The 107,747-nt window shown below is 38.4% G+C and overlaps 11 protein-coding genes, 1 long non-coding RNA gene and 6 other non-coding genes across 26 annotated transcripts in view; 4 read left to right on the top strand and 14 right to left on the bottom strand.

Annotated features, from left to right (window-relative positions):
• The first annotated feature begins 2,545 nt into the window (after window positions 1-2,545).
• On the top strand, window positions 2,546-7,073 carry badb (BCL2 associated agonist of cell death b). The gene is made up of 4 exons (XM_052137626.1): window positions 2,546-2,606; window positions 3,484-3,636; window positions 4,696-4,898; window positions 5,084-7,073. The coding sequence occupies exons 2-4, from the start codon at window positions 3,498-3,500 to the stop codon at window positions 5,195-5,197; spliced, it is 456 nt and encodes a 151-aa protein (XP_051993586.1). The 5' UTR covers window positions 2,546-2,606; window positions 3,484-3,497; the 3' UTR covers window positions 5,198-7,073.
• A 187-nt stretch (window positions 7,074-7,260) lies between these two features.
• On the bottom strand, window positions 7,261-9,280 carry zgc:101765 (uncharacterized protein LOC450036 homolog). Its single transcript, XM_052137619.1, has 2 exons — window positions 9,045-9,280; window positions 7,261-8,922 (listed from the first exon to the last, which is right to left on the bottom strand). The coding sequence occupies exon 2, from the start codon at window positions 8,896-8,898 to the stop codon at window positions 8,032-8,034; it is 867 nt and encodes a 288-aa protein (XP_051993579.1). The 5' UTR covers window positions 8,899-8,922; window positions 9,045-9,280; the 3' UTR covers window positions 7,261-8,031.
• A 1,825-nt stretch (window positions 9,281-11,105) lies between these two features.
• On the top strand, window positions 11,106-14,840 carry LOC127649312 (uncharacterized). The gene is made up of 7 exons (XM_052134400.1): window positions 11,106-11,212; window positions 11,627-11,655; window positions 12,401-12,567; window positions 13,643-13,694; window positions 14,027-14,078; window positions 14,317-14,386; window positions 14,762-14,840. The coding sequence occupies exons 1-7, from the start codon at window positions 11,176-11,178 to the stop codon at window positions 14,808-14,810; spliced, it is 456 nt and encodes a 151-aa protein (XP_051990360.1). The 5' UTR covers window positions 11,106-11,175; the 3' UTR covers window positions 14,811-14,840.
• Window positions 14,841-16,380: 1,540 nt separating this feature from the next.
• gpha2 (glycoprotein hormone subunit alpha 2) lies at window positions 16,381-18,680 on the top strand. Its single transcript, XM_052137773.1, has 4 exons — window positions 16,381-16,452; window positions 17,599-17,737; window positions 17,833-18,017; window positions 18,304-18,680. Exons 2-4 carry the CDS (start codon window positions 17,620-17,622, stop codon window positions 18,406-18,408), a joined length of 408 nt encoding a protein of 135 aa, XP_051993733.1. The 5' UTR covers window positions 16,381-16,452; window positions 17,599-17,619; the 3' UTR covers window positions 18,409-18,680.
• A 302-nt stretch (window positions 18,681-18,982) lies between these two features.
• LOC127651295 (glycoprotein hormone beta-5-like) lies at window positions 18,983-22,510 on the bottom strand. 2 transcript variants are annotated; one of them, XM_052137076.1, is made up of 3 exons: window positions 22,468-22,510; window positions 20,767-20,968; window positions 18,983-19,256 (listed from the first exon to the last, which is right to left on the bottom strand). In XM_052137076.1, exons 1-3 carry the CDS (start codon window positions 22,479-22,481, stop codon window positions 19,068-19,070), a joined length of 405 nt encoding a protein of 134 aa, XP_051993036.1. In that variant the 5' UTR covers window positions 22,482-22,510; the 3' UTR covers window positions 18,983-19,067. The 2 variants fall into 2 exon arrangements, with proteins under 2 accessions (XP_051993036.1, XP_051993045.1); XM_052137085.1 differs by having other exon boundaries at window positions 19,119-19,256; window positions 20,742-20,968.
• A 368-nt stretch (window positions 22,511-22,878) lies between these two features.
• ppp2r5b (protein phosphatase 2, regulatory subunit B', beta) lies at window positions 22,879-60,070 on the bottom strand. Its single transcript, XM_052136265.1, has 13 exons — window positions 58,625-60,070; window positions 48,822-49,018; window positions 39,743-39,844; window positions 39,471-39,563; window positions 37,962-38,092; window positions 37,816-37,875; window positions 34,893-35,001; window positions 27,841-27,894; window positions 27,655-27,705; window positions 27,266-27,385; window positions 26,931-27,058; window positions 26,286-26,387; window positions 22,879-25,133 (listed from the first exon to the last, which is right to left on the bottom strand). The coding sequence occupies exons 1-13, from the start codon at window positions 58,818-58,820 to the stop codon at window positions 24,965-24,967; spliced, it is 1,512 nt and encodes a 503-aa protein (XP_051992225.1). The 5' UTR covers window positions 58,821-60,070; the 3' UTR covers window positions 22,879-24,964.
• A 3,658-nt stretch (window positions 60,071-63,728) lies between these two features.
• On the bottom strand, window positions 63,729-66,458 carry batf2 (basic leucine zipper ATF-like transcription factor 2). The gene is made up of 3 exons (XM_052136276.1): window positions 66,320-66,458; window positions 66,080-66,184; window positions 63,729-64,143 (listed from the first exon to the last, which is right to left on the bottom strand). The coding sequence occupies exons 1-3, from the start codon at window positions 66,395-66,397 to the stop codon at window positions 63,829-63,831; spliced, it is 498 nt and encodes a 165-aa protein (XP_051992236.1). The 5' UTR covers window positions 66,398-66,458; the 3' UTR covers window positions 63,729-63,828.
• Window positions 66,459-71,649: 5,191 nt separating this feature from the next.
• Window positions 71,650-75,544, top strand: arl2 (ADP-ribosylation factor-like 2). The gene is made up of 5 exons (XM_052133803.1): window positions 71,650-71,828; window positions 72,041-72,151; window positions 74,477-74,639; window positions 74,897-74,977; window positions 75,100-75,544. The coding sequence occupies exons 1-5, from the start codon at window positions 71,764-71,766 to the stop codon at window positions 75,232-75,234; spliced, it is 555 nt and encodes a 184-aa protein (XP_051989763.1). The 5' UTR covers window positions 71,650-71,763; the 3' UTR covers window positions 75,235-75,544.
• Window positions 75,545-77,377: 1,833 nt separating this feature from the next.
• On the bottom strand, window positions 77,378-77,447 carry LOC127651936 (small nucleolar RNA SNORD31). The gene has a single exon (XR_007971628.1). It is a non-coding gene; the product is annotated as a small nucleolar RNA SNORD31 (small nucleolar RNA).
• Window positions 77,448-77,744: 297 nt separating this feature from the next.
• On the bottom strand, window positions 77,745-77,813 carry LOC127651953 (small nucleolar RNA SNORD31). Its single transcript, XR_007971633.1, has one exon. It is a non-coding gene; the product is annotated as a small nucleolar RNA SNORD31 (small nucleolar RNA).
• A 31-nt stretch (window positions 77,814-77,844) lies between these two features.
• Window positions 77,845-80,901, bottom strand: LOC127647812 (uncharacterized). 6 transcript variants are annotated; one of them, XR_007971104.1, is made up of 10 exons: window positions 80,839-80,889; window positions 80,324-80,365; window positions 79,537-79,582; window positions 79,310-79,362; window positions 79,055-79,097; window positions 78,812-78,869; window positions 78,578-78,628; window positions 78,357-78,390; window positions 78,067-78,117; window positions 77,856-77,897 (listed from the first exon to the last, which is right to left on the bottom strand). It is a non-coding gene; the product is annotated as an uncharacterized LOC127647812 (long non-coding RNA). The 6 variants fall into 6 exon arrangements; XR_007971107.1 differs by having other exon boundaries at window positions 80,309-80,365; window positions 80,839-80,875; XR_007971105.1 differs by lacking the exon at window positions 80,839-80,889 and adding an exon at window positions 80,729-80,746.
• LOC127651946 (small nucleolar RNA SNORD31) lies at window positions 77,960-78,028 on the bottom strand. The gene has a single exon (XR_007971632.1). It is a non-coding gene; the product is annotated as a small nucleolar RNA SNORD31 (small nucleolar RNA).
• On the bottom strand, window positions 78,190-78,316 carry LOC127651957 (small nucleolar RNA SNORD22). The gene has a single exon (XR_007971634.1). It is a non-coding gene; the product is annotated as a small nucleolar RNA SNORD22 (small nucleolar RNA).
• Window positions 78,459-78,527, bottom strand: LOC127651929 (small nucleolar RNA SNORD30). Its single transcript, XR_007971624.1, has one exon. It is a non-coding gene; the product is annotated as a small nucleolar RNA SNORD30 (small nucleolar RNA).
• On the bottom strand, window positions 78,702-78,766 carry LOC127652102 (small nucleolar RNA SNORD29). Its single transcript, XR_007971662.1, has one exon. It is a non-coding gene; the product is annotated as a small nucleolar RNA SNORD29 (small nucleolar RNA).
• A 1,466-nt stretch (window positions 80,902-82,367) lies between the features above and the next one.
• On the bottom strand, window positions 82,368-88,321 carry LOC127649298 (uncharacterized). Of its 3 annotated transcripts, none has more exons than XM_052134365.1 (3): window positions 88,264-88,321; window positions 85,666-86,352; window positions 82,368-84,151 (listed from the first exon to the last, which is right to left on the bottom strand). In XM_052134365.1, exons 2-3 carry the CDS (start codon window positions 86,308-86,310, stop codon window positions 83,999-84,001), a joined length of 798 nt encoding a protein of 265 aa, XP_051990325.1. In that variant the 5' UTR covers window positions 86,311-86,352; window positions 88,264-88,321; the 3' UTR covers window positions 82,368-83,998. The 3 variants fall into 3 exon arrangements, with proteins under 3 accessions (XP_051990325.1, XP_051990310.1, XP_051990317.1); XM_052134350.1 differs by lacking the exon at window positions 88,264-88,321 and adding an exon at window positions 86,519-86,702; XM_052134357.1 differs by lacking the exon at window positions 88,264-88,321 and adding an exon at window positions 86,519-86,701 and having other exon boundaries at window positions 85,666-86,421.
• A 2,603-nt stretch (window positions 88,322-90,924) lies between these two features.
• On the bottom strand, window positions 90,925-102,921 carry b3gat3 (beta-1,3-glucuronyltransferase 3 (glucuronosyltransferase I)). Its single transcript, XM_052135429.1, has 5 exons — window positions 102,377-102,921; window positions 102,104-102,272; window positions 97,974-98,328; window positions 93,898-94,188; window positions 90,925-92,080 (listed from the first exon to the last, which is right to left on the bottom strand). Exons 1-5 carry the CDS (start codon window positions 102,462-102,464, stop codon window positions 91,982-91,984), a joined length of 1,002 nt encoding a protein of 333 aa, XP_051991389.1. The 5' UTR covers window positions 102,465-102,921; the 3' UTR covers window positions 90,925-91,981.
• A 4,510-nt stretch (window positions 102,922-107,431) lies between these two features.
• Window positions 107,432-107,747, bottom strand: part of naa40 (N-alpha-acetyltransferase 40, NatD catalytic subunit) — a 13,288-nt gene continuing 12,972 nt past the window's right edge. Inside the window, exon 8 of the mRNA XM_052135545.1 lies at window positions 107,432-107,747. This exon is cut by the window's right edge and continues 753 nt beyond it. The gene's annotated coding sequence lies outside the window, so the exon portion shown is untranslated.

Here is a 107,747-nt window from a genome sequence, read left to right as displayed (position 1 = left end):
AGATGTGTGATATGATCTGCTACTATCAACTCCCATCCAAGGTGTTTATCAGTTCTGTGTGTGTGCAATTAATTGTTATGTATTCTCCACTATTTAATAACTATTTCACATTATTATATCCTTTTTCCAGAAATTCCATAACTACCCTACAATTTCCTCTATCTTCTAGTCCTTTTCCCAACAACCACCATAACGAATCCACATTTCCCTCCTTTCCTTTCAAACTTTCTCACATTATTTTCCTTTCCACCAAATACTGTTCACATTTGGCATGCATGTTCCACAGTTTCTTATTTGCCGCATTCACATCATGTTTTCCTATTATTTCCTGATCATATTACCTCCTCTCTTCTATTCCGTCCTATATTATATATATTTTTGCATACTGCTGGGTGAATATTATAGCAGTGTCTTCCTAATTCACCACCATCCCGTTCCCTCTGCCACTCATTTAATACTGCATTTGTAATTATTGATTTAATTTCCCCTCTAACTAATACACCTCTATGTCTATTATAAAACTCCTTTGTGCCTTTTTTGCTAGCATATCCGCAACCTTGTTACCCTCTAATCCATTATGTGCTGGTACCCTACATAATCTTATATCAGTTCTCATATATCTAGTGACTGTGATGCCATAATAATCCAATAATATGTCCTCTCTACCTGGTTTGTGACTGCAAAGACTACTGAGGGCTGATTGAGTGTCTGAGCATATGATAACTCTATCTGGTTTAAACTGTTCCACCCATTGGAGACTTTCAAGTGATGCAACCAACTCAACTGCATATACTAAATTATTTGACAATCTTTTGTTGACATGAATTTAAAATTCTGGGATGTATATTCCAATTCCAGTTACTGCAGTGTCTGGTGCTTTAGATCCATCTGTATATATCTCTATAAAAGGGAAATAGTTCCTCTTTAAATAATTCACATAATAATTGCAATTACCCTCATACATGTCTTTGTCTTTAATTTAAGTCAACCTTTCCCATTGGCAATACCCATGGTGGTACCACTCCTTGATACTGTGTAACAGTGTAGCCAGGGGCGACACCAGCTAATTTTGATTGCCGGTGATGAAGAGGTGCTAAACCATTGACAGGGGGAGCTGAGCTTTGGTCATTAAATATATGCAAAACCCACATTGATCAAGCAATTTTATATCCGTTTGCACATGGTGACAACAGAAGATAAATCTCTATGCTGCAACCTCAATAAAACAGGCAACACACTTTCAGGGGTGTTTTTAACAGTACTGTCTGAAGCACAGGTCCAGAAAAACAGTGAACCCTTATTGGGGGTCTGGGGACTCCTAATTAAACTATAGCAAGTACAACACATAAACAGTATAATATGAATATTATCTCTTGGGTGTACTACTGAAGAAAGTTGTGCAACTTCTTAGACTCAATAAGTGCCTGAGAAAATATATAGGTGTAGCTTATGTGTTGCTTATCTTATGGGTGATGTGTAGCTCAATAAGTGTTTGACAGCCAGTTGTGTCTCATGAAATTTCAGTGTGAAAATAATTAATCCTGTTCTAGCTTTTTCCTGCTTTTTGATCAATTAAAAATAAAACATCACAATATATACAGATATATTTTATTCTATTATATAAAAAAATATAAAAATAATTCATTCTTTGAAAATTGTACACTATCTGGGCATTTTGTAAATCCATTTATGTACGTGCCGGGTCTCTAAAAACCCAAATATGTAAGAGCTAGTGTTTGGTGAAATTCCCATGCATTTAAGGGTAGTTTGCCCAAAACTAAAAATTCTCTCATCATTTACTCACCTTCATGCCATCCAAGATTTGTATGACTTTCTTCTGCAGAGCACAAAAAAATAAAATTGTGAAAGCTCTGTAGGTCCTACAATGCAAGTGAATGTTGACCAAAAATTTCAAGCTCCAAAAAGCACATAAAGACACCAAAAAAGTCATTTATATGACTCCAGTGGTTTAATCCATGTCTTCTGCAGTGATCTAATCCATTTTGTGTGAGAACAAACCAAAATAAAACTCATGTTTCACTATAAATCTTGCCATTACATCCTCTAGGCACAATCATGATTTCAAGCTTGATTACACTTCCTAGTGCCTGACGAATGCACAGAGCGCAAGATGGTGCTAGGAAATGTAATCAAGCATGAAATCATAAAGACTGCTGATTTAAAGATTTACAGTGAAACAGGATTATATTTTGTTTTGTTTGATAGTTTTTCCTCATCCAATGATTGGATCACTTCAGAAGACATGGATTAAACCACTGGAGTCTTGTGGATTACCTTATGTGCTTTTTATAGCTTCAGAGTTTTGATCACCATTCACCTACAGAGATAAATATTCTTCTAAATATCTTTGTGTTCAGCAGAAGAAAGATAGTCATACATATCTGGAATAGCATGTGATGTAGTTGAGAAAATTATGAGAGGATTTTCATTTTTGGGTGAACTAACTAACTTTAAAGTGAAATGTTGTTGCGCTTCTACAACACACAGCACGCGCGAGTTTCAGGACAGCTGGAGGAGTCCAAACTCAAACACACACACACACACACCCGGAAGAGTCTTGTGCCGACACACTCCAAGAAGCGGTGGTGAGATATTTGATATTCAGCAGATACACAACTAAATAATATAAGAAGCGAGTAACTATTGTAAGTTAACCTAAAAACCAACGACATTTTAAATTGATCAGCAACTGCCCAGTACTTCTGGACAGATACTGGGTTTAACTCGCATCCAGGTTCTGGCATGGAGCCTGAAAGTTGTAAACAAATGCTTCCCGTTGATCCGTTTTAATGTGTGAGATTATAACTGCGTCTGTTTAAAAAATTTAAGGTTAATTAATATAAAATAAACTCGATTAAACCTTTATAACTGTGTTTGAGGACCATTTGGTACGCTTGTGCCGAACAACAACAGAATAACAATCGGGATATAAGTCCAGAATTGTGACGCTCAAATTTTGCGCCATTTACAGAGCTGGTAAAAAAAGCTTTTTAAGTTGTTTTTTTTATGAGATTCTCCGTCAGCCGTAAAGTGAAGCAGGTTAGTTCTCCGAAAACACCTCTGAGAAATGTAGCTGTGCCAGTTTACTTCACAGACGTTCATAGTGGAGATAACATTGAAAGTCTGACTGATGGGAGGTTAAACCATCCATGGCATTGTTTTCTTGTTGGTGAGATGTTGCGTTAAAAATAGTTACTTCCTTGTTATTCGTGTTGTAATGGCTGCCTCATTTTCGCCAGTGGGGGTGTGAGTTGATCCTTGAGGTGGTCTTTGATGTAGTTAGGATAAGCTTTTCCATGAGGTGGATATCACCGATAGTGTCAGCTAACTTGTATATCATACAGCCATGATTAGTACAATTTGTACAGTGATTCAAATTCTGCTTCTTAACAAACAAACCTACAAATGCACTTATTTGACAGGTAAAAAAAATGTGTTTAATTAATTGACTTTTTCATTCAGATTTTAGTTTAATTATGGCACAAATGTTCACACTTTCTGACAATGAGTCGGACACATCGGAAGGCAGAGAGGACTCTGGTCACCGTCAGACAGAAGCCAAGAGTGGATCACCGCTGAGAAGGCAGCACCTCACTGCACAGGATAAACTGAAAGGTAAGTCAGTCGCAAGGGCCTTTGGGATATTTCCTAGAAACTACATCTTCTGCAGTGCCATGTATCCAGGATACAACAGAGAACACAATTAAATTTGCATCAGCATTTCTTTAAAGAATAAACAAGCTTGTAGACATTTTGTAATTATGTAGACAGAATTTCAATTTGTCGTTTGTGTAACTGCATGTTTTTTTAAGCTTAAAGGAATATTTCACCCAAAAAATTAAATTATCTCATTATTTACTCGCCCTCATGCCATCTCAGGTGTATGACTTTCATTCGTCTGCTGAACACAAATTTTAAAGAATATTTCAGCTCTGTGTGTCCATTCAATGCAAGTAATCAGGATCCAAAACTTTGAAGCTAAAAAAAAGCACATAAAGGAAGCATAGAAGTAGTCCATACAACTCCAGTGATTAAATCAGTATCTTCAGAAGCGATATATGTGTGGATGAGAAACAATATATAGATCAATATTTAAGTCCTCTTTTACTGTAAACTCTCCTCCCTGCCCAGTATGTTGCGATGTGCACAAATAATGTTAATCGCTAAAGAGAAATTCTCAGAAGAGAAGATTGCTGGTGAAAGAATATAAATATCAATCTGTTTCTCACCCACACCCATCATATCACTTCTGGATACATGGATTGAACCACTGGAGTATTATGGACTACTTCTATGCTTCCTTAATGTGCTTTTGAGCTTCAAAGTTTTGGACCCTGTTGACTTGCATTGAATGGACTCACAGAGCTGAAATATTCTTCTAAAAATTAGTGTTCAGCAGATGAAAGAAAGACATACACGTCTGGGATGGCATGAGGGTGATTAAATGAAAGAATTGTTATTATTGGGTGTACTATTCCTTTAAGCAAATATGAAGAGTAAAATTATCTACTGAAAAGCCAATTTATACACAAACTCATCCGAGTTTAGCTTTGGTTTAGTTTTTATACCTTGGACCCAATAATGAACAAAAATATTGTTAGTAAAGGAAATGTCTAAGTTTTGTCTTGATGTTAGGTCAAGGTAAGGGTCATTCAATATCAGGTGTCTTTGTAGGAGAGCAATTTGGGAGGCAGAGGAATCTCTCGATGAATGAGGAGGACCTGCTGGTGGCCGGGGCAGGAGAGGAAGACTCGGTTGGAGGCGATCCTTTCAGACCTCGATCCCGCTCCGCTCCACCAGTTCTGTGGGCAGCTAAGAAATATGGCCAGCAACTGAGAAGAATGAGCGATGAATTTGACATCCTCCTTGATAAAGGGGTAAGAAAATAATTAGTGGCTATAATTAGAGAAGGGAAGGGTTTAGACTATTTAAGAAATGGGACTACCAGTCCCAATAAAAATAGCGGAGAAATGCAAATATTGCAAAACTATTTAAGCTACTTATTTAACAACACATACAGAATGAAAATGTTGTTCTGATCTCTTAAACCTCTGCCTTACAGATGAAGAGAGCAAAGAGTGCAGGAACAGCACGTCAAATGCGACAGTCACCCAGCTGGTTGGCCCTCCTCTGGAGCCATAAAGAGTCTGATGCTGAGTCACGTCCCGCAGAGTGATTGATTGAATGAGAATGAATGATGGAAGAGAGAAAAAAAGGAGGACTACTGTACATAATAGTTGGAGGTAAAAGAAAAGTATGCACTGCATTGAAGAGAAGGAATAATTCCACTGACTGGTTTAAACCCTTTCATGAGCTGCACTGGGACTCTTGACTAAAGAAACCCATATTCTGATTCTCACTGGCATGTGCTATAATGCAGAGAATACACAAAGTGGAGATTCACTTCTGATCTTTCTTTAACTCTGAAAACACTATACAGTAAATTTAGAGAAAGTGAGAACCTGATATCAGCATGCTGAAAGCACAAAGTCTTTCAAACTCTGCAATAGAACAGTTCTCAAATTCAACAACAAAACAGATAAAATGAATCCTGGACAGTCCACTTTTTCATTTTGAGGAGACTAAATAAATTAAGATGATGGAATATTTTTTTTAACAAAAGCACATCAGAGAAGTCTGAGGAGTTTTATTGTTCACTCCTAAATGATTTTTTAACAATAGTTTTAGACAATCTTCTGTACAAGAATATTAAATGTCACTTGGTAGCATTTCTATCCACAATGGCTCATACAGAGTTCATACTGTCAAGGGACTTTGACCACTTTGGTGGGCCCTTAATCTTGGAATCATAAAAATCTTTAGGAATGGTCTACAAGCATAAAGGCTTCAACACTGAAAAGCCAAGAAACAAGAATGGGTCTATATACCCAAGAGAGCAAGAACAGGGAACACCATTATTACTGGTATTACTTGAAAATGTAAATGTAATTTTTTATAACTTTGTTTTTTAATACAATAAACATTTTGCTGTTTTATTTTGTTAATGTTTGTAACCAATATATTCTAATAAAAGCCTAATTCACCTCATCATTTGAACTTAAGTTGTGCTTGTTTCTCACTAAATTGGAATGGATGAATGTTACACCTGTTGCGTAAAATGTTGCGCTTTTCTGACACTACACTCAAAGTACTTTACATTGATGACAGGGGACTCTCCTCAACCTCCACCAGTGTGCAGCATCCACCTGGATGATGCGACGGCAGCCACAGTGCTCCAGTGTGCACACTACACTCCAGCTGAGAGAAACAGCCAATTAATGAATGGGGATTATTAAGAGGCCATGATTGAGAAGGGCCGATGGGGAGAATTTGGCCCAGACACAAAAAAGTTTATAAGCAAATATTACTCTCCCAATGTATTTAGTGTTTGGTAATGTACCGGTACATCAAAAGCACTTAGTTCTGTTGATTTGTTCTATCTGTGGTGCAGAGACTGCACCTGGACATAATCTCTGTAATCATTGCAACTTGTTTATTTCTGAATTGTTTTCAACATAAGACTGGGTAAAATATGTTTGCATTGCATCAGAACTTCTAACTCGCAGTCAAAGGGATAGTTCACCCAAAATTGTAAATTCTCTCATTTCTTAACCCTCATGCCATCCCTGATGTGTATGACTTACTTCTGCAGAACACAAACAACAATTTGTAGAAGAATATATTAGTTTGTAGGGCCATACAAAGCAGTGAATGCTAACCAGAACTTTGAAGATCCAAAAAGCACGAAAAGGAAGCATATAAGTAATCCATAAGACTCCAGTGGTTAAATCAATGTTTTCTTAAGCTATCAAAAGAGATTTTTCAGGTGAGAATATACCAAAGTTTAACTCCTTTTTCTCTATAAATCTTCACATCAGCGGTCTCCTTGATGGTCTTGATTTGAAGCTCGATAACTCTTCCTAGCACCATCTAGCACTCTCTGTATGTGTCAAGCACTGGGAAATGTAATAGAGCTTGAAATCATGATTTGAGACAGCGAAACCCATTGGATCGCTTAAGACATGGATTAAACTAAAGTTGAATGGATTACTTTTATGCTACTTTTATGCTGCCTTTATGTGCTTTTAGCAGCTTCAAAATTTTGGCATCCATTCACTTGCATTGTATGGACCTACACAGCTGAGATATTTTTCTAAAATCTTTGTATTCCACAGAAGAAAGTCATACACATCAGGGATGGCATGAGGGTGAGTAAATGATGAGGTCATTTTCATTTTTGGGTGAACTATTCCTTTAACTATTGAATTGTCAAGCAAGTTTGTGTCAGCCAGCTAATCTCCAAAAAAAGAGGCATATTTGTATGCAGTGGGACTGGGACTTATAATTGTGCCTTGGCACTTGTCACAATAACATCTGAACCTTGGAATTTTGATCAGTTAAGCAATAATTTGAGTTCTTGTCAATGAAAGGAATAGTTCACCCAAAAAAAAGTCTTATAAATTTACTCACTCTTATGCCATCGCAGATGTGGATGACTTTCTTTCATCTGCTGAACTTCTCAGCTCTTTTGGTCCATACAATGTAAATGAGTGGGTGCCAAAAATCACAAATCAGCATAAAAGTACCCCATATGACTCCAGTGGTAAAATTCATGTCTTCAGAAGAATAGGTGTGGGTGAGAAACAAATTAATATTTAAATCATTGTACTACAAATTATCTTACCTGCTCAGTCAATCTCCACTTCAACTTTCACATTCTTCTTCTGTTTTTGGTGATTCACATTCTTCATACATATCGCCATCTACTGGGCAGGAAGAAGAATTTCTATATTTTTTTTATCTGTTTCTCACTCACACCTTTAATATCCCTTCTGAAAATATGATTACTATTCTGATGGCTTTATGTGCTTTTTGGGGCATAACATGTTGGCACTTACATTGTATGGACCTACAGAGCCTACATAATGTGTTCTGCAGAAAAACAAAGTCATGCACATCTGGGATGGCATGAGAATTTTCATTTTGGGGGAACTATCCCTTTAGTTGTCTTTACAACACTTGTGTGGGATCCCAGCAAAACTTCTCCCCACAATCAAGAGCAGAGAGCCTTTCCATGTCTTTCTCGCCAAGCTCGAAGTCAAACAGACACCTGTTCTCCTCCACGCGTTTTGGCTGACTTGATTTTGGCAGTACTGGAATATTCTGTTGTACAGCCCACCTCAGCAACACCTGGGCTGATGTCCTGCCACACTCTCTAGCTACGTCCTGGACCACAGGGTCTGACAAAAGAACTCCTGTTCCAAGAGAGGAATATGCCTGAAAACACACACCCCTCTCCTCACACAGTCCTCTCAGCTCCTTTTGGGCCAGCTTTGGGTGGAACTCCACCTGAAGAACAGCCGGGGAGACTTTACAAATCTTCAGAAGCTCCCGCATATGATCTATAGTGTAATTAGATACCCCAATTGCTCGAAACTTTCCTTCAGAGTAGAATTCCTCCAAAACTGCCCAGCTTTGAGCACGGTTTCCAGGGTTTTGTGTATCCCCCACTGGCAGCCCTTGAGTACCTGGCCAATGAATAAGGTATAGGTCAATGTAGCCTAGTCCCAACTGATCCAGACTCCTTAGGCAGCCATGCTTTGCTTTGGAGCCCTGATCCTTGGGACCCAGTTTACTGCATATGAAAACATCCTCTCGTGAGAGTCCATGCTTAGGCAGCAGGCAACGGAGGGCATGACCTATGTGTGCTTCATTACGATACACTGCAGCTGTGTCAAAAGCACGGTAACCTGCTGTCAAAGCAGCATCCACAGCATTGTAGGTGTCCTCTTGTCCCTGTAAACGGAATGTGCCCAGACCCAACAGAGGCATCCAAGTGCCATTGTTGAGATGCACAGATGGCTGACTGTCTGCCATCAGGAGTAAACCTAAAGTTGGAAACTACAATGCAAAGAGATAAAGAAAAGCACAACAGCCAATAAACAATTGATCACAGCAGATTAAGAATGCACTCAGCAGATAAAACTGGCAATAAAGCCTGAAATGCAGAGAGACAAACTCACCCTACACGTTCTTACAATGGAGACAGACTGTTTCCAATGACGTCAATAAAATTACTTGGTCAAAGTTCACGTGCTGTGTTACATGTTAAATGTTACTAATGACGTATTCCACATAAACAATAATGCCATAGACATTTACCCACGTTTTACATGTAACATACAGGAGATCAAACTTGGAAGATGGTCTGTAACAACCTTATCAAATAAGGTTTCACAATTGTCCAGCTTCAACTCAACCAAACTTGATCATGTGACAATAAAATGGCGGAACATATTTGTATATATGGACGGAACTTGGTTTTGCCCCTCACCGGATGTTGCATTTGGCCAATCAGAGTTTGTTGTCGTGACCTGGAGGCGGGAACGCCGATAGTGCTTCGCGCTTTAATTTAACCACTTACCCGCCGGATTTAAAATTCAACGGTCGAAAATAGTTTGCGCTAACACTCGAGGATTTACGGTAGCCGTTACTTATGCCTTTAGGTGTTTATTAATAATGTCATTTAGTGAACTGAAACGTTTTTAAATTTGAGTAATTTGAATTTTTCCTTAAATTGAGCAGGGGAAAAAAGATTGCAAAAGCTCTCACAGATTGTAAAACATTATTTTGTATGTGTTGCTTTATGGATTTTCTTTTTGTTGTTGTTGTTCATCCTCAGTAGACGTAGCTAAAAACTAGAAGTAGCTATGTCAATCCATCCCTTTTCCTTTCCGGTATCTGAGACCAGATTTTTTCAAGCTGGACAAGAAGTTTACAAGTTCAAGATAAGAAGAGGAGACAGGAGCAGGCAAGACAATGAAGGCTTAAACTGTTTGCACAGTATATATAATTTCAGACTATACATTTTGGTATATAAAAGAGAAACACAAAATGTTCAAAATGTCTGTTTTGGTCTTTAACAGCACTGGTGAAAAAGACATGCTGGATGGGGCACTAATCAGTGAGGAGCTGGAGGTGACATTTTGGATCAAGATTATCAATTTTGATTTGATTTTGTCTACATATAATGCATATTTGGTTCGATTTTGTTTTGCAGAGTGCTGTGCGTGCAGTGCTTGCTAATTTGGATGGTCTTTACCCCTTCACCACCCAGCATTTCAACATTTTTCCCTGTATGCTTTTCAGAATATAACTAAAAGGGATTGTTCACCCAAAAATGAAAATTGTCTCAGAATTTTCTCATGCCATCCCAGATGTGTATGACTTTATTCTGCAGAACACAAACAAAGATTTTTAGAAGAATATCTCAGCTCTGTACATCAATACAATGCAAGTGAATGATGATCAGACCTTTGAAAGTCCATAAAGGACATAAAGGAAACATAAAAGTAATCCATATGACTCCAGTGGTTTAATCCATATCTTCAGAAGTGATATGATAAGTGTGGATGAGAAACAGATAAATATTTAAGTCCTCTTTTACTATAAATCTCCAGCTTTGACCAGCCCCAACGAGAAGGTGATAATATGTACGAAGAATGTGAATCTCCATAAACAAAAGTAGAATGTGGCAGTGAAAGTGGAGATTTAGTGTATTTAAAAAAAGGACATAACCATTGATCTGTTTCTCACCCACACCTATCACATGGCTTCTGAAGACATGGATTAAACCACTGGAGTCTTATGGATTGCATTTATGCTGCTTTTATTTGCTTTTTAGAGCTTCAAAGTTCTGATTATCATTCACGGCGTTGTTTGGACCTATATTTGAAATATTCTTCAAAAGATATTTGTTTGTGTTCTGCAGAAGAAAGAACGTTATTCACATCTGGGATGACATGAAGGTGAATAAACGATGACAATTTTCATTTTTAGGTGAACTTTCCCTTTAACTGTGTTAAAAGAGTACAGCCAAGCCTTAACTTTTTCTTTTTTTCAATAATTAGGAGAATTAATTTTGGGAGCAACAAAAAATCACTCAGAAATCAAACAAGTAAATTACCTAAAATAATGCATTCACAAGGTCCAGAGTCAGTTAAACTAAAAGGGATTTCTTAGTATAATGAACCATTACTGTCCTTAATAAACACACCACACTTCCAGATAAGAGTAAATGGGAACGAGTGTCCAATCTGAGGTTCATGAAGGGTGGTGTGAAACTGTCTGCTTATCCCTTCCTCATCACACTGTATGTGGAGTCTCGTGAACCGGCTCTGTCAACACACAGGTGGGAGCCCTTTCAGTCTCAGCATCTCATCAAACACTCATCTGTCTGATCCCTTTACTATGACATCTCTTTTAATCAGAATCAGTGTTCTGGTTTATTCACCAGGTAAATTACACTTACAAGCAATTTGATATGGTGGGTTGTTGTGGGTCAGTTATTCGTGATATATCACTTCCAATATTCAATATTTACAGATTTCAGTAAACAGTATAGCGTCTACATTACATGTAAAAGAGTGTGTAATGATGTGCCAGGTGAATGTTAAATAAATAATAATAAATGGACATAACAAATACAATAGATGGCATCTAGGGGTAATCATTTATGAATAATGACTTTAGAAGTCCAGTGCATTATGCAATATACTGTACTATACACAGTAAATTATATCTCATGTCTGCTCTTGTTGAACAGGGACAAATACCAATATCTGGATCCCACCGGTGAGTGTCTCATCACATTTTATTTTTTCATGTCATACTGTAAAAACAACTCATTGAAAGCACTTTTTAACTTCCAGTTACCTACAGTCAATTTTGGGTGTAATCGGGTTACAAAGTAATCCGTTACTGTTATCCAAGTGCAAAAGTAGTGTAACTCGATGCATTTTAAATTATTGTAATCAGATTACAGTTACTAACTTTCAATGAAGTTAATTACTTTAAAGTACATAACTTGGGTGACAAAATAATTCTAAAATAATAGTATGTAGAAATAATTTAAACATGAATGATGTTCATATGTATGTCTATGTTTCTGTGACAGCTGAAGGGACAACAATGAACAAGGAGAAAATCTAATTATTATTTTGACATTTTGAAATGGTTGAGCAGAAAAACATAAACTATTCTGTGAAAATTGTTTTAATAAGTAACTTAAAAGCAAATTATGTGCTTACTTGTACCATGAAGTAATCCATAAATAACCTGATTACAATTTTAGAAGTAATTAGTCATTTGTAGTTGATTACAATTTTGAGTAATTTACCCACTTAACACTGTCTGCAGGAATTGGTATTGCTGAATTGAATTTCCATTTTAATGGAAATGTATTTGTTTTGAATACAAAAAAAAAGTTGTTCATCATATTAAGTTGTGTTTGTTAGTCCCTTATCTCTTGCCGTGGTTGTTGTTGACTTAGATAACTGTCATAAATGTACATAGTCTCAGTCACTTTGATCCTTCCAAGCGTCTGACAGGAAAACAAAGTAAATGTGAATTCCCTAAGGAGTATATAGCCCGCAGCCCACTCTGTGACCAATTGAGGAAAGTCCAAACCACTGCAATGGAGTGTCCAGAAGAGGGCGCTATGAGTCAAGACAACCAGAATAACACAGAGAATTCTCAGTGTTTCCAGTAAGTGCTTTGCTATGCTCCTCCAGCTTTCTGATATGCTCTGAAGTCATAAATCATTGTCAAATCCTGTCTTTCACCTGCGCAAATCTATCAATCTCTCATAGTGCTTTTAGTTATTTTATTACTACACATGTAATCTCATACCAGTACATCATCTATCTCCCTTTTTTATCTTGCGCACAGTAACTGCATCTGAAAGCAAAGGCAGCTGAATTGCTTTCTTGTTGCCTATTCGGTTAATGGATTAACCAATAGCATTTTTGTATGAATGGACCTTTATGGAAACTAGTTTTAGAACATCTTGAAAGGCACCTTTTACATTCATCCAACCTCTGTCTGTATACAGCTTCTGAAAGCAGCATTTTCCAGTTTTCAGATGCAGCAGTGTCACTACAGGAAATATACTTTATGTTTTAGTCCCAAAATAACTTTAACAGATGCTTTTACAGCAGATAAAAGATGCTGAACATCAAATTATGGGATGGTGGTTAAAACACTATGGAACAAACCCAAAAGATAAATGTGGGATTTTCCACTTTATTTTCAGTGATTCAAGTGATGAGGTCTTCAGTAAGATGCAGTAGTTATGAAAGAGAGGATCAGAGAGGAGCCTGAGAATGGGGCGCCATCTCAATGAAGCTGTCACTCAGCCAGCAAGCGGAACATAATAATTTAGCTGTTAAAATAACATCCCCTGCCATCTAGTTCCTCCACTTAGGCAGAGATGCACAAATCAATAAAACAGCGGAGAACAGAATTTGACATGTACTTTTAATTCCATCATGTCCTGGTTTTGTTTGTGGTGGGCGATGAGAAAATTATGGATGTTGAATCATTCTGGCGGGGACTCAAGTAATTCAGTGGAGTTTACACAACTCACCTACTGCAGTGTCAAAAATAGATAGCTTCTTTGTGTGTGCAAGCCCTGAAGATTATTAGCTTGCAGACTTGCCTAAAACCGGTCTTTTGTTTTTATGTTAAATGTGCTGGAAATGGGAACAGGAAATAAATGTGTCCAATAAAATAGAACAAATAGATATTTCTCTCTCTCCTTCTCTGCCCATCTCTCTTTCAGGGAGTCCCCTTGCTTGTCTGATGGAGCAGAAGTGATGGTTTGTGGCAGTGAGGTTAGTGTATGAATGTGTGTGATAGACAGTTATTCTCTCAGTCACTCATACACACTGTCTCAGTTGTAATCATCTTTAATTGCCCCTGCTGGGTGCACAATCTGACACATTAGCCCATTCAGGTGGCATAACTGCTCCATTATGTTAATTATAGATGCTGATAGAAATATAAGACCTGTTTCAGGTACATTTGATTTGCGTTAGATTGAGAACTGAACACATCCATCATCATTTTTATTTTCTGCTTGCACTCTCTCTCTCTCTCTCTCTCTCTCTCTCTCTCTCTCTCTCTCTCTCTCTCTCTCTCTCTCTCTTATTCTTTGTCTTTGCAGATTCATGCTGATTCAGAGATGACTTCTCTGCCAACACAAGATGTGTATGATGGTAAATTGCATAGTCAACATATCTCTATTCTTTATTTGTTTTCATTGACGAAATACACACGTAAACATATAGTCTACAAAGTACCAAGCCAAATCCCATTTTTACAATCCAGACTTTGAATCTGTTATTAATATCATAAATATCAAAATTGCCTATTCAGGGTTAACTAGCAAATATTCCATCACAAAAAATGTCAATAAATTTTATTATCTAATGGGCTTAAAATCTCCTTGTATAGCTGCCTCTGAAACTCCTGACCCAAATTCAACAAATGGACAGGACACAGGACTCATTACTAGACTGGCCAGGTGAGAAACTACTTTGACATAATGAAGTTAAGAGGACACCATTGCATGAATGCTATGAGTTGCCAAACATCCTCTGCTCGCAAGTGTTTCGCTGAATATTTTAAAATTTTTATGTTCAGCCTCTCACTTACTTTGATTCTTTATATCCATATATTATTTATATCCAGATTTCATAACTCAATCAAAAGAGTCCCAATGTGAATATGGTAGTCTGAGTTTTCCATAGCGTGTTTTTAGACTTATATGCTATAAAGGACTTGCATCTGCATTTCAACTGAAATGTTTGAATCCGTGTGAAGTTCTAAGGTTTAAAATTGATAAAAGAATAAATTTTTTAAACCAGCGCATTTGTCACATTCTTTTCTCTTTCCACAGCTCACTGTTTCCTTTCTCTCTGTTCTACCGAAAGAGTTCTGCAAATTAAAAATTTCAAGCCCTCATTTCTTAACTCTTGCAGAGCTCACACCTGTTGTGTTGGAGAAAAGTTTTGAATCACTGTTCAGTGAACTAACATAATTTGTGCATGTTTGTGAGATTGTTTAAAATATGGATCTTTTTTTATCTTAATTTACCTCATATGCATCTACTGTAAGTTTTAAATTCATACAAATATAGTTTTTACTGTTGCTTTTGGGTGGAAATTCCATTTGTTGCATGTCACTCTCAGTAAGCCTGAAATTGCGCTGTACTTCCTATTATGTGTGTGTGTACCTGAATGGGGTAGAAAGTGGGGTTTTGTTCATGTTTTAGTATATCTGTGTGCTTTAGTGTGTTCGTGTTGTTGCACCATTCACTAAATGGAGTGTGTGTGACAGACCACTCTCAGTAAGGTGAGGTCATCGGCCAAGGCTGCACACACCCAAACCCCTTGTCTCTGCATAGATGTCTCAAAATCCACACCTGTTTCTGACAACTGTCTTTGCAAATTATTACAGGATCAAAGTAGAATTAGCTGAAGCTCTCCTGTATCTGTCAGACTTCTAAATTTGGGTTCATGACTCGAGAAAAAGCCAAGATTTATCTCTCTTTTGTTTTTATTTTCAGAGTTTTCATATCATTGTAACCTGGAAACAGGAGATTCATGAAGTATGATATTAGTAATACATCCGCTTCCAATATATGAAGGTATAGCAGCTGCCAAAACAACAGGGGAAGACATGGCGTCAGTTCTCCCTCGATTATTAAACTGATTATATTCATATCTTGACCTTCAAACCTCCTTGTCAGTCAAGCTCTAAAAGTTTTCTGAGCTGTTGACACTCTAAAACTGTAAATTATGACCAATCCGTCAAATGAATAGGAAACTTTTTATTGATATAGGCTCTATGTATGTTAAACTCACATATGTTATTTATTGTATATTGAAGATCCTATGACAAACAAACGAGACTTGTATGAATGAATGTTCATGCTATTGTGTGGGGGATGTGGGAGGTAGGGAATTATGTCACCCATTCCATTTCCAATGACATAATAAATTGTGCGTGTTGGAAAGTGAACGGATTAATAGTAGTTTTGCCATATGTTAGTGCAGTCAGCACACAGGAATGCATTGTTAAGGAATTTTCGATTTAGCTTTTTAACAAAAAGACGGCATATAACAGTTTGTATGCATGACTGATCAATGTGTGCAATTTTTGATCCAATCAATGTACGCATGTAATAATTTTACATTAAGTATGGTTCCTAAAAATAACGTTCCAACAATTAAATGTCCCTGATTAATGAAATGTGTGAAAATTTCTCAACATTGCTCATAGTTATTGTTTATTATGCAGTATGCATAGTTGCTGAGGGGCAACAAAATACAGAGAGCGAGGATGAAAAATAGTGGAATAATCTTGATATCGAGGCAATGGGGAGGGTCCCCTTAAACACATGCACAGCTATGAGGACACATTGGTGGGTGTGACTATGCTGGAAGCTGAGAGCTCAGTTTTACCTGCACTACATATACTACTCTGAAAGAAAGAACCTCATCCAGTGAACATATTCACACACCTGCACACCTCTCTGAGGTCAAGATTCATCTGCACACACTGATAAAGTAGGATCCACACCTACAGGTAAACTTCAGTTCCCTTTGTCATACTTGTATCTGAGCAGTAAAAAACTAATTTGAAGTTTTCCATCTTTGGTGAGATTAATATTAATGCAAGACAAAATTTGTTTGATATCCAGTTCTCTGTTACCCGTTATCTATGTTCTGAATCTTATACATCAATTTATATATCTATCCAAAACCGGTAAATGGGAGTTTCACCCTCATCTTAACCAGCTGTTCCAATTTGATCTATACTTGGTTTCATATTGCCAGAATTTTGTAGACTTAATCAAGAACGCGTCAGAAAGCATTCATGGCATTTTTGTCATTTTTGTGTTGTGATGAAGTGTGAAAACATTACTTGGATAATTTTGCATTTTCTTTATGATTTCCATGCCTGTATCCAAACTTAGTGTAATCTGCTTATGTGCTATCAGGCTTAGAACAACCAGTTCATAAAATACATATTTTGGTTTTTGCTCATATTATATTGAATATTAGATCATGTCCATTATATGGACATTGTATTGGACATGACATTTAGAATGGTTCAAAGATGTTTCACAGTTAACTTCACACGTGCAGGATAAATGCCTATATCTTCACCATCTGAGACCAGAGACATGCATTCATATGTAGACAATGAGTTGCTCTGATCATTCAGTGTAAGCAAATACAAACCATGGCAAAAACATTTACAGCATGGAAACCTTTACTCAAGATGAAGGGGAGGTGGCAGATTAATTTGCAGATCATTTTGACAACTCTAAATAATGGTTTCCCAAGATAATAGTCAGGAAGTTCTGGTCAGTCCTCACAATTAGGGAAAGGATTCTGGTAAAGGGAAGAATGACTTAAATGTTTATGTAAATGGTATGAAATCATTTAGTAATGTCACAGCACACTTATTAGCCACTAGTTCCGGGTTTGATGTTAATGTGTTGCTCTGGGTAACAATTTCAGCCCCATTTGCTTTTATTAATATGCTATAAACACTGCGTAATAACATAAACTAGCATGATACTCCAGGTGTGTATAATATTTTCATAAATGAAACAATGGAAGTATAGGTAAATAAGAGAGAAACAGTCACTCAGGGGTAGGAGTTGGCATTTTACTTGTTTCTTCATGTGTTAAATTATGTTAAGTTTTGCTTAATTTGCTCCAGTCCTTTCAGGTTGACATCGTCATGTTCCGCAGTGTGACATCTGACCTGGTAGTACTTATGTTGCCTGTGGTTCTGTTGGTGTTGATAATGCCCCTTTGTTGGAGCTTTCAAGCCCTGAGTCCTGGCTGCCATCTCTACCGTGAGTGGGGACAAACTCCTTTTCATCTGCACACCAAGTAAAAGATACGCACAAACTCATACCGCATACTAATGAATCTTTCTGTCTATGCATAGCATTTAATGTGACCATACGGACAGACAAACGTGGAACATGTCGAGGAACCCAAATAGTATATGCTTGTGTGGGCTACTGTGAGTCCAGCGCTTTCCCCTCCCGCTACTCTGTATTGCTGGCATCCAACTTTACTCACAACATAACTTCTGCTTCCCGCTGCTGCACCATTAGCAAGGATACCAAGGTACATCTTGTTCTAACTACTATGACATTATATTAGAGCTTTGTTACATCACTTAGACTATTATGATATCACAAGAACCAATTATGAACCATTATGACTTGATTCTACTTGATGCTTATGAGGACATAATTTCCAACAGCCAAATCATGCAACAATACATATTCTATTCTATTCTATAAGGTCAACCAATACAGAATATTTGGATTCTGAGGAAAATCTGTATTAGATTTTTTAATCGTTGGTTAAACAGTTTTATCAGTTTATGTCTATACCTGTCTTTATTTAGGTCAAAGTACGTCTGCACTGTCTGCAAGGCCGTCACCATGATGATATTGAGATCTTGACTGCGCTTGCCTGTCAGTGCAACATGTGTCACAAATCCCGTTATTGACACTCTACATTAAATGACTCATGGTGTACTGTAGAGATAAGAGCAGCGTGCAATTATAAAAATATGTATAAATTAACAGAAATAATGCTCTGATTTTACCATTTTCAGTCCACTTGTAAAAATACTGTAAACTCAACAACTTAAATACACATAGACGACACAAAGTCTTCATCTTTTAAGAAGATTAATTTTGAAACAATGAGTGTAATAGTGAGGGAGGCAGGAGTGAGTGTATGAAAGTGGAGTCAAAGCACAATGACCAAAAGACAACACACTGCAAAACAACAGTAGTAAAAAAAGCAACCCTGAACTAAAATACTCAAAACTTCATATAAGTATTCAGTTTTTCTAATGTCTGTGCCACCTACTGACATAAAGAATGTACATACTTAAATGTTTATCGATTCAAATGTAATGTTTTGCACAAAAGTTGAGCTTTTTGACAACATTGTGTGTTTAATCTTTTGATGAAATAAAGAAGTACATGACTAAATGTTTCATTGTTCATTTTTATTTATGAAAAGCTTTTGACAAAAACATTTTTGAAAATCATATTTGACATAAACTGCCCAATCGTAGTAATCTCGGCTGAGCGAGAGCATTACCATGTGAATGAGCTGAATGTGTGTGTGTGTGTGTGTGTGTGTGTGTGAGTGTCCTCAAAAGGTCTCGCACTCTGTGTGTTTTGAGGAGCAGTAGGTGCAGTCACATTGCAAGGCCTGAGGGTAATGATAGAGCGGGGATACGTCAGGGCGACAACCTGGTAAACGGGCTGTCATGTGGCGTGTGCGGCTGTACGTGCAGACATGGTGGTGCCTTTGGATATACGGCGGCTCCAGAACCAGCTTCTGTACCGCAAAATATTAAAGGGCATAAGCTAGTCATGCACAGATAAGTACAAAAGCACATTCAAATACAGATTTTAATATCCACAATCTACTGACAACACTTTGTATTCAACTGTCTCATTTTATCTTGAAACATTTCTAAAACTAATTAACTTGTGTTTAAATGATAAAGAGAAAACTATGAATTAAATTCAAATTAGATCCCCATCAAGACTTAGTGAATATCTACAATGGCATGGGACTGAAAACTATTGATTATGAATGATGCTGCATCCACACCACTAGGTGTCACTGTAAGTTATATGAACAAAAAGTAACCAGTCCTGCTCGACCCATTCTGAGAGGAATACAGCCTCTAGTGTCAGTCGCTAGTGGGGAGTGCGGTTTACACACACTGAACAGCACGTACCAGCTGGCTACCGTTATACTCACCCCCTAAACATCACTCCCATCTAGGTCACGGCACCACTGTAACCGGTCCTGCTCGACCCACTCTGAGTGAGATTCGAACCAGGGTCTCCGGCATGGTGAGGCGGACGCACTAACGAGGAGGCTAAAGGCTACAGCCTCTAGCGTCACTCGCTAGTGAGCCTCTTGAGGCCAGGGGCCGGTTGCACCAGCTATACGTAATTTTAAACTTAGCCTAGTTGTGGTGTAAATGGGTAATGTACCATTGTGCATTGAGTGTTGCACCATTAAACAGGTAGGATGCACTTATAAACTAAATATTTACGGAAGCCTCCGACTAGGAGTAACAGTTGGAATAAAAAAGCAGACTCGTTTTATGACATCAGTGAGCTCATGTTTTGCGTGACAGGCTTCAATCCTTTTGACATACGGTATGATACTTTTAAAAAACGTACTTTTAAGCGGCTCTTCAGCATGAAACCAGTTTTCAGGATGTGTCACCCTGTGTCAAGTTTCAACACATTCAAAATATATATAGGATATTAAAATGAATAAATGTCTATTTTTACAGCCTGTTGTATTAGTTTTTATTTATCACCTCTTATTTATTTTAGATACAGTTCCTATATATTGTTATTTACACAAGGCAAATATACTATTTATCAAATCTACTTTTATTACGTATCGTATTGTAATGGGGATATCATTTATTATAGCTGACAGTTACGTGAGCAAACAAGGTTTGAACATCAACCGTAAAAACATCAAATTGAAGTTCATGGCTTTTTGACATGGCTATTTATTGGATCAGTACAGGTAAACGTGATATATTATGTGACTACGCATTACTTTACGGAGAGCTTACAACCTACTAGTTAAGTCTTTCCTTAAGAACAGATGGTGCAACCAAATTAAGCACTGACTTACAAACTAACTAGTAGTTACTAAGTCCTTAGTGTGAACTTTACATCCTAACTTACGTGAGAAGTTACGCACAGCTGGTTCAACCCTACCCAGGGGAGTGAGGTTTACACAAACTGCAGAGCACGTACCAGCTGGCTTCCATTACAAGTGCACCTTTAATATGGCAGATTTTGGTCACCTCCCAGGTGTGGCAGCGACCCCAGCATGCCTCTGTGTTTATAAGCAGACTCCTGCAGCCAGGCTTCTGTGCCACAAAATTGAAATCACCCACTGCACATCCACGAAAACTCTGCAAGGTTGTCACTGCAATGGTCAACTCAAATCCAGCAAAAAGGAGCAGAAAGGTCACAGCGGTCATAGAGAGGTGGTCTAGGCACATTCTGAAAGAAAATTATGAATAATAATGTATTAGATGATTTATAGAGGGAGAGGTGGAGTGTGGGCTCTCAAACACGAGAAATGGATTTCCGAAGGAACAAAAATGCTCATCCACCTTTATGTGCTACACAACATCCAATGGACCTTTTTCACAGACAGTGTTGACATGTTTCCGCCTTTTTAGCAGCATAAATTTAGCAAACTTTTTTATGTTTAGAATTTATTTTATTAGTCTATTAGCCATTGGGACTATGGTAGCAAATGTCATTTTCATCTTAGTTAAATACACTTTAGGCTTTGTCTGGCTTGAAACATTCAGTTTAAGAATTTCGTGCTGGTCACCAGCTATTTTGTGTTTTGGGTGCTGGTTCCACAGCAAGGCATGCTGGTGACACTACCAGGCTTTAATCTGGCTTAACCAGCTTCATAAGAAAGACCATGATGTTCAACCATTTTCACCAACTAGGTGAAAAGCATGATGGTCCACCAGCTAGACTAGCCCCAAACCAGCACTAACTAGCCTAAACAAGCCTAGACCCACATGGAAATTGCATACTGGTCATTGTAGCAGGTTGTCCCTATACTGTCCCAGCAGTGAGTAGTAGTAATGTTCAATTCTTAAGTAGTTCTTCTCAAAGACTCCCATACTGTAAAGACCAGCATAGCTGGTGACATGCAGATGCTTGTTGAACCAATGAATAAATCTCAAGTGAAATCTAATTTCACATAACTGGAACGAAATCAAATTCTTGAGTATCCGTTTTTAAAATGTCCAATTAAATCAGCATGTTAGACATTTAAATAAAAAAACTATGTTTTTGGACATAGCTTAAAAACCTGTAGCATTGATCAAAGATTTGTCTGGTGGTTCCTGTTAATAATGGCCAAAGAGTAGCAGATACTAAAATGTAAAATATATGTTTTTGATACCATTGGTAGAGCGTTGGTTAAAAAAAATGTACTCCGTGAGAATATAGTTGAATACATTTAAATATATGTTGTAGGCAAGTGACCTTTAATTCTCAGTGTAGGTGTTGTTTTGGGTCTTCCTGTTACAATTACAAAAGATTGACCGGCAGATGTCGCCAGAGTGCGTGTTTTTCCTGAGTAGTCAGTAACTTTAATGGTACAAAACGAAACTCACATTAAAGTTACACTGTAATGGCTGTAACGAAAAAGATTTGGTTAAAAACTACCGAAGGTAACACATTTAACGTGTCTCACTATAATCTTGTTTTCATTCGTTTATTCATCATTCACTATTCCCGCGGTCGCAGGCATAAAGTTCTCGCGCGAAACTTTCAAATTTGTTCCCAAACGGTCAATCTCTCATTCTGCGGATTAAAGTGAACGCGCTGCTGAAGTATCGTGTCAGAACATGATGTCGTTGACCAGGGGAGTAGTGAATGATACTGAACGATGAATTAAGTTAAATCTAATTTATCCGTCTGAAGCACACGAAAAAAAATGCTTTTAAAGTTGAGAGTGGAGCTTAACTCACCTGTTTGAGCCCATAATTAGATGCCAGAAGCTACTGAAGAGAAAATGTTGTAACCACGTCGCCTCACAGGCTGCCTTGCTGTTTTAAATCACTCTGACATCACTATAATTACAATTCCCATTAATTTAGCCCGGATATTACACAACACTACATACTACTTTGAAGACCTAGCCAATATAATAAATACTTTCTCTTGTTTTAGGAGTGAGCTGAATGAGAAGGGCTTATATAAGCTGCATTGATATCAACCACAGGTTAATATAGGCTATTTTAAAAAGCTGAAGGAAAGGTACAGTTTTCAGTAGTGAAAACCTTTCAGAGATAAAATAATTGGTGCAAGATAATTGAGACTGTACAACAGGCACAAGATTATGAGTGAAAATAAAGACAAAAGTGTTCTTGATGCGGAGTTATTAAACACACGTTTTCATGTTTACATCCCACTTTTATACATTCATATCCCAAAGGCGTTTGTCCCCCAAAAATACATTGCTATGTTTAAACACAAGACATTGATCAAAAGGACAGTGCAACTCTAGTTTAAGTGATGCTACGTATGCGTACAATTTCAGTCCATATTTATTGCCATCTCTATTCTATTTCACTTCTCTTTTCCATACTGTTACTATGAAATGTTTTATTTCTGCAGATACTAGTTCTTAGAGGTCAAACAAGGGGAGTCAACCTGGTTGCTTTCTTTGAAACAAGAACAAGAGTGATACTGTTTGCTCTTTTCATTTTTTTTTTCTCAGTGAGAGAGACTACTGAAAATCAATAATCACCAGTGGCAGTTCATTTGAGCATATAAACACACTCAAAGTGGATAGTACATTCTCATTTAATCCCTGTTCTCTTCTAAACTATAGATAGTAATACACCCCTTCTCTACATCATCCACACACACACACACACACACACACACACACACACACACACACACACACATCAGAACAATCTCTTCCTATGCTTTCTCAATATGCCTATACACATGCCGTTCCTTTCCATTATCAAGCCTCTACATCAATAAATATAAGAAACAAAAAACAAACATCCAAAAAACAAGATTACAAAATTAAGACTCTGTCCTGAAACACAAAAGAGAGTGTTTTATCAAGCAAAATGAAGAAAAATAAATAAATAAATAAATAATTGTATGACACATTTTTCAAAACAGATCTGACAACCACCCCTGCAGCCGCAATTCTAGGTCTAGAGTTCGAATATAGGGTGTGCTGAGTGACTCCAGCCATGTCTCCTAAGCAACCAAATTGGCCCGGTTGCTAGGTAGGGTAGAGTCACATGGGGTAACCTCCTCGTGGTCACGATTAGGGGTTCTCAATGGGGAGCGTGGTAAGTTGTGCGTGGATCGCGGTGAGTAGCATGAGTCTCCACATACGGAGTCTCCGCGGTGTCATGCACAACAAGCCACATAATAAGATGCACAGATTGATGGTCTCAGAAGTCCTCAACCACCCGGATTGAGGTGAGTAACCGCGCCACCACGAGGAGGGGAATTGGGCATTTCAAATTGTGGAGAAAAGGGGATAACATAATTTAAAAATGATTTAAAAAAAAACCCCAGATGGGAATATTGATGAAATAAAATGTTTTGAATGTTGTTTAAAAAAAAAAACATGATACGAACAGACTAAAGTATTGTTGTCACTTCAGGACAAGTTTAGTTTTACGTAGCAGCGTACTTCAGTCATGTTTAAGAGGTGCTACACTAGAATACCCCCACCAACACTATAATCAGACTTTGATATCACACACACACACACACACACACACACACACACACACACACACACACACACACACACACACACACACACACACACACACACACACACACACACACACACACACACACATATATAACATCAGTTATAGTAGCATAGAAGTGGTACTTTTATAGAATAAGCTGTAGAAGTAGGAACATTATAATTTTATAATTTTCATCTTTAGGATCATCATTATTAACTTAATTTCTCTTCCATGTTTGACAGGATGCAGAGTCTGTTGGTCAGTTCACAACGGGCCTTGGATCGGGCCTGAGAGAGACAGAGCCAGTTCTTGAATGACAATAATGAATGATGCATACTGTATGTGTTTGATTTTGAGTGTGAGCATGTGTGTCTTCCATGTTTGGACCCCATGCAGGTATATTTGAAGTTCATAATCCCAGTGTGTAGGAATAGAAAGAAAAGATGCAGAAAGGCTAGTGTGTGAAAAGCATATGAAAGTGTTGGATGCATGTGAAAGGTACCCCTTTTTTAAGCTTTTATATCTCACTCAGTGTGTGATGTGTGCTTCAGTGTTTGTAACATATCTACATATGGACAGCCTGTTGTACATGTGCTCAGTGGGGTGCTTATGATAGAAGTGTCTGCACCTTGTGTGTGTGTTTCAGAAGATGAAATTGAGGCATTGACTGGTTCCCGAGTCGGTATTATTGATATTTGTTTGTGACTTTGTGTATGTTTGTGTGTGGTCTCTAGGTGGTGTTGGCAGCACTGGTCTCTGACTGGCTCTTGGTAGTGTTCTCTCTTTCCTGTAGGTTTTTCTGGTTTCTGCTGTCCTCGGTCAGACTCTGTAGCCGCCTCTCCTGCAGCTCCTCCATATTCCTCCACAGCTCGGCTCGCTCCTTCTCTTTTTTTTGTTCCCTACAGAGAGGAAAAAGATTGAAAGAGACAAGACAGAAGGTGTAAAATGAGTTTAAGTTATAAGAGGAAGATTAAGGATCAAAATGCTTGATGAGAAATGTAATCGCAGCGTAGTTCTAGCGGGAAGACAAGCAGATGTACATCATCGTACCATTAGCTGGATAATTCCCAGCCAATCGCATGTAAGCCGGTGCTTTATAAGTCTGCTCACAATCTATCACATTGCTGTTTCAGTGTGCTAACGCGGCAACCTCCACCACCCCACCACCATCAGTTGAGTCCCGTCCTGCACGGGGGTAGGCTCCTCGCCCCTGCCTCCTATCTCCGGTAGGATATGACGGTTCCGAGTACTACAACTTCGGACCGCCAGACGGGGCCTACGCCAAAGAGAGACATTACTTTTCTGTTTTATATTCATCAAATAAATGTCATCTTCAATTTCACTCAAGTCTGCGAGTCTTCCTGATAGAAATACACTTCTCCTCATTTTGAGGTTTTAAGATGCATTTTGGCAATCCATTTAAAACGGGACGATGCTAAAGACAGGTGTAAATGGACTTCAAAACGTTTTGAGGTTTGTCCACTTTTCCCACATTTAAAGGTGGTCAAAAAACCATGTGAGCACATTAGGCTCTTAGTGTGAACACTAATCCGTTCAAACAGAAGCGAAGCGGCACCTATTTACCTGTCAATCAACCGATGGGCTAAAACAAGGGTGAACATTGCCAGGTTGCGTGCACTTTAAGGTGAAATAAATGTCTGGTTGGCAAATTTGAAAAAGAGAATACATTACAAATTAAATACACAAATTTCTTCAGTGTACCGATAACAACATCCAGGGACTGAAGCTCAGTTAATGCAAGTACTCTACTAAAATAACTTTGCGTTTAGATTAAATGCAAGTATAATTAAGAAAATTGGTTTGCCGGTTTTTAACGCTTTCTTTTTCTTTGTTTACTTTGTTGTGCTTAATCATCATAATTGATGTATGTTGTGAAATCAGAGACCCTACTCTCGAAATCCAAACACAAGTGGTCAAAAGAGATATTACGGTGTATTACCAGGTGTAAACGGTGGTGTGGATCGCATGAAATGCATCATAATATCAGGTGTAAACAGGACCATAATCACAGGCCTCCGCACTGTACTCACTTCTGTTTCTCCACTTTATAGGAGGCAGTGAGATCATCAAAGAGCTTGCTGTTCATCTCCATAAATGTCTTTAGCACATTGTAGATAAGAGAGATGATCGTCCTAAGGAAAAAAGATAAATGGAAAAAACTTAGTTGTGTTTTTAATTTCTTAATGAATTACTAACATAAACTTAACATAAACTAACTAAATAAAATTGTATAAACGTTGCATATGTTAGATATTTAAGGTAGATTTCAGTGACTGTTTACATGCACAGATTTTTGTCATTCTGAGTAAATTAAATCCAATTGCTGACTCTGAATGTACTATTCATGTGTATCCGATTACATGTGCATCACATGTATTAAAATGCTAGCCTGCATTACCATAACAACAATGGGCTTGAGAGGTTTGTCAGTAGTCCTGTCAGGAAAAACGAGTCTTAAACTAAACTAAATTTTGCCGTCTTTACTCAACAAATTACATTAATTAAAATGACCTGATGATTTCAAATTTCATGTAAACAAGGTTTTCTTGCATTGTCAGATTTTCAATAGTTTGATTGCTGATTTTTGGTTGCTACCAGCGTATTGGTGCATGTAAATGCACTCAGTATTATTGAAAGTGTTCTAAATCAATCTTATGTATAACAAAAATACTGACTGGTTCCAATGATCTTTGGAAACTCTGTACAGTGTGCCAAAGACCAGAGGCAGGACGACCTGGCAGTTCTCCTCTATTAGACTCAGAATGTACTCATTATTCCAGAAATACAGAGCCCGCTCTGCAACCTGTGAGAGAGAGAGAGAGAGAGAAAGAAAGAAAGAAAGAAAGAGTGGAGAGATTGCCCGACCAGTAAAGAAACAGAAAGATGTTCATTGCACCTCCTTGCGTTCACAAATACTGCAGACAGCCATCTGAGGAACAGTTCTAGTGAATGACAGAGATGGGAAAGCACAGTGTGGGAGTAATGCACAAGTGTAAAGAAGGACTCTGACCTGAAAATGAGGGCTGGAAATGCAGGCAGCAATCTGTTTGAATAGAGGCTCCTGCACACGGATAAACTGAGATGGTTCAATCACATCCAGAATTTCCTCTATCTCCCCCAGGAACATCACCTGGAGTCACAGGATGATGTCCAAAAACACTCAAAAAGGAATTGATATCACAAAATATTTATTGGCAAACATACAATACATTAAGTACGAAGACATGTCATGAAGTATGTCATTGATTTATTAGCTATAATTAAGTAAAAAAACACTCTCAGCAAAGTATGAATTAGGTAGTTATTCAATATCTCAGAATTCTGTGTCAGAACATTAGTATCAAGATCTACTACCTTTCATGTATCTATCCATTTATACACCCATCTCTGCTTTCTTACCTCTTTCTGAGTGCATGTTTTGGGCCAGTATCTCAGTAACCCCCTGATGATCTAATGAAGAACAGTAAATAGACCAATAAATAAATCATTCACATTCCTGTTATGAGTGAGACTTTCAAAGCAATTGCCGTAGTAATAATGGTAACAATAATAGTTTGTTTTATGACATGACATTTCTGGTCTTACATGTTCTGTAACAGTGGCATCCTTCTCCATGAATTGCACCACACAGTAAGCCAGCTACATAAAAAAGGACACAAATATTTCAGTTCTTGTGGACTGTTAATATAATCACTTGCTGTAATTCTGCAGGTTTGCTACACACTGTATGGGCCACTTCAAAGGCTTATTGATTTTAGCTGTGGGCACTTCTGTTTAAAGAGTATGTGATGGTGTGTGAGGCAGGTTGGGGTGGCGGCGGTGTTGGTCAGTGTTGCCACGCTTTAGGGAGATTTTTCACTGATTAGAGTGCAAACACTCTTTCACTGTGAGGAACAGATTAAAGCCCTTATCTTCCTTTCATGGTTTGATCTGAAGGACTGAGCAGACTTCACAAATAAACCATTCTTCTAATCAAGATTCTAAATGCCACCACATGGATGTATCATCAATCTGTCAGCATTGCAAGGTTTTGCAACAGTCAGTGCATTGGCACATACCTATACAGAACAATATATTTAAGTGCCAATAAGTAGGTGTAGGCACTATGGACTCTTTTCTAGATTTACGGAGAACAGTTTAATGTGAAAAGCAACGTGTAATGTTAAAAGTAGGCACTGAATTGGTGCACTACATTTAGTAAACCTGCAAGGCATTCTGTTAGATCAGTGGTTCTCAACCGGTGGGGCGCGCCCCTCCCGGGGGGGGGCGCGAGTAGGCTACGATGGAAGGGGAAAAAAAACTGGAAAAAAAGATTTTTGGGGCACATTTTTTTTATCACTAGACTACTGTCATAAAAAGTTATAGTTTTGTATATACTTAACTCCTGAATAAAAATTAAAATGTGTTTGGACTGATTTAAAAAAAAAAAGTTTTGAACAAATTTGATTGGTTTGTCGATAGTGAGCGCAAATGCAGGTGATAAGCGGTTTCATTAAGCGAGTCATTGAGTCGTTCATTCAAACGATTCGTTCAAATGGCCGATTCATCAAGAATGAGACAGATGTTTGTGAATGGGTGTCATTGAATCTTTGACTCAACCGATTCGTTCACAACACTGAATCATTCAAAACACGATTGAGTATTGCTGTGAGGTGCGCTATGGCTATGCTGTGATCTTTGTTTGGATTCATCGGATCTATTTTCGCTGCTAAAATAGACCAAAACAGTCATTATTTCGTCTAAAATGTAAGTGACTTAATATTATTAACTTGTTTGTTGAACTGTCATATGAAATCAGTGTAACATTTTCAATCGTGAGGTGATGGTAAATTAAGTGATGGTCAAGTGTCAGCTCTCTTGGTCGTCAGGTCGTGTGATGTATGTTGCTGAACTGTATTCAAATGTTATAAATATAAAAACACCACATTTTGAAATTTAACTGCAGTATGTCAGTTTAGTTTATTTGTGTGTGCTGCGCTCATAGACTTTAGAAAATGGCGCTCATTTGTTTGATTTCAACCTGTCTTTGCAAGGCCGTGAAACTCATATTTTGCTCCTTGCAGACAAAGTGCATGCCTTCACACAAAAACTAGACCTCTGGCATGGCCGCATCAGTCGAGGGAACTGCGACATGTTCCCCAGCCTTGCAGACTTTATCACTGATGCAGGCACGTTACACGATTTCTCCTCCCTATTTCAATCAGTGTCTGAGCACCTGTCAGCAATGAGAAAACAATTTGCGATGTACTTTAAAGAGGATTATCGCTCTTTTGCGTGGGTTCGAGATCCGTTTGTGTGCACAGCAAACGAGCTATCAATTGATATGCAGGAACAGCTTATTGAGCTGAAGAGTGACAGTAGACTGAATGAACTCTTTAGCTCCTGCCCTCTTTCGTCATTCTGGGCAGCATTGATGCAGGCATACCCTGAACTCTGTGACGTCGCCTTGAAGATTCTCCTTCCTTTCGCGTCGACATATTTGTGTGAGGCAGGATTCTCAAAAATGACTGCACTCAAAACGAAATACTGCAATCGTGCACAAATTGAGGATGATTTGAGGCTATGTTTATCAAACATTGAGCCAAGAATTGAGGATCTTTGCAAGGCAAAGCAGGCTCAGGTCTCACATTAACATCACCTACCAGCAAGCTTCTGTAAAATATGCAGACGATGCCTACTATTAGGCCTAGTAATAATAACAATAATAAAACATAAATTAATATCAGAGGTCTGGTGCCAATTCCCAATTATAACAATAGCCTAGTAATGATAATAGGCCTACTGATGATGATAATAATAATAATAATAATAATAATAATAACAACAATAAAGCGTGGGGCGGGGCGGGGCGCACTGGGGCCCCAACTGCAATGAACCAGCTTTGGGGGGGCCCAGCTTGCAAAAGGTTGAGAACCCCTGTGTTAGATGAAGGGCCATAGTTAGGGCCTGGTATGACCACTGTCAGAAATTTTCTTTTATAATAAAAGGAAAAATGTGCCCCCTGGATTACAATTTCAGGGGCATTTTTTTAACTTTTTAATAGGACAATTGTTTTTCTAACTATAGAAAACATAAGCTGACTGTGTCTCATCTGTTTATGTAAAATACTTGAAATACATTTATTAATAGAATTTCATAAAAGTAGAAGAGAACTTTAGAGTGTAACTGAGCCAATCAATAGTTGTCATAGTTAATTACATTTTAAGTTAGGGTATATTCTAAAAGCACATTTCTTAGGTTGGCACCAACTAGCCAATTTTTCCAGTGATTTTCAGGTGTAAGCTTCCTTCATTAACATAACCACCAGCCAGGCTTAGAGAGACGGAACCTGCATTAGCGTCTTTCAGCGGGAGGTCATTAATCACTTAACCATCAGGACTCTCTACTGAGTTAATGGCTCCAAAAACTGAAACAACTCATCCGGCTTTCTGGAAAAACTCGCTCTGTCTCCAAGGCGGGGTCTTATGTTCTCATCAAGTGACCAGTGAGCTTTTTCTTTTACTAAAGATCTGACAAGACGTCAAGCTGATGTGACACGTTTCATTACACTCGCTGCATATCAACACAAACGCTGATTGTAATCCATAGTGATTCTGTCACCAAGCCTTTTTTCTAAGACTAAAATAATATCAGAAAGTGGAGACACAACAGTCTTTTTGTTTATGTAATTTGTACGCAATGTTTTACTCACTGAAAGCTGCATATATCGGTGTGGTGTCAGCTATACATGTCACTAAACCACTGAGACTATACATAAGTATACAATGACATCTTTAGGCTGCACACTCACATACACATGCTGCATTTATTTTCAGATTAGTATATTCCCCAAAGAGCACAACACAGATTGAGCAAAAGAGTGAGAAAAGGATGTTTTTCCAAAGAGCGGTTACACAAACGATTTGGCCGTGTGTGTGTGTGTGTGTGTGTTTTGTTACCACGGAAGACCTTCTGCACGGTTGCCTGGGTGAGCTGTTAGGGTGGTGATGGTGTGTGTGTGTCTGCTTCGGAAGGGCTGATGTCACATAAAAATCTTTGCCTTTCCCCTGGAGGTGAAAGCCCTATTAACTCCTGTTTTTTCTCTCCCCCTTGTTCTTTTCCACATCAACTCGAGAACATCATAATTATCCTCTTAGTTCTCAGTCTATTAAGTGTTTTCTCTCTTTTTTTCTCTTGCTCTCCCTTTAATTTTTTTTTTAAATCTTTAGCAAGAGATTTTATGTGCATGTGTGTCTGAATCTACAGTATAAATGTGTGTGTGTGTTTTCTCGTGTTTTGTCTACATAAGAACCAGTTTTAAGCAGTAAAACCCTGGCCAAAGTAAAACTAAGATTAAACATCAAACCTCAACACAAGTTTTGGCCTGGCGCACAATAAAAATCATATACCCAAGAGACACCACAGTTCAAATATATCTCCTGGTGTCACTCAGTAGTTTGAGGCTCAATAGGACTAAGCTCTAATCATCCTAATATAAATCCACCAAGATTTAACCGCTCACCATTAGTTCCTATGCAAACAGATTGAATAGAAACCATATCACAACAGCCACAGGTTTCACAGAGTTCAAAAGAATAATGGTAGGTGACAAAATTTTTTATGAAAATCAATAAAAAACAGAGTTCGGTATTTCGCCTTTCATCTCGCTAAGAGCTCTCCACAAATGTGTGATGTGTAGGATGAGCCTTGAGGGAAGCGTGATTAAAGATTTGGCTGCACTGTCCCCTTCTGTTTCAATGGAGGCTACATGAAATAAGTCTGGCCAACTGAAAAAACTTCCCTGGGAGAGCCCAATATGCCCTTGCGAGGACATTTCAACAGCCTGGAGTATAGGCACTGCATTATGGATGGGGTGATATTGACAGGGGAGAGGGCTAGTGTTGGAATGTAGGGCAAGCACTTTCAGAAAACACACACACGATCGCAGACACAAACAAACCAGCAGTATTAACATTATAAGCACTTCCCAGAAATAACATGCAAATTGGTTGCAAAGCAGTATGAATATAATACACAACCAACTCAACATTATGCAAGAATACACACATATGCAAACAATCACACAGCACCATACACACAAATGCACACAAAGTTAACTTTATAACCGCTATACTGTATGTTTACACTGTATACAGTGGACCCAAAAAGTTTTCAGACACTAAGGCCACCCTTTTTATCGCAGAAAAAAACCCATCAAACTTGAGCCTGATCTCATTGAACTTGACTGTGGCCTTTTTCACACTCTGGGTTTTTTAACGCAGAAGTAAAAGTTTGCAGGGTAAACTTTGACAGCGGTGAATGGGATTGAAGGGGAGATCACAGCAGATATTATTTTTACTTACCCATTTGCTCCAAGACCAAAAGAAAAAGTCCACTATAACATTTGAATGACTTTCCATAAGAGGACGATTAAGAGAGCGATTACATGTAAAACAGTCAGATGGGAGAAAATGCCAAATTTACTGTCACAATCTCAGCAGCTGTAACAGAAACCCCCTCGCAGCTGTGGTCATTCTTTTTTTAAACTTATTCAAGGGTAATATAACACAAGAATAATGGTATAAACTTACAATCAATATTAAAAAAATGTATAATATAAAAAAAAAAAAATCCACGATTTTAGCTGATAAATAAGTCGGAAACGTGTCATCACATTTCTTTTTTTGTTTTTTTGTTTACTGTAATGTGTTTTTCATTTAGAGTGATCTTTGTTCTTTGGGGTTTAGCAGTTGGACTACTGTATATACAGACATTCAATACTGTATTACTTGCAGTACTTACATTATATAATATATTCACTGTACTACTGTAAGTTGTGATTACTATACTTTTTTTGACAGTAATTGCAAAATGCACTAACTATATACAGTAAACATATTTTTCTGTAACTACTGGACGGTGTTCTCGATTTTCTGATGTAGTGTCTAACGAATGCTCTGTAGTGTTTCTATATTGACTTGCTGTGGGTATGATCTGAAAGCATTGTTTGATTCTGAGCACAGATGAAATGGGTTTGAGGCAACTGTTTAACTTTGCCAGAAATGTCAGGGGTTTTGTGAATGTAGTTTGAAGATTTAGTTTTGTGTTCAAAGTTGTGAGAAATGGGTGAAGCTTTCAAGAAATGTGTTTTAGCAATTCAGAAAAACTGTAAAGGTTAATGCTCTGTCCAGTTTTAAATCAACAAAACCTACCCCCTATCCTAAACCTTAAACCTAACCTATAGTGTCATAAATAGCAATTGTGCGAATTGTGCGGAACAGGTTGAAGCTGGCGATGTGATCAACTGAACCTGAGAAATAAGGTTAATGGTGCTGGACATTCAAACTGAAATTGTTTTACACTAAAGCCTCATGCAAACTATTTTTATTGACCTCTTAGACTGTTTAATTCACAAAATAACCTCTGATGACAGCAAAAGCATGCGATGAGTGTAAGTTCCTCACTTTCTTTATAGAACGAACAAACATTCAAGTGTTTGCTAAATCAATATTTTATGATGTGAATGCAAAAAAAAAATAAAATAAAAATGCATTACTGTTCACAGAAATGTTAAAAGGTTCATATTCTCATTTACTAGCGAGTCTGAAGCCTTCTTTATATAGCGTTTCATGGGCATGGATTATGATAATTGTGAATGAATGTGCCCAAGCGATAAGTCGTACTAACAAATCCGTGGAATATGAAGCGCTCATGAATCAGGGGAAATTTTCGGGAAGCTCCATTTTACACATAAATTACTGCCAATAATTTTTTATATTCACAAAATTTTAATGAATGAGGCCCATTGTTCTTGTTGTAGCACCTCTAGTGTACATTTGACCAGGTAACTACCAAAATACGTACAAGGAGCTACATAAAATTTGGTAAATGTAGAAATGTGCTTATATGAGACCAGATAGAACTGGCCCCAGTGTGTCCAAATATTTTTTTAATTTTGAACAATATATCTATTGTTTAATAACTGAAAACCTAACAGGCTTCTTTTTGTGAAATGTTTTGCTTGATACTGGGCTTGTGCAACCTTTCTTACAAATAAAGATTGAAAATGCAATTGACACAGTTTTATGATGAAGAATGTATATTTTTTTATGTTTATTTCTTACGTTTAAAACTTTCTCCTTTCACATAATATGCTGAGACATCAATGTAACTGCACTTCTGCATTCAATTCAGGATAGATTTTATAAACACTTAATCATTAATCTTATAGTTCGTACAAACTCCTTTAGTTTTAAACATTACACACCAACATCTACTCAGTTTACTTACATAAAACAGTACTACACATACAGTATATAATATGTTTAGCATTGGGGAACTGGCTACCCATAGCCCTGGCATTTGAGGTGAGACTTTCTGTTTGTTTGACCAATGGTAGGCAATGGTAGTGTTTAGGGAACCTGTTTGAAAACAGATGTTTTTTAAATACCGCTAGTGTTGAAGATATGACACACTTTACTTCTTTAAGTGTCCAAATAGTTTTTTGGGGCCACTGTATTAAGCATTAGTGTTTAGTTAGTATCTAGCGCCCTCTTGTGGTGTATTATCCCATTACAGTGGATTAATTAACCGCATCAGACCTGTGTGTGTGTATCCCAGTATGGGTGTTCCTGTGTGTCAGGGAGTCTGAATCTAACCTGCGCATGGAAAATGGAGAGAGATTTGGCAGTGTGCAGGGGGATCAGGACCCTCACCAGGAACTGCTTATGCTCTGATTTGAGGGGCAGAGCAAAGCCATTAATGATACTGGAGGAGAGGAGAGGAGAAGGAGTGGAGCGGAGAGGAGAGGAGAGGGGAAGGGAAGGAGAGGAGAAGGGAAAGGAAGGGAAGGGGGGAAGGAGTGGAGAGGAGAGGGGAAGGGAAGGAGAGGAGAGGAGAAGGGAAATGAAGGAGAGGAGAGGGAAGGGACGGGAAGGAGAGGAGAGGAGAGGAAAAGGGAAGGAGAGGAGAAGGGAAAGGAAGGGAAGGGAAGGGGAAGGAGTGGAGAGGAGAGGAGGAGGGAAGGAGTGGAGAGGAGAGGAGAGGAGAGGGGAAGGGAAGGAGATGAGAGGAAAAGGGAAGGAGAGGAGAAGGGAAGGAGTGGAGAGGAGAAGGGAAGGAGTGGAGAGGGGAGGAGAGGAGAATGGAAGGAGTGGAGAGGAGAGGAGAATGGAAGGAGTGGAGAGGAGAGGAGAATGGAAGGAGTGGAGAAGGGAAGGAGTGGAGAGGAGAGGAGAAGGGAAGGAGTGGAGAGGAGAGGAGAAGGGAAGGAGTGGAGAGGAGAGGAGAAGGAGAGATGAGAGGAGAGGAGAAGGGAAGGAGTGGAGAGGAGAGGAGAAGGGAAGGAGTGGAGAGGAGAGGAGAAGGGAAGGAGTGGAGAGGAGAGGAGAGAGGGAAGGGAAGGAGTGGAGAGGAGAGGAGAGGAGAGGAGAAGGGAAGGAGTGGAGAGGAGAGGAGAAGGGAAGGGAAGGAGTGGAGAGGAGAGGAGAAGGGAAGGAGTGGAGAGGAGAGAAGAGGAGAGGAGAAGGGAAGGAGTGGAGAGGAGAGAAGAGGAGAGGAGAAGGGAAGGAGAGGAGAGGAGAAGGGAAGGAGAGGAGAGGAGAGGAGAAGAGAAGGGAAGGAGAGGAGAAGGCAAGGAGTGGAGAGGAGAGGAGAGGAGAGGAGGAGAGGAGAGGAGAGGAGAAGGGAAGGAGAGGAGAGGAGAAGAGAAGGGAAGGGAAGGAGTGGAGAGGAGAGGAGAGGAGAGGAGAGGAGAAGGGAAGGAGTGGAGTGGAGTGGAGAAGGGAAGGAGTGGAGTGGAGAGGAGAGGAGAAGGGAAGGAGTGGAGAGGAGAGGAGAGGAGAGGAGAAGGGAAGGGAAGGAGTGGAGAGGAGAAGGGAAGGAGTGGAGAGGAGAGGAGAAGGGAAGGAGTGGAGAGGAGAGGAGAAGGGAAGGAGTGGAGTGGAGTGGAGTGGAGTGGAGAAGGGAAGGAGTGGAGTGGAGTGGAGAGGAGAGGAGAGGAGAAGGGAAGGAGGGAGAGGAGAGGAGAAGGGAAGGAGTGGAGTGGAGGGAGAGGAGAGGAGAGGAGTGGAGAGGAGAAGGGGAGGAGAGGAGAACGGAAGGAGAGGAGAGGATGAGACAGAGAAGAGAAAAAGGAGAGCAAATAGGATTAGTATCAGTTGTTTTGATAAGGCTCTGTATACTCATTGGCCATATTATTGTTCATCACCTAATCCTCTGCTAAACCCTTCCTCTCTTTTGGTCTGGCATCACCTCTGTCTTTGTTTAGCTTTATGTTTGTTTTTTTACTCAGTCTATTCCTCCCTTCTCTTGAACTATTATTTAATTCCATTCAATCAATATTTTCTCTCTCTTTCGCTGTTTTTTTATCCTACCATCCACCCTGTCTCCTCCCTTCCCCTCCCTCTATCAGTTTACATATTCGATCTCTATCATTCCTCTAGTCATATTCCCCATTCTTTCTCTCTCCATCCATCACAATCTCTTTATCTCATTTCTTGTCCATTTTTTTTCTCTCTCTAAATCTACAGACCCCCCGTTCGGCCTCATTCTCTCTTTTTCACTAGTGATCAGAGAGATGTGTGGGTGGGAGCCACTATAAATACTATTGGCATCATCCTGAATTTAGACCCCCCATTCTCTCGCTACCACTCTTTCTCTCTGTCAAAGGTTTGCTTTGTTTATGCTATGAAACACACTCCAAAATCGGCACCATTTTGTTTGCATTGAACCAAATAGACAAATCAGCAGCAGTCTGAAAACATGCCTATGAATGACATTGCTGAACACACTAAAGACATGGAGCACGGCTGCAGAACATGCAGCATATGGATAGTGCTGATGTCAGAGGTGACTGCTACAGTAAGTGTTTGAATCATTAGTTTACACACCACATAGCTTCTCTCCAGTAATCGAGTGAAAGACGGGTATCACTAACTGCAGCAGCACAGTGCTATCAAATGCTATAATTTACTCCTTTGATATAATAGTACTAAGTGTCATAAGATATTTTATGTACTTCCTAACACTGGACACAATGAATAAATCATAGCCATCCTCCTTATAATCTAAACGCAAGGCTTTTACATGTATTGATTTGCTATGTGAATGTAATTTGATAGATTTTCATACAGGTCAATTAACAAGGCTGAACCTGATACATATTAAAATGCTTTTTTGCTTTTATTACAGGGGTGTTCAAACTTTCAAGTAACCCCTTATATGAGTCCCCTGTGAGGGACAAGGCTCTTGCTTTTGTGTTTTGGGCAAGGGGTCCCTCAGAGTGGAATAGAGAAATACTATGGCTGTCAATATTTAAAAAAAATATCTAATGATTAGTCTTTAGAAAGTCAAATGAAGCACTGATAATGTCAAATTTGATAAATGTAACTTTTTTACTTAATAAAAAAAGAACATTATTTTACCCCTAGTACCACCTTGCGGTCCCAAGAGGGTACCGGGGTACCAAGTTTGAAAACCCCTTATCTATAATGTTACATGATTTAGGAAAATACATAAAAACAGTGAAAACAACACAAATTTGGCATACTTTCTAATATGAAGTTACCAAAGAATACCTACCTTCCCAAAATCTCCAGAAGTTCGGCAACTCCATTGAAACGCTCAGTTTCATAAATGAACCTGTTGAGTTTAAAATGAGATATAATGTGATATTAATTGTAACAAAGGCCTAAAGTGGCCATGTGTGTTTTATGTATTTTTCTGACCTGAGGAAGATGTTGTTGATCTGTTTGCGGATGTAGGCCCTCAAGCCCAGGAGTTTGCCATAGACACGGTGCAGTATAGTCTTCAGATACTCTCTCTCTCTGGGGTCCTCGCTGTCAAATAATTCTAGCAGCTGCATTTGCCACACACACACACACACACACACACACACACACACACACACACACACACACACACACACACACAAATATAAACCTTGAATGTACTGTAAGTTGGCTTACACACTGGCAGTTTTGTCCGATACATAGTTTGCTTGTGCCTTTACACGTGTCTTCTGCACATGCACAACTGCTAAACTATGGCATGCGACACACAGAAGTGCAAGTATCATTCACTATGGTTTGCCTAATAATACCAAATATATACACCCAAATATGAACACCCAAATATAGTGACCCGTTTTGCACATTTGTGATGATACAAGTTTATGACGGAAAAGCACTGGGGTTCGATAGAATTTGAAAGAGTCTGAAACCAGGCCAACGCAGCGGGGGCGCCGCCAGGAACAATACCACTTGGATTCGGACCACAGCAAATTTGCCCAGTATGAAAACCACATAGGTCCCTTTGGATAAAATGTCTTTCAAATGCATAAATGTAAATGTCATGATACAGTATGTCCTCACACTTCTCAAGAACGTTTATAAATGGTATGCCAAAAGACAAGATTATAACTGAGCTGCAAAATGAACATGAGTCAGATATGTTACAAATCAGAGATAAAGACTAGAAGGCTTTTTGGACCTAACAAACAATGAAAGGAATCATAAAATAGCATTTGCAACTCATTTTACATCCATAATGTGAAATATTTTTGAATTAATCAAGATATTCAATGAGAAATTATAACATTGTGGGACTTGATTTTATCGATCTGTGGTAACATCTTAATGTTTGGGTTAAGTCAAAAATATTATTTAACATCACTGAATAAACCTGACTACATTAAGTTACACCAACAAAACTAATTTTAAGGATTGGATCAGGTAGAAATAGCTCTTTACGCCAATTGCAGATTACAAGTTTTGCAGTGTATATGACTGGTGGTTGATGCAAAGGGATTGAAAAATAAAAGTGCTTTGAGATGTCAGCCAACAAAGCTATTAGATTGTATTGAAAGATTACATAGACAAAAATTATTTGAATTAACATGAAATGATGAATCACACACAATAAGACCAGGAATGTGTTTTGAGTAATTAAATACACTGATACAAATATTTTGTGAGATTACCTCAAAAATGTGCTTCATGTGGTAACATCTAAATAAATTGATTATATTCAAATTTAAAATATATTATTTAATCAGACAAAATTTACAGCACAAATGAGGTTACACCAACAAAAGTAATTTCATGGATTAAATCAAATAGAAACAGTTCCTTCCGGTAACAATTGCAAGTTACCACAGTTTTCAGTGTAGGTGTTCAGTGTCAATTTTGCTTTCAAGCTGACTTTAAATATACATTTGAAAAAAAAAAACGTTATACCTGAAGAACAAATTTCTGGTCCACGTAGCGCTTGGCAAGTGAAGGCTGAAAATCTGGACTCTCAAGAAAGCGTAAAAAGAACTCATACACCAACTAGAAATTGAAGAGAAGAATTCAAATTTTGGTATAGGTGGGGGAGAGAAAGAGAGAGAAGTTATTTGAGCAGGGACAAAAACCATAAAGTATTAGAAAGCTTGTGTGTGTGTGTGTGTGTGTGTGTGTGTGCGTGCGTGCGTGCGTGCATGTGTGCCTGCAGGGGTGTGAAAATGTACCTGTAAGTGTGGCCAGGAGGCTTCCAGAGCTGGTTCATCCTCCTCTGGGTCAAACTCAGGGTTCTCACTGGGTGGGAGAGTTCTAAAAATGTTCACTGATATCTACAGACAGCGAGAAAGAGAAGGAAAGAGTTCTTTAGAAATTGAGGATTTATTCAAGTACGGCAATAAGGCCACTGCCTCCCCAAAGCAAATCACATTAAAAGGCACAGAATTGGCAAATAAGTTGACTCATATTCTAAGGTCTGTTCACACCAAATGCATTTTTGCGTCCATATTGCATTTATTTTTCGCAAAGAACACGTTTAGTCTAAACGGCCCTTAACATCAGATTGTACCACTGTTTCCTCCCTTAAAAAGCACTGTGGAGATACCACTGTACAGTGATAGTATAAGATGTATATATATGTATATATTTTATGTAGTATGTATATATATATATATATATATATATATATATATATATATATATATATATATATATATATATATATACCTATTATTATGAACACAACGTTTTAGGGCTGCTGTTTTACTGTCTGTTCAAGCAAATAATCCAAACAACCTATGGTATGTAAGATTCACATGTTTATTGCACCATCTATTGATTATTTAAAAAAATATATATATAATTCACTATGCACTTATATGCACTTATCGCAGCGCCAGCCAGAAATTTAAAGAAAATATAACAACAAAGTTGCATTGTGATGCAGATCATGCTGCAATCTCCACGCTGTCCAGTGCAGTTTTAGTGAGTAGTGAGTGTTCGCCCTCTCATGCTGTGACAGCATGCTCTTCATTATCTGGATGGATTTGTTTATATAGTGTATTTTATTTTATATTGATTTTTAGTGTTGGTGATACACTGTGCTTCATGGTACTATTCGGTGGCTGGTGTCTGACTACAATTTGGTAACGGTTTCCCAGAAAGCCTACACTTATTTTTTTATTTATCTTCTTTTAAATAGTTACTATCGTGCAGAGCTTTATCACGGTGCTATCCAATGGCCAGTTGATTTTTACAGGTGTTGTTCTGGGTGTTTTTTGTCACGACTATCTTCAGTTCTATCCGAAGATTATAATTTGATGGCCCAATTCCCTGGGCTTGCTTATTATTGGCTGTTTTGATTCCCTATTATTTGGCTGAATCATAGCTCACAGCCTTGTCACCGACTTTCCACCGAGTTGTAATCTCGCTGTCCATCGAGTTTAGGAATTCAGCATTTAAGAGAGGCTTTGATAGATCTGTGTAGTATGCTGGTGATGTTAGAGGCAGCTTTGCATGCTGAGTTGGATCCTTGTTCGCCTGTTAGCCTCGCACAACATGAGAGTAGTCCTGCGGCACGCTCAAAAGCGCTGTACATCAGCAGCGGCTGGCTCTCCACCGGCAAAAAAGAAACATGTGACGCAAACTGACAGTTCTGAGCATTTGCTGTCAAAGATTGTCGTTAATATCTCATCAGGGATGGCGGAGATGAAGCGTCTTCTTCAAGCTCTACAACCCCCAGTATCGGCCGCACCCACTGAGAACACTCCAGTGGATGAGGGCGATTTCAAACCTCCACATAATATTGATTTGGATGCCAATTCGCATTTTTATGAGGAAGAATTGGTTGATGCCGCTATGCATTCTCCCTATCAGGATGTTTTCTCCAGCCTGTCTGTTGCAGGTGGCTCGAGCAGGGGTTCTGTTCATTCATCGGGGATGGGTCCATCCTCTTCGGATGATATTTTGTCTGTATTACAGATGGCATTGACACATTTGGGGCTGGACAAAACACCTGTTCGACCTGCTCAGGCCAATCTGTTTTTCAGGCAATCCTCAGATACAAACGTGTTTACCATGCCAATGTGTAAGGACATTGTGTCAGAGTTTTTGAGTACTCTTACAGGTTCCAGTGTTCTTAGAAAGAGATTGAAGACAGCCGTACCCTAGCTTTAATGGCTGAGGCCGATTCCATAGGGGTGGGGCATAAAGAAGGCATACGAGTCAGTAGCCTCTATAACTCAAGCAGAGAATACTATCTGCCAGGTGCTTCTTGCCTGCAACACCACATTGAGGTCATCAAATGTAGACTCTTCTGTGCCTCAGTTTCTACAGAAGGTTATGTTGGCCATGGGTCATGTGACTCGTGAGCTGGATACACTTTCAGAAACCCTTCTAACAGCCCGGCGCCAGGTATAGCTTGCTCAGGCGAGGCTGCCTGAAGATTGTAAAAAGATCCTGAGGGAACTGCCTATTATACCATCTGTTATTTACCCCAATGTCTCTGAGGTATTGGAGTAGAGAATGAAGCTGTCAGAAGCTTCCTGTCAGCTGGCTTAGGTCCCACGAGCACCTACATTTAGGATGCGCCAGCGCAAGCTAATCATCGCTACCCGATACCAGCGATAGCAGTGATTGCGTCAACACACTGCTTCCCAAACACAGGCCCCACAGCGTTCTCGGGGGGTTGAAGAGGCCCAGGGCCATCGCCCATTTCACCGTCAGCCTCAGGGGGACCATGTCAGTGTCCCCCTGCAGGTACTAAAGGCAGAAGCCACAAACCCTGAACTGCTTGGACCGGCAGTCGGTCATTCCTCTTTGCAACATCTAAACTGTTGGAGAACTTCCGTGTCAGACCCCTGGGTTCTGGCAACTTTAAGCAGGGGATATACTCTGCAGTTCCGATGCAGGCTCCCCAAGTTTTCAGGAATTGTTCTGACAGCTGTCGAGGATATAACCTGTTCAATGGCTCTTTCTCTGGAAATGTGTTCACTGTTGGAGAAAGGAGCTATAGAAAAATTTCTTCCCCTCAGTCAGAGGGACAGTTTTTACTCAACGTACTTCCTCGTTCCTAAGCAGAATTGCGGTTCTCATCCAGTACTGGATTTGCAATGTCTAAATATGTTCCTAATGTCACTTCCTTTTCACATGTTGCACACTGCCAAAGTTCTTCGGTCTGTGATGAAAGGAGACTGGATTGTGAGTGTATATTTAAAAGACTCTTATTTTCATGTTCCCATTGCACCACACCACAGGAATTTTCTACAATTCAGCTTCCAGGAATTTTTCAATTCAAAGAACTACGATTCGGTCTGTCTCTGGCTCCTCATGTTTTTACAAGATGCATGAGTGCAGCCCTGTCTCCTCTTTGGTCCAAGGGCATGAGGATTCTGCCCTATTTAGATGATTGGTTGCTTTGTGCCCCAATGAGACTGCATGTGCTACACAATACCAGGATATTGCTAGAGCACATTAAGAGGCTTTGCCTTTCTGTGAATGAAACAAAGAGTTGTTTGGTTCCATTGCAGTCCATAACCTTTATCGGAATGACACTGGATTCTTTTGTGATGTCTGTCACATTGTCACACGCTCCGACAGACAGTATTCGTTATCTACTCACTTGAATCCGACAGGCCCCTACAGAGGTGGAACAACAGTTTGCAGTTGAACACGGCAAGACATCATCATCGTATGATTGTCATCTCTCCTTCTTGTGTCCATGCACTGAAACCTTAGAATTGGTTTTTGATAGCTGGGGTGTCCCTGCGGGTTGTTCCTTCTCGTCTGGAAGAAATCACAACCGATGCTTTTCTTATGGGATGGGGACAACATGGAACCAGGGGGGAATTTGTGGTTGTTGGTCGCCAACAGAGTCCTTCGAGCATATCAACATTCTCGAACTGAAGGCAGTATATCTAGCACTACAAGATTTCTTACCAGTCCTTGTAGGCCACTATGTGCTTGTCCGATCCAACATCACATTGACGGTTTTTCATCTGAATCATCGGTGTGGCACCAGGATCCTCATATGGTCTCATTACCGACTGGCATCATTGAGAGCAGTTCAACTGGCAGGATTGAACAAACAGATGGCGGATGCTCTATCCAGGGATCTGCTGCAACCGGGGGAATGGAAATTTCACCCAGATGCTGTGCAGTTGATCTGGCAGCAGTTCGGCGAGGCAGAGGTGGATCTGTTTGCGTCAGACATGACCACTCATTGCTGATGGTGGTTCACAAGGACCAAGAAGTCCAGCCCATTGCGACAGGATGCGCTGGCTTGAGTGGCCGAACTGCCTGTTGTATGCATTCCCTCCTTTTCCACTGCTGTGGGAGACATTTCACAGAATATCCCTTTGCAAGTACAGGGTACTTCTAGTGGCAAGCTTCCCACCAGGAGGAATCTCCTCTCCCAGATGAATGGACGTGTTTGGCACCTGGTCCAGTTTGTCTTCAGCTTTGGGTTTGGCTACTGGGCCCAATCCACTATTAGCAGATTGTGAGCCGGCAGTAGTCCATACCATTGATAATGCCAGAGCTACTTCAAAGCGACAAATTTATGCTGCGCGTTGGAGAATATTCTCTTCATAGTGTGGGGATCTGGGATTTGATCATATCCACTGTACTGTGCCAAAGGTCTTGAGCTTCTTGCAACATCTATGGATGACAAACAAGGCTGCTTCTCCTTTAAAGGTGTATGTCGCTGCCATATCTGCACATCATGCCCCAGTTGGTGGTTCCTCTTTGGGGTCTCATAGCCTTGTTTGCAATTTTCTGAAGGGAGCAATGCATTTTAAGCCAGTTCATGTGAACTCTTTTCATGTGTGGGACTTGCCACTCATGCTAGAATTCCTTATTGGATGCAGATCTTAAGTGGATGTTTTCGAAAGCAGTGTTTCTGCTGGCAGTTGCTTCCACTAAATATGTTGGTAAGCTTCATGCGCTGTCTGTGAGTGAGTTGTGCTTGCACTGGTTGCCAGAGTATTCAGGCGTCATTCTTCATCCTAATCTGACCCTTCTTCCAAAAGTCCTTTTGCCGCAATTTGTGAATCAATCCATTAATCTGGCTGCTTTTCAGCTGCCCTCATCTCAATCTGATACTGATGTGAGAGCTAATCTTCTATGTCCTGTACATGTTTTAAGGTTTTATGTCAATTCTACTACTTCATTTAGGCAGACGGATCAGTTATTTGTCTGTCATTGTAGTGTGCGTAAGGGTGCGACTTTGTCCAAACAAAGACTGGTCTTCTCCATGTACCTTTCAGAGTTCTACAAGGTTAATGTGGCTACTTCCCATGCTGTGAGCTCTGCAGTTCTTCTGGAACAACCTTGATGATTTCAGGTGGCCGCCAGAGTTCCTTGTCATTCAGAATGCGTGAGAAAGCATTCTGAGTCTTTCACGACCTATTTGGTTGCCTCTGGTGGTCATATGGAATTCACAGAACCACAGTTACATACGTAACTACTGTATTAATGTTTTAAATTGATTAGTCAAAAAATGGTGGCGGACTTGCGTGAACAGTTGCTCTATATTAGAATAAATGACAGCTTATTATAAAAGTTCAAGGTAACATTATAATTAAAGTTATAGACATTTTTTGACAATAAATGTTTTCTTATAAGACTAGCCTATCATTGTTTCAAAGCACTATGTTAAAGTTAATAAATTACTAAGTTGAAATTATGTGTATCAAATTTGATACATTAGGCTTTATGGGTTGAATATGCCATTAGCACTCTGTTATGTGTCAGACAGAAATGTATCTGACAGAAACTTTACAAAGTGTTATTAGGGGCCAAGCATCGATGGTGCTGTGGCACCTATTGTTTTAGTTGGTTTTCTTCTTCTTCTTCTTACCCAATGGGGGTCTATGGCAGCCCTATGAAAGCTACATATTATGAAATTTGGCACACTGATAGGTGTGTAGCCCCAGATCAAATTTGGGGCCTCTAGGACATACTATATGGCATCACCATGTAAAAAAATCACTTTTCTTTTGGTTGTATCTTTTGAACCGTTTGTCTAGAGACAATTATTTTTTGGTCTGATTACTCTCATCCTGATGATTAAAATGGACTCCTTACATTACAACTCTACTCGTTACAGTGGCTGTCATCTTGGATTATGATGTTTACAGTTTAAACTTTTCACACCATTCAAACTTGGTCTGATTTTCCCAAACAATGGCTCAAAATAATCTCCAGACCGAGCTGCACAGAAATTATTGTTCAGAATTTAGATTTTCGATTTAGTTTAAAAGTTACGGCATAGGGGTCCTGGGTAGCTCAGCAAGTAAAGACGCTGACTACCACACCTGGATTTGCAAGTTCAAATCCAGGGCATGCAGAGTGACACCAGTCAGGCTTCCTAAGCAACCAAATTGACCGTTTGCTAGGGTGGGTAGAGTCACGGTAGGTTAACCTCCTTATGGTCGCTATAATGTGGTTCTCGCTCTCGGTGGGGCACATGGCGAGTTGTGCGTGGATGCCGCAGAGAATAGGGTGAAGCCTCCACACGCGCTACGTCTCCGCGGTAATGCGCTCTACAAGCCACACGATAAGCTGTGCAGATTGACTGTATCAACAACACATTCTCACCCCGACTCTTCACATACGGACGCTTCGGGCAGTTTCGTCACATATTGACGCGCCGGGTATACCTTTGGCGTCATTTTTCGACGCGCAGGGCAGTCCCATAGACTTCTATGTATCTCCGCGAACCGGAGCGTGTAGCGTTGAAATGTCACATCTCGGATAAGCTCACGCCGCGAACGGGTGGAGAGTCGAGACTGCGATAAATAACAATCAAAAGGAATAGGCTGCAATGGCCCTCCAACTGTTTTTTGATGTTTAAAACCACGGACACGTCGTAAAATGACGCCGTTCTACATATCTCCGAACCGGAGCGTGTAGCGTTGAAATGTCACGTCTCGGGTAAGCTCACGCCGCGAACGGGTCGAGAGTCGAGACCGCAATCAATAAAAATCAAAAGGAATACGCTACAATGGCCCTCCAACTGGTTTTTTATGTTTCGAAACCGGACGCGTCGTAAAATGACGCCAAAGGTACACCCGGCGTGTCAATAAGCGACGCCAAGGGGTCCTGCCCGAGCGTCCGTATGTGACGAGTTGGGGTGTGAGAATGTGTTGGTATCAAACACGGAGGCAACTGAGATTCATCCTCTGCCACGCGGATTGAGTCACTACGCCACCATGAGGACTTAGAGGGAATTGGGAATTTGCATTCCAAATTAGGGAGAAAAAATCAATAAAAAAAAGTTACGGCATCACAAAGTTAACAAGGTTGATGTGAAAATGGATTTGAGGCTGTATTTTGGCAACCCTTTGTCCAATTGAAACTAAACTTGATATGCTTCATGAGGATCATGGTTTGAGGGCACATGCGTTTGACAGTGCCACCTATAGGTGAAATCTTTTGTCCATAATTTTGAACCGTATGTCCTAAAATCATGAGGTTGGAGTCTATGGATTCTGTGGGTCTTGAATGTTTCAACGATACCAGTTTTTCCCATATCAACTTAACTGTCCCTCAACCATATGGAAATTTATAAAAAAATTATATATATTTTAAATACATTGATGGATTTCAAAGAAAATTGGTATGCATCATTGACATCATGTCCTGATGATACTTAAGCAGTTTGGAGACAGCGCTACCTATAGTTCAAAAGATATATATATATATATATATATATATATATATATATATATATATATATATATATATATATATATATTAGGGCTGTCGATTTATTGTGTTAATTCAGTCGATTAATTTTACAAAAAATAACATGTTAAAAAAATTTACGCAATTAATCGCATGCCCACGGACCATAATAAGGAAGATTTCTGAGAAATGCAAGCTTGTAGTACCACCTGTTTACTCCAGAGGGCAGTAAGCGCAACTTTAGCTGTATGAGCAATGCACAGTTTATACAGTGAAGAGAACACTTCAGTAGGCAGAACAACACAGACATGCGTTACGTTCTTGCATTCAAAACACTCGAAGGAGCGCAAATGTGATCTAAGTAATTTCAAGATGTGTTTAAAGATTGAATATTAAACTATATTTAACTTGACACAGTGACCTAAACATTTTATGTTTATAACGCAACACACCAGAGACGTCTGGCGTAGGTGTAAATTGACGGGTTCTTAAACAAGCCCTCATAATAAATCTCGAACTGATTGACAAATTCACTTGAGTAATGGATTGACTTATGATCAATAATATGGTGATAAACAATACATTGTATTCTAAAGCAGCTTTTTGTATTGTCTTATTAATGATTAACTCTTCTGCTACAACAATGTAATGCATTTTAATTATCTGAAAATGTTATATATATATATATATATATATATATATATATATATATATATATATATATATATATATATATATATATATATATATATATATCATTTTAAATATTTAAAGATAACTATGTATAATTTTATATTGATATAAATATGTAGAATCATTATATATTGAGTTATTGTTATATGAGGGGCTTTCTCAGCAAATATTTGTATATGCGATTAATCGCGATTAATTAATTAATAATTAATAATAATTAATAATGAATTACACCATGTAATTAATTTGATTACATTTTTTAATCGATTGACAGCCCTATATATATATATATATATATATATATATATATATATATATATATATATATATATATATATATATATATATATATATATATATATATACACACATTTAGTCAAGAGGACAGGAAAAATAGATTTAATTAACTAATGTGGCAGAAAATAAACATTTAAATGCTGTGGAAGAAAAATAAAATGAGTAAAACTACCAAATGGGAAACACTCATCTGGGAAACTAAATGGAAGAATCATTACCTCTAAGCCTTATGTATCAAATATCAAATAATTATTTCATATGTCAGGCTTTACAGGGTTAATACAATATACTGTGTGTAATAATATTTACCATGCAACTGAATGATAACCATAGTAATCTATTATGGTATTTACAAGGTCGTCCAAGGTACTTCTCAAAGCAAGCTCAAACTCTCTCAAAACAAAACTCTAAATAAATTGCTTTCCATTTAAGGTGTTTTTTTAATTTAGCTACACACAGAGCTAATGTACTGTAGCTAAACACGAGGAAACTCGAATGGGTCTTTAAGTGCACTTTAGAGCATTGAGACCCTGTGCGTCTCTCAAAACTATTTATCTCTCTCTGCCTCCTCTGCTCTTTTATCAAATCCCATCCTCCTCTGTCACTTGTTCTCTCTTTCACCATCCATCTCACCATCTTAATGGCCTCTGGGTATAGGGGTTCAATGAGGACCCCACGGCTGGTGGCCACACTCTCCACGAGCTCATTCAAAGCCGCACGTTTGATCTCTTTCCCCTTCAGGTCAGCAACGCAGTCCAGAAAGTCAAACAACACACAACACTGTTGTAACTTCTTACAGAACAAGTCGTGAAGTTCTGCCACAGGAGCATCTAAGAAACAGAGAGTGAAGGAGAAACACATGTTACCAAACCAGGAGGAGTACAACACTTCAGACATTTTCAGATCCTTTCATTCATGCACCTACTTACACACAATAAAAATATTACATATTGCTGTATATGCACATATGACATACAGAAGAGGGGGAGGGAAGAGCACACCCACAAGCATTCTTCAATGTACATGATAAGAGATGCATTATGATATTTTTGCCGTGAGTGGTCTGTACATAAGTTGCCACCGTTATAGGGTGTTATGGATTGTTGCTAGGGTTTTGCTAGGTGGTTACTAACATGTTGCTGGCTCAAGTTAAATGAATGTTCCGGGGTCGACACAGGTTAAGCTCAATTGGCATCATTTGTGGCATCAATTTTTGAAATTTGAACCACTGCCCCAGTGGCAAATCTAGAAGTGTTGTTGACCAGTTTCCGGCGGAAATTTCCAGGTGCCAAAAGCAGGTTGTATTTTTTGTTGTACAGTAAATTATGTAATACAGTCAACAGCAATGCATATTTTGTTAACTCATACTCCAAACCTAAATTGTCATTTGTGAGTGAAAATGCAACCTCAGACTCTCACTAACTATTGTTTATGTGAACATGTTTGCTTTCTGGTTTCCATGGGACCAGAACCCATGTTTCGGAACTTCCACATGCATCGCAGTAGCTCTGGAGGGAAAGGTGATCATATCTGCATTGATGCAAAAATGTCTGATGGGGGATGGCTCTTGTGTGTAATAATTCAGCAGAATAAGGTAAATTTCAGGGTACAAGAACTGTATGTTGCCATGTTGCTATGGTACTGCCACAGTATTCAATTATTTTTCTGCCCTTTTCTCCCCAATTTGGAATGCCCAATTCCCAGTGCACTCTAAGTCCTCGTGGTGGCGTAGTGACTTGTCTCAATTCAGGTGGTGGAGGACGAATCTCAGTTGCCTCTGCGTCTGAGACCATCAATCCGCGCATCTTATCACGTGGTTTGTTGAGTGCGTTACCGCGCAGACATAGAGGCTTCATGCTATTCTCTACGGCATCCACACACAATTCACCACGCCCCATCGAGAGTGAGAATCACATTATAGCGACCACAAGGAGGTTACCCCATGTGACTTTACCCTCCCTAGCAACCGGGCCAATTTGCTTGCTTAGGAGACCTGGCTGGAGTCACTCAGCACGTAGGTGGTCTTTACTCGCTGAGCTACCCAGGCCACCTTCTGCCACAGTACTTTGTATACTTTTTTGTAAATTTATGCCCAAAAACAACAGCACAATTGCATATTTATTTTGAGTTACACAGACACTATTATTTGTAGAGTAGACAGTATGATAACACATATCATTTTAAAGAGGATGGTCTGGATGCTATGAGAAAGGAATGTAGGTGTCTAGCAGGATTAGTGGGTGCTATCTTTAAAATGCACCATCTCGGCCCCTCTGTAGACACAGAGCCTCATAACCATCATAATCCAGTCCATTCATCCGAAAACGTACATCTCTACTGTTCCTGTATTTCTGCATGTGAAATATTCCCTGTCTCCCTCTCTGTCCTTTTTCAGTCCCAGCATGCTACTTCATACAATTATTCCCTATTAAAAATGTATTAGTCTTAACTTTCACAGTCTGCCTTAGATAAAGTCAATCAAGAGGGGTAGAGTTAAGTAGGTAGGTCATAGGAGAGAGACAAAGAGAAAAGGAGAAACATTTAAAAAACTGAAATAAAGTCTGTTGAAGGATTTAAGAGAGATGAAAAGAGGCTCTTATGTAACTGTGTGTGAGTGTGCATGTGTGTGTGTGTGTGTTTGCTTGTAGGAATCAGAGAAAGGGTAGGGTCCAAGAGAGCATGACACAATCACAACACTCAGATGAGAGAAACTAAATTGTGTGTAAAAAGCAACAATTTCCTGTATGAATCATTCATTTTGACATGGTAAAAGACAGATATCAGTTAGACTTGCAAGCGCTGTGATAAACACAATTTAATGTTGTACTGTATATGCAAAGCTGCTAAATATAGAGTGGCCAATAAGCAACAGTGGAGAGACAGAGTGGGGGAGAGAGAGAGAGAGAGAGAGATGCATGATAGTGAAAGAAAGCATAGCAGAGAGAGTAGGAGAGATGATGTCATCCCTCTACCTAGTTCTTCTCATGCTCATGCTCCATCTTTCTCTCTATCTGTGGCAGCATGATTCAAAACTCCCTCTCTTGCTAAATAATTCTTACTATGTTTGGGTGGCTGATGATTTGGGTGGATCTATTTTTGGGACACCAAAAACCACCTAAAAAAGAAACAAAAAAACATAAAACCCTTGCCACATTTCACATGAGATTTTTCTATTCAAATCAAAATAATATTTTCACTTGCTAAAGATGACAGTTTGCTAGAAAGGCACATAAATAAAGTTATATAAAACGACAATTCCAATAAAACTGAAAGCTTTAACACTAGTAAAGGATGCTCTAATGCTCTAATGCTAAAAAATACTTATTATTTTTCTAATATCCATTAAGTAATGCTCTAACAGCAGGCTACCTTAATGTATTACAAATATTTATTGAGAGAAAAGTATCTCAATTTGTTACAGTGTTAATAAGAGTAGCAGTATAATAACCTGTGATGTTGCATGGTTGTGTTTTGTTATTTAAAATACTAGAAAGTCATGTCATGAAATATGAAATGAACATATTTGACCCTTTCGCATGTGTGTTCTTTCTGTACTGACTAAGTTGTCTTTTTTTTAAATGCCACTTACACTTCACAGCAGATGCACTGGAGGACAAATTGTTTATTGTTAATCTCATAATGTCATTTTAATATGTTTAAAATGATTGATTTTGATTGATTTTGCGATTGCCAGTATTTGTGCCACCATATTGTTTTTCAATGCTGCATGGGAGTCCATCAAGAATAGAAGGTTCTAAAAACCTAGCCCTTCCACTTCCCAGAAGTGGTGAAAATGAACAGAATGGGAGAAGGCTCCTGTGGACTAACAAGTTTATACATTCTTTGTTTGATGTCAGCAAACATCGCTATATCAAATCAGCCACACCTCAAACTTTTATTTTGTGATTATTTCAATGTTTGTAACAACCACAAAAAAGGACATTGCAGTATTGAAAAGACTATTTGAGCAGCTGCTTTATTATTACAACTGATTCAGTCCCTGTCTGCTGGTAAACAGCAGCACGAATGCAGATCGCACTGGTTTGATCGTACGCCTCTGAGCCCAGTTTATTGTAATCGCATGCAAAACAGTTGCATGCATTAACACATTCATTTCAACAGCTCTAGTAAATATTAGAGCAGTAAAAATAAACATGTTAACACATTGTTCATTTTAAATGTTTAAGGACCTAGATGGGACTTGTGACAAAAATAAAGTACTTTGCTGCCTTTGTAAGGTGGAATTAAAATTTAAAGCATGTCAAGTCCCACTCATGGACATTTTAAACTTTGAACCAATTGGTGCTGATCTTTCAAAGCTAATGATTACCAAACAATTCGGATGAAGAATCATTACATGGGCAGTGCCAATGCTAAAATCAGAACAAGACACTGTCTGTGTTGGTTATGGCATACTACCATACTACTCTTACTATTTCTGCCATATAGAGTAGTATGGATAGTATGCCATTCCAAACCTTGCCGTTCTCTGTAGCGCTTTTCACGTGGAGTTCAAACTTCAAAGCTTGACATGTGCTGAGTGTTGCGAAAATTAATGCGGTTTCCAATTGCTGTAGGATATAGCAAATAGGATAGATACAGCCTGCTGGCAGATTAATATTGTGGAAGATGAGGGTGTAAGAGATTAATGTGCATTGCATTAAATTTGCAACCTGTTCTTTCAATTAGTCAACCTCCCACTTACACTTTGGGAAATGTTTAATGTTACTTGAATTGGTGCTATTTCAGTGCATTTCTATCTTTATACTGTGGAAAGCTTTGCTTGGAAAATTTTAATAAATGTTATATTTGCATATTGTTTTCTTTCCTTAGAAAGAAATAAATGCATTTTGTCAGGAAAGAAGTATACATTAACAGTCAAAAGTTTAGGGTCACTTACTCATTCTTTATTATTATTACACATCTAAGGATAATAGTAAAATCATCAAAACTATGGAAGAACAGAAATGTAACTATAGGAATAGTGTTGTGACTAAAAAAATCTAGAATAAATTAAAACTATGTTATATTTTAGCATCTTCAGGGTTGTCACCCTTTGTCTAGAATATACTCTTGACATTTTCTCAACCAACTTTTGTGGAATCATCCTGGGATGCTTTTTAAACAGTATTGAAGGAGTTCATAAATTTACTATCCATAAAATGCTTTTCTTAATTATTCGGTCCAAGTCACCAATTTAAAAAAAAAAATGTTTTTTAAATAAAATGTTTGTTTTGTAATGAAATAAATTAATACCATACACACTATGAAAATGTATGTGAATGATACACACCTACAAATGAATAGCAAAAAAAGAAAAGTTTATCCAATCATAATTTATTCCTTGTTGCTTACAAGCGATTAATGGGAAAAACTGGAACTCCCAACTAAGAAGCTCAAGCACCCAACGGTCAACGGATGTAGAAAAGAATTCCTGCCTTACAGGTAAAAGAGCCAATCACCTTTTAAATACAGACATCACCTGTAAATAAACTCGAGAACGAGCATGCGTATTAGCTATACAAGCCGGTAAAAACGTGCTTTAACATAATCTGAGGCAGGACTGGACTGGTAATCTGGCATACTGGGCATTTTCCCGGTGGGCCGACTCATTTTGGGGCCGATCAAGGGCGGACTGGCCATCGGGAGAACCGTGACTAAATTGAAAAGAGCTGCCGCATTATAAAGAACGGGACACAAAACGGAACCACGATATGCCGAAGGGGGCAGCAAAATGCAGAAAAGGAGAGCCACACCCACCCCCCAAAAAATGTTGGGCTGATATCTCTTCCCAGTCCACCCCTGATCTGAGGTAAAGAAGCACAATTTATGATTCCAAGATTATCACATTTTATTGATTGATATGTTCTTTGATCGTAATCTTGACCAACTGTTTTTGAGAATTTGGTCTTTCTCCATTCAAGTAGATAGGAGCTGCACTGTCATGACTGGAAATTTTTCCAGATATGGCCGATAGTGGACTGATTTGCAAGAAGACTTTGATGGGCATTTAATGTCAGATTGTCAGATTCATCTGCCAGATTTATTTATTTGTTCTTGATGGGTGTGGTCTTTAGGATAAGTCCCAGTCCAGGCCTTCTAGCTGGCCTTGAGTGACACAATCACGCTTTAAGTGATGTACATAATAGACCTTATTCACGCTAGCGCCATCTTTGATTTTTAATGGGAACGACAATGAGGCTGAGGGATAGACTTACCATATCTTCAATGGCATGAATGGTATAAAGCTCCTAGATTGCATTTGATTTTCCACAACTCATGTTGTCTGGAGTTCTTTGTATACTGAATGTTCTTTGACAGATATTTTATCAATATTTTGTCTGAGGAACAATCCAAAAACACTTTAAAGCCCATTGAAGAGACTGTAAGTCTGTCCAGCACAACCTAGTTGTCATTCCCATCAAAAAATCAAAGATGGCGCTAATGTCTAGGCTCTAGGCTCGTTTTGAAACGCCTCGACTTGAAAGTAGACAAGAGCAGGCAGTTGCAGTCTGGGGAGGAGTCAAATAAAGCTCTCAATTTGAACAGTTCTCACTTCTATAAAGTGGATGCAATATAAATTATGTTGCTTTTAAATGAAAATAAATAATGGTGAAAAAGACACTCAATGTACCTGTCATTTAATTTCACCAATAAGACATGTCTTTCCATCGATTTTTAGTTTAATAAAGACATGTCTTTTAGATATTTCAGAAATATGATAAATATCACATATCCCATACATTGTCAGAGTGTTGGGAATATTCACATATAAGCTCTGCTGCCATTGGTGTATGAGTGTGTGTGTGTGTGAATGGGTGATTGGGACACAGTGTAAAGTGCTTTGGTAACCTCTAAGCTTAAAAAAGTGCTATACAAGTGCAGACCATTTATCATCTCAAACTAGCCTAATTTGAAATCGAAGAGTGTAAGCTGATGAGTCGGCTGTCATCACTGACGCTGCCAACATTAAGAAAGTGATCCTTATGGATGTGAAAACCCGAGATGTAAACATGCTTATTTTCATTTCGAGCAAATTGGTAAGTGCTTTTTACATTGTTATAGCAACATTAGGAGTTTTCAAAGTGTAAATTCGGCTGGCTGGTGCATTCAGTGCCGGTTCAGGTTTTGAGATATAGCCTAACCGTGTACCCTTACAAATATTATTATTTACATTTAACAACATTTAAATCGCATTTATTATTATATAGCTTTTTCCTGATATTAGACCTTGACTGTTTGGGCTTTCGTGCGTGGACTAGGTTTTTAAAATGTCAATTGGTATTATTAGTTGGCTGCGACGTAATGTATAATGTCCATAGGCATAAGGTGTCTTATTAATTGTGAAACAGTGTTTCTTAATGGCATGAAGCATACTGAAGGCCTAGACTTAAAATGCACTGGCTGCCACTGATATACTGTATATATATATATATATATATATATATATATATATATATATATATATAACTTCCATTGGGTTCTTCACTTTCTTTCAAAGAGACAAAATTTGTCTTTATCTTGACAATAATTTCCCATATCTACACTGTACACCACTCTACAGCTTACCACTTACAGCTTCACATGCTTATCCAATTCTCTCTCTCCATTTCTCTAATAGCATTTTTTTTCTCGTCCTCTCTTTGTCTATATAATTACTCACTCCCTCTTTTATTCTCTGCTTCTTCCTCTCTTGCCCTCTTTATTGATCGGATGAGGCCAGAGAAGGAGCAGGCCTTCTGTGTACTGTAACCTTACACCAGCCCTGTCCAGCTGGACACTGAAGGAACAATTAGACATACACACACACACTAAAAATCAGTTTCTCAAACAGAAATAGATGCATTTTCAATCAGATTCAACAGATTCGTTGTCATGGATAAAAATTAACAAACATACCAAAAACTGAATTCAATTATCCTTAAAAGTTCCCAAACACTTTTTTCTAGAACAGCACCATTTATAAACTCTAGAGTGTTTTGAAACTACAAGTTAAAGGTCTACAGAAGAGTCACAATGCTAGTGAGGCAGCGTGATCTGAGCTACCCATTATGTGTCTATGTGGATGACACTCTCCCTCAGGCAGGGGCAGCTATTTACGGAGACACACTCACAAACTCATGAGGACTAGAAGTCAAGTAAGTGCTGAGGTTTAGGTGGAAACAATTACACAATCTAACAAAAATCTCAAGGTTTGAAAATTAGAATCAAAATATCAGCAATGGCTCACAACATTAGCAATCTTCAGTCTTCCACTGGAACTGAAAATTAAGACAAGCAAACCTGACAGCACAAGCGTTTATCACATTTTTGGCTGGTCAAGCAATTAAAGACTCAGAACATGTTTTGGAATGATATGGTGTCTCAGCTGTTTTCTTTCACCTACTCTCCATTACACACACAGACATATGTAGATACTCACAAATATACAGTAAATCAGCCCTCAGACCAATCCAACACTCAAAAGCACTATATCATGTGATTTCGATCATGCTCCACTGAACTAATCTTGTGTTGAAATGACATTATATATGTCACATCTAAACATACTGTACCAGCAATGGAGCTGATGTAAGTGGCAGGTATACATGTCACAACAATAAACCCTGCATTTCTGCATTAACGCACATGAAAAACAGTGGCAGGAACAGGAGAATGTATTTACAAAATTCTGAAATGGCTAATGTTTGTCCATGCAAGACATGGGCAATCTTGAGAAATGGGTCCTCCTGTACACTAGTGGCTACTGCATCTGTGTTCTAAACCTGAGGTTTATATCACTTTATTTTTTAGCTCTAAGGTCATACAAAGAGAACATGTTTATGTGTTTAGTAGTTGGTCATCTAAAGTTAAGTTAGTAAAAAAATGCCTTGCGTTTTTTTTAACACCGATAAAACACTTGCAAATCCACGCACTCATAATTTATATACTTCTAGGTGTTTTATTTGAGGTTGCAATGATTATGTTTGACATAAATCGGATGTGTTATATATTTAGTTATATAAATTTGTATCGTATATGACTTGAGCTTTTTTGGCTATGGAGGAGCTTTGGAAATAGAGAGTTCTCCTCTTTATAATCACTGTCACATATCACATATTTCAGGAGTTCTATGATGAAGAACAATTAAAAAATGAAGACTGAACAGGATCTACTCAAGGTAGAAACAGACAACATGGTCAATACAGTACACTGACCATGTTGAACTGAATCATACAAGTTTACAGGATAATTTTTGATGAGTAACATTAGTCAGTGGTTTAATAAGCATGAAATTGAGGTTGAAGTACAATTAATCAATCAGAATAAATGAAACATAAGCACACAGCACGGCTGCACCACAACTGATCTGTACCTTTGAATACATTTATGGATTAAAACTAATCCTGAGCTAGATGAATCTACAGACAGTGAAAGGGTTTAATCAAATGCAAAATGTAGTAAAAGTAAATAGTCCGCTGGAAGTTGATTAACACTAAAAGCTGGTAAGTTGGATTGGTTAAACAGGACAGAGGCTCACTCTGGACCCAACTGGCAGCACACCCACAGCTGGAATGTCTCCTGGAGACTGAAGTCCCCAAATCCTACTTCACTGTGAATCTAGCTCAGAAGATTCCACTATGTAAGAAAATTAATCATATCCATAAGTGAGAATCATGAGTTAAATTTAGGACCCATATGAAAGTGAGGGCCGTAAAATGTGGTCTTATGCCGCTTATGCTAAAGACTTTATAAGGTAATAACTGTTCACAAAAGTATATCATTGATATCAGAATTGTGGATCATCAAATTACGTCAAACTATTTCACTTCCCATGAATGTGTCCAATAGTACTGCTTCCCTGGCTTTTAAGTGTGCACATTCTCTGTCACTTCAGGGGGAGGACATGCAGGTAGTAAAGAGGTCATGAAAATATACATAGGCATTTATTGTCAGTTTATCCTGATAATATACTTGATGTTTTTACCATAAAGATTCCCAAACCGGCAAAGAATTTGACCCAGACAAGGACACAGATGCAAACTGGATAACACATGATCTATATGGATCTTTAGGTTTTATGCTTGTAAGCAAGAACCATAAGGAGAGCAGTCTTACTGTGTTCCTTAGAAATGTTTAGTTACATATAGGGTCCTCATGGAGGTCTACAATATCAATACAGATCTCTCAAGGATGCTCAAGAAGGTATCAACATGGACGTAATCAAGGGCGTAGATTCCAGGGGGGATAATCAAAATGATCAAAACAAGCAAGTACACCCCTACCCAATGTTTATACCATGATCAATGGAAACATGTAAATGCTTCAAGCCAAATTACATGCCCTTGGGTGTGATAACCCTATATTTGTATATATATTGAGAAATGGATTATTATTCATAATTATAACATCTCATTAGAAGCAAAGCACCTCATGTACCAATGAGAGTAACTTACCTTTAAGTAAGGGCAGCGCCGTCAGCTCCACCTGGGAGCTCTGATAGCGGAACTGTGACGAGCTATGGGACCGTCGCTGCCGGGCACGGCGCATCGAGCGGCGGGGGAAGCCGTCTACCTTCTCCGCGCTCGGCACAGAGAAGCCCGTGGTCGGGGATGATGGGCTCGATGGAGGTAGCTTCGTAGGGGTCTCCATCGCTGCAAAGGTGGTGCTCGGCAGAGGCTTGTTCGAGAAGGGAAAGCCAGTGGCGTGGGTCGGCTCTTACCTTATAGTCTTATTACCTTGCTAATGACTTAAAAGATTTTTCTTGAATTGGAGAAAAAAAATGGAAATGAACGAGCAGGGAAGGACTAAAGACAGACGTTAACTAACCTGGATGGAAAAAAACGTTTGGTGTTCAATTTGTCTAGTGCTTGTGTTACTTTGAATCCCCCCAAAATAGCATCGGAAATAACAAGGGGTGGATGTAATTGTTTATATCGTCATGAAGAGACACTATGGTGAACATAAATTGCTCAAATAAAGACCTCTCTGCCGTACTGTCGTCACCAGAAAGTCATCGGCCTATTTTGGTCTTTATTTAAATATTTATAGACTGGATGCATACATCGGTGCCGTATTAAACCTCGGATGGACTGAACATGCTGCTATAATGGACCAGATTATTCCATGTTAATCCTGTCAAATATCTCCTCCACACATGTACAAATACATCGCTTATTATTAAAGGTTATTGTCACGTTACCAGTCAATAGTTCTTCGCCTTCCAACGTCCCCCTATATTCCGTTAATGTACCGTGGGTTCGGTTCGGTCTCACGGCGGATCCACACAGGGCGGGGATGAACTGCTTCAAACCTGCCTATGTGTACAGCATCACGGCGGCCGCTGCAGCACTGACACCCCTTCAAACACGAGAACCCGCTGTTCAATTACTTTTGTAGGCTATCACAAGGACGTTGACCGTCTCCGTGATGTTGCCTGCCGCCCTTCTTCTCCGCTGGTATAGCTCGTGGTTTTCCGCCGTTCCTTTATTTCCTAGCAGTCACTGTCGGTCGTTGTCTTCAGGTGGTGCAAGTAGATGTAGATGCTACACACTGCAGATGACGCTCGCCACGCTCTTATTTATTTATATATTTATTTACTCGTACATTTACGCGACCCGCTGCTAGATATCGCAATGTTATGGTTACTATGTCCCACTGAATTCACCGTTTAAGCGACTATACAATCTACACGTTGTCTTGTTTTATTTCATCCGACAGCTGTTTTCTACCAGAGACTTCCTTTCTCTTCCCCCTCTATTAGCTGCTGTGTTTTGGGACTGTCAGGTTGGCCATTGTTCCAGCTTCATTCGTTCGTTATTCCGTCCGCGCACCCGTCGCTGTATCCGATGATCTTTAATTATATTTTGAACCCGAGGTCTGTCAAATGAGTTCGACGACGTGCCGCTGACCTACACCTAAAGACGAAATGTGACGTTTTTGGCTATTGGGAGAGCATCCCCAACTGCTGTGCCTCCGCATGCAGTTTTATAGAAATTACCTTAAATAGTTAATGGATCCACTGGCCTATCCATAAATGTATATTCCAATAAATAACACATGAAATTATTAAAATATAATGTATGAATATAGCCTATGATCAAAATGCACGTTAAAATGGACTCAGCAAGCCATGATCCTGTAATGCCTTTATTTTGGAATTGAACAACATGTAAATTCAATCATTGCGTTTGTAAATATAGTTTAAATAAATTATAAAGAACTATTTATTTTAGCACCATTTGCATTTCAACACAACAGAAAGACTCGGAGATGTTTGCAGTATAGGCCTATAGTAAGCAGTAGTTTTGGGCATATACATGCATACACCGTTTGCCCACTTATCATTCTTAAGAGTTTGCGTATGCCCACCTAAAATAAGTGATATGTATGGTCGCCAGTACAACGATAGGCTTTGACCCGAAAGTTGTTCAGTCTAATATATATATATATATACGTAAAAAAATTACTATTACAATTTGGAGAAAAAAAATCTGAAATTTCTGAAAAAATCCTCCATGTGCAGCAATGACAGCTTTGCAGAGCATTGTTATTCTAGCTGTCAGTTTGTCCAGATACTCAGGTGACATTTCACTCCACACTTCCTGTAGCACTTGCCATAGATGTGGCTGTCTTGTCGGGCACTTCTCACACACCTTACAGTCTAGCTGATCCCACAAAAGCTCAATGGGGTTAAAATCCATAACACTCTTTTCCAATTATCGGTTGTCTAATGTCTGTTCTTTGCCCACTGTAACCATTTCTTTTTGTTTTTCTGTTTCAAAAGTGGCTTTTCTTTGCAGTTCTTCCCATAAGTCCTGCACCCCTGAGTCTTCTCTTTACTGTTGTACATGAAACTGGTGTTGAGCGGGTAGAATTCAATGAAGCTGTCATCTGAGGACATGTGAGGCATCCATTTCTCAAACAAGAGACTCTGTACTTATCCTCTTCTTTAGTTGTACATCTGACCTTTCCCCATCTCTTTCTTTCCTTGTTAGAGAGAGTTGTCCTTTGTCTTTGAAGACTGAAGTGAACATGTTAGTATAAAATCCTTTTGGCAATATCAAGCATTGTATAGCCTTCATTCCTCAAAACAATGATTCACTGATGAGTTTCTAGAGAAAGCTGTATTCTTTTTGCCATTTTTGCCTAATATTGACTTTAAGACATTCCAGTCTATTTCATACTGTGGCAACTCAAAAACAAACACAAAGACAATGTTAAGCTTCATTTAACAAACCAAATATCTTTCAACTCTGTTTGATATGATGGCAATCCTTGTTTAAGGATCCGTCAATGAACACCTGCCTCAGACATTTTTTTGTTTTTAGAAACAAGCCAGTGGTACATAGTACACAATACTACAGATATATTTTACAGTAATGCCAAGACATTATATTCATTACATAGTGCAATGCTTTTCAATGCTTTGGAGTTGTTGGAGGTACAAAGAAAATTATTTTTAAAGTCTTTACAAAAAAGTGCAAATAGGGGCTTTATAGACATAAATTTACACTTATGTATAAATACTTGGCAAGAAAAATAACTAAATATAACTAAACAAAACTGTGAAAACAAAATAAAACATCTTTATAAAGCAAAGAAAAACTAGTTAAAATAGAGGTATGTACAAACAAACAAAATTTTCTCCAAAATACTACAGCGTGGACACATTCCCAAAAAAGGTGAGGGGATTCATCTACAGCATTACAGAAGGAGCAAAGTGGATCTATTTCAGGGAGCATGTTTCTTAAATAAAGATTGACTGGGTAAAAACGGTGTAATAGTTTAAAGACACCTCCTTAACCGGTAATTAAATATTTGTGAGGTAAAGACCGTACGACCTGCGTCAGACATGCTTGTGTCGCATCTCGGGTGTGTTGCGTCATAAAAGTAAAATGTTTAGGTCACTGGGTCAAGTTAAATATAGTTTAATACTCAATCTTTAAACACATCTTGAGATCCCTTTCTTCGTATTTGCGCTCCTTCAAGTGTTTTAAATGCAACAACATAACGCATGTTTGTGTGTGTCCACTGAAGTGTTGTTAATGTTTTGTTCACTGTAATAAACTGTGTGTTGTTCACACAGCTGAAATTTCACTTACTGCCCTCTGGAGTAAACAGGTGGTACTACAAGCTTGAATATCTCAGGAAAGCATTGCGATTAAATGCGTTTTTAACGCGTTATTTTTTGTAAAATTAATCGCACGTCATTAACACGTTAAATCGACAGCCCTAATTAATTTATTAATTAGAATCATTTTTATAGTCCCCAAATGAAAGGAACATTAATAAGACATATACATTTAAATGCATATTTAACATCAAGTCACCATACCATTGTTCTTAGTAGTGTTCTGTATACCATGCCAGCAAGAAACATGGTAATTTTTAACAAAATTAAATTGGGGGGGTCCTTATATATTTCTGCACATTTTACATATGTACAGTATATAATGTGTGTGTGGGCGGGGGGGTCCTTCATAAATTCACAGTATGCCCACCTCTTCAGACACTACTACACCACTGTGTGTAAGGCATGTCACCAAATAAGAACGTACAACCTGATCTCTTAAGATCTCATCTGATCTCATCACAATATTATGATGTGGCGAATTCGTACCAACTCGTACCATTCGTATGAGTTCATTTGCAGGAAATTATAGAGTTTATATTTATACTGAAGTTATACACCCCCTAATGAGAGACAATTCCGCTGTGGTCTTGGAGTTCTGTGGTGTTTGTTCTGTGTTAATCCAAAACTGGGTTTTCGTAAATTTAACCACTGACCAAAACCCATCCCTAAATCTAATTTTAACACCTTACCCTTTCCAGAGCACAAACAAAATCATGATGTTAATGTTAAAGGGACAGTTCACCAAAAAAATTACAATTCTTTCATAATTTCCTCAACCTCATGCATCCCAGATGTGTATGACTTTCTTCTGTTTTTGTGATTTTTAAACTCCAAAAATGTGGGTGAGAAACAGATCAATATTTAAATCCCTTTGTAATACAAATTCTCCTCCCTGCCCAATAGGTGGCGATATGCACAAAGAATGTGAATAGCCAAAAACAAAAGAAGAATGTGAAAGTGGAGATTTATTTATTTATTTTAAAATGACTTAATTATTGATCTGTTTCTCACTCCCACCTATCACATCGCTTCTGGAGAAATGGATTAAACCACTGGAGTTATATTGGTTACTTTTATGCTACCATTATGTGCTTTTTGGAGATTCAAAGTTCTGGCCACCATTCACATGCATTGAATGGACCAACAGAGCATAAATATTATTCTAAAAACCTGTCTCTGTTTTCAGCAGAATAAAGAAAGTCATACACATCTGGGATGACATGAGGGTGAGGAAATGATGAGAGAATAAAAATGTTTGGGTGAACTGTCCCTTTCAAAGCCTTGATGTGTAATACAGAAGAAAGCAACACTTCCAGGTTCCAAACATGCATTTGCGAAGCATATGTGAAGCATGTGGTTGATTTATAATCATACGTTTTCATACAAATTAAGTTGTATGACTTGGTACGTATTGGCCACCTCGTAGTATTGTGACAAATTCTCGTGAGACAATGTTACAACATAACTGATATATCATCTCATTTTGTCATATGTTTCAAAATTGCTGTAAGCTCCCATCACCATTCAAAAGTCCCAAGAAGACCAATCGCTGCTGTCAAGGAGGTCTGTTATAGAGAAGTCTACTGCATTATGTGGAGAGGCCAATAATAATTCAACGTCCTGCAAGGGGTTGGGTTCAGACACAAAGGTGAAATCTGAGGTAGGGGGTGTTGCTGTGGATGGACCAACACTAATGGGTAGTGATGGTCCACATACGGACAGTTTAGTGCAATGAGGTTCATGTTGTTCCAAAGCAGTGGTGTAGATTTGAAGCTCCTTCCTCAGTTCATCGATTTCTTTCACATATGCAGCATTTGACTGCTCTAGAGTTTGGAGTTCCTATTTAGACAGATAATATTGAAATTTATTCAGCTGGAATGCAGAAGTTACAAAGTAACCAAAAGTGTCATACTTTGAGAGCAAAAGTTTTAAAGCAAGTTTTACCAATCATCTGTTTTTCTCACATACAAACAAGCATTGAATTCAGACAAAAAAAAAATTAAACCCACAAATCACGCCCACTTCTATTCAAAAGACAGATTTCCAGATGTGATTAGTGGGTAGGACAGCAGGGGAAAGTCCAAGATTTGTACATTTTCAGAACAGAAACTGAAAGTGAAAGGGGTGTACAATATATATAACATGTTATTTAAAAAAAACTTAAATTAATAATTTACATTTGTATCGTGAAATATGTATGTGCACGAAGACCAGAGTTTTGCTACTTGTTTGAGGTTACCCAAATTACAATTATGTTTAATGAGAGATGTCTCACTCATTCACTGTGTTTCCCAGAAATGGCTGTCAGCATGGAAAGGTTGTGCAATACTATTGCTCTCCCTCTCCTCCACACACTGACAGACTTCTAATTACAGACACAGCTTTAATGTAACAAACACACACACACACTGGACAGTTCCAAGCTATGCCACAAATCTTTATCAACCTCCTTGCGAAATGATACATTACTCATTAATAATAAGGGTACCAGTTGTGCAATTACAATAATTTTAAGTGTTTATTATTAGTAAGAAAAAACATTTGTAAGGTCTGCGCAAACCAAGTTGGTTACAGGTGCAGGACAAAATATAACAAACGTAGAATGGGAATAGGCTAGATGTTCACACACTGATATTAAAGCTCAACATTTTATTAGAAAAAAGCAACATTTCGAATAGGTCTTCAGCAGGCAAATACTTTCATCTCTGCCTGAAGAAGACCTAAATGGTTGAAAAGCTGCTTATTTTCTAATAATAATTTTGGAGCTTTAAGATCAGACATCTATGCAGACATCTATAAATTTGATGTAAGAAGCACCCCCAGATATCACAGATCCTCCATCAAATTCCACAGTGAGTGTGAGACACTGTGGCTTGAAGGCCTCTCCAGGTCTCTGTCTAACCATTAGACGACTAGGTGGAGGATCTGGGGGTGCTTCAGCAAGACTGGAATCGGGCAGATTCGTCTTTGTGAAGGATGCATGAATCAAGCATCGTACAAGTTTATCCTGGAAGAAAACTTGCTTCCTTCTGTTCTGACAGTGTTTCCCAAATCTAAGGATAGTTTTTTTCCAGCAGGACAATACTCCATGCCACATAACCAGGTCAATCAAGGTGTGGATGGAGGACCACTGAATCAAGACCCTGTCATGGCCAGCCCAATCTCCTGACCTGAACCCCATTGAAAACCTCTGGAATGTGATCAAGCGGAAGATGGATGGCCACAAGCCATCAAACAAAACAGACCTGATTGAATTTGTGTGCCAGGAGTGGCATAAAGTCACCCAACAGCAATGTGAAAGACTGGTAGAGAGCATTCCAAGATGCATGAAAGCTGTGATTGAAAATCAGGGTTATTCCACCAAATATTAATTTCTGAACTCTTCCTGAGTTAAACATTAGTATTGTGTTGTTTAAAAATGAATATGAACTTGTTTTCTTTGCATTATTCGAGGTCTGAAAACACTGCATCTTTTTAGTTATTTTGACCCATTGTCATTTTCTGCAAATAAATGCTCTAAATGACTATTGATGATTATTTGGGATAATGTTTTATAGAATAAAACAAAACGTTAATTTTACTCAAACACATACATATAAATAGTAAATCCAGAGAAACTGATTTGAACTGAACTGAATTTTGCAGTGGTCTTTTAATTTTTTCCAGAGCTGAACAATCAAGGTTTGTACCTTGTAGGTTGTTTTCATGTTGTGTCTGATCGGTGTATATACAAATAAATACACACATCTGTATTTATATTCTTATAGATACTGACCTCATGCAATATGTCTGCCTTTTCTGTCTGTTTTCTACGAGTCTTGCGAGCTGCATCTTTGTTCTTCTCTCTCCGCTGATGTTTATGGCCATCTGACTGTATGCTCTGAAGATATTCACCAACAGATCATCAATACATACATACAGAAGGAATGAATATATAATATATATATAATGGGATTAACTACTATTCAAATTCATAGTATACTTAAATTCAATTAGCAATAAATTCATCTCCTACCCAGTCTTGAGGACTTTGAGAATCACTTTGTGAGAAAGGACTTCCCCTGTCAAAGTTGTCCATAAGAGCAGCTGGCATCTGGAAGTCAACTGATGCTTTTTCCTCGACAGTTAAATCAGGCCAAATGCTTCCATTTATAATTTCGGAGTAAACCATTTGCCTTTAATAATGTTTTATTTTATAAAATTACTCGAAATGAGAAACGCAAAGCAAGTGCCTTTAAAAGAATTATGGTGCAGCTGTTTACAGCGTTGTCTGCAGTGCTAACGTGCCTGGTCATGATTTATACTTCTGTAGTCTATAGTGGTAGTGTAAGCCGTAGGCGGCGAAATGAGGGCCAATAGCTCTTTTAAGGAGGTGACGCAATAGAGGGGAGGATTAAAGTGTTTCGTTTTCGAATTATTTTAAATGGCCCGGTTAGCGGATCCGACCGGTCATAGCTTCCGGCAGGATATTGCCCGTATTTAGCCTGTTTATTTAAGCAGTTCATTTCCCGCTCTACACAATGACATTCTGGGAAACGCAGGGATCAGGAAGTGAAAACCGGTCGAGTTATGTGGATGGGATTTACAGTACTCACTTGTTTTGTGGATGTAAGACTGTTATAATAAATTAATAAATGACTAAATAATTATACTTAAGTAAGTATACTATCGTATTTATTGTAATATGTACATTTATATTCAATTTAGGCTACAGTATTCCGAAAAAGTTGTGAGAGTATTGAAAATGCGTATAAAAACAAAAAGTATTGATCTGTAAATTCGAGTCACCTTGTGCTATATTGAAAACACTATATACAACATCACATTATTTGATGTTTTTCCTTGTGAATTATATTTTATTTTTTATATATACTGTACATTCAAATCATATGGCACTGTTAGTGTTACACAGAGGGCACCATTAATGCAGAAACATACACTGGCAAAAACAGTTGGCCAACCATCTGTGTACCTCAGCAGAAACTGAGATTCCTCAGACCAGGCTATGTTTTTCCTGTCTTTAACTGTCCAGTTTTGGTGAGCCTGTGCCCACTGCAGCCTCAGCTTGCTGTTCTTGGCTGACAGAAGTGGAACTGTCTATTGCTGTTGTAGCCCATCTGCCTCGAGGTTCGACATGTGCATTCTGAGATGCTTTTCTGCTCATTACAATTGTACAGAGTGGTTATCTAATGGGGCTTTTTCACTGCATGGTACAGCATGACTCTGCTTGCTTTTTGGGGGTTTTCCACTGGGGATAGTACCTGGTACCTGCATGGGTCATTCTTACTATTCGGTGCCATTTCAGCTTGGTAACATTCTATCAAAAAAAGTTACAATTTCCATGATTTAATCATTTTATGTGAAGAAGGGCTTGTTACACTACAATAAAAATATATTGGTCCAGCTCAGGATATTATTCTTTAATAATTTTGACCAAAGTCTAAAAGTCTTTGACTAAAGTCTTTGCACGTCCACCCTGTTACAGGACATCCTCATCTCAATTAATAAGTGTTTTGAGTGCACAGTTATTGTATTATTTACATTTTCTAAGAGCTCAAATGTCCCTCACTTTACCCTGCAAATGTATTTTAACAAAGAGTTCATAAACAAGCATTATCATGAAAAACAGTTGTTGTATTTTAAGGCACAGTGTAATTTCAACACATTTCTTTTAGAATAAAAATGCATTTCAATGGAATTTTGGCCCCATTTTAGATGATTTCATTTTGCCCTTTCGTTCCCTTACAAGTAACCACAAAGATATGCATAACATTTGTTGAACTTATTTTATTAATATAAAAAACACAGAGGTAACAGGGTGGACAGAGGGGAAACGAGGTGGACAGGACATAACAGGGTGGACGTCACACCACTGAACCACCTGCCACCCCCTGAAGAAGAAAGACACATGTCCACATCAACCATACAAACTTAATCATTTTCAGTCTCACATCTCACAGATAACAGCAACAGTAAACTACTAAACAAACCAGCATCCCAGGTGTTTTTTTATGGAATTCCACACTGTCTTCTCTAGCTGGATGGACCTCTTATTTAAAGGTTGTGGCTCTTTCATCAGGCACACAATCTGCTCATCCCTATACCAGCAAATGTCCTCTCGAGGACTCAGTCAGAAGAACTTGTTGGTCCCATTCTTATGCATGCATTTTACCCTGACATCTTCTTCAACCTCCTTGATGAGGGTAGGGTTCACCATCGTAGTTGACATTGCACCACTGCCCAATGTTTTCTTTCATGATGACCTCAGGCAGTGATGGTTCGTCGATGCAATGTGGGCTTTCTTCTTCTCCCAGGCTCACCTCCTTCAGTCCATAGCATACAAAGTCGAGTAAACCTTTGTCTGCCTGACAAAGGCAAGTTATATCGTGGTGGAAAAGTGCCATAAGTTACCGTAGCCTTTCTATCAGCTTGAACAAGTCTGGCAATTCTCTGTTGACCTCTCTCATCAACAAGGCATTTCTGTCAGCAGAATTACCCCTCACTGGATGTTTTTTGGACCATTCTGGGTGAATTCTAGAGACTGTTGTGCTTGAAAATCCCAGGTGATCATCAGTTACAGAAATACTCAAACCAGCCCATCTGGTACCAACAATCATGCCACGGTCGAAATCACTGAGATCACTTTTTTCCCAGTTCTGATGGTTGAACTAAAGCGCCTGACCCGTAATTGCATGATTGTATGCATTTCACTGCCGCCACATGATTGGCTGATTAGACAATCGGACGAACAAGTAGGTGTACAGGTGAACCTAATAAAGTGGTCACTGATTAACATTTTAGCAACATGTACTGCTATCCAGAAACTGTCTTTTCCAAGGTGTCTCTGTATTTGCCTGTAGGACAACACCAAACCACATACTTCCCGGATTACTAGTGCATGGCTGTGTAAACAGTGACCTGTCTCCATTTGAGAATGTGCGGCGCATTATGATGTGCAAAATACGACAACGATGGCCCTGTAAATTGCACAGCTGAAAGCCTACATAATGGATTCTTGCTAAACCTATCAAACGTACAGTCAAACAAATGTCTTTAGTGCCCAAATATTTAATGTGTTATTAGAAGAAATGTGATGTTATACAGTCGTAAACACTCAACTTTTTGCATCACGTTGAAATCATCTGATTTGAAATGAATGAATACAGGTAAAACAACAAATCATTTTTGTTAAAGTGCTTTCAATATAGCTCAGGGTGAAGAGAATTTACAAATCACACCTTTTTGTTTTTATTAGCATTTTTGGAATTGGGGTTGTAGAATAAAGCATCTCTGGTTTAGTAATCTGGTGTGTAATTTTTCCAGCTATCATTAATTATCTGAAACTAGCCTTCATGGTGGACACAACATTTAGCATGATACCAGCCAGATTAAATTATCTGATCTGTTTCTATTTCCTTAAATACAGATTCCTGACATGATGCTTGGCTCATAATGTCAACTGGCTTTTATTGTTGGACTGTTTTAGCTTCATCGTTTGCACAGTGGCCTTTTGAAATTAGCAGCTTTCTTGACCGTGAAATTCTTAACCAGTTCACTCCTACAGTTTGCTCATGTAGAGGGCGCTATTGGACAGGGTCTTAATATTTTTTATTTATTATATTCATCCTTGCCTTTTCCTGTAAACGCATTGACAATTGGTTGTACACTGAGATACTTTTGCGTTGACTATTACTATGCTGACTATAATACATTTAATAAATCAGATTGCATGTATTCCAATTTAAGTAAAATATGTAGGCTTTACTTTAATCTGCCAAAGACATGTCTTAAAATGGGCTTTGTAGAGGGTGACTGTCACCATTGATGACATTGTGTTGCATCTGCCTCTTATATAAAAAGTGATGACCGGAAATCTTATATGCAAAAAGCATTACTACTATGTTTTTTTAACAAGGTTTTTATTTTGTTGTAAGGAACGTGCAACAAATGTTGCACGTTCTCCCCGTGTCTGCGTGGGTTCTCTCCGGGTACTCCGGCTTCCTCCCACCATCCCAAAAGACATGCAGGCTAGGTTAATTGGTGTCTCCAAAAAAATTGCCCTAGGTGTGGATGTGGAGGTGAGTGTGAGTGTATGTCTGTCTATGTGTGGCCCTGCGATGGACTGGCGACCTGTCAAGGGTGTCCCCCGCCTTTCGCCCAATGTTAGCTGGGATAGGCTCCAGCCCCCCGCGACCCTGTACACAGGATAAGCGGTTGACGATGGATGGATGGATGTAAGGAACGTTCTCTGTTCGAAAAAATCTGAATTGACAGCAATGCTGATTTTTTTCTTAAAGAAATAGCAAAAATCGAGGTTAAAGTGACACTTAAAATGGAAGTAATTGGGGCCAATTTTGGTAAACGTTGATATCATGGTAACACACTGATTGGCTCTTTAATCTGTAAGGCGGGACTTCCTTTCTACATCTGTTGGATGTTGGGCGCGAGAGCTTCTTGGCTGAGGGTTCCAATGTCTCCCATTCATTTTAATAGAAGTGGCCCATCTCTGTTAAATTATCTCTGGTGTAACTCATTATTATATATAAAAAAAAAAAATATATATATATATATATATATATATATATATATATATATATATATATATATATATTTTAAAGGAATGACAAGTCTAAATCATTTATTTTTTTTGGCAAACACAAAGGTTGCAAGCATAGGCGGAAATCGCGGAGGTCGGGGTGGTCAGGCCTATCTGAGGGTCGTCCCCCCTAAAATATCATTAAAATATGTGTATTGTAAATAATATAATAATATATTCTTAAAATAATTGTTTAAGAAATAAAATAATACAAATGCAAACGGGGCAACAACAACAAAAAAAACTTGGTGTCCCCTTCAAAAATTGCTCTTGAGAATTGTTTTGTTTATTGCGCCCCCCAACATTTTGATGAAATTTTCGCCTGGTTGCAACTTCAGTTGGGGATACACAGAAACTTGAGAATGAATGAGCAAGGCACTTACCTTAATGTTTTTAGGGGGCTGTCCCTAAATTAGGCTTATTGATATAAACAGTAATCCATAGGTTACAGTCAAGGATAAAGTAAAGGTGGTGTAACCAAATGTTGGTTCATTTAACTTGGTTCTGGTGGGTTGGAGAAAGCATACAAGGTGGCGCTGCCATAGAAACGATAGATTTACTGAACGTTTCATGACAGCTTACTTCACCCGTCGAAAACGTAGACACGCCCTAACAAGGTTCTAATTTACCAATAGAAACTCACTAAAATAAATGACAGGAATAATAGCCAATCATGGCCCTTAACGTCACCGTTGCGCCCTTTCTAACCAATCATAACTCAGTATGTTAATTTGACTCATAAATCTACTTCCTCGTTTTCAGTGTGGCTGCGCATAATCGCATGTGATATTTAGAGAAATAATTAATAATAGTTTTCATTTCGTTTCAAAGCTGCTGTAGAGTTTTATATTTGAACCTTCGCGATGGGTCTGTTGACGATCTTGAAGAAGATGAAACACAAAGAGCGTGAAATGCGACTACTGATGCTGTATCTTTTTGATAAACAATTAGAGAGCTATACGTGCATTTTAATGAATATGTCCATAATAATTTCTTTCGCTGTACGCATGTGTTTGTTTTTGTCCTAGTCTGTCTGCACGTATTCTACTCTCGACTCTGATTTCTCCGCATGATTAGAATAATATTGCTATCATACGTGACGCAGAAGACACTGTTGTGGTCCCTAACTTCACCTTTCAGTGGTCTTGATAATGCAGGAAAGACGACCATCCTGAAGAAGTTCAACGGCGAGGATGTCAGCACTATTTCTCCAACGTTAGGCTTCAACATAAAGACGCTTGAGCATAGGGGGTAAGACGAAGGCCTGTTGTTTCTGTGCACATACTGTGAATGTTCATGAAAGGTACGATAAAGTGCTGCATTGTGGATGTCCTTGATTATACACTTAAATGGTGTTTACCAACGACCTTCTTTTAAACATTGAAACACATTTTTGAATCGTATCTTGCAAGGAATTGAATTGTATTTCATAGATCTTGGGAAAAAGCAGGATAATTATTATAGGACTGCATCTAATATTTTACTTCATAAATAGAAAAAGGTATCTATCCCCAGGAAAGAGATAGACATAAGCCTTGCCATTATGGCTTGGTGTAAAGCAAAGAGCAAAAGTTATTGTTTAGCAGTAACTTACCCAATGCCTCTAATACATTGCTTCATTAAAGGAGTAGTTCAGCCCAAAAATGAAAATTCTCTCATCATTACTTTTTATTGACTTTCTTCAGCAGAACACATATAAAGATTTTTAGAAGAATATTTCAGCTCTGTGGGATAGTGCAATGCTGCCAAAATTTTGAAGCTCCAAAATCCACATAAGAGCGACATAAAAGTAATCCAAACCGCTACAGTGGTTAAATCCATGACTTCAGACACTATACGATAGGTTTAGGTGAGAAAGAGATCAATATAGAAGTAATTTTTTTATCATAAGTTCTCCTCCATGCCCAGTAAGGGGCGATAAGCACAAAAAAAGTTGTTGAAAGTTTTGGCACCCATTCTTCTATCCTTCTAAAAATCTTTGTGTTCAGTAGAAGAAAGACGTAATGAGTAAATGATGAGAAAAGATTAGGGTTGTGCCGATGGACGATATCATCGTCCATCGTGATGGCTGACCAACATCACGATGTAGAGCCACCATTGTGATGCCACGCCCCCTTTTACGAGTCTTGCTAATGTGACTCACTAATCCTAGTCTCTTCTATAGTTAACCTAAAAACTTTGCAGGGATTGCTCTGTAAATTAAATTGAGAATATAACTAATGCATGTATGCTATTTTAAATACTGTAGTATATGCCAGAGACGTGACGTGTTAGTCTGTGAAAATACTGTGTCAGGCAGGCTACACAAATATTGATCTTGACATTGTTAGCTTCTTGTCTTTTTTTACATGTCTTACACTGTACATTTAGATTAAAATATTTTATGTTGTAGGCTACAAGAAAATAGCCTTTATTAATTAATTATTAGTAGTTGTAGTGTCTCAGAAAATCTTGCTCATTGTCACATAGCTCTTGTATACACTGAAGCTGCAGTTTAAGATAAACCCAGACCAGCTTAACGCCAAATAACTTTTGTCTGGTTAATACTTTTAAAGAAAAATTTCCTTGGCCATAAATCCATAATGTCAAGTCAAATGAAAGAAACAAGGTGAATATGAATAACACACATTTATTAAAACATAGAAGAACAACAAATAAAGAACAGGAAAACGGAACAACACTTAACATTTCACTTATAATTAGCAGCACAATTAACTTCAGCACAGGCTACAAAATAAATTATGTTATTGAAATATTGTAAAGTGGTCATATGAACTACACAAATGAACGTTTAAAAGATTATATGCAAAATCGAATAGCTCAAGAACGGATGGCTTAAAAATGCGTAAAGAAGTCTAATATCTTTCACCATAGACCATGTTTAAATTTCGATGTTTCTGGCCAGAAATACCAACATATTCACTTTATCTGGTTCTAATAAGCGGATTGGAGTAACTACACTACCCGCTGTGCTGAAGACCCGCTCTGATGGAGTACTGGTAGCACATATGCACAGATATTTCCACGCTAATCTTGCCATGAACGGAAATCTTTTGTCGTTCGTTTTCCACCAAGTCAGCTGGTCCTCTTCCCCATCAATGGCCATTTCCTGCAGGTACATGGTCATTTCTGCCTCGACCTTTTGCTCATCAGTGAGTAAAATAACGAAATTATAGTTTTATGTGGAAAATAGTATTTGTGTAAAGAGATATATCAAAATAAAAAGTGCACAACTCTTCTTAAGTGAAAGCTAAAAAAAAAAAAAATGCTTCACGTGTCGTGCAACCTACTGATAAAGCGCTGACGAGTCATTAGTTGGGTTAGTAAAATAACGAAATAATAATTTTTCATTTAATTTTTGAAAATTATATGAAATTATATAACCCCGCCCCACCGATGATATCATCGTCCATCGCGATGTTTTACTGTCAACATCATCAACTGCCAATTTAGGGGACATCACCCAACCCTAGAAAAGATACATTTTGGGGTTAAGGCTTCTTTACATTTCATATATGTATAGCTTTGATTTATTGCTTTACTCATCTCTCACTCTTTTTGTACCATCGTGACTAGGTTTAAGTTAAATATTTGGGATGTGGGAGGTCAGAAGTCATTGCGATCGTACTGGAGGAATTATTTTGAGAGTACAGATGGACTGGTGTGGGTAGTGGACAGTGCTGATAGATTGAGACTGGAGGACTGCAGGAAGGAGCTGAGTGCTTTATTACTAGAGGAGGTGAGTTTGCCAATATTTTTAGTTCGACATGACACAGAATGTTTGAAATGATCTGGTTTTGCGAACAGATTACCCATGAACCATTGACACTTTATTGTATGGAAAAAGGGACATGCCCTATATTGTTTTACAATTAAACCAGATTTAAATTGTTGAAATGTAACCGGTTTTATTTATATACACTTTATTTAAATCATATCACCTTGAAGTGTAAGATTGATTAATATAATAATCTTCATTCATTTTCTCATGAACAGCGACTAGCCGGAGCCACTCTACTGGTTTTTGCCAACAAACAGGACCTGCCTGGTTCTTTATCAAAAGATGCTATACGAGAGGTGAGCTCACTGACAGATGCTGTGATTTAGTTATTTCAATTTCACTTGCATGGTAGGCCCTAACTGTGAACGATCAGTGACCATGCTCTTGTTTTCTGAATTTTGTCTGTTAATCTGTACAGGTTTTATCCCTTGATGACATCAAGACCCATCACTGGTGTATAGTGGGCTGCAGTGCAGTGACTGGCGAGAACCTACTGACAGGTGTGGACTGGCTGCTTGATGACATAGCAGCTCGGATCTTTACAACAGATTAATGGACTAAACATTTCAACACATTTTGCAGATAGTGGACAATTCAGGCTCATTGGATTTGTTTAATAGTAGTTGTACTACTAAGGAGTTTTGTGCATTTTTGAAAGACCACAAGCAAAGCCTCTTGCTTTGAATGGTAAAGCTTAAGCAGTTTTTTATGTTTTTGTGTACTTCACTTTTCAAGTTATAACAGATTAACCCATTAAAAACCAACAAGGTTTTTTTGTCATCAAAATATACCTTCTCAGAAACTGTCAATACACCCATTTCCCACTTGATTAGGTCTTGTCTCTGGTATCTTTTCATTAAAATGTCTGATGTCACTCCAGTGCTTAAGAAATCAGAGGTGCTTCTCATTTTGTAAATTGTGCATCCTCGGTTCCTCTCTCCTCCGTCCTTAAGCCTGTGAGTGTGACCTGGAAACCAATCAAAGTCCGGCATCATGCTGCATCAATTGTCTAAATGCACCGTGATAAGGCAAGGATTGGGTACAGAGGAAGCTGCCTGAGGATGGTTGAACAAGAAAACTTAGGAGCATCCTATGCAGAAGACATGGCTGGAGTCAATTAGCACACCCTGGATTTGTACTTGCGACTCCTTGGGTGGTAGTCAGCGTCAATACTCTCAGCTACCCACACCCTCCCATCTTGAGAGTTCTTAATGACTACTTGAGCCCCAGGTTTCTACCTTCCTAAGCTCTCAGTAGATGATAAAATCTTGGAAAGGAACAGGGCATTATCGCTACTCGATGGAATGCACCTTTATTTCTAAAGGGTTGCTAGTCTTTAGGACTTTAGACCTGAACAAATAAAATTACTATATCCCCATACGAAAACCACACAATCTCAAAATAAATCCTGTATCACAGATCCTTAAACAGGCAGGGGCACACATTCAACATGGCCTTAACATTGCTCAGTGAAACAGGGTACGATGCTGTATGCAAGTTATAAATACTCAAGACATGTTTTCACATATACAGTACATAATAAAATTTGTTTATTCACCATTATAGAAAGATAAAAAGGTAGACCAATATGGATTTCTGGTATAAGTGATGAGATTGGATTCATAGCACCGAAATTGTAATTTTAAATGCTGAAATGCACCGGAAAACTCATTTTGAAAAGCTTGTGCTTTTCCATTTCCAGCTGCTTATATTGCGTTTACAAAAAGCAAACATTCATAAATCAGCACTACAACAGTTGATTAATAATCGCTTGTAAATTTATGACTGAACTGCTCCACACCAGCTGGAAACACCCGAGAATACTCACATTTTCACTTTGAAGGCTGCAGCGCATGCATTAAAACCAATCGTATTTTAATTGTTCATATGGCGATTCCAGTCTCTCCACACCCAAATTTAAGACAACTTTAAATAAGAGTTTGACTTTAAATTTTGGAAAACTGAATGACATTAGGACTTCAGGATCCACAGGAACGGTTCTATGAATCTGCAGTCAGGACATTGTCCCCTCTAACTCCGGCAGCCCTTTGAAAGTATAGTACATTCATTTTTTCTGCAGTCTACCTGGCCCCTAGCTTAGTGTTTTAACAGTTGAGATCATTAACTGGTTTAATATTCTCTGAGAAATGCAGGTATGCTTTTATTGGAAAACTGCATGTGTCATGATTGCATTTAGCCTCTATCCAGGATTTCCTATGGGATAAATACGGATTGGCCAATTTTCAAACTTGTCAGTGCCGTTAGTCAATGCCGTTGATGAGCCATCCCATGAGTTTCAGAAAGAGTAAAGTCTAAATGAGTGGTGAAGACAACTGTACGTCTGGTGTCACTTGCACTTTTAAACCAGTGATAACCAAAATGCACAAGTAGGAAGAGGTTACAACTTACAAAAAGGAACGCATTAGGCATAAACTTAAGGCCATTTTATTTTTCAGTCAAGTTACATCACAAGTGCTTGAACAAAAAGGACAACCTGAACATTCTAATATTCACCCTTATACCATGTATAAAAAGATTGTGTACTGCAAAGTTCCATTGTTGGAAGTACAGAACAACGCATTTGGGGAGTGCCACAGCAACTAAAGAGTACAACTTCTCCCCCAGATACAGCAACCTGAAAAGACAAAAGGAGAGATAAAGTAGAATCGACACCTTAAAACCTTCAATTTATACTAAGTTATCAGAGGGTTACCAATCAGTCATGAAAATCAGACTGGGGCGGTATGTCAAATCATCATTTCAAAATGTTGAATATTAAACAAAAGTTACAACACTTGAGCACAAACCTTTCAGGTAAGAAACAAGCATCTAGCAATTCAATCTCAGAATAGTACTTCATTCCCACGGCCATGGGAAAAACCTGAGGGGGGAAATAAATGAAGTAAAATTTAAATCTTGGTTATGCACTGCTCTTATATCACTGAATATTCAATCTCTATTCAGCACCACAAATGACTAGAAATCATTAAGTCATGGACATATTTTGAAAGTTCAAGGAAAAATTGCACAGGCACAAGGAAACATTCAACATAGGAGACAAAGTATGGATCAGAGGGGTTACCAATCTGTCATGACTTTCAGCCTGGGGCGGTAATTCTCATCACATCCCTATAAATCTGCATCAATGCCTTAAATCTTGTCTACTTGCCTTAACTTGGACAGCAAAGTCCATTATCATCCAGACATGGGATACACCTGAGTGGGGAAAAAAATAAAATTAGTGAAATTCAAATTAACAATTTAAAATTGTTAATCTACTGAGGTCAGGGGGTACCATTCAGTCAGATAACATCAGACTGGGGCGGTAATATGTCATCACACCTACTAGTTCAAGTTAAGCTCTAAAAGTCTAAATTATACCAACCTTGCCAAATTCAAAAGGTGCAAAACATCCAGCGGGAATTCTGTTGCAGAACTATAAAAGGAGCAAGCAAGAACAAATTAGGAAAACATGCAGTGTAAAATTTAATTTACACTAAAAGTTAGTCCTTCTCAGACTGTTGGTAACCCCAACAAGTCATCCCCTTATTGCCAAGGCAACACCAGTGGGTTCACCTTTTCAGGTTCTGGTATTGACACAAGGCGTAAGACATGCGCAAGTTACATCATAGAAAGGACCAACTGTAATAGATTGCAAGCTCAAATCCGACTCACCTCTTATCTGTACAGGCAATGTCATGTACACCACCTTTAAATGAAGAGTGTGCATTTTATTTCATGTACATGAACTACTTCAATGCAGAGGTAGCAGTACTGTAACATCAGTAATAAGACTTATCAACAGGATTTCAGACGAACGAGATTCCAAAGTAAATCATCATAAAGTTACAAAGAAACCTGATTGACTGCATGTGGAGTATCTGTAGAGACCTCACCTGATAGACAGGAAGGATTCAACCCATTCTTTTGTTTATAGCACAATGCTCCTGCAGGGAAAAAGACAAACTAGATTTTAGAACAAAAACCACACGTAGAGCGAGAATGATAACAAGGTCTACAATCTCTCAGGAGTTCACGACTTTTCATATAGGTTCAAAGTGAGCTAAGTATCTTCATCACAGAGAATGCAACACCACATATATTATAAATAAATTAAAGAATTTAACTACCTTTGCACAACCCAGGCCCTTCGTTTTTTTTTCCCAGATTACTTTGTGCAGACACTACCTAAAAGAAAAAATGTTTTAAATCTTGCATGGATTATGCCACTGCAACAAACCACAACTCTTGGTCTGATCAGGGCTTTGGTGACTAAAATGCCATGGGGCAAAAATGCCGTCCAGATATTATACGGTTTGAACCGTTCATCCTCTCAAACCATCCAGATGAAATTAAAATAAAATAGTACTCACCAGAAAAGACCTTGACTGCACTCCTTCAGTTCAAAAGTGGAACCTAGAGTAGTGGGTGGGAAAGAGAAAGGCATAGTAAACATAGCACAGGCATCGGTACAAAAATAAGCACCAAATCATACTGCTTGGTCAGACTTTGGTAACTAGAACACCATGTGACAAGTCTGTCATCCAGCCGAAATGGGGGAGGGGTGATGAACCCCATTAATCACTTCAAACAAAACTAATACTTAAATATAAAAAACAAGTCCTCACCATATAAAAAGGTCCATGGATACCCAGTGCATGCAGGTTCACTTGTAGGCACCCTTAAATAAATATAATATTTAAAATACAGCAAAAGAGAAAAGACTACTCAAGTCATTTGTATCAAGTCAGAATATTAAAAGGCAAACATCACTGAAACTCAGACATATGCTTGTCATTGAAATCATCATTCAATATTCAGACTACAGAAAACCCATCAACACTGAAGAACTTACATAAAGCTCAAAGGCCTTGACCTCATTCCAGCAGACTCCATGACAACTGCAAAAACAAAACTACATTTTACAAAAAGGCTGAATTCACAGGCAAGTCTAAGAACTAGCTTAAACTAATATGAAAACAGACCTCATTCAGAGTAGAACCATTTTTCATTGGACCACAAGTAAAGAGGCTGAGAGGGAAACACTCAAGCCTCTTTTAATAGTATCCATTGTATATGGTTGAATAAAGGTCCTAGACGACAACTTAATCAATCTGGAACCATTTAATCCACAAAGACAGTTGAAGCATGTCTACCCCTTAGTATAGCAAGGCTGTAGCTTATAGGAGTAGTCTAGGGAGGACAAAGACAAAATCTTAATATTAAAGGTGCCCAGCCCCATATACAGTAAGGGGGGCCTAATTCCTGAAGCCACTTTAAAATTCCTGTCAGAATCAGATGAACAGCTACTCTGAAAAAGGTCTGTGGACTAGCTGGCTAATGCTACTCAGTTAAGAACAGATACTTCAAAATAAATTCAGGAAGAGAGAATTCTTCAAGTCATCACAGTAGCATTGCTGTCTGAAGCCATGCTTTCACAATAGAAATGCCGCAGGTGGTACTAGCATGCAGGAGGCCAAACTGTTAGCCCAAGTTTAGAGGGGTTGTTTAATTCCCTTGTCGTCAAGCAAGCACAGAAGAAAAGTAAATTTTAAAGCAAATGGTATTCTAGTTATTTTTATAAACGTGAAGTTCTCATTTAATATGGTATTTATTAAAATGCACACCAAAATAAAACCCACCCTCCCAGTCCATGCACTGCAGGCTCATCCTGGTCTGCAAGGCTGCAAAAGAACAATTGTTTTAAGACACGTGCTTACACTCCCAACTTCCAGAACTTCACACGACAATTCTCATTTTAACGCGAAAACGAGAGAACAGCGCGTCAAATCTCGTCAGATAAATAAACAGCAATCAGTGTTTCAGTACAGGTCTGTGAAAGTTATTTATACGGAGATCACTACTAGAAAAGCAGTAAAAAGTGGCAATTTGAAGGTAAACCCCATAAATATGTTGCACTTCAGATGCGTAAGCACATAAAAGGTTGATAAATTGTCGAAATCCGCAAATATTTTCTATAACGAAGCAAGGATGGTTTTCGATTCAGATTATAGACTAGCAATCAAAAAAGCTAACGGGTCACCGACCTGCTCTCCACTAAAGCCTAAATATGAGACAACCTTACAAAGCAGAACAATCCAAATGGGCTATTTTAAATTAGCACCCACTAAAAAAAAAAAAGCTAAAGAAATATTACATTTGATTAAAGAAGCGCTTTTATCTTTCCAAATCAGATGCAACAGCAAAATGGACGAAGAGAAAGTTTCGGCGCCTTTTATTTATGTCATCACGTGAGATTCACGCCCACTTTACAACAACCAATGAGATTTAACAGGTTACATTAAAACGGCGAACATGGTTCCTTATGAACTCAAATATAAATAAACGAATAATTGTAACTGTAAAAAGTGTGGATAAAAATGGTTATGTAGAACTAAAAAACAGCGGAACAAAACAAACAGAGGCAAAGCACAACACTGGAAAAGCACTCTGTCACATGTTGCAATTGAGTTGTATTGGTTGTAGCTGAAAAACACAGATGAGAATTAGCATTTTGGAGCTTTGGGATTTTCCTAAGGGTTTTTAGTATGGTAGTTTAGCTTGAATAATATTGTGACTGGTTCACAAGCAATCCACGCTGATTTGAGCCCAAAAACACAGAATATCCATGCTGAAATGTTCTGAATACTCAAACGTTATACAATCCATGGTGATGTTGGGTGCTTCAGAGATGCTGGTCTTCACATCTTCCATGTTTGGTTAAACACAGAGCAGCATGTGTTTCTACCAGTCAGTGGCAGCAGCAGAATGAGACACATTTTTCAAAGACGTCCGTTTAGTGCATGTTTACAAAATACTAACAATTAAAAATAGTGCAGATGGGTGCAAAAACAGTCCAGGATGCAGTTCTAGAAGGACATAAGCCCCATTGGACCCCCCATTCACCTAATTTTTTATATTTCTTTACAATTTTGCAAATGTAGCTGATGAACATTCCTGAAATTAACACATTACTTTTGAGAGAAAATACTAATTTATCATTTTCAGATTTGTTTAAGGTTTTTTAAATAATTGTGTTTTTCAATAACTGTCCAAAAAGTGAAAGGATGGTATTTGGGGTAAAAAATAGTGTGGGCTCACATTGACTCATCCAATCATAATAGAGATCAGTTTGTTTCTAGAATACTTGAGATGTAATAAAATGGCAAATGATGTTTGAAATTAACAGGAAATAGGTGACTTTTTTCTGAAGTAGATATTTTGAGTTAGCATAATCTTAATTTGTTACTCAAAAAAGCATCTTGCTGTGTCTAAATTATTTGCATTAGTTGACAATTTGTGCCCAATAACTATTGCCCGGTATCTGCACGATATCACTTTAAACCACTTAGGGGCCTTTTACCCCCCAAAAAGGCTCCCTCAACACCTTTTTTAATAAAGTGAATTTTAAACAAAACTACCTTCTGTTATTATTTCTTTTCACACAAATTATTTTGCCCCATACATTTTTTTACCTTGATACATTTTGTGACCAGAAAAAAAAAGAAAAATCCTTGAGGGGAGAATTTTGCCCCGTTGTACCCTTCAGTGACCTCTTATATGTCAAAAGATCAAGGAAGATGTCATGACCCCTTTAAAAACAAGGCAGCTTCAAAAGTCATGTTTGAGGTATGACTGATTGTGTGGCATTTTAATTTATGTTGTAGACCAAATCATCCAATCATATGTAAAGTTTACCACAGGCCTTAGTTACTAATAATACATTGAAAAGCATCATTATAAAAACCAATGGGAAATTCCTGAAGGAGCCCATGTTGAATAAGCCTTCCAGATTCACCTACAAATTGAAATCACAGCTGTGCAGCTCGATACTGCAGTGATTTATTGAGTGTTGAATCTTGACTTGCTAAAGAAAATCTCTATTTATTTTCTTTAAAAAAAAATTTTTTTCCAATCATCACATGTTTTTTTCTTCACTAGATGGCACCATTTTTGTAATACACGGGTACTTGTACAGTTAGTGTGCTATGTTCTGAAAAGCATACTACCATGTATCATACTCTACTTACTTGCTATGCAGTATGCAGTGTATACATTTTGCATTAAACACCTGGATGACCTGCCACATTCATCAAAACATTTAGTAAAGTCTACAACAGCACACATGCATGGGATGCTGTATCCCTACAATGTGTTCAACTTACGTCTCCAGAGTGATGAATGAACCAGAAATAATATTAGCCACAGCCCACATTTTTAACATTTCTTTCCTGACTCATTATTCGATCACACTGTCAAAAGTTAAGAAAATTTCACAAAATACTTGATCAAAAAAGCAAAATAACCATTTCCCCCCTGAGATTATAACTGGATGACATTACCTGAATTAAACATGCTTCACAATTAGTTCATGTGACATCAATGAAGCATATATCGTTTGATTATTCATCATTGCATGATGCATACCGTTTCATAAACTATTTTATTTAAATTCAGTAAACAGTCTGCTACCATTCCATACCAGACATAGACAAAGAGAACAGCCAACTGACATATGTGTCCTCATGGCACGGAGGCAGTACTGCAGTCTGTGAAGTGTTGAAACCTATGAAGACACTATTATTGCTGTTTGAAAACATTACCTAAATTTGACCTGTGGGAGTCCCTCATGGGCGATAAGGCATACATGTAATAATTATTAAGTAAGTATTATCACTATCGGTTTTTAATAATGCAAATTTGGTAGAATTAAATTTTTTTTTTATGTAAAACAGAATTGAGTGACCAAATGGCCCCCCAAAAAAAACAATAATAATTATTAAGAAACTGGGTTTGTCAGGAAGATATACAAAAGCCAAAATACCTCTTCACCCTAATTATTGCCTCAGTCATTTACGTATATACTTCAATGCCAGTGATGTTATTGATGACATTTTAGAAAAGCTTTTTGAGTGACCAGATTTGTTTTTGTGAGTTAACCCTTCGAGTCATCTTTGTAATCTTCGGAAGAATTCAAGTTCATGGCCAAAATACAGGAACTCCTCAATACTGTTCACAGCTCAAACATTTTGATCACATCCAGAATAGAAAAATATCTCCATGTTGGATAATTAAGGGCATAGGCCTCATGTGTTCCTGCGAAGAAACAAAGATCAGCTACACGCCCCTGCTAAATAGTGCTGCGATAACAAATATATACACTGATAAAAAGTTCAAATATTGACCCCCTCATGTCAGGTTACACAATAACAGTACTGATCGGTTCTGTGCAACAAAACAATAGATATTAAATCTGCGAGCACATTTATATTCATAAATGAAATTACAGATCAATTTGCACATCAACAGTCCGTCTTTTATCTGAATTCTGCCAAAGCTCGATTCCTGTTCATTTTGGTTTTGTCTGATAGTGAGGACGAAGAGGATGTTGATGAGATAGGTGTCAGCGTCACACTGTACAGATTGGCAACAAATGTCTCCCATCCTCGACGGAAAGCTCTGTCCAGAGCCTACAGAAGAAATTAAATAGAAAAGAAAAGAAATTATGTCACTCTTACAGTCACAAATAAAACAAATTACCTTGTATTTGAACAGACATCATTGTTTGTTAATCGGGAACATGTTTGTTCTGTTGGTCGTGCTTATTGACCATGTTGTGGCAGGGAATCAATGTGCCCTCAGTAGCTGAACTAGAGGTCATTGAAAGCAGGTGAAGTGACAGGGTCTTTTGATTGACTGCAGAAATTCTTCATCAGAGAAAACGCTTCAACCAAGGTCACCTTGCAAAGGTCTGGACTGAATAGAGTTGTTGTCCCTGAATCACTTGCATCTTTCCTCTGACTATATAAAGTGCAAACAGAAATCAGATTTGTGACATAACAGAGGAATAGAGAGTGTAGCCAATAAAATAAGAAAGTGTAGGATAAAAGAGGGCAGAGAGAAGCAAAATATTATCCTAACATGCAGCAATGAGTGTTTAGGAAGTGTGGAGAGATGGAAAGAAGAAACCAACCATGGTATGTTGCAGCAAAAGTAAACAGTTATGGGGTGATGGAGTCTTATCTGGTGGCACTAATTGTCTGCTTGATTCCGCACACTGTAGTAAAAGAGCTTTACACCAGATGCTCCCCGAAATGTTCCCTTTTTGAACCACAGATGCTTAAAGCATTTTAAATATTTCATTAATATTGACTCTTTGTCATATGAGTTAATGTGATTAATAATTTATCTGTGATACCTTGTAATGTGATACAACTTGTGTATGGAGCATGTGGCAATGGCTTAAGTCATTAAGTTCTGCTCAGATTCACAAAGAAATCAAGACTGAAGAATATTCATTTTTTATCGTTAGGTGAAGGGGTTAGGGTTGGGTTAAGGTTAGGGTCAGGTTTAGGGTTAGAATGAATGTGCATATATTTTTTATGAAGAGACAAAGCACTCTTTAAATACAGTATACATATACATGTTGTTTGTGTACATTAGTTAAGGCCAGTTAACATGAATGAATAATGGATAAAGGTTTTACAACATTTATTATTCTTGGTAAATGTTTCTAGATACTGTAGGTCTACACTTATACACTTTCACATTAAAAGTTGCATGTGGTATTAATGCATAATGAACTAACAATAAGCAATAGCATATTTATAAATGAATGTTAAACAAGATTAATAAATGCTTTTAAAAATGACTGTTAGTTGTTAGTTTGTGATTCCTAATGCACTAACTAATGTAAACTAATGGGACCTTCTCTTAAAGTGTTACTAAATAAACTGATCTCAGCAGGTCATTTCCACATTACATTTTTTTTATTTGAAACCACATTGATTTACACTTCTCTCCCACACTAGAACAGCTTTTTCCTCTATCAAAAACTGATGCTTTCCAATACCACATACTTTGGAAAACAATGACGTTAGGATATTGAAAACACAGTATTCAAATGAAAATGGATTAGTGTGGATGTAGCCTCAGTGCCAAAACAAACATCCATCCAGACATTCTGTTAACAGCCAAATCTCACCTTGTGATAATTCTTGAGAGTGTTCCTCTTTACATCTTCCATTGATTCTCCATCCAATTTTCCGTCTGTCTTTTTCTCTTTTCTTGTGTCTTCTAGTTCACTTTTACACTCTCTCTTTCCTGAAATCAGAATCTGATTATCTACATGCCCCCTCACAGAGATCAGTGCTGGTTCTGCTTCTCTGCTGTCTGCTGCTTCCAGGGTTTGGGCCACTGCTGGCACCTCTGGATTTGGATCTACAAAGGGGCTCTTTTCAGTCTCAGTACCTTCACTTTCTTTCGCTGAGAAAGATTTGTCATATTTTTCTTTCCTAGAACATTTTCTGGTCCAGCGCTGACTCAGTCTGCTTGGCTTTCTCTTCAGTAAATTGGTCCTATCATCATCTATCATTCCCAGGTTAAAGTCAAACACATGGTCATCCTCTTCTATCCAACTTGGGCCCGTTGTGTTGTGTTGGCTGTTTCGGATCTGTCCTCTGGTCTCTGGTCTCCTCAAAGTTCCTATCTGGTCTTCTGTGGGCTTTCTCTCCACCTGTACATCATCTCCAACCATCTCATTCAGGCGCCCGTAGAATCCATTAGCCCTGACCAGGAAAGGAGGGGAATGAGGGGCTTTGTTCTTTTTGGAGCTCTTGCCGATAGTCATGGTCTTGTGAACTCAGAGAGATAATAAACCAGTTTTTACAATCTTAAGAGGAAGGAAGAAGAAAACAAGTGACTTTGGCTTGTGGTGGTGGTCATCTGTTAAAAATGTTTTCTTTGGAATTAGAGCAGAAGACACATGACATTCATCAGCTTTTGGTTTTCAAATATTTTAAAGAATCTACAGAAAATTACACTAAAACATTCCTTACATAATTAAAGGGAAGAAGAGGAATAAGAAGAGCAGCATTTCTTGGGCAACTGTCGAAATGAAATCTGCTGAGGATTATCTCTCCCTTCTATCCATCAGCAGTGTGTGTTTATCAATCATGTCATTATAGGCACACTGTTCAAAGTTCAATCTGTGTGTACATAGCATATCAGTAAGTTCCTATTTTGGGACAGTATGTCTCCTGAGTGGACAAACCACCCATTGCTTTATCACTCAGATAAGATGAACTCTCTTTTTAGACTCGGTCTTGGTCTTTGACTCAAAATTACTCACAAAAATGTCATATTGCACAGATATTTAAATGGAATCATAATTAAATGTATATATTATTTTTCAGTTATACCACGGGTCTGTTGAATGCTTGATTCTGATTGGTTGACAAATGTTCTAAGGTGTGCAATTATTTTCCAGTAAACGCACGGCTATGAATTAGTTCCAAGTCTTGACCGCATAACAGTTCCATATCACTTCGCCAAATTATTTCAGGTATTAGAGCCCTACAGGCTGCCACAACAAAATAACCAATTAAAACAAAGACATTGGTTTAAGTAAATCAGTTAAGATCCTCAAACAATGTCTAAAAATCAAAATGTATAAAAATTTCGATTGAAACGTGTCTTAGGGATCCCACTCTTGCTCTCGCTTTCGAAAACACTTTTCGAACTAGCAACGGAGGCTTGAGCTGGATCAGAGCAAGATGCTGAATCCATGGCAGAAGAAATTGTTCCACTCACAAGAGTGTTTTAGGGACGAAAACCAGAAAATGTCTTGAGATAAAACCCTGACCGATATATTAAGTTGTGCTAACCGTGATATAAGCAGAATAATTGACTCTGGCCCATTTAATTATTGAAAAATCTCCACCAGACGTGGTGACCACATTACCACCTCGGGTGTGCATTATTTTTTCAACAATTCAATGGTCCGTTGTCAATTATTCCTTACTTATTCATGCCAGAAGCGCATTAGTTTGTGGAATACTTCAGATATTTTAACAGATAGCAAAACAAAGATGATTCATATTTGGAATTAAATATATTTTAAAGATTTATAGTGTGCTTTCAAGCATTTAACTTGCATATATGCTTTAACTTTTGATAACTTTCAGTATTCAAAATAATTTTATGATGAATATTTTAACACACTGACAGTGCTTAGTTTTTTATTTAATGTTTTTGTTTGCAGTGTCCTTCTGCCCATGAGATCTGCAGAGATGTTAGGTTGCAGTTGTGCTCATTTGAAAACATTATTAACACTTTAATATAACTTTACAGTTTTAAATTAGTTAACAACATTGGTTAACATGAACCAACAATGAACAATGATTTTACACCACTTCATAATCTTGGTTAATGTTAATTGCAACATATACTAATACTTTTTAAATGATAAGTTATGTGCTAATATGTGCTAACATTAGTTAATACATTATGAACTATATATACAGTAAAAATGTGTTGCTCATTGTTATTTCATGATACCCAAGACATTTACTAATTTTAACAAATGTAACATTATTATAAAGAGCTACAAAGACAACTTATTCATATGCATTTAAAGCTGACCAACTTCTGCATTCATAGTTAAGTTTCTGTAATAGTACGGAGTATGTCAGAGCATAGGCATGATTTAGTATTGTAAATGGAAGTTTACATGACATTTTACATTACTGTACATTTCAATGTACAAATATTCAAACAGAGCTTATTAGGTTGAGCGACTTACCTGTTCACTGTCTCCCGTGACTCTGCTCTCCCTCTCTCATTGCCCAACTCACCTTACTCACACACACACACAATCATCACACTGTGTGAATCTGTCATCATTCAAGCAAACTACTGTAGCTCTTCCCTCCCCTTCTCGCTCGTTTTCTGTTTCATTTAATAAACCAAAGAAGGTTTATTTTTCTACAAAAAGAAAAACACACAATTGTAAGAATATCATCTCAGAATGCTTTTCTGAGGTGCAGGTTGGCGCTGTCTTGGCAGCACAAGGGGGCCTACACAATATTAGGCAGGTGGTTTTAATGTTGTGGCTGATTTTGTGTACTTTACAGTTATATATATCATTAAACTATATAATGTTCAAATACCAACCTAGCCCTGCTGGAAAATCCATCTTAAACTGGTAGCTGGTTTTGGGACATAGTAGCTGGTTTCTTGCTGGTCCAAGGTGGTCATGAGCTGGTCCAAGCTGATCTTTTGCTGGTCTAAGTTGGTCATTCACTGGTCCAAGCTGGGAGACCACCTTAGACCAGCTACCAGCTGGTCATACCAGCTCAAGGTAGTTAAGCTGGTTTGAACATGTAGCTGGTCGACCAGCTAAGGACCAGCTGGTGACCAGTTTGGACCAGTTACCATGTCCCAAAACAAAGCTACCAGCTTAAGTTGGATTTTCCTGCAGGGTGGAACTTCAAAAATCTGCTTTGGACTTTTAAATGTACTGTTAACCACAATAGTAACACAGGTGGGATAACAAAAGGCCACATTGTGACTTCATCAAGAGTGGACTGTCCAGGAGCAATGGCCAATATATCTATCTATATATACACACACATTGTACGTACACTTTACAGTGTCACTCACACAAACTCAAGACGCCATCAGGGTCACAAGTATAACTAAACTAAACTACCCCACTGTACATAACTGATATCAAGAAAGAATACAATTTTATCAAATGTTATGGGTCGCAAAGTGACTTGGGAACACCAGGTTTTTGTTTTTTCTATAATTTTAACAATAGTTTACAAAAAAGTACATGTATTGTCTTGTTAAATATAACATACATTAACACCGTTAAGATAAACCATACTACTAAATATATACACTATATCACAAAAGTGAGTACACCCATCACATTTTTGTAAATATTTGATAATATCTTTTCATGTGACAACACTGAAGAAATGACACTTTGCTGCAATGTAAAGTTGTGAGTGTACAGCTTGTATAACAGTGTAAATTTACTGTCCCCTCAATATAACTCAACACACAGCCATTAATGTCTAAACCGCTGGCAACAAAAGTGAGTAGGCCTACACCTCTAAGTGAATATGTCCAAATTGGGCCCAATTAGCCATTTCCCCACCCTGGTGTCATGTGACTCATTAGCATTACAAGGTCTCAGGTGTAAATGGGGAGCAGGTGTGTTAAATTTGGTGTCATCGCTCTCAAACTCCCTCAAACTGGTCACTGGAAGTTCAACATGGCACCTCATGGCAAAGAACTCTCTGAGGATCTGAAAAAAAGAATTGTTGCTCTACATAAAGATGGCCTAGGCTATAAGAAGATTGCCAAGACCCTGACACTGAGCTGCAGCACGGTGGCCAAGACCATACAGCGGTTTAACAGGACAGGTTCCACTCAGAACAGGCCTCGCCATGGTCGACCAAAGAAGTTGAGTGCACGTGCTCAGCGTCATATCCAGAGGTTGTCTTTGGGAAATAGACGTATGAGTGCTGCCAGCATTGCTGCAGAGGTTGAAGGTGTGGGGGGTCAGCCTATCAGTGCTCAGACCATACGCCACACACTGCATCAAATTGGTCTGCATGGCTGTCGTCCCAGAAGGAAGCCTCTTCTAAAGATGATGCACAAGAAAGCCCGCAAACAGTTTGCTGAAGACAAGCAGACTAATGACATGGATTACTGGAACCATGTCCTGTGGTCTGATGAGACCAAGATAAACTTATTTGGTTCAGATGGTGTCAAGCGTGTGGCGGAAACCAGGTGAGGAATACAAAGACTAGTGTGTCTTGCCTACAGTCAAGCATGGTGGTGGGAGTGTCATGGTCTGGGGCTGCATGAGTGCTGCCGGCACTGGGGAGCTACAGTTCATTGAGAGAACCATGAATGCCAACATGCATACATTACTATAAAATTACATGTATGGTCTTGTTAAATAATTTCACCAGTTACATTCTTTTCCCAAAACTATGATTTTTTTTTACAGTGCACAGCAGTATGTTCATTTCTTGCTCAATGTTTAATTTGAGTAGAAAACCATCTGAAGAAGTTGCAATAGCCTCTGGGTGATATCAGCTAAAACAGAAACAGCTGTTTAACAGCTGCGAGCGCTCTTGTAAAGTGGTGGAGGGAGCGTATTACAGGACCCAGCAGAGATGTATAATTGAATCATAATACAGAGTGTGTGCATTGTCTAGGTTATTCATTTTCTTGTGGTTTCTGGTGCTATAACTCACATGGCAATCAGTAGCTGGTGAAAGAACATGACAACCTCATAAAAATGTCAGGATTAGTCAAACTGTTCAGAGGGGCAAGACATCAGTTGACCTGAAAATCTCTCTAATTCCTTGAGCACAAAATCAGCAGTGGCAACCGTTTTTATTCACAACAAAAGTGGAAGTGCTTGAACACGATTCAATAAGTTGAGCTGAAGAAGCCGAGGGTGAAGGTGATGGACTGGCCAAGCATGCATACTAACATTTTTAATGTTAAAAGCTAACATTCTGTGATTCTACAAGGGGACTTGGCACCTCAACTTTAATATTCTTACCTTTTTTAGGTTGAGATTCAGTAAAACATGTAGAGCTCTCAAGCAAAACAATAGAAACATTTGAGCTAATGTAAACTGAATAACTGTTGAAACCTCACCTGCTACATCACCGGCAGTACAGAGAGTGATCTACAAAAGAACTGAAAATGCTTTCGTATTATGAGAATGTTTTCTCTATTTGCTGTTTTACAAGTGACATCTCAGAGTTGCTGTACTTCACACTCTGTCACTCGAAGCCTTATCAGCACCACGTACATACACAATAGACCAAAGATAACAATCACATCATTGGGATTCAAAATAAATTATTAATAACATAAATAGACATCACCTCTGAACTAGCACTGTCCTCAATGTCATTTAACAGTGAAGAAAAGGAAAAGAAACATAAATCTTAAGACAAAAGCTTGACATTATAACAGAAGACGAACACTTCAAGACATCAGGACAGATGCAAAAGACAAGTACAGCATTATTTAACAGAGACATGGCCAGTATTGACAATACATCATAATACATATATTTCAAGTAAACCACACAGATACATTACACATAAAGATATAAATACAGCCTCAGCTTATTGATTTCAATACTATTAGATACAGTTCAAGTGTACAGAGGATATATATTGTATATGGCAAGAAAAACAACAATTTATGGAAATCCGTTTTTCTTGGTTAATTCTGGTTTCTCTCTCCCACCCTGCATTCAGCTGACTCATCACTACCTTTGCTAATTCTTCTAGGCCAAAGTCTGTAGTGTTTTTGTGCATGTTAAAAAGAGCTGCCCAAGTATAACGGTTCATTGTCAGAGTTTCTCAGAATTGTTTTTCCTTTTGCCATATAAATAAGACCGTAAATCTATTTGGCACACCAGATGTTGTCAACATGTATGTTTTGAGAAGTCCTGGCATGTTGTGAGGTGAGGCTTACACCTCCACATCAGGATCTGAACCCAACCCTTGCTTCTGTAGTGCGTCTTCCCTCTTCATCTTTAGCTTCTCAGTTCGGGTGTGCCACACTAGCACCTGAGCAAGAGAAAAACAATTCCAATTGTAATTCAATAATATTTCTTTTAACCTAAACACACGCACACCCGAAGCACACGCCCCATCTGTCCACATGATCTAACAGAAAACGTGATTCATCAGACCAGGCCACCTTCTTCCATTGCTCCATGGTCCAGTTCTGACACTCACGTGCCATTTGTAGGCGCTTTCGGAGGTGGACAGGGGTCAGCATGGCCACTCTGACTGGTCTGCGGCTACGCAGCCCCATATGCAGCAAGCTGCGACACACTATGTTCTGACACCTTTCTGTCATGGCCAGCATTATGTTTTTCAGCAAAATGTGCTACAGTAGCTCTTCTGTGGGATTGAACCAGATAGGCTAGCATTCGCTCCCCATGCGCATCAATGAGCCTTGGGCACCAATGACCCTGTCGCCTGTTGTCTTTCCTTGGACCACTTTTGGTAGGTACTAACCACTGCATACCGGGAACACCCCACAAGACCTGCTGTATTGGAGATGCTCTGACCCAGCCATCAAGCCATCACAATTTGGCCCTTGTCGAAGTCGCTCAGCTCCTTATGCTTGCCCATTTTCCTGCTTCCAACACATGAAATTCAAGAACTGACTGACAGGTGCCATTATAAAGAGATAATAAATGTTATTCACTTCACCTGTCAGTGGTTTTAATCTTGTGGCTGATCAGAATAAATGCTTTATAGCTCAGTCTCCTCCTCACAGTGCATACCAAGTGCCATTACTCAAAAGCAGATGAATGGCCTAGTCCAGTGTTTCCCAAACTGGGGTACGCGAGGTAACAATGGGGGTACTCGAATGACATTCTGAGATTTACTGTTCTTTCACAGTCTAAAATAACATTCAAACCCAGTTAATGTATTTCTCCCTGGCAAAAATTATTTCTAGTGTAGAAACACCAAAATGGTTGTGTCATAAAGGTCAGAAAAATATGCAATGAAAACCTATCTTTTACGGTTATAAAATGCATTTACTCATGCGTCACACACAGGGCTGGACTGTTTTCGCAGTTTAAAACGTAATTTGTATTTAAGGTTAGATGCATAGGGGGTTTTGATTCTGATGGTGTAAGTTCATAAGCTTTGATGACAGGTGTCAGACATTCAGCAGCACCAAATAATTTCCATATTCACACACAGTAATTTTCAATCACATTTGCTCACAAGGTAGAGACCTGTTTTTACATTGTTGCATGATGTTTTTTCAGCAAATGAGTTCAATCTTGCTAACAGTGTCAAATGTAACATAAAAAGCCCCTTGAGCTGACCGCGCAATTGCACAGATTCTTAATGCTCGAATTCGGCCGGTAATGCCGTACCTGCAATGATGCGGAATTCCAGGCACAGAACCGAATGCTATTCTTGCATACCACGACGCGATGAGGGGGGGGGGGGGGTGTTTCAAGTTATTTAGATATATCATATCTAGCATTCCCATCTCAATCGGTAGGCCATTTATTCAGTATGTATAAGATTAATATAACATGTACAAAACATGTACAAATATAACATGATTAACATAAGGGAGTTGTTTTACAAAAGATAATTGTGTTGAACAGACATATTTTTAAATGACCTTGTGTGAATTTTATCTATGTGTTAGAGAGGGGGTACGTGAAAGGATGTTGAATGTTTGAAGGAGTAGGCCACTGTAAAAAGTTTGAGAACCACTGGCCTAGTCTATCAGACAAAGATGTAATGCAAAATGTGTAGGGATAATCCGTAGAGACCTAAGAGAAAATAAGATTACAGTGTACATCCGTGCTGCATATTTGCTACAGGAAGAAGAAAACTGGAGCTACCTTGGTGCACAAATCTGCTTTGGGTTCCAGCTCCTCCACAGTAATCAGGTGCTGAAGGAAGCTGCTTTCCAGGAAGCCCATCTGAGCATCACCGTCAAAGCATGCTTCGGGATTGGCCAGTACCTGTCTCAGGGACACTGCAAAACCAGCCAGGTCCATGGGGAAAGGGCGATTGGGGAGCCAGCCAGTGTGGAAGCGCACAACTTTCCCGTCCTCCACCACAGGACGCTCAAACTTCATCCCGCCCACCAGTCCCACGGGCCATACAGAGACACGGTGCGTGTATCGTATCTGAAGGGGAGGAGAGTGAGGATGGAAAAAGCATTACAAAAAGCAAAAGATGGATGTACAGTAAATCAATAGAGCCTCCTGGTAAAAACAATAAACGGAGATATGGTATAAAACTGTATAAAATAATGAAACAAAAACTGCTGAAAAAGCACTTCTGTTGTACCAAGAAAATTATTAATAATGAAACTCTGCCATCATTCACCATGATGTTGATCTAAACCCGTATGACCTTCTTTCATGCAACACAATAAGGAAAATGTTACTTTCAGTGAATGTGCTTTTTTTTCCCCCTCCAGATTTTGAAAGTGAATGGTGACTGAGACTCTCAGTCCAAAAAGCACAAAGGCAACATAACAGTAATCCATAATACTTCAGTAGTTAATCCCATATCTTCAGAAGTAATATGTTAGGTGTGGGAGAGAAACAAATTCATATTTAAGTTTGTTTTTTGCTAGAAATTCCTCTCACTGACCAGCAGAGAAGAATGTGAATGTTTCTCATCCATACCATCACATCGCTTCTGAAGATATTGATTTAACCACTAGAGTCTTATGGATTACTTTTATGCTGATTTATTTATTTTTTTACTTTAAAATGTTGGCACAATGTATGGACCAAAAGAGCTGAGAAATTCTTCTAAAAATCTTGATTTGTGTTCAGCAGATGAAAGAAAGTCACATACATCTGTGATGGTATGAGGGTGAGTAAATGATGAGAGAATTTTTGGGTTAACTATCCCTTTAAAGGCTCTTGTCAGATCTGGATGAATTAGAAGAGAGGTTTGGAAACCTTTTTATAATTATTATGGTGAAAACATGAACAATGTCCCACAGGAACATTATATATAATACTGTAATATAAACCAAAGCAAGATCATGCTTTATTAATGCCTATTTTTGCTATTTCATAGCTTTTAAAGTCCTGCGTGGACTCTTAGTTCAGTAGAGTTTTCAGTGTCGAAAGAATTTAGATCATTAGTTCTGTACAGCAGTACCGCCGCTCCCTACTACGCAGAGTATGCAGCCTGTTTAAGGCAAAATCCCACGTCAGGCAACGCTCTCTTCGCCGTACGATCGCCTTGCGCCCGCACATCTCAGAACATTTACACTTAACTTGGATGTTTACATGAATTTATACAGTTAATCAGCCCGAAGTAGCTGCAATAGTTTCCAGTACCCCCGCGACGGCATATGCGTAAATACTGCTCACGACATGCGGGACAAAGCACACTGATATATTGTGGCACCGATTTAAAAATGTACACTTAAGAACTTACGTCATAAGAACCCATATTTACAGAATCACCCTGAAAATGACCATCACCATGTCACAGAAAAGCCCACGTTATCATCAGAGCCACAACTTACCTCAACAATGTGCTGCCTAAGGTTGAAGCTGCAATTTTATCTTGAAATATCCGCTTGTCTTGGTGTTAAATGAAGGGATTGCATGATGAATCTATTATTTTTTCACTGTGTGGAGCAAAGACAATGTTTCACTTTGTTTGAAGAGCATGATGCAGCAACAGTGATGGACGCTTGAGTGACAGTCTGTGACAGCATGCGCAGCTGTGTGAACTTCTGCTGTTGTAAAAGTCCCATTTAATAATCTCTCAATAAATTACACATTAATTAAAAACAATATGTAATGACAGGAATGTCACCTGCTGTAACGTAGTAAATGTAAATAAAATTCATTAGAAATGTACTTGAGAGTAAAAAGTTTAAGTAAATGTAACAGATTAAATGTAGTGCATTACTACCCATCTCTGCCAATGTGGCAAATGGTAGTGGCATAGTCGGCTAAAGCACATAACTGGTAATCAGAAGGTTGCTGGTTTGATCCCCACAGCCATCACCATAGTGTCCTTGAGCAAGGCACTTAACTCCAGGTTGCTCCGGGAGGATTGTCCCTGTAATAAGTGCACTGTAAGTCGCTTTGGATAAAAGCATAAATGTAAATGTAAGTCAGAAGTTGATCAATGATTTGATTTGAGAGTGAATAATGATTTAAATCACAGTCTGTTCTCATGGATTCATTGAAAACAATTTATGTAGTTTACCCATTTTTGTGCAAAACTCTGGGAATACTTGGAGTGGCCGGGGTCCAAATTACCCCACGACTATGCTTTCTTGGGAGATAAAAACCGTGATACCCAATGTAGCAAAGAATGCATTTATCCTTATAAAGATTGGTTGCATTACGGCTGTTTGGATGATAAACGGCTGTTTTCACACAACTCCAGATATGAAAGATCGGATTGATGGGATGTTTGAAATTGCATCATGCGAGAGCATGCTGGAGAGACTGCATAGTGAGGGTGAAATGAAATAAACATAGGATAAATTTTGGCAACACATTCAAATATTATGAATAAATATGATTGTATAATGACTGAACAATTTTCATGCACTTTTATTTTGGCTGCCTTCATTTATTGTGATGAATGGCTGATTATGTGAATGTAGGCGTGTTCTAGTGTGGTCAAGCAAATTCAGATTGTTGAACAATAAAAAGTTGAATTACAGGAGATGTAGAATATGGTGCACATATTCACATCTTCGCATGAACTACTAATGGCACTTTTGGTGGATTTTAAGATTTTAAGTGAGTCTCTATAAACTGCAATCAGCAAATATCCTATAAATCCTATATCCTATAAAATATCTCCTTTTGTGTTCTGACAGTCTTAATGCCCTTGCACACTTCATACAAAATCAACAAATCGAACAAATGTGTTTAACACCATTTAGAACAAAATCTGGCCAAAACGAAGGTGTTTTTGCATTCGTTTAGGTGGTTTGTAATGGAATGTCAGGGCCAACTTTCAGGAAAACTTCTTACCGACTGCTAAACACTGTCTTACTGCCATTAGTCAAAGTAATCGGTAAGTTTGACCAAGAGCTCCACCTAGTTTGAGGCCCACAACCAATTGCTTAGTCAGAAAAGAACAGTCAACATGAACACACCAGTGTGCAGTTAATAGTGTCCGAATGAAAAGGTGATGTCTGATATATATATATATATATATAAAATACTTATTTATTTTTAGACTTTCTGACCCCAAGACCAAACTAATTTCTGCAATTCTCCAGCTGTGATCCTTGGAGATTCTTTGACCACTTGAACCATCCTCCTCACTGTGCATGGAGACAAAATAGACACACGTCTTCTTCCAGGCTGATTCTTAACATCCCCAGTTGATTGGAACATGTTCATTATTGCCCTGATGGTGGAAATGGGAATTTTCAATGCTTTAGCTGTTTTCTTAAAGCCACTTCCTATTTTGTGAAGCTCAACATCCTTTTGCCACAAATCAAAACTATATTCTTTAGTTTAACCCTCTGTGATTGATGATTAAGGGAATTTGGCCTGTGTGTTACCTCATATTTATACTACTGTGAAACATGGGGTAAAAATTCATGTCATGGATTCAGCTATTCTTGTCATGGCTGAACAATTTCATGTTCCTAGTCACCCAGGTGCACTAAAAATGTAAAATATGAAGGGGAATATACTTCAGATATATATTTTACTCATAAGAATTTCTAGAGGTGCCAATAATTGTGACCAAACTGTTCTACTTCAATTAAAGGTTAGATTTTTATTTTTTTATGAAAGATCAAAAGTTTAAACAATGTAGATTTTTTGGCAAATATTTTTGGCCACTACTGTATAGAAGTTAATACTGGTATATTTAAGTCTGGAGAAGTTTTGCATCCAAATCTCTGTGGCACCGGCTTCTTCAAAATAAACAATACAAACAAAAACTCAGAACAGCTCACCTCTTCAAAAAGCTGCAGGCTATATGTGTTGTCATCATCAGCAAAATACACCACAGCATCCTCAAGGGCGGCCGCCTCCTTTCCCTTGGCGGCTGCACCCATCTCCCTGAGCCAGCGCAGACCCTCGTTCCTTTGCTCAGCACCTCGGGGCTTTAGCCAGCTGGGATCACCCTCCTGCAACTTCCTGTCTTTGGGGGTCAGCTTGTGTAGATGGGTGTATGTCAAGCCAGATGCAGCCAGAAAGTCTGTGACGAGTGAAGTTGGCTGGGTAGCGTCCTCCACCATGATCCAGTGGAGCTGAGGAACATGGAGGAAGGTGTGAGACATGCGAGTGAGCTCTGCCTTCTGCACCAGCCTGGAAAGAGAAGCAAGGTGGAAAGGTAAGAATGAAAGGCATGAAAGGTGCTGTAAGCGATGTTAGTCATCCTGGAACTTCTACCAGACACGCCTCCTCTTTCCAAAAATCCGCCCATCAAAGACATGCATGCAGATAGAGGAGGAGAGCATTTTAAAGGGGTCATGACATACTCATATTTTTTATTTTTTTATAATTGCATTATCTTCCCTGAGGTCCACTTATAATGTTAGTAAAGTGCTTTGCACAAAAAAGTCATAATTTAATAACATATGATATTTTCCACCCTGTTTCTGGCCCTCAGCTCTTTGGCTCTTTAAGTCTTCAATGTACACGTCCACTATTCTGATTGGCTAACATCATGCAGTCCCTCAAATACAGCCATATTTGAAACTCAATCAAAAGTAAATTAACAAACTAAACATTATAATTTATACAACTGTAGTGTCCTAACTGCCGCAACTTTCAATACTAGATCATTTGCAATGCTTGAATCATATTGTGACTGGTTCACAAGCAATCACACCGAGACGAAAACATACAATTCCAATTCTGAAAAAGTTGAGACAGTATGAAAATACTAATAAAAACAAAAAGGAGTTAATTGAAAATTCTATTCACCCTTTATTATATTGATGTTTTACCTTGGGAATTTCACAGTTTTTTATGTACAGTAATTTCAAATCAGATGACTGCAACACACTCCAAAAAGTTGGAACAGTCGAGTGTTTTCCACTGTGAAACATCACCATTTCTTCTAATAACACTTATTAAGCATTTGGACACTGAAGACACAAGTTTGTTAAGTTTAAAAAGTGGAATTTTCCCCATTCATCCATTATGCAGGTCTTCAGCTGCACAATTGTACAGGGTCTTCGTTACTGTATTGTGTGCTTCATAATGCACCACACATTCTCAACTGGAGATGGTCAGGACTGCAGGCAGGCCAATCTAGCACCTGCACTCTCTGCTTATTTGGCCAGTATGTAGTTTGAAGTTGTCCTGCTGAAAATGCTGGGACGTCCCTGGAAAATATGGTGCTGGATGGCAGTAAATGCTGCTCCAAAATTTTTACATAATCTGTAATTAATTTTTTATTTTTTGATTATCAAATTGTTGATTTTTTTAATCCATTTATCCACATGTTTATAATTGATTGCTGAATTGATTTATACATTTCTCAATTGATATATTGATTTATCAAATGACCTTTATAAGTGATTGCTCAATTGAATTATCGATTGATTATTGTGTGTCACATCAGGGCCCCCATAAATATAAGTTCAATACAGATGAATATAAAACAAGAAGTAAAAGGCAATATATCCATGTTTTGAATCACAATACACCAAGTCTCAAGAATAAATAACACTTACTCGAGTTGTACATCCAAAGAACCTCCGGCTGCACAAAAATATAAATAATACAACTTTCCTCACATACAAATAAAATAAACAACTTTTTCCTCCCATTGGGAAGTGATCATCCCTAAGCCCTGTTCTCTTCAAAAGACGAAAGGTGACAATCAGTCAGAACTCACTTTTTAAGGGAATCTAATTGGAAAATCTGTTTGAATTGACCCTACAGCATGGATTTGGCTCCCTGTGAAGGCATGATCAGTACGAGATAGAACATAGCCATGCGTGCTGAACAGCTGAAGGGGAAAAGAGAGTTTTCATTCTAGAAAGCATTTGATTGCACAAGGTTTCTGAACCTATATGTGACGTCAAGAATTTTCCTGAGTCTTTTTAGCTGGAAGAGAGATTGCAGATTTTAAATGCTTATGTTTTTTGAAAATAAATGTTGTCAACGTTTAGAAGTGCACTAGTTTATAGATGACCTAAAAGCTGATATGTTTGGACTAAAAGCAGCAAAACTTTAATTTTTATTTAATATTGATTTATAATATTCCTTTTATTCCTGATTGTCAATGACGGATCACTTTCTTTTCTTGTGTGTATACTACCACACATTAGTCCGATGTGTGTATCTGGTTCAAAACTTTTCAAATGTTTTCCAGATATATGGTACAAATATACTTTTTATTGGATTGTTTTTCTTGGGGAAGTTTTACATTGATAAAAGTAACCTAACTTTAAACCTTTGTTACTGATGTTTCAAAGAGGATTTTAGAATTATTGTGAGTCTCTCACAATTATTGTGAGAATACTTTAACACACATAGCTGTAGCTTGTAAGAATGCTCATATGTATTGATATAGCAATGTTCGTTCTACTGATATCTACACCAGCAGACGTGTAGCTGTGTATATAAATATCATGATTCTTGCTATCTGTGGTGGTGTGTGAAACATACAGTATGTTCTCCTTTCTATACATTTGACTGTTTTTAGCACATGCGTGCAACCATCCAGATGTCCGAGTCATGTTTATTTGTTCTGTAAATATTTAAAATGATGGGGTTTTGTTGTTGTTAAAGGTGAAAGGCTTTGAGCTTCAACTCACAGACTGATGACCGGACGTTCTCCTTTAGGATTTTCTGGTAGAGAGCAGAATTCATGTTTCCCTCAATTATTGCAAGTCACCCTGCCCTGAAACAGCAAAGCATCCCCACACTATCACTCTACCACCATACTTCACCGTAGGTATGATGATCTTTTTGTGGAATTCTGGGTTTGATTTACATATATGTAATGGACCCCTGTTTTCCAAACCATTCTACTTTCGACTCATCAGTCCACAGAACATTTTCCCAAAAGGTTTGAGGATCATCAATGTGTGTTTTGGCCAAACTCAGACAAGTTTAATTTTCTTCTGGGTTAGCAATTGTTTATGCCTCGCCGCTCTTCCATGGATGGCATTTTTGACCAGTGTCTTTCTGATATCGGAGTCACAAACAGTGATCTTTATTGATGCGAGAGAGGTCTGCGGTTCCTTGGATGTTGTCCTTGGCTTTTTGGTGACTTCCTGGATGAGTCGTTGCTGTGCTCTTGGAGGAATTTTGGAAAGCCTGCCAGGAGATATTGGCTCTCACTGTGGTTCTTTGGAGTCCCAGAGCCTTTGAAATAGCTTTGACCAGACTGATGTATATCAATCACCTTTTCCACTCATGATTTCTGGAATTTCTTTCAACCTTGACATAGTGTGCTACTGGGTGAGACCTTTTAGCCAACTTCATGCTGCTTCTATTTAGGTGATAATGAACAGGGCTGGCAGTATTCAGGCCTGGGTGTGTCTAGTCCAGCTGAACCCCATTATGAATGCAGTTTCATAGATTTGGGGATTTAGTAACTAAGGGAGTAAATACTTTTTCCTCACAGGCCCAGTTGGTATCGGATAACCTTTTTGCTTCAATAAGTAACATTATCATTTCAAAACTGTATTTTGTGTTTGCTTAGATTGCCTTTGTTTTATGTTAGATTTTGTTTGAATTATTGAAATAATTTATTTCATTTATGCATTTGGCAGACGCTTTTATCCAAAGCGACTTACAGAGCCCTTATTACAGAGACAATCCCCTGAGCAACATGGAGTTATGTGCCTTGCTCAAGGACACAATGGTGGTGGCTGTGGGGATCAAACAAGCGACCTTCTGATTACCAGTTTAGTGCTTAAGCCTCTACACCACCACCACCACTCCAATTTAGCATGATATATACACAAAAACAGAAGACATCAGGATGGGGCAAATACTTTTCCACAGCATTAAGAACATTTTCTGTTATGTAATTAAAAACCTCTTACAGCACCTACTATATACTTAGCATGAATGCCATTCCTGCATTGCAATCTTTTAGAAACAGCTGTGAACATACCTTGCATATGTGGGTGTTATCACATAAATAATAGGCACGTCAGACTTCTTGGGGTCTTCTGCCAGTTCTGATGTTTTAATGTGGTCCTGTAACTTCTGCAGCTCCCCTCTCAGCTGAGAAATGTGTTGATCTTTAGACATGCCATGGTCTCTACAATCACAGCGCTGACCTGCAGAAGAGTCAGTTAATGCCATGGGTAACAATGAATCATCAAGTTTGGCATTTTTACATCAGAAGAGGGAACACTCTTGAGAATAGTGCTGACAGTCTTACCCAACTGCATTAGCGCATAGATGAGTCCGAGTAGTGACACCATAAAGTAGAGCACGAACACAGTCTTGAGCCGCAGTCTCATTCCCATGATGATCTGCTGATGCTCAAATCTAGACTAAAGTAGGGCGATGAAACCGGTGCTCACCGAGACAACACATGTGGATCCATTATAACAACGACACATACGGCTTAGTGGAATTTTTTGCAAATTCACAAATACTCGCAAAAGATCCGGTGAGAAGAAAATTAGATATCTTGTTTTTAGTTAACTGGTCGATTTCATTATTCCCTAATGTCACGCAAGGCCCCAATCAAACTAATAGGCCTACTTTATTTGATTGTTGCTTGATATGAGTGTTCTTCATTTAAAGCGATCTTTTCCGATTTTTACCCTACAGATTACTTACTGCATTTAGTTACAGCATTTCCAATCATCCACTGCCCATAAACAACGGCTGTCTCGTTTGGAGGGCTGCGTGCTAGGTAGGACGCGTCCCTTGAAGGCTGCAGTATAACGAGTCAGTGTCCTCCTTTCAACAAGCCGACAAACGGAAACGTAACGTTACATGGTTGCTATGACAGCACACCACTCTTTAACAAGCGCGAGCGCGCTGAGTGAGAAGGGAACAAAGTCCCTCTGGAAGGGAATTCATGAGGTACATTTTAGGAGAGTTATAATGTAGAGAGAAAATGAAATATATTTTACAGGTGTGCTCTTAGTGTAATACTTTATTTTAATTATATATTAATATAATTATACATATTATATACTCTGCACCCATCTACCTACTAAGGTAATTCAACTTGGGAATTAACATTCCTTGCGTTTGAATATCATATTTAGGGGCAAATTGGCGTCATTTTTATTTTAGACATTTCCATTGACGCAAAGAATTGTGGGTTGTAAGTGCCCACGAAGGATACACCTCATGCATACTCCGAATTCCCGTGAAAGAGAGCTGCAATATGATTTTTTTAGGTCACAATCGTACGGAAGCTCCGAACAGCAAGGTGAAAAAAATAAATACAAATAAATAACGGTGAAAAAATACAAATAAAATAGTGTCTCAGTTCGCTTTTCTGAAACGAGACAGCCTCGATGACGTATGCGGCCGACAAATGCGACCTCCGGAGGACGCATCCTGGGGACCTTGTAACAAATGTAAACATTTTGTATATAAATTCATGATACAATCCTTTATAAAATCTATCCTGTTAATTCCATTTCTAAATATTCCGATACTGAGGAAATTTGCTAATTTTGTGGTTTTGTTGAAGAAACAGCTCCCCATTTATTTTGTGATTGTAGTATAACCAATACATTTACAATTACATTTATGCATTTGGCAGACCCTTTTATCCAAAGCGACTTACAGTGCACTTATTACAGGGACAATTCCCCTGGAGCAACATGGAGTTAAGTGCCTTACTCAAGGGCCCAACAGTGGCATCTTGATGGTTATTTTATAGTGTATGTCGACCACAAGCAAAAATGGCTTAAGTTTCTTTTATGCCTTCCTCTTTTTCTTGCCGAATTTAACTATATTATTTCACCCCTTAGACTTATAAATAACAGAAAAAGTAAAAAAAAAAAAAAAAAAATAGATCCATTCTGATGACTTATTCAAAGATATGATTTAATCGTAGGGTTTTTTTTCTGTGTATATAATTAAATATTTTGATGTCCGCAAATCCATAATATTTGTTTTTTGTTTCTGTCATTATGATTGTTCATTGTAAGAGATACAACCATGCTTCATTTCCCTGATCTTACATGTATGCATGTATATATAAGTTCTGCAATAAATAAATAAATAAATAAAAGCATCCTTCCAAACGAGACACAGCTCCTTCGACTGCGCCACACGCTTAATAATCCCCTGAAACAGAGCAGTATACAACAGTTCCGCTCTATCAATTTTGTCATACTTCGGCTAAGCCCCAATGGGCTTTTAGCTTTTAAAACATTTTAAGAACAGTTTAATCCTCCTATGTTTTTTTTTTTTGATGATGACGATAATGATACCATTTCTTCTTCCCTGAAGTAAGCATAATACTAATCAAATTGCACTTCTTTTGGGATTTTATTTTAATCTTGTTTACATATAAATTGATCAATTTTACCATTAATTTGCATATCCAAATATGCAAATTGATGAAACTTTAGAGCAGAAAAAAAAACCTACTTCTATGAGTTGAAACATGAAGAGAATATGAGAATGTGACATCGGAGGCAGATTGCTCCCATCTGGTGAACAAATACATAACATGACTTGAAAATAATGTTGTGACAGTAATAAAACGTAGATGGCTGCAGTGTGTAGTCTGATTGCTTGTTGAAAAAGAATTTTATATTTGATCACAAGTTATGCACTTAGATATACATTTAGACATTATCAAACTATTATTTGTCTAACCATTATACTATTATTAAGAACAGTAAATAATACAATATCTCAATGCATTCATACATCCGTGGCAGTGTGTAGTTGTGATGGCATGTACATTGCAGATGGATTTTAAAAATCTTTGATTTTAATGTCTCTTGGGGGACTGTCAGCACACATTTATTTCTGTATGTGTGTTATGTTGGGTGTCCTGCTTCCTGTCTAAGTCTCATTTATTTCTGTATGTGTGTTATGTTGGGTGTCCTGCTTCCTGTCTAAGTCTCATTTATTTCTGTGCGTGTGTTCTGCAGCATGGCTTAGTTATTGTTTCACCCCCTCATTTCTAAGTGTGTGTGTGTTTAACATTGTGGCTGATTTATTGTTAATTCTTTGTGTGTTTTTAAGTGTGTGAATGAGTGTGTATTATAGTCTCACCCATCTCAAACATATGTGTATGTTTTTTCTGCATTGTGGCTGATTTATTGATTGTATTTGACAAATAAATAAAAGCTGTGTTCTGGTATTTCCCATTCATTTTCAATGGTTGGTCAATTCTGACTGCAAAGACCTGATTTGTGGTTGATTGTGGCTGTGTTACTTTTTTATGACCACTAAGACTTTTTGAATCATGTCCAATTTATTATGTTTTTGTATGTTCAAATGGCAAGTGGAGGAATAGTCACCATATCTTGTACCGCTCTGATAAAGGAACCCATTTTTATTAAATCAGTAAAAGTGATTCCAGTCAAAAATACCCAAAGACCCAAGGAGAGTTCATGTGAAACGCAACTTTTTTTAAAAAAGAGCTAGAAATCTTGTTTTTAGTTTGCTTATCGATTGCATTATACACTAATGTCCTTAAAGGCCAGCCTCCGACTAAGTTAATTGATTCTTGCTTGCTAAAAGTTGTATTAATTTAATTTCACCTAATAATCCCCTGAAACAGAGACTCTATAAACTCTATAAAGTTTGAATCACTTAAGCTTTCTAAACATTTTAAGAACAGTTTAATCAGAATCTGAATGAGCTTTATTGCCAGGAACACATACAAGGAATTTGTCTTGGTAACAGGAGCTTCCAGTGCACAACAATACAATACAATACAGCAACAAGACAGAAAATTATTAAAAATAATAAATAAATATAGAAACAGGAAAAAAAAAATTGGATAGAAAATAAAGTATATATAGAATACACAATAAGACAAATATATAAACACACACATGTAGTGCAATTACAAATCTGTTATATACAGAAGCAAGGGAATGTAAATGAAGAGGTAGATGTGTTGGATAAATATAAAAAGATTAAACTGTGAATTGCACATAATTATTGCTCAATGGGGCAGTTTTAACTGTTCACTAGATGGATAGCCTGAGGAACAAACTGTTCCTGTGCCTGACGGTTCTGGTGCTCAGAGCTCTGAAGCATCGGCCAGAGTGCAACAGTAAAAAAAAAAAAAAAAAAAGGTAATGGGCATGGTGAGTGGGGTCCAGAGTGATTTTTCCAGACTTTTTCCTCACTCTGGAAGTGTATAACTCTTGAAGGGAGGCCAGGGACAACCAATAATCCTCTCACCAGTCCGAACTGTCCTTTATAGTCTTCTGATATCATTCAATATGACGACATTTCTGATATCCGATTTCTTAGCTGAACCAAACCAGACAGTTATTGAAGTGCTGTTCAATGACTGCTGTGTAGAACTGTATCAGCAGCGCCTGTGGCAGGTTGAACTTCCTAAGCTGGAAAAGGAAATTCCAACTCTGCTTTGCCTTGTTCACAATGGAGTCAATGTGTGTCTCCCACTTCAGGTCCTGTGAGATGGTAGTGCCCAGGAACCTGAATGACTCCACTGCTGCCACATTGCTGTTTTATAATGGTTAGGGGGGTCAGTGTTGGGGTGTTCCTCCTAAAGTCCACAATCATCTCCACTGTTTTAAGTAAGTTCAGCTCAAGGTTGTTTTGACCGCACCAGACAGCCAGCTGTTCAGCCTCCCTTCTGTATACAGACTCATCCTCATCTTGGATGAGGCCAATGACAGTGGGGTCGTCTGCAATCTTCAGGAGCTTGACAGAGGGGTCCTTGGCAGTGCAGTCATTTGTATACAGTGAGAAGAGCACACATCCATGGGGGGCACCTGTGCTGATTGTACATGTGCTGAAAGTGAATTTCCTATCTCATTAGCTGCTGCCTGTCTGTCAGAAAGCTGGTAATCCACTGACAGACAGACATGGGAACAGAGAGTTGGTGTATTTTAGTCTGGAGAATAGCTGGGATGATGGTGTTGATAGCCAAATTGAAGTCCATAAAAAGGATCCTTGCGTATGTCCCTGGTCTGTGTAGATGTTGAAGTATGTAATGCAATCCCATGTTGACTGCATCATCCACAGACCTGTTTGCTTGATAAGCAAATTGAAGGAGATCTAGAAAGGGTCCAGAGATGTCCTTCAGATGGGCCAACACCAGTCTCTCAAATGATTTCAGACGTCAGGGCGACAGGTCTGTAGTCATTAAATCCTGTGATTTTGGATTTCTTTGGGACAGAAATGATGATTGAGCATTTGAAGCAGCATGGGACTTCACACTGCTCCAGTTTAAGTAGAATTCACAATGTTAAAACTCAATGTTTTTTAACAATTAAAACACAATTGAACTTCCATAAGTCGAACAAGATTCCTTTATTTGTTGCATACAAAGTTAACAAGACAAAGCTGGAATGACCTTTTGTTTCTGTTCAACAAGAGAGCACAAGACAGGAACACTCATCTCTCAAACTTGTCAATTTAAAAGCTTTTACACTTTTCCCAATGACTTTGTGAAGGCAAATAAAATGTAAACAGATTATATACAGTGAAGAAAAATGACATATACAGTAACATGATAAAAGAACGTTATGATTAAAAAACTAAAGTAAAATTAAAGTATGTTACTATGGGTCCACCAAAACAAACATACCAACCCCCTGTATCAAATCCAACATAAA

The sequence above is a fragment of the Xyrauchen texanus genome, chromosome 1, assembly GCF_025860055.1.
Source record: "Xyrauchen texanus isolate HMW12.3.18 chromosome 1, RBS_HiC_50CHRs, whole genome shotgun sequence".
NCBI classification, from domain to species: Eukaryota; Metazoa; Chordata; class Actinopteri; order Cypriniformes; family Catostomidae; genus Xyrauchen; species Xyrauchen texanus.
This window is presented reverse-complemented; position numbering and strand designations above follow the sequence as displayed.

What these genes read in the sequence shown, in the direction of transcription:
- badb (XM_052137626.1), top strand. Translation starts at nt 3,498, where the DNA reads ATGGCACAAATGTTCACACTTTCTGACAATGAGTCGGACACATCGGAA. An exon ending in TGCACAGGATAAACTGAAAG is followed by an intron (nt 3,637 to 4,695) that starts GTAAGTCAGTCG and finishes GTGTCTTTGTAG; the next exon opens with GAGAGCAATTTGGGAGGCAG. An exon ending in ACATCCTCCTTGATAAAGGG is followed by an intron (nt 4,899 to 5,083) that starts GTAAGAAAATAA and finishes TCTGCCTTACAG; the next exon opens with ATGAAGAGAGCAAAGAGTGC.
- zgc:101765 (XM_052137619.1), bottom strand. Translation starts at nt 8,898, where the DNA reads ATGGCAGACAGTCAGCCATCTGTGCATCTCAACAATGGCACTTGGATG.
- LOC127649312 (XM_052134400.1), top strand. Translation starts at nt 11,176, where the DNA reads ATGTGGAGTCTCGTGAACCGGCTCTGTCAACACACAG. An exon ending in AACACAAGATGTGTATGATG is followed by an intron (nt 14,079 to 14,316) that starts GTAAATTGCATA and finishes CTCCTTGTATAG; the next exon opens with CTGCCTCTGAAACTCCTGAC. An exon ending in CTCATTACTAGACTGGCCAG is followed by an intron (nt 14,387 to 14,761) that starts GTGAGAAACTAC and finishes CTCTTTCCACAG; the next exon opens with CTCACTGTTTCCTTTCTCTC.
- gpha2 (XM_052137773.1), top strand. Translation starts at nt 17,620, where the DNA reads ATGTTCCGCAGTGTGACATCTGACCTGGTAGTACTTATGTTGCCTGTG. An exon ending in TCCTGGCTGCCATCTCTACC is followed by an intron (nt 17,738 to 17,832) that starts GTGAGTGGGGAC and finishes GTCTATGCATAG; the next exon opens with CATTTAATGTGACCATACGG. An exon ending in CCATTAGCAAGGATACCAAG is followed by an intron (nt 18,018 to 18,303) that starts GTACATCTTGTT and finishes GTCTTTATTTAG; the next exon opens with GTCAAAGTACGTCTGCACTG.
- LOC127651295 (XM_052137076.1), bottom strand. An exon ending in GTCGCTGCCACACCTGGGAG is followed by an intron (nt 19,257 to 20,766) that starts GTGACCAAAATC and finishes TTTGCGGTACAG; the next exon opens with AAGCTGGTTCTGGAGCCGCC.
- ppp2r5b (XM_052136265.1), bottom strand. Translation starts at nt 58,820, where the DNA reads ATGGAGACCCCTACGAAGCTACCTCCATCGAGCCCATCATCCCCGACC. An exon ending in ACCCAGAGGCCATTAAGATG is followed by an intron (nt 39,845 to 48,821) that starts GTGAGATGGATG and finishes CGCTGTCTGTAG; the next exon opens with ATATCAGTGAACATTTTTAG. An exon ending in TATAAAGTGGAGAAACAGAA is followed by an intron (nt 25,134 to 26,285) that starts GTGAGTACAGTG and finishes TCCTCTCTGTAG; the next exon opens with GGAACAAAAAAAAGAGAAGG.
- batf2 (XM_052136276.1), bottom strand. Translation starts at nt 66,397, where the DNA reads ATGCCAGCTGCTCTTATGGACAACTTTGACAGGGGAAGTCCTTTCTCA. An exon ending in CTCAAAGTCCTCAAGACTGG is followed by an intron (nt 66,185 to 66,319) that starts GTAGGAGATGAA and finishes GAATATCTTCAG; the next exon opens with AGCATACAGTCAGATGGCCA. An exon ending in AGGCAGACATATTGCATGAG is followed by an intron (nt 64,144 to 66,079) that starts GTCAGTATCTAT and finishes CTGTCTAAATAG; the next exon opens with GAACTCCAAACTCTAGAGCA.
- arl2 (XM_052133803.1), top strand. Translation starts at nt 71,764, where the DNA reads ATGGGTCTGTTGACGATCTTGAAGAAGATGAAACACAAAGAGCGTGAA. An exon ending in AAGACGCTTGAGCATAGGGG is followed by an intron (nt 72,152 to 74,476) that starts GTAAGACGAAGG and finishes CATCGTGACTAG; the next exon opens with GTTTAAGTTAAATATTTGGG. An exon ending in GTGCTTTATTACTAGAGGAG is followed by an intron (nt 74,640 to 74,896) that starts GTGAGTTTGCCA and finishes TCTCATGAACAG; the next exon opens with CGACTAGCCGGAGCCACTCT.
- LOC127649298 (XM_052134365.1), bottom strand. Translation starts at nt 86,310, where the DNA reads ATGACTATCGGCAAGAGCTCCAAAAAGAACAAAGCCCCTCATTCCCCT. An exon ending in CTCTCAAGAATTATCACAAG is followed by an intron (nt 84,152 to 85,665) that starts GTGAGATTTGGC and finishes TTTCTTCTGTAG; the next exon opens with GCTCTGGACAGAGCTTTCCG.
- b3gat3 (XM_052135429.1), bottom strand. Translation starts at nt 102,464, where the DNA reads ATGGGAATGAGACTGCGGCTCAAGACTGTGTTCGTGCTCTACTTTATG. An exon ending in CTATGCGCTAATGCAGTTGG is followed by an intron (nt 102,273 to 102,376) that starts GTAAGACTGTCA and finishes ACTCTTCTGCAG; the next exon opens with GTCAGCGCTGTGATTGTAGA. An exon ending in AAGCAGATTTGTGCACCAAG is followed by an intron (nt 92,081 to 93,897) that starts GTAGCTCCAGTT and finishes TCTCTTGCTCAG; the next exon opens with GTGCTAGTGTGGCACACCCG.